The 144,179-nt window shown below is 40.4% G+C and overlaps 2 protein-coding genes across 3 annotated transcripts in view; one reads left to right on the top strand and one right to left on the bottom strand.

The window, feature by feature from the left end:
* Positions 1 to 4,719, top strand: part of LOC311206398 (extracellular sulfatase Sulf-1-like) — a gene marked incomplete at its 5' end in the record, with an annotated part of 17,845 nt that extends 13,126 nt beyond the window's left edge. The window contains one exon of the mRNA XM_084281679.1: positions 4,651 to 4,719. Within this exon, the coding sequence (XP_084137805.1) occupies positions 4,651 to 4,681 (31 nt within the window). The 3' untranslated portion in view covers positions 4,682 to 4,719. The remainder of the gene's footprint in view (positions 1 to 4,650) is intronic.
* Positions 4,720 to 9,736: 5,017 nt separating this feature from the next.
* On the bottom strand, positions 9,737 to 92,360 carry SLCO5A1 (solute carrier organic anion transporter family member 5A1). Of its 2 annotated transcripts, XM_084306953.1 has the most exons (10): positions 92,293 to 92,360; positions 90,451 to 91,692; positions 59,930 to 60,062; positions 51,695 to 51,921; positions 43,832 to 43,996; positions 38,802 to 39,000; positions 27,016 to 27,175; positions 21,096 to 21,337; positions 20,086 to 20,150; positions 9,737 to 18,040 (listed from the first exon to the last, which is right to left on the bottom strand). In XM_084306953.1, the coding sequence occupies exons 2-10, from the start codon at positions 91,319 to 91,321 to the stop codon at positions 17,595 to 17,597; spliced, it is 2,508 nt and encodes an 835-aa protein (XP_084163079.1). In that variant the 5' UTR covers positions 91,322 to 91,692; positions 92,293 to 92,360; the 3' UTR covers positions 9,737 to 17,594. The 2 variants fall into 2 exon arrangements, with proteins under 2 accessions (XP_084163079.1, XP_084163080.1); XM_084306954.1 differs by lacking the exon at positions 92,293 to 92,360 and having other exon boundaries at positions 90,451 to 91,714.
* Between the last annotated feature and the right edge of the window lie 51,819 nt (positions 92,361 to 144,179).

Consider the following 144,179-nt stretch of genomic DNA (forward strand, 5'->3'; position numbering starts at 1 on the left):
GGCCCTAAAATGGAGCCTTGAGGGACCCTACTAGTGACCATCTGCCAGCCAGATGTGTCCCCATTTACCACAACCCTTTGAGCCCTACCCGTCAGCCAATTGCTCACCCATCGTATGATGTTTTTGTTACGTTGTATGCTGGACATTTTGTCCAGTAGGATCCTATGGGAAACCATGTCAAAAGCCTTGCTGAAGTCCAAAAAGATTACATCAGCTGGTTTCCCTTGAAAACCAGATCACCTAGGCGGGTGATCTTACCATAAAAGGAAATCAAATTTGTTAGGCAGGACCTACCCCTCATGAACCCATGTTGGCTGGGACCAATGACCACATTGTCCCCCAGGCACACTACAATAACTTCAAGAATCATCTTCTCCATGATTTTTCCAGGCACTGATGTGAGACTGACAGACCTGTAATTGCTAGGGTTTTCTTTCTTACCCTTCTTGAAAATTGGCACAACATTTGCCAGCTTCCAGTCTACTGGGACAACTCCAGATTCCCAAGATCATTGAAAATTAGTTGAGAGAGGTCCCTCAATGACATCAGCCAGCTCTTTAAGCACCCTGCGATGAATCCCATCCAGATCCACAGACTTGTATGGATCCAGGCAGAGCAGCAAATCCCACACACGTTCAGGGGAGGTTGGGAGTTTATCATGCCCACCATCATGGTCCTCCAGCTCAGGGCACCCTGGGTCCTGAAGCCCATCATCAGTGTTGAAGACAGAGGCGAAGAAGGCATTAAACGTCTCTGCTTTGCCTGTGTCATTGTCTGTGAGGAGACCTTCCCCTTCAAGTAGCAGACCTATGTTTTCTTTGGTCCTCCTTTTTCTGTTCACATACCTAAACAAAATTTTTGTATTGTCTCCCACAGACCTGGCCAGCTTCAACTCTAATTGGGCTTTGGCCACATGAATTTTCTCCTTACAAACATGAACAGCATCCTTGTTGCCTGACCCTCCTTCCAGCAGCCATACACTTTTTTTTTTCCCCTAAGCTCCAGTAGAAGATCCCTGGTTAGCCAGGCTGGCCTTCTGTCCCATCTGCCTGACTTCTGATAAATTGGAATTGCCTGATCTTGTGCTTTTAGGAGGCAGTGCTTAAAGATTGACCAGCACTGATGGATGCCAATGCCTTCAAAACCTGCAGATAAACCAGTGAAATAAGAAAGGAATAACCCTGTGCTGCCAAGTCATTTGAATCCCTTCCTGCATAATTTCTCAATTCAGATCTGCTTCCACTTCAAAATGTCCTAAGTTAGTACATCACTGCAGGTGTTACAAGTACAATATTGGGACAATGGGCCTGAATGAGAACAGCCAGTGTAGTGCTGTTTGCTTAATACATAGGGATAAACTTTAGCAGGGAAGAATTTGTGTTACTTGTGTCCTTTGACATACGGACCACGAATCCATAGATAACAGGATGTGTAAATCAGTCTCCTCTTTCCTGTTTGTCCATGGTCTTTCAAAGCCACTAAGGAAGTGACTACCTACTTACCTTGAGTGGAGATACATCCACATGTTGTGTTAGTTTGGGGATAACACAGCCACAGATAGCATCACGGGACTCTGAGGCACAATAGTATTGGACAATGAAGTTTAGATAATGCGTGACTTTAAAAAAAAAAAAAAAAAAAAAAGATGCTTTATTATGAACAGTTAGTAACATTTTTTGTCTCTTTTGGGTCTGTGGTATAGCTGAGAGATTCCCTAATATCCATAGAGGGAAACCACTGATGTGCTGTTACTCAAATGCAACTCATCTGCATTTTCCTGCTTCATGCCTGTTTGTAATGAGATTTCTTACAGGAGAAAACCTTTTCTTTCCTCTCCCTTTCCCCCTGTATACTTTCATTTCAGTGGGAAACTTCATGCTTACTACTAAGTTGTGGAATTAAACTGTGAGTTGGCTTGCTCTGTCAACCAACATAGACTCAGCTCTATGACCTTAAGACAGCTTTCCTATTTGTTTAACATGTATGAATACGTTACCTTTGTTCCATGCATTTAAACAAGTTGTTTTTTTTCTGCTTAACATGAAGGTCATGGAACAATTTCCAGTGCCTTCCCAGCTGTGAAAATCCTCACTCATCAGCAGAGAAACTGAGACTGCAGAAGCAGTCCAACAGTTAGAGGGGAAAAAATAGTTTCAGTATGATGGACCATTTAGCTCTGGCTCAGCCTTTGAGCTATGTTATAGAAATACAAGCTCTTTGCTGATCTGAATTCTCTGCCACACAGCCCTGTTGCCCCATTACTGGGGTTTGATGAGGAACTCTGCTCCTCCACCCTTGGACAGACAGCAGAGGCTCTTCTGGGCCCTAAGACACCATCCTGACCTCTGCTTTGCCCCACACTGCCCTGGTCCATCCCCAAAATTGTTACTGATAAATGGCAGCACTCCTGTTTCAGTTTCTGCCATACACCAAAGCACTTTGGCCATTGACTCTCTCTATGGAAGTTTATTGTCCTATGCAGGTTCTGATTTGGCATATAAAAAACAATTTACAAAGCTGTCAATACAAATAATAACAAAGCAAAAATTAAATAATTTATCATTTGTAGTGTAGTTAATCTCTTTGAGGGTTGATGACTTTTCTGATTTTTTGATGAATTTGAAGTTCCTTTTGATTAATTTTTATTAATTTTGATTAATTTTGAAATTCCCCAAAACTATATCCCTTCCTGTGATGTTTCCTAGGGCCCTTTATACCTCTAAGCACCAGAACAGTAAGATTTATTTCTTGAAATCTCTGCAGTACTTCATTATTATTATTATTATTTGTTTGTTTCAGGAAACAAATTATTTATCATTTAACTTCTTAAGATGTTGCTCATGGCCATGCTGTGATTTCATTTCTCTTGTCTACTTCAGGAAAAGATGAAAGCAAGGCACCCTGTCATAACTGCTCTACCAAATCCAAAAAACTTGTGTTGCTTCCAAGCCACTTTATGCTGGGAAACAGAACCATAATTCTGTGGGAAAAACTTTAAAAAAAATAAAATATATACATTTTACATTGTAAAATATTTGCAGCTGTCGTGTTAGATGAAGAAATGTCAATTAAGAGCAAAGATTCAGTTTACAAGAAAGGAAAGTGATTTCACTTTGGTGGGAGCAGAATGAGGCTTCTATCAGAATGAGGCTCTTCATAAGAAAAACTCAAATTTCTTTTTTCCAACTATGACAGTATTTTCCTGAGTTTCCATATGATGGACTAAATATTGGAGAAATTCTTTCTACTAAGAAATGATGGAATAGTAAAGAAGGAAAGACTATAAGATAAAATAGATACACATTGTATCTGCTGTTTTACTTGAATGAGAAAAGGCAAGTTAAAATGCAAATAATTAATAGAGATGTCAAGAATTCACTGTAGGAATGAAGAGTCTAATATCGATAAGTGTTTGTACTCAGTTTGCACTGTTGGACTATAGCCACTTGAACTTCCAAGGTAATTAGTACTACCTTACCAGCCTGTACATTTTTCAGAAGAATGTCATCGCAGTGAATTAATTACTAAATATTGCTTACAAGACTTTTTTGTAAGGACAGATCTGACACTTCCCCTGAATGGCTTTTGCATTACCTGATTAGTTTTTCCTTGTAGGCCACTTTGTGAGTAAAATCTTTGGATGAAAGACAGTCTGTGCAGTGAATTTAATGAAATAGTGGTGTTAGGTGTTACTTATCAGTGTAAAATGAGCTTCACAGTACATCTGATAATCTGGGTCACTATAGTCACTGCAGTGACTTTTAAAAATCTTTTGGAAATGGATATCCTTCATAACTTTTTTTTTTTTTTCCAGCTATGATGAGTGTAAGAGGTACTATCATTGCTACTTATAGACTCAAGTCTGTGCTTTTTATTCAGACATATTGTCTGACAAATCTGTTGGATACTTTCTTTGAAAGCTTTTTATTTTTATGGGGAAAAAAAAAAAAACATTTAGAAGATACTCTATGTATATTTTAATAACATCTTACGTAATAGTACAGTCCTATAATTCACACCAAGTTGTTACAGTTTTTATTTCTTGTACATGCTCCATGTAAATTAAAATGAATATTTACAGAGTAAATATAAAAGCTACCTTTGGCTATCTTGTATTAAATAAAATGTGGCTAGTTGTTTTGCAGACCTTATGTCTCAAGCTATTTCTACACCAAATTCCTATGGGCTTGGTCAGCAATGGCTTTCTGGTTCTGGTCAGCAATGGCTTTCAGATTCAGGCCCAGTTATTATACTTTTTATTCATCACATCCTTTGGCGGAGTGTTTAGAAAAGGCAAATGGATTATTTGTGTACTGAAGCAAGTTTTTTGCCTTGAAATATCAGAGGGAAGATTTGCCTTTAAATGCCATCACAAAGTCCCATTAGGCCAGATTCTGCTCAATTTTACCAGCCCAAGGATGCAGCAGAAGACATGGGTTTTACCAGTGTGTGTTTAGCAGGAGCTGTGAACACACCTGAGGCCACAATCATTAACGAGACGACTGAAGATGTGGAGCATCTTATGTTTTCACCTACATATGCTACGCATAGTGGTGCTTTCAAGCAAATGGAAGTATAAAAGCACGTGGCAGCTTTGCTTGCACTTTTACACTGGTGTTCACCATTAGGCTTTATTCTTTCTTTTAACAGAGGACAGTTATGGGATGGATGGGAAGGCTAACCTGGCCAATTTCACTGACAACATCAACTGGCAAGGACTGGAAGACTTGTACAGTGTGAATGAAAGTGTATATGAATACAGATACAACTATAGACTTAGTCTGGCTGACTGGACTAATTACTTGAAGGATGTAGATAGAATGTTTGCACTGCTGAACAGTTACTACCAGCAAAATAAAACAGACAAGGCTAACACTGCTCAAAGCAATGAGGATGGGGACGAATCATCTACATCAGCCTCAGCGGAAATGACTTCTGCTGAAGAATCGAGCGGCCTGACTGATGAACAGTTGAGGCTTATTGTGCCAACAAACTTTGCAGCCCTAGCTTTGAGCACCGTGAATTTAAGTCAAGAGAGGAAACTTGAATTAAACAATGATATTCCTGAGAAAAGTAGTTTGAATGATGCACACTGGAGAAATAATCATCAAGATGAAAAATGGAGAGAGGATAAAGAATCAGACCGCTTTAATATGGATTTCAGTGGGAACGGTTTGATAGAGTTGGAGTCCCGGCATAGCTTCATGCTACAACGTGTCAGCATTCCTCAGAAAGACACTCATCAGGACAGTGATACTATGGAAGATGTATTTGGTGATCAAATATATCTTCCTGTGAGGTCCAATGAACCCCTTGTTCATCAGGCTGTAAATATATCCATTAGGGATTCACCTATCGGTACCCAGGAAAGAGAAACTTCCTTGAAAAAAAAGAAACAGAGTCTTACAGGGGAAACTTCACAAATTCGAAATGTAGAAGGCAGTGCCTCGTCTCCACTCTCCTTGGATTAGATCAAGTGGCAGACCATTAAATAAATTCTCCTTTCTATTATTAGCAAACTAATAAAGGTAATCATGACAACTGACATTCCATGTTCATTGTAGATACATTTTGCAGCTAAATTGAGACCAGCTCAGTATTTGTCTATGTGTATTTACTTCATTCACACGCACATACCTTCACAGTGAATCTCCACACTGGAAAAAGTTTTCCAGCATTTTAATGAAAAGAAACAGTGTTAACTTTCTAAAGCAGTAGCACATTCTCTGTAAGCTAATATTATTTCTTCAAAGAGGATGTTCAAGTTATTTTCTCTATTTCCAAATGATCCCACCATGAATGAATGTTTCATTTCACCCAATCTGTCTGCATAATGTATTTTTGATAAATTATTTTAACCACTGGAAATTCCTAATGTCACACTTTTGAGTAAAATAATGTTGCACTTTTAAAATCTGTATGCCATACCATTTATGAATCTAATAATTTACCTGTTCTTAGTTTGCTCATTGTCTAATGTAATTGTGAAACCGATAAATAGATTAACAGGAAAAAGGTAATCAGCACGGATTGTGGAAACAGAATGAATCTTATTTTAGCAAAAATATTGCATGTTTTTGTTACTTTGTTTTAATTAAATTTACTCTCAGAAAGGTATGGCTAATAATTATTAATTGTAGGAGGATCTGTTTAAATTTGATTGTTTCCCTATATATTGATTACGTCAGTATTAAAAATACACAATTTTTTTTTTGACTTTTCTTTTTTTTCCTGATACTGGTAGAAAGGTTTACATCAATACGTACACACTTTTGTCAGCACATCTGATTTTTACTGCCTTGAATCTTGAAGTCATTCTTTTCACTTTGATCTTGAAATCATTATTTTCATTTTGACACTTAAATTCTTACTTTGTTTTGTTTCAAGCAGGCATAAAAGGGAATGATAAAATCATGTTAGATTTACATTATTTCAGATATAAAAGGCAAATGAGTGAAAAAGTTGTAGCTTAGATAATATCTGTTGTATTGTTATAATTTTTTTCTTGAACTTTACCATACATTAAATTTTATAAAGTATAATTCAAAAATTACTTTGAAAATCTGTACTACTAGAACTTAATATCTTCCCTTGCTTTTTTTTTTTTTTTTTTAATAAATTTCTGAATAATTAGCACAACAGCAAAAAAAGGAGAATTACCTCAAACAGGTGTAATTCCATAGTGTCCAATTCATGGGAGTGTTTCCTATCTGTTATGTTTCCTAGTGTAGCGAGTATTTTTTGGTTATTGCAAGCACTGCAGTTTAAACTTACATTCACCACATTGTATTTTAAGTTGAAACTTTTTACAAAGGAAATTCTTTTAGTAGGATTTTAATAATTTTAAGAAGCAGTCTTTTTGATGGACTCTGTACATATGTTAAAATTAACTAGCTCTATCTGATGTATGTGTTATGGGCTGATTGATAGAACAAACGTATTTATGGTCATGAATGATGCTATTTGTACATAGATTTCAAGTTACTAGGATACAGACTGTGTTTTTAAATCTTGTATATTTCTGTGATACTTTTATAGAACAATTCTGGCTTCGGGAAAGTCTAGAAGCAATATTTCTTGAAATAAAAAGTGTTTTACTTTACCTGCTTCAGAGAAGTCCAGATGATCCAGCTTTCCTAGTAATTGACTTATTTTAAAAATATGTTTACAGTTTCAGTTTTAAGAATCCATCCACTTTCAAAGCAATGGGTAATGAAATAACACACTGCATTCTGTTAGTTATAAATTATTCATGGAGATTGTGAATAATATATATTTTTTGTTCAAGACATGCTGTGATTTATTTATTTTTAATCCCAATTCACCTGATCCTTTCTTCCTTGAAGTCAGGGCTCCTGGCAGCACAGCTGGTGGTTCTCAGGAGTAAAGCAATATTACATGGTGCCATCCCCTGGTTCCTCCTTGCAGAGCTCTTCCTACAACAGCAAAGTGCAGCAGACTGGATATGTAGGGCTGTAGGGGTTAATGAAAATATACCATGGGTCTTCAGAAGGAGTGTCTCCTTGCACGAGTCCACAAAAACAAAACAAAACAAAACAAAAGTTGTCAAGGAACCTCACTCATACCTTTGTGCAGGGAATTACCAAGCATCAAGCACGTGCCCTCCATTCTCAGAAAGTACGTTTCCTTGAAAGAATTTAGTAAGGTGCTTGCTCCTCTCCTAATGCTTGAGCAGACACAGAGAAGGAATGGTGCAACAGCACGGTCTTTTACCCTCACATTTACCCTTCTAGTCCTCCTTTTTTAGTGACAGCTTAAAGTACTCACTCAGAAAATGGAAGATAAGAGTTTGCATCCTCCTCAGTGTGAAAATGGTCTACCTTCCTTCTTCCAGGACAGTGCCTTGCCCTCCAAACTATCAGATAGTGTAGGTGGGAGCTTTTCTGACAGCTCTTATTGCAGTGTGGAGGAAAAAGAAAATAAACAGAAAACAGACTCATTGTATCAGGATTTGCTCAGGATTTTTCTCAATGCCTGAGCACCCATGGGTGATTGTTGCCCAGGAGGTGTTATTCTGTAATAAAACTTCCTCCTGTAGCTTCAGCAAAAAGCAATCCTGTCTGAGTGTTCTGACACCACTCTGCAGCCAGAACCAAAGTGCAGTAGGAGAGGTACGAACTGCAGAGTCATTTCAGAAACATATGTCCCATCTGAAGGGATGCAATCACAGCCTTAGCTGCCTCGAAGCTGCCTGGGATAATTTTACTCCCACTCAGGCAGCAGATGTCAGCGCAGAGCCGCACAACTGTTCCTCTCCTGTGGCCCTTGCACTGCCTGCAGTGCTTTTCAACCCCTCCTGCCGAGGTAACTCATTTATGCAGTTTTAAACTAGCAACAATGCCCTTCATGTGATAGAAATCTATTAATAGCTTTATCCACAGCCTACTCCTTGATTTAATAGTTCTACTCTTGGACACTGGAGACATTCATTCTGCAAAACGCTCTTTAATATGGTTATATGTATTGGAAAATGAAAATGGAGATTGCTCACCACGAGCTTGGAGGTCAGACAAGAACTGGGCCCCACAGGTTTGTCCTCCGGTCTGTGAAACAGCAGCTCCTTGCTAGTTGCACATGTTGGCTGAAGTTGCCTGAGGGCTGAAACCTGCAGTACTGTGCACGTCACTGCAGTTTCTGACTTAGGTCATAAACTAAGTGCACTTAGATGCTTCACAAAGCCAAGCTGTGTTCTGAATCAATGCAAATTCAGCTGCTATGTGGTAGCAAATTTTCCTTTGGTCAAGGCTGTTGTTTCATCAGAAAGAAGCCACAGCTTACCCAGCCATGAAAAATGCAATACAGGTCGAAATACTTTTGGCATAAAGGCTCAGCAATGAAGCATGTCTAGAAAAATACATTCAACTTTAACTGTTCTTTGGATCTTGAAAACAAGGCTGCCCTGGGACAGAATTTTAATTTATGGATATATCTATGCTTACAAATAAAAGTGATCTCAGAAAGTGAGAGACCTTGCTCCAAAACTAAATAGTATGGCCTAGGTCACATCCACACTGCAAGACCAGGTTGGCCACAGCCACATTATGAAGCACTTAGCCCTGGGGATCCTCTTTGCTCTGCTGATTTTGGGTCTGGGGTACCAAAATACATTTTCCATTTGTTTTCATTTTTAAATGCATGCAGCACTACAAAGGTATGTTGCTTTTATGGTGTGGTACTGTGGTGTGTGCTACAGGCCTGAGGTGTTACATGAGGACATGTGGGTCCCTGTTGTATTTGGTGTTGGGAGGAACAAGGAGACCAACCCTGTCTCAGCCACTTCTGACATTTGGGAGCTGTCTGTGGCACAGCCCTACCACACAAACCACATGGAGGTAGCCTGTTGGTGTGGTCCAAACTAGAGCCATGGAGTGAAATAAACACTACACAGTGCAGACATCAGGAGTCTCATCCCTGGGTTCATGCCCCAGGCCTCTATTGAGCAGTGTAGATGCACATAGACTTGTACCCTACGTGTTTTTCTAACTCTGATGATATCTAGTTCAAACAAACTTGTATTTCTTTTCATGTAACCAATATAAATCAAATTTAATGCTAGAGGAAATAAGTGGAAAGACTTGGTTTTCTCTGACTAAGCGCTAAAAAAGTAAACGCTTCATCACCTTATCCAGACTGATTGCACACTGATGCAGGTACCTTTTTGTTTGTTTGTTTGTTTTGTCATAAATAAATAAAACACACTTGATATGCTATTTTTTTATTTCCAAATATCAAGTATTCAAGAGTTTGTTTTGTAAACACATGTTTACAACAGATGCTGACAATAGATTTCATGAAACAATGTGTTACACAGCTTTAAAATTATTCTAAGCTCTGCTGAGAAATAAATATCCATTAAAAATCCCCCCATACAGGAGCCTAAAATATGAAGAAAAAAAAAAAAAAAGAAAAAAAAAAAAAAAGCATAACCAATTAGTCTCTTTTTACCACAGCACAGCACCCACACACTCATACAGTCAGACATACTCTACGAATTTCCTTAATACTCTACACATTTGCTTAATAATTAGTTGTTGGTGGTTTTTTTTAAAAAAATAACTAAACACTTACAGGCAGTGTGCCCACTCCATGCTCCTAACATGCTACCCAGATTATTTTGTTGCTGTTCTGCTTAAATCATTTGGTAGAGGTATGCACTGCAGCTGAGGGCAAAACTCCCATTTGCTCAAGTGGAGGAAAGAGCAGGTCTGTTAGGAGGAAAGCCTTCACTGAATCATGGATCACAGTGACTCCACATTCTTTTTTTGTTGTTTTTCTTGTTTGTACAGAAACAATTCAGGATTATTTTGTACAACTGTTTGCTTTGACATTTCCCTTTATGTTTTCAAAAGTACCTTTGTTAAAAGAGGTAAAATTTCTGACCTACCAGTCTGAGGTGTACCTCTTAGTGCTGTTTAGGACACAAATGCCTCCTCTGAATGAGCAGTCCAGACACAATAACACAAAATAATTATCTTTCAGAATTCAAAATGGAAAGGCAAAATATTGCCTGAAAGATACAACAATCAAAAAACTGTTTTAAATCTGAGCTCCCTTGAAAATTGGCCTAATTTGGCCTTTTTCCATTGGTGCAACTAGAACTTGTTTTTATTCCACCCCTCTCTTTCTGATATTTCATGGAAGAACATTAATAATTCAGATCTGAATCCTCATTTTAATACAAACTCTTACTAATGTTGCCTGGTTAAGAGGTTCCAGAATTTCCTGTCATTCCCATAGCATTTATTTTCAGTCTCTGCATATGCAGAGCCACTAAATAAAGTAACATTCTACAGAAGGAAGAATACATCCTACATGAGATTTCTGTGGTCTGTATAACTTCTACATTAGCCATTAGTGCTGAGTCAAATCCTATACTGCCTCCTAAAGCGACTTTCCCACAGAAGAGCTAGGCAAAATTGGACCACTAGGAACTATAAACACTGTCTTTGCTGGAGCAGTTCCAGCCTTTAAGAATGAAAACACATGCAGTTGCACAATTGACATGTTTTGAATATGTCATTTAAGTCATAGTGAATATATCATAAAATACTTCAGTACCTATTAGCACCACAGTGTTGTTTAGCCCAAAGATTATCAAGCTCACTTTTCCTTGAGCTGACCAATGTTTTGGATGCTTTTTGTAGCCCTTCATGAATTCCACAGCTTTTCACCTATTCTATATCATGAGAAAAAAATAATGTTACAGGATAACATTGTGACAGCTAATTTGAGACAGAAAAAAAAATAAAATACAGTATACACAATGGATAAAGTAATCATTAGAAGAGTAGAATGGAACCTGAATAAATAAGCATCTATTTTACTGAAACCAGTAAAAGTTTGGAGCTACTTCGAACTTGCGGAGCTAGACCTGTGTTTAAAAGGCTGGATTAAGTCAAAAGAAAATAGTTTATCTGAAGGATTGGAGGCTCATGGGTTTATGCTAAAAATTATGGTTATTAACTACATCTGATTACAGATATTGGATATGGATATTACCAGCTGTCCTCCTTACTTTATGTAGCATACTCTGGGAAAGGATAGGGAAAATTTTCTTTCTGAGGATCAGCTAAGATTTCAAAGCTTTGGCCATGTAATAGTATGCATTAGTGCAGTAACGTATTCAGTAACAAAGTTAAGGAAGAAGAATCACATGAATTTTGGCCATATCTTTTCTCCACAGTGAAGGCTCCCATTTCTACTCTGTGACAATGTTTACCTTTTCCAATTGTTATTTGTAAAATAAGATGTTATATATGAAAAAAAAGACAAAAACTTAATTCTATACCGAAGAATTAACGTACCATTTTGATGTCAACTGCCTGTTTTCTAAACAATCTGAAAGATAAAAATCTCTCTAAAATCAAGTCCAATGTGAAAAACTTGAAATATGTTGATACAGACTTAATCTACAGCCAGCAAACACTCTGTTCAAAGCTATGCCAATTCACATTGCAGTTGAGGTAAATCTCTGTTTCCAGGTGTTTTAAACCCCTGGAAAGCAGACACAGCTGGATGGCTTCAGCTGTGGGAACCCATACAATGCAGCATAACATTTCCTATGCCGTTATAAAAGAGAGAGTATTGAGAAAAGAGACAAAGATAAACATGTTAAGGAAATATTTTGTCTTTGATCTACAAAAGCAGAAGTACTAACCAATGATCAGAGTATAAAAACTAAACAAGTGCTTTATGTCGCTTAGTTCACATATACTTGCTAAAGTGTCAGTTTGTTAAGGTCCAACACAAGGTACTGGCCCAGTTCTTCAGCCTCATTGTCAGACCGATGAGGCTGAGAATCTGGTTCCAAAATTGCAGTAAGACACTTTGGACCTATTTATCATCAGTTTTATGTCAATATAACGCCATGAAGAGCTGTGGTATTATACACACAGGAAGTGTAGTAAGGCAGCAGTAATTCAGGCAATTTGGGGGAAAATCTGCAAGAACAGTACAGAAGGTGCTGACCCCTCTCCCCAGCCATGTTCACCAGAGTTCCACAGAGCAGACGGTGCTCTCTTCCATATGTGGAAGATACTGAAAAACTATCATTTGAACCTTTAGGTCCAAATTCTATGAAAGGGCACAGTCTTGAACTGTCTTTATGGCCAGAAAGATGCCCTTATTTAATCTGTATCCACACATAATACCTAGATTTACAGCCAAAATTCATAAAACATATGAATGGTGTGTTTTGTCATCCAGATCTAGAATATACCTTTGAGCAAGTCCACAAAATATTTTGAATGCTAACGTGACCATTATCTGAGATGATCTGACACAAGCCATCTCTGGCTGGATTAGGTGATATTAGATGACCTCATCAGGGTGGCAAGTTGACTTGTACCTCTTGCTCTGGAGCTAGATAACTCTACTGCCTGGTGTAGACATGCTCATGATGTCCTCTGCTTCTGTATGCAGACTATTAATTTCCCTCACTGTGTAATCAATCCTCCACCCCTACCTTTTTCTAGTTAGAATTCTAGTAAAAAGTTTTACAGTTTATATCACTGAATGTTGCTACTTAGAACTGTCTTATATTTGCAACTGAAAACTTCCTTCACTGCCAGATATAGAAGTAGCCACATGTGAATGCCACAGGGAAGTACTTGAGTGCTACTTTGTGCTATTCTGGCGAAAATGATCACTGAATCCATGGGGAAAAAAAAGACATCTTAGCATAGAAATTACCCCTTGGGTAAAGGAACTCCTTTCTGAATGCACATGGGATTCAGTCCAACACCTATATACATGCATTATTTTTAAGTGCATCACTTAACTATATAAACTTACAATGTATTTAAGTGTTCTGTTGGATCTGAGCCATAATGAATAAATAGTTATGCTATAAATTTATGAGCTATATTTAAAAAAAAAAAAAAAAGCAAGCATATATGTTTGAAAACACTACACTCAGTTGTTTGTAATTAATTTAGGAGCTTTCAAATATATTTCTAATATCTAGGAGGAGATTTGTTCTCCTAGTTCACTTACAGAACAGCAAGTTCTGAAGAACAGCATGTTATTACGTGTATTTTTAAAGGTACAATGGCTGGACAAAGAGCCGAAAGCTTCCAATTACATATCAATTGCACCATAACATTCAACTCATTTCTGGTAGCTGTTTACACTGTGCTGAAAGGATAGCTCCAAAACACCAGTTCCAAATTATACCATATTATATCCAGTATGCTCATGAGGAAAAGAGGACCAGAAATGCAGGGCTTTGCCTAGTATTGGAACTACAGGCATTCACTCTCCAGCTATACCAGCCAAGACCACAACTGGAAGCTCTACAAACTACTCTCCTAACAGTACTGTGCTCATACGCACCCAAGGCTATGGCTATTCCCTTTCTAAAATCTTCCCCTTTTTAAGGAAACATGTATGAATGAGAGGCTAAGCCAGGATGGGAGGATAATCTCTTCAGTCATTTTTTCATGTATCATTCATGTATTTCTCTAAACTAGGAATAACTGGTGCAAGAGGAATTTAGGCAATCCTCATAGCATGAAGCCTCCCTGGGGACTTGTAGTTAACCTCTCTTTGTCATTGCTCCATATTATCCCTGGCTGGTTAACTGCAGGTAGCATACTTTGCCTACCAACAGCAGCGTGTGGCTGAACAGGACCCCTGCCTTACCTTTTCTTGTGCTTGCTGCTAACCAAAGTTAAGCGTTTGTGGGTAGAGAGGAGGAGGGCAGCACTTATAACAAATTAAACCAAAATGACTTCAGAACTTTACATTTCATGGTCAGGCAGTTTCATGACAACTCTGCTTCCTTCAGCAATGATAGCCTCCGAAAATAGTGTTTGCTCAGCAGGTCTCAGTCCATATTTCAGCCAGTGTTGACAACACTGGAATTGACTTCTCTAGTCAGTTACTGTTTTTACCCTGCATGCCTTTATTGGCTTATTTTAGACTGTTACAGCTTACTCATAATAAAGCCTCCTTCAGGAACAAATCAAAAATTGGCCAGAGGCTGGGTTTTCTTTCCTTCACAGGATGCTGATTTAATTACATGATTTTGTAGAAATATATTGTAATAATTATCTATATCAAAAATACTAAAGGATTTTGATGTTATTTTTGCTAAGCATATAATTTTGAAAGGAAAATTAAAAGGCTACAGAAGGTATGTAAACACAGGTTTTTCAGCATTTCCAAAGGGAGCATCTTTCCCTCTACATTCCAATTTCTCAGACCTTTTTTTTAAAAAAAAATGAATGTTTTTAGAAGTTGAGGTGTCAGGACATCCTAAAAAACAAAAGTTCTCAGTTCTGACAAGCTCTGAATTCCTTTGAAATCAGCTCAGAAGCTGCAGCAGTTGCAGATGTGTCACTTACATAACTCTCATTCTCTGTCATCAGTGTTAGCTCCTGACAATCCTACAAGCCTAATCTGCTCTCACTTGTTATTTGTATGGAAAAGACGTGCACACAAGGCATGAAATAGAGTAAATCGGGAGAGATGATTCATCTCCAGCCTCTTTTTGATTCCCTAAATGCTCTGTTTCTGAGGTATTTGAAGATTGTCTCTCTTCACCTCATCCCATACTGATTAAAATGGGCAAGTGATTAAAGTGGATGGGTGATGGGTTGCAATTACATTTTGTCCTACTACTTTGCCTCAAATTTTGCCATGGCATGAATTTCTTTGTGCAAGAAGCATTAAAAACTGTAAGAGAAGGAGACACTTTTAGCATCTATTCTGATATCCTATGGAAAAAAAAAATGTACCCTGTACCTTTGAGCCAAGGAAATTTACTCCTCGAGATGAGAAGTATAGAAGCTAATGTCTCAGGTGGCACAAGCTGGCTAGGGTTTTAAACTGTTTTAAATGTGGGGTTTAAACATAGGGTTTTAAACGTGCTTAGTGGCTGCACAAACAAACAAAAAAACAAAATATTGACCCTGAAAACCTGTTACTATGTACAGAATAGCAGGAGGTGATTTCAATTATATTCCTCTCTGCTGTATGTTGGGGTAGAAGCATCAGAGTCTGTAGCCAGAGTGGAAGTCATTACAAGTCACATAAATGGACTGAGACACTGTGAAATAAGCAGCCAGCATTTCAAGCAGGGGAACCAGCCCTGTGGTTAAGCCCATATGTTGGTCAAGAAGAGACAGGAGATAATGGAAGGCAACCAGCAAAGGAGAAGGAGAGGGAAATGTACTCTTCCCAGGTACCAAAATGAGTATTGCCTTTAATTTCAAGGGAAACAGGACTTGGTTCCATATAATATTCAATCATCTTACATGTTGTAAATTAAAAATCCAGGAAGAAAATCTTTCTTACATTCCCAAAGTTCTGCTCTCTGTTATTTATTTTCATGCAGGCTCCCCACATGACAAAACCCAAACCTGCCCATCGCTGATTCCTCTTAAAAGAGTGCTTTTAATTTCCTAAACTTCTAAGACTTTCCCTGGAGGGTAAAATACAGCTTTGACTTCCTGATGTCCGCCTGAAATCGTTCTCTGCCCTTTGAGACATCATTAGTACATCAGAAGAAGGACACTACAAAGCCTCCAGAGTAAGATATGAAATGCTAAGTACATTTGATGAGAAAGTCTCAGCATCTCCAGGGGAGAAAACACATCATAGTAATTTGGAATAAGCAATGGCCACTTCACATCCCATGGGTCCATGCTTACAGACAATTTCTAGTCCTAGCTCTTCCCTGGGAGGTGGAGGAGAGCCATGCTTTGCCTTCATGGAAAGCTTTAAATGAAGCTGAGGCAAGTTGTCCACATGTGGGACAAACCATACAACTATGACTTCCAGGGCTTCCTCCACCCTGCCCCAATGCCAGGCAGCAGGAGAGGCAGAACAGGGGCAGAAATGCTGCTGGTGGGGAGCACAGCACCGCAGAGGTGCCAGCAGTCAAGAGGAAAACCTCATGCCAGGCACGGTGGCAGCTCACGTGCTCTCAGCCACCTTGAAGGGTTTCTCTGCTGAGTCCTGGAGCAAGTGGTGCTGCTTTGGCCCCGATCCCTGCTGTGAGGGCTCCACCAGGTCCCACACAGCCCACCAGACATGAAACAGGACCATTAACTCTCCCTGGAGGTTTCTTCACCAAAGCTGAACTAGACTTCTGAAGTGCTGCCAAGCACTTCCTATCAAGCTATAACTGGTTATTTTCTTCTTCAGGAAAAGTATGGATTCAGTACTAATAACAGCCACTCAAATAACTGCCAATATCATTGCAGAAGTATGCATGTCTGGTCTGGTATGTTCATATGACTCCAACATCCCAGTGTTATTACAAATTAATACTGAAGGTTTTTTGTTGTTGTTGTTGTTTTTTTTCTCCAAGCATTATACTTTCCTAGCCTGTGTACTTTGTGAAGAATGACTGCATCCAATTAATTGAAAATTATCATACATTTTGACAGGATAAAGATATTATGTCTCAATATTTGCAAACATTACCTGATGCAGAACTTTTGTATGGCTTAATGTGTTATTAACAGTACTTTAAACCTTATGTTCTTTTTTATTTTAATGCTTATGTCTGAAAATAGCCCCTTTCAAATTGAGTCACAATGATGTCTTTAAAAGCAAACTTTAAACTTAATTTGCTGCACATACAATTATCCAAGTAAGTTGCATAGTTTAAATAAGTTTAGTTGTGCTTTGTAGCAGAACTCACAGTAATTACTCATCTCTTAAAAACACAATTTGCAGATGTGAAGCTGATGATACATTTAAGCATTTTTGTGACATCTAGACATCAACAATATGAGTTTTTGTCACTCTCTCACTGACTTTTGCTGTTCATAATACCTCACCCTTACGTTGATATTAGATCAGAGCATGGACATTTAATGGACACATCTGAAATAATTACAAACACAATTTTTAAAACTCCGTTGTCAGGAAGGGAGAAATAAGAACTTGGGTTGGTTTGAGGTATCCAGCCCTCAGGAACATACTATGGTTGTTTGCATTAAGCTTTGTTGGTTTTTATCATGTGTTACATTTAGATTAAAAATAGAAGGCACAGGTGTTTTACAAGGCGCCATAATTAAGTCAACCAACAAAACTAAACATTACATTACCAAACCAGGGGTCTATATCTCAGCAGTGACTTCTTCCAATGCATTTTCATTTGAGGAATTTATTGCTTCTGAAAAAGGGCCAGGGTATGTCTGTGCTACGCAGTTCATTCCTTGTGCCACACCAATGTCTCCTCGAGAACTGAAGGTAGGGCAGGATCTAGTCCGTGCATAGTTTTGTTGGAGTCCAGCTTGGCCAACCATCTCACTCACAGTGTTCACCGGCGAAGCCCTCCACCTCTGTCTCTGTAGTTGCTCTTCTTTACACTTAATGGAGTACCAGGCCAGAAAAATAAAAAAGAATCCCACAAATTTGAGAGCAGCGGCCAATCCAAAGTAGACAAAACGAAATGAGGTGACATCGTATTCCCAGCAAGATCCTTGTACGCCACAGTCCTGTTGCCAAAGCATGCATGTGGTATCAATAACAGCCCCAAAATAAATTGGAGTGGGAATGTAAGCTGAAATAAAAATAGCGACAGAATTAATATGTGTTAGCATACAGTGGAAGACTTCTTAAGAAACTATATATCTAAGCCAAACAGGCATATGTCAAGAAGTTTTGAGATTTCTACCCTCCTATTCTTCCCACCACCACTACCTATCCCCCACATGAAACATACCACACATGTGACAGTGTGCAAGCAAAGAAGACAATGCAGCAACACCTTACTATAGTTACTGCTCCAGTCTGTGGTCCCCAGACAGCTCTTCATAAACTATGTGTCCCTCAAAAGAAATTCCAGTGTTGCTCTCAGGAAATAAAATCAGCATAGGAACAAAACAAGGTTATCTCCAGTGTTACTTGTTGAACACCCATTATCCATGAGTTGGGAAGCAGTGAGGGTTGCTGCTTTAGATTAAGGGGAGAAACCCCCCAAAACTGAAAAAAGTTTATCTTCCTGGAGAAAGATGGAAGTGGACCACAAAAAAATCAGATTTTCTTTTGAAGAGATCTTCCTCGGAAACAGAAGTAAACTCCTAAAGCTGCTATAACTGCAGCCAGACCCTTATACACCCTGCTCTCCCTGAAAATATTACACCTTTAAGATGAGTCAGAAAGAGCCTGCCCCAAAGACAACCGTTGCCTTACTGACCAGATGCAGCTAGATGGGGCTCCCCTCTTCTTCTCTCTTAGAATAGTCATCATTTGCTCTATACACTTTTGGTAGTAGCTGAACACCTGGACTACATGTTAGGCAGGATTTTAGAAGTTCAAGACCTTGAAAGGAATCAATGTGTGTAAAAACCACTTTTAACATGCTTTTCTTTTTGCTTTGAAACTTTGTGAATCATAGAATATCCAAGTTGGAAGGGACCTACAAGGATCATCGAGTCCAACTCCTGGGTCTCCAAAGGACCACCAAAAAAAAAAAAAAATCAGACCAAGTGTCTAAGAGTGTTGTCCAGATGCTTCTTAAACTCTGGTAGGCTCACTGCTCTGGGGAGCCTGTCCCAGTGCCTGACCACCCTCTCCATGAAGAACCTTTCCCTAACACCCAGCCTGACCCTCCCCTGTCCAAGCTCCATGCTGTTCCCTCGGGTCCTGTCACTGTCCCCAGAGAGCAGAGCTCAGCGCCTGCCCCTCCGCTCCCCTCGTGAGGGAGCTGGAGGCTGCAATGAGGCCTCCCCTCAGCCTGCTCTACTCTGGGCTGAACAAACCAGGGGGCCTCAGCCACTCCTCATATGTCTTCCACTCTAGACCTTTCATCATCTTTGTAGCCTTCCTTTGGACATTCTCTAACAGTTTTATATCTTTCTTATACTGCAGTGCCCAAAACTGCACACAGTACTTCAAATCAGACATTAAGTAACATTAGATACTTATTTTGAAAAAGCAAAGAACTTTTCTTATTTCTGAAAGCAACAAAAATGTGTTTCTAAAACAACAACAAAAAATCATTTTAAGTGATATATAATAACTGTATTAATACATTGTATATATTCACAGGGTGACCAGTGGTATTTCATTTTCTTTTCCAAGTAGCCCTTGTTTTTGTCCTTGAATATGTAACATTATGCGTGGGAGAGGAGAAATTCTGAAGACATACACACTCCTTCTACAAACACTATTTAAAAGACTGATACTGTTTTTGTTTTGTTATCTAACCAGATCAAGAAGTTACCAATAAATGCTTATCAGAAGAAATCATTAACTTGTCAAAAACTGAATCATTTCATGGGGAATGACTATTTTGACAAATCTCTTCTTTTCTTGTGGAATGATTCTTAAATAAAAATTGAAACTGTAAAAAGAAATCTCTTTCTGGGATAAAAATGTTGTTCTGGAAAGTCAGTAATAATATATGTATACATATATACATATATATGAAATACATACTCAACTACATTTTCAGGAGCTATTAATTTTAGGTTCCTGATACAATTAGTCAGGCAATTAATATTCATGGAATTTTAGTACTTTTATGGTACATTTAAGCCAAATATGGCAAGCCTTTTGGGAACTCTGTGGTTTATGTGGAAGCTTAGTGACTGCAAGACTTACCAAGAGTACGTAATAAAACAAACTGCATTCCTAGTGCAAAGGGCCGTTCCCCATCTTCCACAGACCTAGCAGGCAAAAAGAAAACTCTTTTGAAGAAACAGTCAGTAACAGATAATCATTGTAGTATGTTCTGCCTTCATCTCCCAGCTTTCTTTTTTCTGAGCTATAATAAATCCTTGTCTAAATTTCTTCTGTTTAGGTTCTAATATTGTTAGTTCTTATTGCTAGGAAAAAAAATAATGTCTCCTATCCCTGTTCAATCAAAATCTCAATCCTGCCTTTAAATTTTTCTTTACCTCTGTAAGGTAAAGAAGAATCTGATCCAAAACTATTAAGGAATTGGAAAATCCATCTAAAATGTTTTTGACTTCTCACAAGTTTCCTATTATTTCATCTAACCTCTTGCTTTGTTTGCCCTTTTTTTTGCAACCAAATCAAAAGCTTGAACATTTTTCTTTGAATGGACAAATGAACGACACTACCTTTACCTACAAAGACCACGTTGTTCTCTACCCTTATATGACCACAGTGACAACAACGCTACTACAGTACAGAACTTAAAGTTCAAAATCATTAGGAAGAAAAAAGGAAAGATTCAAAAACAAGCATGTGGAAGAAATGAACAATTTAAAGAAACAGAAGAGGATCATTTTAAAACTTCCTTTCATTTGAACTATGAATGATTCAAATATTACCTTTTCTCAATTGCATTTTAAAACCTAAACCATTGTTCTAAGAAGGCTGAAAATTTCTTTAAGAGCTGTATTTTTCTTATGTTTTTATTTGTTCTCTCTTTATATGGTCTGGAAATCCTTGGACATTTGTTTCCTAAGAGTCATTATCATGTCACATATTCTAAATGCAAGAAAGTTTCACCTTATCCATTTCATCCCTATTCTCTTCCCTTGGTAAGGATACATAAGCTTGAAGGAGTTAGGCTGCATTGCTCCAGCCTCTCTGACACAGACACTGGTGAGAGCAGGCACAGCAAAAATACACTAAGGTCTTACCTGAGTGTCACTATGATTGCTGACGGCTGGGCACACGCTGTTATAAGGGTCACAATGAAAAGAAATATCAGGAATGGGATGAGCGTGTTGCAGGTTCTATCACACTTCCCAGAAACAGCATAGCCATTTTCATTCAGGTAGGTTTTGACGATAACCAGTCTGAGCTGACTGCGCTGGCCCACTGTTGGCGGGGTGATAACCTGGCGGCTTTGGACACAGGCACATTCTGTGTAATTTCTTACCTGGGAAAAGGAAACAGAGAACATTTGCACATGAAAAACTTTCAGGAGAAAAACATTACACAGGAACGTGGTACGTCCCATGCAGTCTTCTCATCAGGAATCAAACACTACTTCTCCATCTTCTGCCTCTAACATTATTACCCCAGGTACAACCAAGGCTGCCACTCCAAGGGTTTTGAAAGGCAGCCCAAACTTCGCGTGATAGGACTGCCATTGCTTATGACTACCACCATTTAGGCTGACTGTTATAAAAATAAAAAAAAATCTGGGACACTTTTGGAAAATTCTGCAAAAAACATTCAATCATTTCTGACAAGGAGACTGGAGGAAAAGAGTGTTTCTATTTTTTTACCAAAACTGTGAGGAAACACTCTTTAAACAGTACTGACAATGCCATATTCTGGAATTTGGCAGGCTGTCAGTTTTCATCTTCTAGAGGTATCTTCTGCTATCTCAGTGGAAACCTACCAGACTCAGCTAAAGAACAAAAAGCTGCACTGCACACTTGGAGCCCAGAGACTTTCAGCTGGATGTAGATATGGATAGGATGTAAACAGGTGCAAAAACAGAGAACAAGGGACTTAAACAGTGACACTGGAGGACATGAGATTCCTGACTGGGCAAAGAGGTTGAAATTAGGATGAAAAGATTGTGTAGCAAACTGGCATTTCACAGGCAAAGGGGATTGTGATTTGAGCAAGGTGAAGAAAAGCTATGTCAGAAATAGCCTCCCATCTACTACTGTTTTCTAATAGCAAAGGGGTGTGCAGTAGATGAGAATATTCCAGTATTAGAGAGGATCAGGGCCAGTGTGATGTTAAAGGAAGGAACTTTTGGCTTTTATGTTCACATTCTTAAAACATAGGACCACATGTGCACAAAAGTTACGTTACAAGACCATCTTAATATTGCAAATTTAAGCACTCAGGCATCAGGAAATATCCAAATTAGGGTTGACTGTCAGCTTTAATTTATGCCCATGTATGCAGTTGTGTTATAACATTGCTGTACATTCTTTTTCCATGGTATTTAGATGAATTTCTGAATGAGTATTTATCCAGTAGTTTACCTCCAATTTTCAAAATGTGGCTTCATGTGTTTTTTCCTCACACTTATCATATTCCACTACAAATACAGAATGGCTCATATTTCATATGGATTTTTCTATCACACTTATCATTATAGCTTAACATTTTCAAAAAGGTGTAATTTATCTTCAAAACAGTTATGAGGCACTGAAGTTGTTATCCCTATTTTGTAGGTAAGTAACTGAAACAGATCAAAAGTTTTGGAAATGTGGGTGGCAAATCTGAGACAACCATGATCCCTTTTTTTTCAGAATATTTTTATATTCACAGCTTTTTCTGCCTTAACAGAACTCTTTCTGCCTTTAGATACACATTTAGGCACTTCTGCAAATGACACTTATGTTTATTGCTCATGTCCATTATCCAAAATATGAGGAATACTAAATTAATGGGCAATTGGGAAAAGTTTGGTTTAATGACTGGCCCAGTAGTGTTTAGGAATAGAAGCAATGACAGAATTCAGTTTCCCAAGGCAGCACTCCATTGTCTAATATCACAAGTATTAGCTTTCTTCCTACAGTCCTCACCTTAATCTTCTTATTGCTTCAAAATAGGCACTCTACAGAAAATCTTGCTTCATCAGCAGAAAAAAACAAGTCTGTACACTAAATGAGACAGAGGTCTTATGCAACAGAAATGCTAGAGTACAGGAACATGTACATTATACCAGTTCTGAAGTGTACACGGGCATCCTTTTTCCTGCTTCCAATTTTAAGTGGTTAATTTTGAAAATACTATATATTATAGGCTTAAATCCAAATGTTATGTTAGCAGCATTTTATGTGCTATAGAGTGACACAAACCTACATTTGTTGTTTCTAAAAGTACCCTACATAAAGCATTATTTAATCAAGAAAAGTATTTTTCTATTCATTCTATTCACCTTTAGCTACTGAGTTAAAACTTCAGTCCATGAAGGATCTTTTTTTAAACAATAGTAGGAAATAGTGTATTTCAAAATTTGTACTGATGAGTACATACTACCAAAGTATATCCTACTAAATGAATTTGTAGTGCCAGTTTGATATCAGGTGAAATATAGCAAAGATCAAACCTGTGTCTCAATCCAGTAAAGCACAAATAAGATTTATATAGACACTGAAAGTTAACCACAGGTTCACACTTCAGGCTTTTAAAGCAATTTTCTACTAAAAAACAGAAAGGTACTTTAAAAAACTATATATAGGAAACTAGTCTGTTCTAGGTGGAATCTATGTAGGAACCTTAATTTATGGAATGAATATCCATTCAAACTGAATGGATCCAGTCAAACCTGATAAAAGGCAGTGATGGAACCACCATCCTCCAGTTCACAGGCTGGCTCACAACTGCAAATCAGGAGACTGCGGCATTATAAATAAGCTTTCTGGAAAGTACAATTAAGTCCTTAGAAAATCAATGTTTACATTACTTCCTGCCTTTCTTAATGATTTTTTAAGACAGTTCTGTAATAGAAGAATTTAAGGGTTTGCATTTCTATGAAATGAGCATAACCACACTGCTGTTGCTACTAATGTCAGATCGTATATTTCAATGTTTTTCTGTGCCCATTTCAGGAAACTACCAAATTTCTATGGTGTGATTTAACCAGCAGGATGCCCTCCACCAGTCCAGAAGACAGGGAGGACTGGGCTGTAACAGTCTTCCAGGATTCCTGGACTGGCCGGAAGGCAGAGATTTCGGAGTGCCAACAGAAGAGGTAACCCGTGCTGAAGAGGCACCACCATACAATGAGTTGCCAGAAGACAGAAAGCAGTATGCGTTGTTTACTGACGGATCCTGCCGTGTGATAGGGAGCCATCGGAAATGGAAAGCTGCTGTGTGGAATCCCATACGACGAGTTGTGGAAGCCATGGAAGGGGAAGGTGAGTCGAGTCAGTATGCAGAAGTAAAAGCCATACAATTAGCCCTAAATATCGCCGAAAGAGAAAATTGGCCAGTATTGTGTCTTTATACTGACTCATGGATGGTGGCAAATGCTCTGTGGGGGTGGCTGCAGCAATGGAAAGAGAGCAACTGGCAGCGCAGAGGTAAGCCTATCTGGGCTGCTACCCTGTGGCAAGATATTGCTGCCCGGGTAGAAAACCTGGATGTTAAAGTACGTCATGTAGATGCCCACATGCCCAAGAGTTGCACTACTGAAGAACATAAGAACAACAAAGAAGTGGATCGAGCTTCGAAAATTGAAGTGGCTCAGGTGGACCTAGACTGGGAACGTAAGGGTGAGCTGTTTGTAGCTCGATGGGCCCATGAAACATCAGGACATCTGGGGAGAGATGCCACTTACAGATGGGCTCGTGATCGAGGGGTGGACTTGACCATTGAGGCCATCACACAGGTTACCCATGAGTGTGAGACCTGTGCTGCAATCAAGAAAGCCATGAAGGTAAAATCTCCCTGGAACAGGGGGAGATGGTTAGGGTTTCAATATGGTGAGGCCTGGCAAATTGACTATATCGGACCACTCCCAAAAACTCGCCAAGGCAAACGGTACATACTCACCATGGTAGAAGCAACTACTGGGTGGCTGGAAACATACCCTGTAAACCATGCCACAGCCCGAAACACTATCTTGGGCCTGGAAAGACAAGTATTGTGGCGTCATGGTACACCAGAGAGAATTGAGTCTGACAATGGGAGTCATTTCCGAAACAATCTTGTTACCTCCTGGGCAAAGAGGCATGGTATTGAGTGGGTGTACCACATCCCTTACCACCCACAAGCCTCTGGGAAGGTTGAGAGGTACAATGGACTGTTAAAGACTATGTTACGAGCATTAGGTGCTGGGACGTGGAAACAATGGGACACAAATCTACCAGAAGCCACTTGGCTAGTTAACAATAGGGGGTCTGACAGCCGTGCTGGTCCTGCCGAAACAAAACCCCTACACACTGTGAAAGGAGCTAAGGTTCCCGTAGTGCATATAGGAAGGTGGATGGGGAAGGCAGTGTGGGTTGCTCCTGCCTCGGGAAAAGGCAAACCCACTCGTGGGATTGTCTTCGCCCAAGGACCAGGGTATACCTGGTGGGTCATGCAAAAGAATGGGGATATCAAGTGTGTGCCTCAAGGAGATTTGACATTGAGAGAAAACTAATCTATAATCTAAGTTATATGTTGTAGGAAGATGCTGTAGGATCAACGACAGGTCAACTTTGCAAGGAGCCGGGCAGTGCAACAAGGACTTGAGCTAAGCTGGTGCTGGTGTCCAGACATCCAACTCCGCCTGCCTTGAGTGACCACTTTGGCAGATGAAGACCTAATCATCAACAGTTCTTATGAACATTTTCCAAGAAAGACCTATGGAATGAAAAGATACATCTGCCTATTAATCCTGTCCTGTTAAATCCTTGTCCTGTTAAAGGACAAGGGATAATGATGAGAATGCTTGTATGCTAAAGTATGGGGATCTGAGTGTGACACAAATGTTATGGAATAAGGGGTGGAGGTTGTACTGGGTCTGGCTGGAATGTTAACTTTCCCGGCAGCAGCCCATTCAGTGCCGTACTCTGTACTTGTAGCTGGAACAGCAGTGTTATCACACCAGTGTTGTGTCTACTGCTGAGCAGCAGTGGCACAGCATTGGGCCTTTCTCTAACCCTCCTAGGGGGTGGGTAAAAAAGTGAGGAGAGAAACATCACTAGGGCAGCTGACCTAAACCAATCAAAGGGATATTCCATACCATGTGGTGTCACACTCAGCAATAAAAGGTGGAAACAGGAAGAAGAGGGGAGGGGTGGGCTCTCGTTGAGAAGACGTCGGTCCTCCTCTCGAACACCGGCTGCGTGCGTTGAGGCCTTGCTTCAAGGACGTGGTCAATCATCGCTCATTTGTGGGAAGTAGAGAGTAATTTCTTTCCTCTGCACTTCCATATCGCTTTCATTTATTTTGTTTGTTTGTTTTCCTCCCTTTTTCCCCTTTCCCTTTTATTTCCCCTTAGTTAAATTGTTTAGTTTATGGTAGTCTTTATTTAATTATTATAATTATTTCCCTTTAATTAAATTATCCTTATCTCAACCCGTGAGTTGTTCTTTGCTTTACTTCTCCCCCTCCTTATCTAAAGGAGGGGGAGTGAGAGAGCGGTTGTGGGGTTTAGCTGCCCAGCACGGTAAAACCACCACAAACAGGCAATGTGTTTCCAAGAAAGAGTGGATTAACATCTTTTAATTTCTGGTTACTTGAGCTTAAAGATAATCACTTAGGTTGGAAAAGGTCTCAAGAAGGACATAAGAATGGCGAAGCTATTTTACAAGAGCAGAATAAACAGGCAGTCTTTTACAATGAGATTGGCACAAACACCAATGGCTTTAAAAAGGCCATAATTAAATTTAGACAGGAGTTTAAAACATTTCCTGAAGAGTTAAGTTCTTAACTACCTGAAGAGTTAAGTTCTTCCTTCCATTCAAAGAGGGAAAAACAACAACAAAAATACCAACTGCTCTTAGAAGTAACATCAATGAGCTTGTGAAAAGACTGTATGCTTCGAGGGAGGGATGTTTGCTCTAGAAACAGAGTAGTCTTTGATCTGCTCTGACCCTGAGGAGCTACTCGCTATCTGTAGGTTGTATGTGGGTGGGTGGGTGAAAGACTTACCCCTGTGCTATGGTTTCCACCATTGATGCAGCCAGCTAGGCAAGGATTAAAATATGTAATTCCATCTGATCCACAGACAGGCTCGTACTCATGAATCTTACATCCGCAGTTCACATTACAGCTCCCAGTCAGATTCCTGTGGGCCATGGCAAGAGTGGGACTGAAGAAAGGAAAAAGAGCATACTAGTAGGGCAAGTACCAGTATCCTGCTGTTCAGAAGGAGAAAACATCCTAGCCATTAACTCTGGAACTAGCACTTGATCATTAAAGAAAGGCTGCATTAACTCTGGATCGTGTACATGATTTAAACAACATAGAAGAATGCCCCAGGCATCTCTGCTGTCAACTGAAAACACAATACAAAAATAATCCCAAAGTATAAAACTTTTATGTTTTTGCCTTGGTAAAAGTTTATTTTTTTTCCTGATTTTTCTTTTCTTTTAGATGCCACTACTTTGTATGCCCACCATAACCTGCAGCAATTTGCCGTTAATTACTAATAAAGGCCCCATAAGCGAGATATAAGCATTATATGAACTAATAGGAATCTCTTCCCACATACTAACAACTGTTCAGAAAATTTAATGCTTGCATTATACGTGTATCAGTGATATAAAACACAGAAATCGCTCTAGATCTGGAGGAGTACTGTGCTTTTACTAAATGTCTGTAAAAGAACCACTACTCCACCTCCTTGGATTTTTTCCCAATATCCTGCCAAAAAACAACTTTCTAAGTCCTCCCATGAAGAGTTTGGTTGTATGCTCAGAACGACTGAGTTCTCATGTGCAGCTCATGGCTGGAATGAAGATTTATCCCCCCATGGCTTTGCTTTACCAGTTGTACCACTGTGGCTCAATCCAGACATGGCTAAGACCTCAGTAATGGTAGAGTCTGTATCTGTAAGATCATAGACTCTTCATCAGAATGAGGTGGAAAAAAACCTCACTGATGAAATGCTTCTCCTTGCTTCTTGTAGAAAGAAATCAGCTCTGCTTGCAACTGACTGCAGACTGTCACAGTCAGAGGTTTTGACTCAGGTTGATGAAGTTGGACAGTAACCAACTCACCCAGCTGCTGCCTTGCCTACCACATCACTTCAGTCCTGCCTAAAACAACTCTCAGGTCACTTGTAAACCACCAGCTCTAGGCACAAGCACTGAAAGGTTACCCATTTACACCCTGCCCCAAAGAAAAGACCAGGGTGACACCAGACTTTTAGCATTCCTGGATATAGTGAGGGCTTGGAGTACAAAGCAAAGGAGGAAAAGCACTAGCAGAAACAGAGTCAATCTCTTCTCTGAAAGAAAATACTAGAACCTCCTACATAACTGCATATATAAATTGTGGTCATAGACTAACAAAGTTAAAATAAAAAACTTTTAAGAAAGATAAAATGGATACTAGTTTGTTTCTTCCCAAGTTAAAAACAGACTGGCACAACTGGGCCCAGCGTAAATACAGCTGATATCACAGGTAGTAAGGTGTCCAGTCTGTATTATCTAGAACCTTCTTATTAATGAGGAAATAGGTGATGATCAAACTGTATGTTTCTGTCACATAATTGTTTTGAAAAGCCATTTACTTTTAGTAAGTAAGTTTACGTACCAAAAGTATTACTCCTGCATAATACCAGAGGGTGTTATGTTGGAAGGTATCTCAAGGTACAGACAAATTATTACCTTTCATCTGTACTATTACTGAACATGCTAGCTCAAGTACCAAAAGGAAAATAACCAATCTGCTCAGATATATATGCAGACACACCATGAAATGCAAGTTATTTTCTGCTGTCGTTATGAAGCCAAAATATAACAGACACGGACTTTTAAATAGACTGTAATATATTTATACCTATTTTTACTACACTTACCATGTTCTCCATCTTGTTTCAGGTTCCTAAATTAATTTAATAAGTGGAAAAGCAGGCATCTGCAGGGTGGTTTATTGCTGATTCAATTTTCTGCGTCTCATTTGGAATTTCATCTGGTTTCAAAGTACTGTCAGCAACATGAAGGCATTAAGCCAGTGGAAAAGTTACCTGAATGATCTTATTCATACCAATCTATTTTCAAATGACAGCCTTGGCTGAGGCTGGGGAGCCTACCTTTTATTTCCTAAATACATTTCAGTTTAATGAAATCAAGGTTCCAGAATTCTGCACCCGCACTCCCTCCTCACTGTACAAGGCTACTCCAAAAAAACGAAAACTGAAAAGCAGCTGATACTGGTTTTCACTTGAAGCTTACCTTGTTATTGAGGAAAACCATGATTTTATTACACTTTCAGAAACTGCAAACTGTAGTTTCCTGTGATGCTTAAACAGCACTTTTTTTCTGGCATTTACTCCTCAGCGTGCATCTTACCTTCTATCTCAGATGCCCTCTCGGCCTGTAAATGCTATTTGGGGCCTCAAAGTACCCAAATGTTATGCACTGCAATATTCAGTATTGCAAAACCTAAGCTCTTCTGAAGACAGAGGGCCAGTTTCAAACCATTTACTTTAGGGACTGTAGTTTGTATTATCTAAACCTGGAAGTTTTTAGTTCATCCAGGTACCAAAGGCAGAAAGGCAGGTTCTCTAAAGAATGAGGACAGCTCACAGTTCTGAAGATCTCCAAAAATTCAGAACATGGAAATGAGGCAACAAAGCTGGCTCCCTGCCTCCTCTGCAAGGGAAGGTGAACTGGGAGCTGAGACTGGCAGTAAGAGCAGATCAGAATTGGGTCCAGAGTCAGAGACCAGACAGATTCAGCCCAGTGATCACACAGCAAACCCAAGAAATTTAGGGCAGGCCCTCACTTCCAGCTTTCTTCACAATAGCTCTTCTCAGTGATGGAGCTGAACCTGGACTCAGCCAGCTGAACTCCATAATTCAGGTGCCCAAGCTCCCACACACGGGTGGGGGAAAGTGCCTCATGTCCTGATATTTTATGGGAATATGGGTGCTCACTGACAACAGTTCAGTGAATTCCTACACATGGAGCAAAAACCTGCCCCTCTGGGCTGATAGCATTCTCCAGTTACATGAACTTGTAACAGATAATACTTCTATGAAGTGGAGGAGGAAGCTTCTTCTTCTTCATCGACTCTGTAACTGCCTGAGGTGGGAATATTGGGGTTCAAGGGCCTCCCCAACCTGAACGGGTTCACACTTACACCTCCCTGATATTATTTTTATCAGCAAGCTCCAAAATGGAGTGTCCTTCCATCCTTCCTGCTGAAACTGAACCTGATCTTAATCCCATTCATGTCTCCTCATCAATGACTCTTTATTGCCACATCTGTAAGCAAAACCTAGAGCAGGGACCAGGGCCCAAAGTCAGTTCTTCCAAAGGAAATCTCCTTTCAATGTGTTTTAAAATCACATTCTTCCCTTGCTTACTCCTTCTTCTGTATCTCTATCTGTTCCTCATCTTTTTCTTCTTCCTCTTCTCCTGTATCCATTGCTGTAAAATAGCTTTAGTACCACAAAAGGAATGAAGGGCAGTCCTGTGTCAGAAGACTGAACTATGCAATAATTATGGTGCTTTCATGGACATCAGGAGTTCAGGGTCAGATTTCCTCAGACTAACTCTTTTCTGACCTCCTAGCAAAAACAGGCTATTGGGCAGTTCCCGTCTTCTCCACAACAACTGTTCAACACAGTGGCCAATGCTAATCAAAGTGGGTATCATTAGAAAACACACATCCATCCCTTCTGGATTTAGAATTATTTCAAAAGCTTCAATCCCATCTTCGAATCGCAGCAACTTAAACATCAGTACCTCCTTGCCTCAGATCATAAAATGCATAAGAACCTGTGCTTGAGCATTTGGAGAACACTGGCCAAGATACAAACCACAGCATATTTTACTGCAGTAGTCCTCAAGAAAAAGTAGCCGTACAAATCTCTGAGATTTAAGAGTTTTCGTGTAAGAGCCAGCACTTTCATCAGCATGGTTCTGGGACTCTTCAAATGCTCATGGCATCTGAACAGTGAAGAAAGCTGGTGCTTTGGGAATGCAGTTTTGGATATTTTTCAGTTATGGGTTTTATCACAGAAATGGTACCAGAACCCTTTGCTGTGCTATTAGCTTATTTTGAAAGGTTACTCTGAACACTCCGTGTGCCGTGTTTCCCCCGTGTTTAGAGCTGCAGGATGCCACAGCTCACAGCTACAGTCACCCTGGCCTTGATCCACAGATTCTGGATCCTCTCTCAGGATGCTGGCTCTGCTTAGCTCCATAGCACAGGGCTGTCACTTCTTCTTCTTCCTGCCTGATATATTTAAACTGGCTGACCTTTTCTTCAAAACTGGAAACTAAGAGTGTCCTCCATTACATCATTTATCTAGTAGTCTACTGAGAAGATATGAAAACCCGATTTCCAATTAATATTGAAGTAATCCCTACAAGGTTGAACCTGACGAAGAGGAGAGGCTGAAGGAATAAGACTTGAAGGCTTTTCCCAGGGCCTAGAATATATATATATGAAAACCCCCAAACCCAGCAGTTGCATGTGACCTTCATCTTCTTACATCTGAGTGGTGAATGGAGCCACAGGCACCATCCTACCCCATCCTGTGGTTAGTGTGCAGTCCGATCCTGAAGACCTGAATTTCTGAGAACAAATGATAGTGTGGCTCCTTGAGAATTCACAAAAACAGATAGATTGTAAGTGTGAGCTAGGTACTGAGATCCATTAGGGCATGGGTATTTGCACATGCACCATAAACAAAAATCTTGCCCTGGGAATTATGTTGGTATGCGCAGCATCTCCACAGCGGGCACCGCAGCGTAATATTGAATTAACTGCTCTGCCTTGTTTGCCCTGCTCTCAGTACTGCTCAGTGGTGCCACAGAGAGGCCATGGCCATTCCGAGCTTGCTCAAGTGGCTGCTCTAAACAGATCAGCAGATATCTCGGGAATGTTGGCACCCCCTCAGCCAGGCAGGAGCTGAAGAGGAATCTGGACTGTTTGCGTGGCTGCATCCCCGAGATGCTGTGCTCGTGCTCACAGACCGGCACTGTTTTGGAGCCCTGTGAGGGCTGCTGTTTGCTCACCTTCACGTCTGCAACACTTGAGCAAAACTGATGTAAAGGTAAACAGCAAGCATCAGATGTATTGTTTCCCAGCAACCCTATGGATGATAAGGGATGTGCTGCTCCCATCTTCTACACCCGAATAGCTTGGAGACTTGGCTGAGGAGTCAGTCTACACACGACGCCTGTCATCCATGTCATCTGTCACCTCACCTCCCATTATTAGTGACGCTACGCATTATAACTGCTGCTCAGTGGCTTCCACTTGACTCATTTTTAATGTATTTATACACCACTATTTGCTTTTGCTGAATATGCTTGTCCTCCCAGCTGTGCACTTTTGCAGCTGATCAAATGTTACTAAGTAGCTCTTAAATATTTATTGACTTGTCTACTGATCACACAAATCAGGTTCACAAATTTAGCTCTTGGAGCTCTTGGAGCTACTTTGCACTTTATGGTCTAGTTGGATGCTAACCAAAGCCTTTCTGAGTATATTCTTTCTTGAACCATAAACAAACAAGGTGCAGTTTTAGAAACAAGTTGCAGCCCTAGCAGGAAATTAAATACCTAGGACTGGTATTGGTTCTGTCGCCTTCTCAGCTATCAGCTGAAACCTGTTTCACTATATAATGCTGGATTTCAGAAGGCAATTTGCAGCAACATGTCATAGACCAGCATGCAGACTTTTCCAGTAATCTCCCAGCAGAACCTTCTCTCTGATGGAAAACACCCAAATCACCAAAACATTTCCCGGGAACATACTGATTTCAGCAGCGATGTGACAGACATTTTTCACAGAAACAAGAGAGGCAGCATTTTTGGAGTTTTGCAAGCTCATTGGCAGCTTGCTGAGCTAGATGTCCCTGGTGATAAATATCTGGGAAAAGCTGGGGTTCACAGCCTGCCCAGGGAACCCTCGTGAGGATGCCCTGGCTTCCAGCAGGGCTCCATCACCCTGCACACGCACAGAATGGGGGCATCTCTGGCTGCTGGGAAAGGCACAGCTTGGGTTCTCCTCTCCAGCCTTTCCCATCCAATTAAATGCATTCTTCTGGCCTCTTACCCCTCCTTCACATCAAAGCCTTCTCGGCAGTAGATGGGTTTGGGACAGCTTTCTGGTACCTTGCGTAGCCAACTTGAGCTGCACTGCTGAATATTACCATGACATGCAGGTTAGGAAATCAGCTGAAGAATGAAAGTGAATGAAATCAGGCATGAAAATAGTTAGAAGTATGAAACTGGAAACTGAACTGTGACCACTCTGAAAATTTACTCTTAGGGACATTTTTGTTTTGCTTGGAAGAATCCTTACATTTGCAGATATGCAAAGCAAATATGCTCAAATGAATAACAAGCTACAAATGAATGCAAGCTGTGTGTCTCCAGCTTTCATCACTCCTTGTACCTCAACAAATCGCTGTATGGTTTATTATGGGTATTTGTTTGCTTTTTTGTTGTTGTTTACAGCAAATGCCATGCACACAAAGATTTTTTTTATCTTCTCAAGAACATATAATAGACAAAATTATCCATTAGCTCTGTTTCCAAAAGCTCATTATCAGGCATTTTTAAGAGGTTCATATTTTCATCTGTATTACTCTGTACTGTATTACTCTGTACAATTACATCTGTATTCAGTCTTCAGCCATTGCTCTTTCCTCTCTTAAAGATGGGAAACTAGTGAAGGACTACAGATGCCAAGGACATGAAATCACATGTCTATGTAACCCCATTTTCATCATGTAAGATCTATATAGCTAATATATAGCACATTTTATAACACATTTCTGTGAATGCCTCTCACAGTAGTAAGTCATTTTTTTCTTGAAGGTGTATATTTTTCCAGCACTAAGCCAAACCGAAGAACTGTAATCCTGTCTTCTAACACTGAAAGGCTGCCTATTTCCCCAAAAAGAAAACAGAGCAGTAAACTCTGAATTACTGCAATGCACAGCACAGATTTACCTGCATTGGTCAGAAAAAGCAGAATTTATACACTGGAGCTAGTTAAGTCCTGCTCATGATGTGTGCTGCTGGAAAAGCAGCTTAGTTTCATTGCACCTACTGCTGTAGACACACAAGATATGTGAGAAACAGCTGCCCTGCTTGTTTCAGTGGCATGGATGCTGTCAACCTGCAGTGATGCTTCATGAGCTCCCAGAGACATCTGTCATGGAGTGAGGCACTTGTGCACACACACAGAAACAGAGACCAGCCCCAAATGACAGCATTTCCTGAACTATTCTTTCAATTGCAAGCAATGATTCTGCTCATTTCATTAAGAAGCTTTAACTGCAGGTTTGCTAAACATGCATACTGGGACAAAACCCAGAATCCCAGCTGGCAAATTGCATTTGTTCCCTTCTCAGGGAGACTGTTCTGTGTCTCTATGACACAATGCTTGTAAAGATAACAGAGAGAATACCTTTCCTAGATGTGACTGATGATAAAAGGGACTCTAGTTCCTAACACTTTGTCTAAACTCTGTTCTCCTCTCCAACTATTGTTCTGTGGAAGACTTATGGTTTAGGAATAAAAAGAAAAGGGAAAGTATAAGGCAGGATATGTCTTTAGAGCTGTGACCTGTTATTTCAGATATCCAGGCTTGGACTGGTACCTCACTGTGCTGGCAGTCTATACACAGATACTAAAAAAGAGGTGGACCCTCTTCCATGAGGCTACAATCTAAATTACATGAGGTTAAAAAAAACAATGCCTGATTATATTTTGGTAACATCTAAACAAAGAATTGGTTTGCACATGGCTTTATTAATATTTTTTTTAGATTGCTGTAGTAACCTACACTACTGAACACCAAGGAAACACAAAGAAAAGAAAACCCCTCACCCCACCACACAATTTCTCTAATGTTAATATTGGACTGTACGATAAAAAATGTTATCTTAACTTGATGGTAATATTTTTGGTTTGGTGTTGAACCTTTAAGACCAAGGACATTCTGGATCTGCAGTCTCCTTGTTGGCAAACAGCTGGAATCACAGCAATGACGCAACTTTTGTGTAGCTGTCAAACAAGGGACCCTCTCACTGCGCTAGCTAGATTCCTTCTTTGTTGTTATTGTTCTGACCCAATTAGTCACTGCTTCCAAATTATGAGATCTGATTGGACTGAAAGAGATACAAGCGTAATAGAAACCCATACTGGCGGCCCAAGAGGAAGATTTTTTTTGTTAAGTGCCTCAGTAACTCAATTACGTGTTTTAACCAAACTTTAATTACACCAAAACAACAAAAAGCAATCAGAAAGGGCCTGTTTTGATTCATTACATGCCAGAAATATGAGAGAGGGAAGTGAACTAATCCAGGAATATGTCATTATGAGTAAGGCTTCCTGGGAGTCTGTTTAGTTACCCAATATCACAAAACATAGAAAAGACAGGTCTACAAACCACTAAAGTGGCTATTCTCTTTTATTTCCCCTTTATTCAACGATGGTGAGACCACACCTGTGGTGCTGTGTCCTCATCTGGGGTCCACCTTACAGAAGAGACATGGAACTTCTGAAGAGAATCCACTCCACGTCCACTCTCAGTACCCTGCAGGATGCCAGCCTGAAACACCAACTTACTGATGTTGTTTAGCAATTGCAGATAAAGAAATCTGCTATAACTACTGAGGTTCAATTTTAAATTTATTTATTGCACTGTGATATCACTTTTCAATAAATAAGTTGCTAATTGGGGTAATTTCTGAGCATTTAGCTCTCATCGAAGTGGCTGCACATCAGAGGGACGCTTGAACTTTTTGAAAGCACTGCATGCTGTTTTTCTTCAATTTTGCTCTTTAATGCACTTTTATTCTCCTATATTAAGGTACAAATCTTAATTTTCTTCTGCAAGAAGCTGCAAGAAGACAATTCGCCGATGCAGGGCCTCCTATCTGGTTGCTAGTTATGATGTAAGAGGAGGAATGCCAAACAGCAGTTCGACATTAAGCTCTCTATACTGTGTTCAATATCAAACATGCCTTTAGAGGCAAGGCTCAGGAACTGAAAAACAGGCTCTGAAATGCTGAGATGTATAATACAGGGGTGTCCTTGACCTTCCTGATAACAGAACTGCTGATAAGGCACCAACAACGGAAAAACTGCTTGTGCCCAACATAAAACAGCAGAGAATCCTTGCATGTAGAAATGTATTCTAATCTCTGTGTGCCTCCAGGTCCCATCCACTTCCCTTCAGCTGGTACAGTCAAAAAAATACTGAGTTATGAACCATACTGAATTATAATGTATCACTGACTACATTGCTCAGTGCTGATGTGCACGTATTTCTGTTAACTAAAACCCAGCTCTTATGTGCTGGCTTATATCTCAACTCACCAAAGGCAAAGAGCTACTTTTTTGAATGTAAGAGAAAAGGAAAGGAGAACTGAACATACAAGTCCAAAGAAAATCAAGAAAGGAGAATCTCCCCTACAGTATGTCTACACTGCAGTGCAGCTGAGATCTCCAGGCTGCTGCCAGCACAAGTACCTCAGACAACAGACCTGACATTGCCAAGCTAAGGTAGAGCATTGTGCAAGACAATTTACGCTGAACCAAACAGCTCTAGTGCTTCTTGTATCTGATCTGGTGTGTTGAACTGGCTTTGATGTCCGTACACTGTGCTGTGTGCAGTGAATGAAGAACATGTTTTATTAAACCTCGGAATGAAAGCATGCTTTTTTGTTGCACGAACAATTACATTCTTTGATGTCTGAGGAGAAGAGCTCCTTAGCAAGTAAATGATTTGAAGCTATCAAATGATTGACCATGAGGAATAACAGAATGTTTACCATGTCTTATTTTCAAGATGAATTTATGAGTAGTGGTGCTTCTTTATTATTTTTTATCAGTTGATTTGATCACTGCACTAATAAAAAGTCATATAGGGCTGAGGCTGCAAACTCCTGAACCCTGCTTTATCACATGCTGGTTATTCTCAATTTCTGATGACATTACTGCCTAAGCATACCGATTTTTATACTGATTTCAAAGGCTTGATATACCTCAATATTTCACCAAATTCTGCCATTACTATGTCTCATCTCTTGTAAGTAAGAAGAATTAGATGAAGATGTAAATGAACTAATGCTACTGCACTTTCAGAACAGCTGTGGATAGACTCCTATTTCAATTCATGCATTTACTGCAAATACTATTTACCATAAAAGTGAATTAGATACTCTTACAACTCTAATGTGAGTGTTCACATACCAGTAGTTTTCCTTGACTTCAATTTTGGAATAGATTTTAATTACATAACACTTTTTCACATGCAGAGAACTACAACCTTCTCGTTAGTCAGACAGGGACATTCTCACTCACTGCACAGTTCAGTTCATTGCTATGTGAAATTTATATTTTATTTCCAATTAATTTACATTTCTTCATCTACCCCTGCAGTCTTTCAACAAACATCACCAGAAGATGGACAATTGAACTGTCCTACCCACCTTCCATCCCCATTTTCTCCTTCTTCAGCCCACTATGCTCAGATCAGGATTTATTGACCATGCTACTCCGCTCCACAGTTAGCCCACTGGCACTGAGATTTAACTCTAGGTATTAAGAACAAAAAGAATCATAGAAGCTTCCTACCGGCTCAAGACTTTTAGTTGCTGGTTTTCTTTGCATTAGTGTTTGACAGCAACTTAGTAACACACAGCAACATGCAATGCAAAATACTCTCTATGAAAAGTGTCTATTTTCTCCCTCCCTTGTTTTCCATTCTTCCTCTTTGTTTGTTATTTGGCTTGCTCACTGCCCCAGTGTAGTTTTTTCCTTATTTGATCACCCCTTTTCCTGCTCCACACTTCTTCTACAGTCTCTTCCAAAACTCAAAATGTCAGTCCAAAGCTAACCCTTAAAACTACAATATTCAAATATCTTTGATACCCAGCAACCAGCCATAAAAAAGAGGCAGACATTGTCTCAGATGTAGAAGCAAAGTGAAAAATACTGATTCAGATAAGTTTGTACTAGTCTGAAGGAAGCAATTTTGGGGAAAAGTTAATGCATTTTATAAGAAAGAAAATAAAAGCTCACGATCAATCTTCTGAGGAACTACCTTCCAGTGAAACACCTTCTCACAACTTTTACCACACTTTCTTGCTTCCAAATATCCCTAATGTTTAAAAAATAGCCTATCATGCATTTCTTGATGTCACAGCCTAAATCCCTCACTCCCATTACTTTCCCACATCCATGCCTTCTTGTTCATGACAGCCTTCTTTAAGGGTTGTAATCTGGTCAGTGTCCCTGGCAAGCAATGCCAGGGACATAAAACTTGTTAAAGGGTTCAGAAGCAGCACACATCACGAATGTCAACAGCATATGCACAAATAATTTATCCCAACTTTGGACTGAAGAAGATACTATTATGGTGATATTAAACAAACCTATTCAGAAATAATCTTTGCAATCCCTTTAGTATTTTCATAATTTTCCTGAGCAGAAAACATTTTGAAACACTATCTAAAGTTTTGGCAATCTGCACAGTATATTATTGCTGTTTTCCTGTGAAATTCACTGAAATCCGCTCTAACGCATTTTTCCATCCCTCAAAAAGGTGAGTTATTAGATAGACATCATTACAAAACAGATGTAAAATGGAAGGGCCACGTTCATATGTTCATACTACAATACTCACCGTATTCCTATTTGATCATGTGGCTTCTTCAGTACATCAGCCATCAGCATTTTTTACATTTCTTTACCAGGCTTACTGGAAAAAGCTGGTGATACAAAGATACTTACCCAGTTGTATAAGGTATATTTATTCCCCCTAGATTAATGCTTTCACATCCAACAATGAAGAGAGTTGAAAAGCACAGCAAAGACACACCACTGCAGATCATAGCCAACTTTGCAGACTCTCTCGCACCAAGTTTCAGTTTTTTGATAATGTAGCCGCCTAGGACAATACCAACACCAGCACTTGGAACAATAATCACACCTGCCAGGAAGAAATTCAAGCAACATTAAAACAGGATGTATAGAAATAGAATAAAACATAAATATTGTTTTAATTCCCTAATTAGATGACTATAAATGCTGTACTAAGATCTCCATTGTCTGATTCTCTGCTAGTTAGCAAACTGAGTCAGACTTTTCAAACCTCTGGAGTGTTGTCAAAGAATTAATGAAAGCCTCCTTATGATATTACCAGCAGCCAAAGCACTATAAGAGACCTATTGTATTTACAAGCAGAAACATTGCTTTGTATTTATTTTAGAATGGGGAGAAGGGATATGCATTGCTCCCAATTACTAAAAATATGAAGAAATCCAAATTTGGACATGGATCTTCCTCTTCTTACTCACATGATTTAGTACAGCAAAGCACAGATGTTAACCTAAGGCAGGACCCCTGAAGCCTGCCCAACTGGGAGCACGTGCAGGCAGCTGGCTGCGAATTCTGCATTCTGGTAACTTGGCTCAAGTGGAATAGCACTTTCCTACAGCAGCCCCATTCATTTCAGCACAGCCACTCAAGGTCTAACCTGATTAAACATGATTAAAGGAATTAAAATAAAGGAATTAAATCAAACACAGTAAGTTTAAGTCAAAAAAGACATGCCCATGAAATTTTTGTCACTGGTGGCAGTTTGGCTATATGACACAAGGCTGTCCTCACTTCCCAGTGCTTGAGGTGTTAAGTCATTGAATTTCTTGCGCACCTTAGCTTCTCTTGGCTTTTGCTTCTAACATGTGAGAAAGTCTTTAAATACGGTCTTTGTTAATAAAGATGTGTATATAAATTCCATATATAAATACAGAATTTGAACAACTTTGGCAGCTGCATGTAGGGAGAAGAAGCTAAATATTATAATACAAATTCTTAAAGATGTTGGTCTAGTTTCTAAAGAAGCCTGCAAGATTATCACTTGAAAATATCTTTAATATTATCACAAAGCAATAATATTCTCATATAATATTCTCATTCTCTGCTACTTTGTATAAAGGTGAAGGAGACATTACATTTATCAAAATGTTGAGATTGAGAAAGCAAAAATAAGAGGTAAAAATAGTTGCTGCCTTAATTATACTTCCATCACCAATGACATTATAAAGTAAAATGTCATTTCATGAGGAAGATTCTTAATAACAACCCTTCACAGAATCAAAAACAGTTTCAAAAGAGCAGAATTTAAATTTATAAGCCTTTCTAGGAGAATTAAATGATTTCACAAAGTTCAAATCTGTTACCTCTCTCAAGTTTCAATGCCTGGAATATGAACAAGGGAAACAGATGCCAATCCTTTCACTTGCACTGAAAACCTTCTCTTCTGACTGTGGTAACTCAGCCATCTAAGCCTGCCATGCAGGCTCTGCTCTAAGAAGTCCACATCAGAGAAGCCCACGTACCCAACGAAGGAAGACTGGGATCATTTGTGATGGCTTCTGAAACACCCATGTCAGATGAACCAAATTTCATGGACCAAATCCTTGGTTACACTAGCTATGTGAATTAAAGATATACCTCAATATAAGGGATTATTGGATATAATTAAACTTTGTATTTTATTAGTCCTTCCACCTTACAACTTAGCTTTGAGTTCTTAACATCTTCTGGACCTGAATTTATCTTCTCTTTCATATTCTCTTGAGGGCACGTATGTTAGAAAAGCCTTTCATTAGGTGTGAGACTGTGTGTCTATGTCTAGTGTCTTGTCAAAACTGGGCATGTAAGTATTTTGTGAGGCATTTGGTTAGTGGCTGTTCTGTTAGTGAGTTATACTGCACTGCTGTTTGCAGACATCCTCTGCCACAAAGAGATTAGAACATAAAAAAGATTAGAACATAAATAAAGAGGAGATGAGCAGGAACAAACTGCCTGCCTAGGCTGTCTATCATTCAGGAGGATGAAAAGGTAAGGGCAAACCTACACAGAGGATGCATAAAGAGAAATTCCTCTACGCAAACTATAGCAGGGGATGGAAAAGCCTTTCTGGGAGAAACTGGAAAGACAGAAACAGATTTATCTGCTTGTGGTGAAAGCAGCAGCTCATTCCTTCCTGCATGTCAGGAAGGCTGAGAAGTTCCCTTGCCCCAAGTACAAATTCTTCATCCCTATGCTCCTCTCCTTTCCTGCAGGGGATGTAAAATCAGAAGTGATATACTGTCAAGGGAACGCTGCTGCTACAGTGCACTTCAAGGAGAGCTTACAGGGCAAAGCAAAGCATGTACATCTAATCAGGACACACATTCTTCATTTTCAAAGCCATTTAAAGGAATAAAGCTTAAGATCTGATTCTATGCTGTTGCACTGCACTTTCCTTCATTTTATAATGACAGTTTGGCTTACAGGAATTGTGCATGTGCCAAAAAGCCTCCTTGCTACAGTGCTCCAAGGCAGTATTAGCTTTCAGTCAGCAATTTTCAGGCTTTGTCCTTTTTTGCTGTTGTCAGCTGCAACACTTGAGGCTTTCCACAGTGGCAAAAGATGATATTAACAGATACTAATAGTCTGGTACCAGAAAACTGCAATATCTGCTAAGAGGGATACACTTCCAAAGAGAATACTGTAGAGATTTTCAATCCAATTCTGTCTGAGATAATGTGCTATACCATTTCTAGAGCTAAAGGGAGATCCAACCTATTTGTAACCAGCTTAGCACAAGTTACCAGAGCAGGGCTTTATAATATAGCAGCTCTTCCAACTACAAATTATTTTTACTCTCTTTTTCACAAGTAAATCTTCTATCAAAGCACTAGAAATTTTAACCGTATTTGTCTAATATCTACCTGCAACCTGAAGTCAAAGTTAATTTGGGAGTAAATCAAGGAGGCTGAATGCCACCTGCTCTACACATGGAAAATAAAATTCCAAACAAGACAAGACTGCAGCACAAACTGCACAAGTTAAAGATATGAAATTTGACACATGGCATTTTTGCTGCTGATTAATGCCATGTTTGGTTAAAAATAGAAACAAATTAATTAATTCTAGCTAATTAAGGAATTGCTGCTTATGAATTGCGATGGAAAATGACCAATATAAAATTTATATCAGTCACATAAGATTCAGCAAGGCAATGTATATATAAAGTATGGATCCAGTAGTACAAATAAATTGTAAGTCCTCCTTCTGCAAACCAGAAAATTTTAGAAACTGAACATATTTATTAGATTAACTAATAGAAATCTCATGCAAAATCTTGTTTCCTTTTCCAATTTTTCCTAGAAAAATAATTTATAAAATTAATAACAACTGTTGACATTCGTGCTAAGTTTAGGAGTTGGGGATGTGGAAGCAGTGCTCACTTGTCCATGTTGAACATACAGCCTGAGCTATTTCATCTTCTTCTGGTGCCTTAAAATAGTCTTTATCTATTAATTTCTAACAGGTCAAACTACACATCCCAACAACACGGGGGAATCTTCACATCCTCAATAGGGTCACATTCTTTCCTCTTCTTATAATGTGCTGGTTGTTGAATGTTTTGTCTGGTAACCAAGTTTCTGTCTTAACCTGAGAATGACATGAGTTACAGAGCAGCAATCCCATTAAGACTCATTACAGCAAAACTCCTGTGCATGTGTAGCTACATTAAACTTCAAATAGAATCATGGCTCCATCAATCAAATTTTCTTCCTTAGATACAGAATACAGGGATTTCATGCCCCGAAAAAAATCTCATCCCAGCAAATTCTCAAACAGAAGTCACCTCATGGTGCTTCTCTGATGCTTCTCCTCAACACTCTAGAGAGATTTCTTGTGTATCTTTCAGCCACTGTAGGTAACAAATGATTCCCATTTGTCTCTGTGTCTTGCCCCTCTTTCTCTCAGTACTTTTTGTCTTCTCCTCATACTTCACACTTCCTCCCATAACTCACTCTCCACCCCACTATGCCTTCCTACTCAGTTGTAATACCTGGAAGCATGGGGGAGCAAAGAATTAACCTGCCCAGCATTCAAAGATATTCTGTATGGAACACAGTAAGGAGAAGGCAAAAAGATGCTTATAAAACAAAAAGAAGACACTGATTGACAAGAAGATGGGAAGGGAGATGACCTTCCTGCCGTGGGTCCCAATTCTGCACAAAAATTTGTCCCCTTCCCCTAGGGGAGTTGCAGGTGGAGCTCATCCCTCTCTCATCCCAGCGCAGTTATGAAGCTGCAGAACAGAAACTTTGAAGCTATGTTAATAGCTGACTTGGCTGCACTTTATTACAGCAGCAGGGAAAGTGTCACAGCTGCAAAAGAGGGGCCTCAGACCTGAAATGCCGGGAGAGGGAGCATTTGAGGAGCTCTCCTGGCTAGACTGGATTGCTGTGTGCTCTGTGTTAATAAACAATTAGGGAGAAGACCATCAGCCTGGAGGGGAGAGATGAGTAAAGGAAGGATGGTACAAATAAACAATTGGTCACTGGAGAGGTTATTATATTTTAAGATCAAAGTGGATGTAAAATTCACATAAAATAAGAACAGTTTTAAAATATATTTTAAGCCACACAAATCACAGCAACACTCCTGGGCATTTTCTAGCTTTTGTTGCTTTCTTTCCCCCTGAAGGCTATTAACATATTAGAAAATGTCACTATCTAGGCTTATGGGAAAAAAAAAAAAAACACTCTTTAACAATCTAAATAGGTTCACATTTTACTAAACAAATATAGCAAACATGAAAGAACAGCCTGGCTATCTAAACAATCACAAGGGCACAAAGCTGAATTGAATATCCTGTTCTAAAAACCGTGTTTTCAGTTCATTCCTATATTGATTTATTTCATCAGCCAAAGAACAAAAACCCTTGCACATTACACTCATTGGCAATGCCTTACCAGTGTAGATGCTGGCATTGGAAGCTGGGATGCCAAACTGTGACTCGATGAACTTGGGAATGAAGGTAATAAAAGCTGTAACAATGGCACTCTCAGCTGTGTATGACAAACTCACAAAAAGGAATGTCATGTTGCTTAAGATCCTGACAGCTGCTCTTGGAAGCTCTATAAAGTGACAAAAATGAGAAATGAATGTTATAAATAATGAGTGAAAAACAAAAGCAAACTGGAACAAAACAAATTGATTTTCTTTGAGATGGACTGTAAATAATGGCTTGCTAGCATCTGGCTATTTGCTGAGCGGAAGGGAGAGTGCATATTTTGAATTGCACTCTTTGCTGCTTGCTCTTACACTATCTCACTGCATCGCCTCAGGGCTGCAGTCCCATTTTTCACAAACAGAACTGAAGACTGCTTTAACAAAAAATGTCTAAAGAAACACAGCCCACGCAGTAACAGTAAAAAGCAAGGAGAAACAGCAAGAAATTGTAGCAAATTTGGAATTATTCTGACGTCTTATTTTGAAATAGCACCCTGCTGAACTGACAATACTGAATTTTGCACTCCACATGAGGAAAAAAGACCCCATGCCCTTCTGCTTAAAAGACCACAGTTGGAAAGCTGGGATAACAATACTGTAATTTGAAAAAGAAACCAAACAATTTTACATTAAACATTTTTGTATATGATTAAAAAATTTTACAAAAGCATGCAGACAAAGTGTACTGAAAAAATGATGTCAATATCAATGAATCTCAACATACATTACATACAACTAATATTCCCAGAAGGGATAAAACAATCAATTAAAAATAAGAGCATATCATTAGCTTAAATTGAAAAAGTGTTCATAGATGTTGCAATTATCCTTAAAGCAAATACCAAAACACCATGAAATTCAGAACTGTAGTTTAAAAAAAAAAAAAAACCACACTTAAATACTTTTAATTCAGTCCTTTAGTGATGTCAAGATGATAACAGCTCTATTCACGACTCTTTTTTTTTTTCAGATTTGATGGCACGATTTTTAAACATTTTTTTCCCTTGGGGCTTCTACCAAGATAAGATGTTCTGTCCAAGCATGACAAGTATTATTTTCAGCCCAACAGTAGCTTCCTACTTTTCATGTGAACTGAACCAAAGCCTGAATTCAATGTCAAGAACACCCATTAGAAATATAATGTATTGAGTAAGCACAGAACAGTAGAACTCCTGAGCTGGAACATTACTGAACCTAAAAGTTGTCAAGTCAAAACTCTGTCTCATTTACTCCATTGACTCCAGCAGGTTATCTGTATAAAAGCAAACAGAGTTTAGAATCCTGTCAAGTCGAAGCTTGTCAGACTGCAAATTAGTACCTCAGTTGTCTGACTGCATCCAGACTTAGCTTATGCCAGTTGTCAAAAATAATCAATTCATTATGAGTATGGGGTTTATAATTTTAATGTAGACAAATGCTCTCTTGCTGCCTCTATGAAGAAAAATATTAAATGTTAAATACTAAATTTGCTGGAAATAAGTGATGTATAACCTGTATTGAGAAGCACTGAAACTTAATGTTTTTAACCACTTACTGTTTTTGTGTTTGTTTGTTTTGTTTTTTTTCTACTTGTGGCACTGTTTACAATCGCAGAACAGAAAAACAAATGAAAACGCAAGTCTGAGGCAATATAATATCAACATATCTGCAATATATGTAATGTAGCTGTCCCTGTGCAAAAATTACACTACAGTAGTGAGTAACAAAAAAAGTTTACTGGTATTTATTGTCAAATATGATGCATGTTCAAATTGATCAAAACTGATTTCATTGTCCAAGAGGAAATGGAAGAGATAAAACATCTACAATACATTTAGTCCTCAAACCTCATCAACTTTTGCTTTATGTCTGGTTTTGGGTTGGGTTGGGTTGGGTTATCTGATGGAGGCATAGATGCAAAAAGAATCCAAAGAGCAAGAACCAAGATGCTTTTGCAAAGCTTCTCATGAGGCTAAGATGATGCAGTTTAAGAAAACTGCTGCCACAGGGCTGCAGTGGTGCAGCTGTAGCCGGATTTCCCTGGGGACATGGTGCGGGATTGAATGCCTCTCCCTCAAAATGACGGCAAACAGTTATGACCATGCTGCTGCTGTGAGAAAGGGGTCAGAAAAAAGCAAGTGTGCCAGGATCGGATCTGCTAGAAAATGAGCTGTTGGGTGTTTTTAATCATGGGCAGCAGCATTCAGTTTTCTGGGTGAGGAGGAGATGACAGAAACACTGGCAGAGAGACTACACACTGGCTGAGGCAGCTCATCACAGCACCAAGAGCCAGAGCTGGCAAATGCATGATACCAGCCTCAAAAAAAAAAAAAAAAAAAAAAAAAAAAAAAGACATGTTCATCTTAAAAGATATTTTCTCTTACGGGAAGACAAAAGTGACAGAAGGGGAACAAAACAAAAAAGCCAACATCCTCTAGGACACCTGGTTGGCCCCTACCTTTTTTTTTTTTTTTTTTTTTTTTTTGTATCAATGCTGACTCAGCAAGAACACAAATCTCCCTGTTTTCAAATGCAGCAAATAGATAGGACATCTTCACTGTTGCTCCAACTCTGTCCTCCCTGCCAAAGTTTTAGTTAAAAGAAGACAAAAAGGTATACAATTGAAAACTTCTTATGGAAGTAAAGATGCCTGTTCAGTAACAGCAAGTGGCATTACCATCAGCCACTCTGACGGTCTACTCTAGCATCTAAACTTTGTTTATGTATATTAGGATCATGTATGATACATACACAGACATGCAATTGGTATGAACAGACCAAAAATACATGAGGAAAAAAAAAAAAAAACAACAGCATCTTTCACATTTCAACCTCATTGTGCTGACTTAAAGTAAGTGTTGGTGGAAGAGTGACTTTGAGTAGGCCTCCTAAAAAGCTCTATAAATGTGGAAGAAAATAATAAGGTGGTAACTTTCAAAGACTGGACATCACAAAGAGAAATGTCATTTCACTAGGATGATGAATTTGGTGTTCTCTGTAGAAATAAACTGGAAGTCTCTGGCCCAGAACTAAATCCAAGGTCTTTGCTAAAATTATTATTTTAAAGGACTTTGTCCAAATATAATACCTAGTAAAGTTTAGCCCTTCCTGGTAAAACTGATCTTTGGGAAAATGTATGGTTTAGAATTTTTTATCTAAAGATACCAAACAATTAATTAGATAAACAACTGCGGAGCTATTGAACATTTTGCTCTGGCATTCTGATGTAAAGCTGTGCTTTCTGTTAACTCCTACTTATATCTTTCAGGGTACTGAGCACTCAGCCTAAAGGTCATTATTAATTTGAAAACTAATTAGCACATTCAAAACTGGATTTGTACTGCTAAATAAATAAAATTCAGAGTATCTTGGAATAAGCACAAGTTCTCTTAAACCCATGTGAAGGATTCTCCAGGGAACAGCTCTGTTCTGATTGCTGTAATTTCTGGCATGAAATAAATAATTCCTGTACGCTGCACCAACGCATGCAACATGTAGCAGTTGAGGCTTGAAGCTCTTTGTGATTCCTGAAGAGCAACTGCCTGACATACAAGGAAAAGCTTTTTATTAAGAGTTTTGCAAATAAAAATACATATCCAGAATTGGGTTTTCTCTGGTTTCCTCCTATGATTACAATAAAACCCTGTGCAACAGAACCTGCATTACTCTCCAGAATCTAAGAATTCTAGTAAGAAGCAAGAATGATAAAAACCTTAAGGATCCTTTGTACTACATAATCAATCATGCATTTAAAACAATTCAATGTCACATTATTTTTGTGCGACTAGCCATAGGCCTAGTCTTTCATTTCAAGGTCATTATTAAACCTGTCAGGTTCAGATTTTTAGTAGGTCTTCAAGAACCATCCCTCCTTTTAGCAAGTGTGTAGCAGAAACAAACTTCATTCTGTCATTTGAACAAATAAGTCTCTATCAATTACATTCCTAAAACGGAAGCAATAATTTAGTATGGCTGCAAATACGTTCACTCTACTGTAAAATAATTAAAATAGCAAATTCTTCATTTTGTTGTTTTTTTTTAAATAACATAAATATGTAACTAAACATAAATTGGAACCTGCCTTGCTGGACTGGTTTGCTACCTTACTGGCAGTTTTCTTCCCCTGCTGCTCTTTCACTATATTTTACCTCTAGCCTCTATTCATTTTCTTTCACTGATGTGCTGGACCACTGCTTGACTCATGGTAAGGGAATAGCCTAAGAAAAATCTGCAAGCAATACAAATATTTGTAAATACTGCTCTAAGCGAAACTCTTAAAGCACTGTAAACAGTATTTCAATTAAAAACAAATAATAATAAAAAAGAAATAATCCCAACTTTACTTCCTTTACTGTAATTCATTTTCTTTTAGCCCTGTTCTTTTACATCTAGCCAAAGGTGAATACAACCAGGGGAATAAACTATCTGGCTCTACAGCACCGTCCTCTCGTGACCCTTGTAAGGGTGACACATGCATCAGCAAGAGGATCTCCTTTCCAATTGTGCTCAAAGTCCTGACAGCTCTGTCCCAGACAGCTCTGAGAGTAGTTTATGCCATACTGAAATCCCAGGGACAGCTTCTGTATTCACACAGTACAAAGCAGAGCCAATATTTGAGACAGAATTTTGGTTTTGTTTGTTGGAATGGAAATTACCATTTTCAGTCACACATGACTATTTGCTTGCTTTCAAGCAGCTTCTCAAGGCTCCAGATAATGTTGCTCATCACTGTACAGGGCCACGCCAACCCTTTCTATTTTGGGTCCTCCAGGATGACAGAAGCCAGGAGCAGGGGGAGTGACCAGCTTGAGGTCAGTGGCACAGCAGAACCTCCAGCCCACAGTCTCCTGAACTCTCTGACATTTACAGGGCTCACTGAGCACCTCTGTGCACAGCCCAGCATCTCCTGCTCTTGTGCTGATTCTTACCGACTGCTCGTCATCTACTGCAGCAACTTCAGTTGGGTTCCTCGAGGGAGCACTTCAGCAATTCACATCCCCCAGGAACTTCTTTTACCTTGGCCTGCATTATTGCCATGCATAATTATCCCATCTCAGTTCAGGATTGACTGGGAATGGCATACGACAGCTGGCAGATGTGAAAAGGCTGACAGGAAAATTGCACTTTTAAGAGGCTGCGCTCAGATATAGCTCTGCTTTAAGTACATATATATAGGGGAAAAAAAAAAAGACTATTATAAAGTACATGCAATTAACACCTCTTAGATTAGATCAGTACATTTTAGGTGAGTGATATATGCATTTGCTTTCTTTACTCTGCCCCTTTATCCAATTGCACAGTCAGTTGCATTATAGCGGTAAGAAAAATGGTCTGCAGAAACAGTTTCTATGGTACAGAACCCTAAGGGTATCCATATAATAAATGAAAACAGAGGTTTTGTTTGCTCAAGTTCTTGATTTATCTCTGTGTGTGGGATTGCACTATGACTTCATTATAAATCTTCTTTATCTCATGTTATTTATGTTACCTCCATTTCTTCCAATAAACAACATCCAATTTTCTTCCTCCTATGACCTATATAATGCTTTTGATACCTGCCTCAGAAGCATTCTCCCTCTCACTTTGTTTACTTGCAACATAAATAGAAAAGACTGAATTCCAAATCCTTGTGTCTTGAAAAATGAGAAAAAGCAAAGATGGATCTATATTGTTATCTGATTCTAGCTCTATCACAGGCCAACAAAAACCCTAGGTCACTGAAGTTGGAAGATACTTGCAGTGGGAGCCAGTTTTGTTTTGTATCATCAGACTGTGCTGGCAGCTATTGCAGGAAAAATGACCCTAGCCCTCTCCTATCACAACTTTTCAATACCTTTTCATTCACCTAGAAAACTAACTTCAATGAAATTAGGGCAAGTTACAGCAGGACAAGGTTTCCCAAGAAAGACAATGTCAGAACAGAAGATCAAAGTAAACAGTCTCTTCCATGAGACTTTCCCTATCAAAGATGCACAGACTTTACAGGTTAATGGCACTGACCTCTGTCATGACAGACTGCGACATCACTGGTATTTATTAGTACGGAACAGAAGATGTGACCTACTAAATCATCTGTCCCCCAGCTATTGCCTAAGCGGAGTTTCTGCCATAACATTCTATTAAAAGATGAAGCCCTGAAACTCAATGGGAAGTATAAATTGTACACTGCATCTCAGAAGCAATGCTAAATGACTTAGACACATGTGGTCCTTTTTCCTTCCCATTATAAATGACATTACATCAACTGAGAAGCTTGAGGCATGATCTCACTCCATAAAGCCCACTTAAACTTGAAAAATAATTAAATGACAGTGCATTCCTGCTGCAGGCCCTCTTTGCTAGGGCAAATGACACCTAATAGGAAAGCTATTATCAGCTTATAGCAAAATACTTTTCCCTGTGTTATCTTGACTCGCTCAGTGTCTCTCTGACATGTGGAATATAATGCTGTTTTTCACTGTTCCACATGGTGAAGTTTCTCTTCTAAAGAAACTCAAATGTTTTGTATATAAGAAGCTCTAATTTGGAGGCACAATTATTATTTTAATGTAGGATTTTGTTAGTAGAAGGTATGATACACATTTAGGCTGATATATACCTTAGACTCTTACGACATGACCTGGAAGGTGAAATTATGTTCAGAAACGGAGAACCAGCATCATGAAAATCCTCTAGTTGCAGAGTTTGGCTAAACACCTGTATCTTTTCCAGGCACACCTACAGGATGAAGCAGTTGCTCTACTGTGACATTGCCGGCAGTGGTTAGAAAGAAGTCCAGCCTGATCTCCTGTTTCCTACCTCCCTGACCTAGTAAGAATACCTTGATAGGAGAACCCCACAACTACTTTTGCTAGTCAGAGGCCTAAAGGTTTGAAGGAAAAAAAAAAAAAAAAAGAAAAAAAAAAGTTTAGAGTACAAATTATGTCTAATGATACAAATGACATTTCATGATTTCTCTTAGTCCTAATTTCATCAGAGTATCATAAACCTGGAACACAGCTTTCATATCACAGAAATCAGGGTGGACAAAACAGCATCGATAACACAGAGGCATTAAGTTTTGTTCATTTTTATCCTGTATTATTCAATATTAAGACACTTTTAAGCCTACATTTTAAACTTCTAAGTTACTTGCTTCACATTGATTCATTTTTAACAACACTGCATTTCTTCCCACGGCATTTTATCCATCACTAGTAGTGACTGTTAAATTTCACATTAATATTTTACTCATTGAATAAAATAAAAATCACATTACTTGTCCATCTTTTGAATTCTTCTTGTTTCAAAATTAGCACAGGTTTCATTCATCCTTGCCTTTGGAAAACAAAAAAAGCTTGCAATACATAATAGCCAGGTAATGCATATGAAATAAAACAATCTTCACCAGTTAACTTGCTAAAATAGAGGAAAGTAATTTAAATCACTTAACTAGAATTCCTTTTTTCTTGTTTTGCTTATTTTTCAGAAGAGCACTTTATTTTGTGAAGAAAAGATTAAGCAAGTACGACAATTGCAAACTGCAAGGTGCACAAATGTGCCTGGTAATAAAGGTCATATAGTTTGATATAGTTATATGACCTTACAGTTTGCCATACAACTATAGCAAACAGACCCCCTATTACCTATTTGTCACTGGTACACAATAAATGCTTCAGTAATTTATGTAAAGTGATGTCTTACTCTTGCAGGTGTACTTTGTAATTTTAAAAGACCGTCAATAGCAAAGTATAGTATTACATACAACATTCAATAAATCTGCCTTCAATTGCACTTCATACAACCCTAGAAGATGAACCTGTAAACAAAATTTAAAGCATTTAAAACTTAAAAACAAACCTCACCTTTAACATTTTTTCCAAATCCCATAGAGGCAGGAACTGCACTGTCTGCTTGCATTTTGCTATTTGTTTTCTCTTTCATGACTTCATCATCACTTGATACATCATCAGAGTTCATCTTCTTTTTCTTTTTCTTTTTTTTATGTCGAGGAGGAAGCTTTTTTGGAAAGGTAAACATTGGAAATATCACAAGGAGCATTGCAATGGCACAAAGGAGAAATCCACTCCACCTAATGCCAGGAGATAGGAACAGAAATGAAAGCCAATGCATTACATGAAATAAAAACACCAAAGTGATTATTACAGGCTGTACTAGCTGGAAGGACAAATTTGCAAAATATGGAACACTGAAATTAGAGTAAATTAATTGAGTGGAGGGGAGCTTTTACTGCATTAAAACCTTTAATTAGAAGATGTTTCTGTTGGCTTTCCTACTGATAAAGGTATTTATACAGAAACCAGCAAATGGTTTCTGAAATAGCGCCAGGTTTGAATTCCTGTAAGTTTTCACTTCTGATAACTACTCAGTACCAAGCTCTTAGAAGTAGGCATTCGCTTTTACTTTGCCTTTCTCAGATAATTCACAGTAAAGGAATATAGTATTCCTCCGGAGAACATGAAAAAGGTTATCCACAGCATTATCCATGGCATGATGTCCAGATGGATATATCAGGGCTAAATCTGTTCTGCTTTCCAGTGCCAACTTCTCAGTGCACTGACTGTCCAACCCTCTCCCTTCCTAGTGAAGAGCTCCTGAAGCCTGGCTGTACACAGGCAATGTCCTGCAGTTCATGCCAGGGCTTAAGCCTAGGACCTTGCAGCTCTGCTCTGCTACCATGACCAGAAATACCCCTTGTAGTGGGTTTACGTGGCAAGGTTTTGGCAGCAGGGAGCCATAGGGGTGGTTTCTGTGAGAAAGATCTAGAAGCTGCCCCATGTTTGGGAAGGGCCCCATTGTTTTCCAGATCCGAGCCAATAAGCGATGTTGTTTTTCGCCTCTGTGAGAGCATATTTAAGACAGGGAAAAAACGCTGCGCCACACAGCAGCCGGGAGAGTGAGAGGAGCGAGGAACAGCCTTGCGCCAAGGTCAGTGTAGAAGGAGGGGGAGAGGTGCTCCAGGCGCCGGAGCAGAAGTCCCCTGCGGCCTGTGGTGAGGACCATGGTGAAGCAGGATGTCCCCCTGCAGCCCATGGAGTACCACGGTGGAGCAGGGTTCCACGCTGCAGCCCGTGGAGGAGACCACGGTGGAGCAGGTGGCCCTGCACCGATGGAGGCTGCCGCCTGTGGAAGACCCCTGCCGGAGCAGATTCTGGGCCGGACCTGTAGCCCGTGGAGAGGAGCCCACGCAGGAGCAGGTGATCTGGCAGGAGCTGCTGCCCGTAGGGGAGCCAGGTTGGAGCAGTTTTCTCCTGAGGGATGGACCCCGTGGTACAGACCCATATCTGGAGCAGTTCTGAAAGAGCTGCTGCCTGTGGGAAGCCCACGCCGGATCAGTTCATCAAGGACTGCATCCCGTGGGTGGGACCCCACAGCACAGGGGACGAGAGTGACCGAGAAGGAGCGGCAGAGAAGAAGTGCTGTAGACTGACCATAACCCCCATTCCCCGTTCCCCTGCGCCGCTCGGGGGGAGGAGGTGGAAGAGGGTGGATGGGGGGAAGGTGCTTTTGTTTTTTTTTCCTTTGTTTTCTCACTTCTCTTGCTTGTTAGTTGTAGGCAATAAATCTTACTATCTCCTTATGCCGAGTCTGTTTTGCCCGTTACAATAATTATTGCGTGATTTTCTCGTCCTTATCTCAATCCTTGAGCCCTTTTCACATATTTTCTCCCCATTCCTCTTTGAGGAGGGGGAGTGAGAGAGCGGCTGTGGTGGAGCTCGGCTGCCCACTCGAGCGGAACCACGACAGTCTTTTTTGGCGCCCAACGTGGGGCTCGAGGAATTTGAGATAAGGATGATAGTTAGTAGAAGTAACGGGCAAAAATATGTGCAGGATGATTGTTAGGAATGTACAAGTTGTGAAGAATTTAAGAAAGCAGTAACTGTGATATGTTAGTGTGGTGAAGGGACGAGGGGTGGTGTGTGTGTAAAATGTCCACCTTGTCGGTGCTGTGATGATGTTATGTTTATTTTGGTGTGGTGAATTCTTTTTCTTTTTGATGTAAGTGAAGTTTGTGAAGGTTGTTGTGATAATTGTAAAGTAAGAGTATGTTGTGAGTAGTCTTAAATATGCTTTTAACAGAGGCGAGGGGTGGAATGTAGTGGGTTTACGTGGCAAGGTTTTGGCAGCAGGGAGCCATAGGGGTGGTTTCTGTGAGAAAGATCTAGAAGCTGCCCCATGTTTGGGAAGGGCCCCATTGTTTTCCAGATCCGAGCCAATAAGCGATGTTGTTTTTCGCCTCTGTGAGAGCATATTTAAGACAGGGAAAAAACGCTGCGCCACACAGCAGCCGGGAGAGTGAGAGGAGCGAGGAACAGCCTTGCGCCAAGGTCAGTGTAGAAGGAGGGGGAGAGGTGCTCCAGGCGCCGGAGCAGAAGTCCCCTGCGGCCTGTGGTGAGGACCATGGTGAAGCAGGATGTCCCCCTGCAGCCCATGGAGTACCACGGTGGAGCAGGGTTCCACGCTGCAGCCCGTGGAGGAGACCACGGTGGAGCAGGTGGCCCTGCACCGATGGAGGCTGCCGCCTGTGGAAGACCCCTGCCGGAGCAGATTCTGGGCCGGACCTGTAGCCCGTGGAGAGGAGCCCACGCAGGAGCAGGTGATCTGGCAGGAGCTGCTGCCCGTAGGGGAGCCAGGTTGGAGCAGTTTTCTCCTGAGGGATGGACCCCGTGGTACAGACCCATATCTGGAGCAGTTCTGAAAGAGCTGCTGCCTGTGGGAAGCCCACGCCGGATCAGTTCATCAAGGACTGCATCCCGTGGGTGGGACCCCACAGCACAGGGGACGAGAGTGACCGAGAAGGAGCGGCAGAGAAGAAGTGCTGTAGACTGACCATAACCCCCATTCCCCGTTCCCCTGCGCCGCTCGGGGGGAGGAGGTGGAAGAGGGTGGATGGGGGGAAGGTGCTTTTGTTTTTTTTTCCTTTGTTTTCTCACTTCTCTTGCTTGTTAGTTGTAGGCAATAAATCTTACTATCTCCTTATGCCGAGTCTGTTTTGCCCGTTACAATAATTATTGCGTGATTTTCTCGTCCTTATCTCAATCCTTGAGCCCTTTTCACATATTTTCTCCCCATTCCTCTTTGAGGAGGGGGAGTGAGAGAGCGGCTGTGGTGGAGCTCGGCTGCCCACTCGAGCGGAACCACGACACCCCTTCACAAATAAATCCCTCTTCTCTCCCTCTGTTTTATAAGAATGGGACACAATCTGCCCTATGAAGACCTCTTGGCTCACACTGAACAACTTGGGGCCTACTCACAGAGAAGGATAATGCAGGATGCAGTGCCAGAAATGGGCCAACAGTATACACACGATTATCTTCCCTGAGGCCACAAACCTTCAGTAACTTTAACATGGTCACACAGATGGGCAACAGGGCCTTACCAGATGTGCAATGGGGCCTACTGGAAAGTACACTAGAGTTAACCTTCAGCAGTCAGAAGGCAGGTAGTCGAGTATAAGGTAATATATTTTTTCCTCTGCATTTTCCTCTACTAAAAGACTGCAGGGAAATATGTCTAACTCACACCAATGCTTCCATAAAGAAGGATGACCTCAGAAGTCACCCACCGAGTTCTTGCAGTGTACTGAAAGTGTGGGTGTCATTAGGTACTAACCTAATTTACACCAGTGCTTGGAAGCTTCATTGAAGTTAATCACCTTACTCCAACATCGAAGCACAAGAATGAAAGTTTGAAGCTCTTTGCTTTCAAATCACAGTTTGCGGGACAAATTTTATATTTTTGTACGTCCTTTACCCTTAATAAAGTAAGCTACCTCAGGAAGCTACTAATTAAATATTTGTGCACATTTTTAACATTTAAAAGTATAGAGAAGAGAGGATTATCTGCACAACAAACAAAAATGTTTGGCATCACTTTTGCCATGCAAACATATTGCAAACTATATTTTTAAACAAAGGCTGATCCATACACGTGTGTAATGGTTTGTGTGATAACAGGTTATGCAAAGGCAAACACCAAACAAACTTCCATGTGTAACACTGATTTTGTTAGGAAGATTGTGCAGGGAGCTTTTGTGAGGCAACTCTAAGTTACTGAAAGTTTTCACTTGCTTTGATATTACATAAACAGAAAATCCCCTATTCACTCATTTTAGCTGATAAAATACATGGATTAGCAAACAGTCTTTCAGAAGGATCAGTCAGCACTATCGAATAGGGAATATATAGGCAGGCTGAATAAAACTTTAGTAACATCCCTTTCAGGACCTCAAAGGCAGAAGCTGCAAAGCACTGATCAAAGAAACAATCTGTGGCAATAACAGATAGAAATATGAAACCACCCACTCAGCGGGAAACAGCAAAGGAGACAGGGCCTTGTGATGTAGCACGAGATGAAATTCTAATCCAAAGGGACCATTATGGCAGCATACCAAGTGCTGGAGATGTCACAAATGCAGCAGTGTATGTAATTATGTGCACTGTCTACATTTCACATCTTCCTGGAGCAGTATCAAAGCACTCGGAAACAGACAAAAGAGGATATCAAAAATAATAAAGACACCTACAATGGGAAATGAGAGGTCAGAATGGGATCTGTATTAATTAAAAAGCCCTTGATTTCCTGTGTTCTTGAAGTCAAAGAAAATATGCAGGGGAATACCTCAAAGGCATCTGCACAAGCCTTAAGACCTCAAATAAAAGCAATTAAAGCTAAGGAAGGACCAGACAGTGCTGGAGGAATTCCTTTAAACTTCTTCCACTTGTGTGGAATGATGATGAAAGACGATATAAGAAGATCCAAGTATTAAACAGATTCAGAACTAGGTAAACACTTCAAAAAGTGTCAGCAAAAGAAAAGTTGATTCAAAGCACTTGACAGACTGCCAAGGGCTACTCCACAACTAACGAGATCCCTATACCTCACATTAGCAGTTCTTAAAGACAACAACATGACAGATGATTTCTAACAGATGTCCCCACAGTTACCACACTTGAATAAAAAGCAGTTTTAAACATTTGATGGGATGGCAAAGACAGCTGGCCTGTAATTTAGCCCAGAGCACCTACAAAAAACAGGTGTGCAAAACCCAGGTGTGCAACCCAAGTTCTGTGAAACGAGGAAAATCAAATCAGAAATAACCCTGAGAGAAGCACTTACTTTATCAGGTCTGACATGAGATAAACCAGGTTGCCTGTCCTGCATATATGCAAAATACCTCTTAGAAAGGAGCAGCTTAAGTAAAAAAACAGACCTCTGAGCAATTTTTGTTGTTGTATATCACTGTTGCTATATTTACTATCTTGTAATCATTGCCTCCTTTAATAGTGGAATTTTTCCACTGGTTCCTGTGATAAGTAGAGTTAGGAACCTTACAGCTATAATAAAGGAAAGATGAAAATCAAAGACACTAATTCACTTCAAAGGAGATGAGGCTGAGAAATCTCAAATATGACTGCCCATTAACTTATCTCAACTGCACCCTACTTTTGAAAAGCATGTCAGCTCTCTGAAGTGCTAGACTACTCTTATATTTCAAATTGTTAGATGACATACATAAAAATAAATTTGGATATGTGGCACTTCCCTGCAAGAAGAAAATGTCACAGTCCCAGAAAATAGACTTCAATGGAAGGAAAGTCTACACTTTCAGAGCCCTCTGTAACCAGGGACAAAGGACCAGTGGTAACACCATTAGGATTGTAATTTTAAAGGGTAGATAAAGCTTCAGAAAAGAAAAGAGAATAAGGCACAGATGCTCTAAGCGCCACTGAACTTTTATTAGAAGCCACCACAGACAGTGAAACTAATTATCAGAGATTTGATAACAGGCAATACTCTTGAGAAAGTTAACAGAAAAAAAAAAAAAAAGTAGAGACCCAAAAACCAACAGAGTAATACAGCAACCTGGAGCACCATTTGGCAGTAGCCAATCTACCAATTTAATCAACATGATGGAGAAAATTAATGACTTTTCTGTGCTGGCTAGAACATGACTCGCTTTCTGAGATGCTGTGACAGCTGATTTCCTGCCCTTCCTTCAGTCTTATTTGCATCACTTCTACCAGCACCCCTGTCTAAAACTGAAATCACCAAGATACCTGTTTAGGTGATATTGAAGATACATAAAACCCTGTTTAACATAAAATCTTCCAAATGCACAAACTACACTCTTTAGTCCCTTTTGCTTGCAAGGCCTGGCACAGTAGGTACTCTCAAAGCCTGAGCACAGAAATGTTTGTACAAAGTGACCTCTCACCACTACTGCCACAGATTCATTGGCTACAGCACTCCTGAAAGATGCTGAGGATCCAACCCTGGCACTCAGTCTTCTGAGGGAGGGAAGTTGAACTTGTAATTCATGAGAAAGGACAGGCATTTTTTTGCCAGATCTCTCTTGCACACTTGGCTATGACAACATTACAGATATCCAAGCTAGCTGTGTACTAGCAGTAGTGGCAGTCCATCAGCTGCTTCACAGAACTCGGTGCACATGGCCTGAGAAGCAGCTTTGGTTATGTCCATGCTGCTTTGGTTATTTTATCCTTAACTTATGTGTTTAAGCTACAGTCACAGAGATGTGCTCACACTACAAGGCAGCTACCTCAGTGGTTACATTATAGACAAACTCAAAATTAAAGCCTGCCTCACTTTCACATAGCCCCGCTGATTTCAATTAATGGATGTATTTATGGGCCTGTTTGAGATTTCAGTTGAATAACTGAAACATTTCCCTAAAAGCACAATAAACATAAGAATTTTACTAGAAATGTATAATAGTTTGTTCTGGTTTCAAATCTCTTATTCAAAATTAGTCAAAGCTCTTTTTAACACTGTAGCACATTCACATCACAGATCTTTCCTGTGAGATATGTCAGTATATGGATGAGAGCACAAAGTCATTAATCCCAAGGTCACAGGTGAACTGAGTTCTCAGGTTTCATCTTCTCTGATTCAAAATTCGGCTAGACCTGTGCAGCAATGCTCTTGGGCTAAATAAGACATATAAAGCAGTGATAAACCTTCAAAGTATTAAGAACACTCTAAAGAATGATTTTTCATATCAAACTGTCAGGATTGATCACTGTAGGATAAAAAGAAACAGATATGGTCTAACTGAAGTGGCATAGTGACAAATAATAATCCAGTGCACAAGACCTAAAACTGTACTCTATAAAATACTGGGGTCAAGAATCAGAGAAAAAACACATCAAAGATGTGCTGAAACAAAAGCAAGCCCCCCAGCTTCTCTAAAGAGCCAACAAGATGATTCAAGGATGCTGATAAGCTCCTTGAAATAAACCACCAACACAACTAACAGCTGAGATGCACAGCAGGGGCTTCCTCCTGAGATGACAAACTTCAGTCTTCCTTGGGCTTGCATGAAGATTTCAAGACATATTTATGAATTATCTGGGGAAAAAAAAGCCAGTCAAAGCCCCCTCAAGACACCCTTCCTCAAGAAGACATTTCCAAGCAGGCCACATATCAAAGGCTGCACAAAGACATCATCTAAGGATTACGGTTGTTACATCTCAGCACTGCTGGCAACGTACTGTTTACTAGAGAATAATGTGATGGTTTACATCATCTGCTACTCAAACACAAGCCATCACCCAGAGTAACAAGACCAGAAAGGCTATGTTATGACACCATCCTATCTCTTTCTCCTAGACAACCGTAAATGAGTTTACTATTTCTCATTTGGGTTGCAGAGTTCAGCATTTCTAGCTGCCTGTTTTGGAAAACCAAAGCTGGGATTTACCCAGCTTCCATCAGGAAGGGATAGGCTCTGGGCAGCAGTGTTCTTGACAACCTCCTAAAATCTCCAGTATGCTGTCCTGCCATTCCTGTGCCGAGTGCTGTCAATCGGCACCAACTGTGTCAGTCAGAGGAAGTCCTGGAGCCAAAAGCAGGAGGTTTTCCATTAAGTCTACACACGTGTTTCTGCAGCATTTCCTCTCTGTCAGGAGCTAGTATCATAATCAATACAGCATATTCTTCTTCCTCAGCCTCCTCCTACAGACCCAAACAAGCCCTCAAGGGATATGATTTCCGACCCTGTCCCAATTTCCTACTGGCAATTTAGAGAGTCATTCTGAAAAATGCTTGACCCTTACCAGTTTCCAATGAATCGGGGATCACTCTGGTCAATATAAACAGTTGTCCTAGGATCAACATAGAAACCAATAAGAAGTCCTCCCAGTAAGTAGCCAGCTGCAGGACCAAGTGCTCCCATTACATACATGATAGCTGAGGAAATAAAAGATCAGAGTTGTTAATCAATAACACTTCATTAGTTATTTGTATGTAAATTGGGGATCTAAAAGTGAAAGATGCCTCTTAAAGCAGGGAATTTTGCACCCCAGAAATTTCAGAGCCCTTTTTTGCAATCTTCAAAGGCAGCAATTTCTGTGTAAGTAAAATATCAGTAAGAAAATTACTGCTTTCTGCACATTTTCAGTCAAATTACAGATGGAAGTATACAGTATTTTGGCATTTTGGATGGAAAGCAGATATCATTTTGACAAGATTTTTCATATTTGGTAACATTTCCTTTGAATAAAAACTTAACAAATTTTAAAATATTAACAGAAAAAATATAAGTAATGGTAAGCAAAGAATAAAAATAATGCATGGCACCAAAGAACAGACTCCAACACTCCAACTTAGTTACCATCAGATTAATGCTGGATTTAAAAGAACCATCAGAGTTTAGAAATCAAGTACTCCTATTTTGGAGGTTGACAGAATTATTTTTTTAAACTGTGCAGCCACAGACTTAGCCTTGTTGTACACACCGGTACCAAGAGCTCACATATACTATATTTCCAGAAGACTCTTGCCTTGTTCAGGACATTTAAAATGTTAATGTTATTATTAAGGAAATTTCCTAATTTAAAAAGCAAGTTAAATGAAAAAAAAAATCTCACATGCAAACCTACAAGCATATATTTTACAATATCATTGGTCTGAACATTGGATGACAGCAAAATCCTTATCACTCAAAATAACAGAGTAGGCTCCTGTCTGCTGTGTCTTGTACAAAATACTCCACACAGTGAAGCCTCCAGTTCTTGCAGTTCAATCATCCATTGAGAAAGCATCGCAGCTCCCATTTGGCTTGTGTGCCAGTGCTGCCAGGAGCAAGGGAGAGAAAGAGGCAAGAAAAGACGGCAGATATTTCATCTTAGAGTGGGGCCAAGATGCCACTGGACCTCAGACCCAGGAAAACTTTCTGCAGCTCCCAGTACAGATATAATTGTGAGACATCAGCAGGAGCAGACAGAAATATCTGTTGCTTGCTGACAAGAACTGAATGCTGAGATTTAGAAATCTTGCTCTCATTTCCAGCTTTTAAAGGTATATAATTTAAAGGCTATCATTTGTCTTGCCCTTAAATCCTGTCAGTTCCACTCCTTTCCTCTTCTACTTCTGCAAATCCCAAATCAACTTCTGAACTAAGCCAAGGTCAGTTACCTCAGCCTTAAAATTAGATACCTTTAGCAAGATCCATTTATTCTTGACCATACAACTACAGCTATTTTCCAAAGATTGTTCTCATATTCTCCATCTATTTTCTTCCCTAATGCATTTTGCAGCACTCATCCCTTTCAAGATGCTCCTGTTCTGCTTCCCGTAGTGTCTGGCTGGAAGCATGAAAGACCAGATGGGTTGTAAGGGATGGTCTTTGCCGCACACTTCCACGTCTGAGACCACAAAAAAATCAAACTCCAGCAGCACAGCAACATTTGCTCAGGTGCTGCAGTCTCACTACACAGCACATCAGAAGAAACCTGATTACCGAATTATCTCAAAACAACATCTTCACTCCAAAATCTCCATCTCCACATCGTTTCTGTGTGCCAGTTGCTCTCCCTGGCAGTGTGCAGGCTCCATACTGTTTGGTCCCATCCTCAGTCAGATGAGCTGCAGCCTGGGGTTGCATAATGGGGTTGTAAGAGCTTGGGATACTGTGCTACAAGGTATAGCAAACTACATGTATATCTCACAGACAAACAACTAAAAGGAAATCAATAAATCTGCCTGATTAAACTGAAATAACTTGTACATTTTCATCTAATGTTTTGAAAGAAGAGAAGGAGAAGAACAATCTCATGAGTAAGAAGGTGACATTTATCAAAGAGCTATAGTGTGGGAAAAAAATCACAGAAGCTACCACAAAAAGGAAACTGCGTATAGAAAAAAATGTCTTCAGACTGCAAATTGATTTATTACTTTTAAGTTACTCTTTCTTAAACACATTTTCAATTTTTATGAAACTGCAATTTCACATGATTAGATTTCTCTAAAGTCGTTTTTGCATAATGGTTTCCAGAACTGTGTTCACTATTTAAATTTATTCCAGACATGTTCCCCTCTGGATTGATTGCAAACAATCCTTTGCATGTGTAAAATGCTCCACAAGACATTGTAACACTGCTACTTAATGGTACGTGGTTAAGAAAAAAACACACTAACTGTTATTTGTAAAATCCATATCATAAGGAAGGGAAAAACTAATAATAAACTCATTCCAATATAATAAATTATGTTCAATAATGTTTCATTGGAAAATAGATCCAAACAACTACAGCAACCTCAGGTCTCTAAAAAGTTTACAGAAAGGAAACACAAAGGGAGTAAAAGAGTGACCTAATCCATTCATTTCAGCATTCAGAAAAAATACTTATGCTGTATTTATTCAGCTTCAAGTCCACTACTGAAAGAGGCAAAATGCAGCAACTGTTTAGGCTTAGAAGTACTGCTCAGCATTCGCATTATATATACCTGGTAACCTCAGAGGATATTCTTAGTAAGCAGAAATACTGTAGAGTAAAAATAAAAATATCAGTGTACACTGTGCTCCCTTAGAGTAGGAGATGCTGCCAATCATTTCAAAAGTATTTTTAAATTACTATATACCGTTCAAATTTCAAGATTTTTTTTTTTAATGTAGCTTACAGATAACATGTAACATTCTTGATCTTTCAGAAAATGGGGGTGCCCCACATGTCTGGACCAGGGCTTAAGGAAACACTTGAGCACACGAGCTCCACAGCTGCCATTTTAGGACACTTTGCAGCATCTTCTCCAGCACCCAGTAATGACCACTATCACAGACCAGATACCAACTACAGTAGATTGATCTGGATTTCTAAACAGGACTAAAGGTACAGCATGGCAAGTAAAATATACTGGTATATCAAAATGGGTTACTTGGAAAAGTCTGCCCCAAACCTTGCTGTGAAAGTGAAGGTAGAGCCATCTCCAAGAGTCAGCATGGCAGGTTGCTCTAGGATCCTGGACCTGTGAAAGTCTGATCACAGACTCCACGATATTGCACCCCAATGCCTGGGAAAACTGATTCCCAAACAGGACACTGAGACTGGTGGATGATATAGAGAGGAAACTAAAGAGGAAACAGGTTCAGTCAGGGCATCATCAATTCTGAAACCTCTTCACAAACAGAAAGTTCTGAGGACAACTGCTCCATAATCTATTGCACTCAGAGGCCACCAGAAGGTCTGCAGCTTCTTGATGAAGAAGGTTCTGAAACATGGAGGTGATGTAGGAACACCTTCCTTTCAGCCCCCTGCCTGGCCTTTTCAGCTAACCTTCTTTGAGCTGCCCTTTTTGGGCCACAGTCTAAGGTCTTGATCTAGGAAGATGCTCGGATTCAACAGCAGAGAAGCTGTGACTATAGAAGTAACACACATTTCTGATCAAGAAGCACGCAGGAGTTCTCTGTTGCCGAGGCAGGCTGAATGGCATCCAGATGATCTTTTAATTGTAGGAGATGGACTCAATGATCCTGGTGGGTCCCTTCCAACTCAGGATATGCTATGATTAAGTTGCACTTGAGCAAACTTTGGATGTGCCTCAAACTCTGAACCATAATCTTCACAGGTGCTTATATGTGCAAGCTATCTTCAAATTTCTTAAATCATAAAAATATACTATAAAATAGCAGTAGTATCTCCTTTTTCATGATAAAATAGAGATGATGTATGCTATATGTTATAGTTCTGTACCAAAGCATAAGTCATCTTCCAGAAATAAATAGGGAAACTATTGTTAATACAGACATATGGGCTACAACAGATATCTAATTCTCTTCTGATTGGTTTCCACTGAAATGAAAAAATCGTACCTTTCAGAATTACTGTATTAGCCATATCCATACTCAATGCTGACAAGTCACTGTACAATTCTCAGGGAATGTGGTTGTCTCCAGGAAAAAACAACCGCAGGTCAGCCACTCTTAGCTGAATTATACATGTATTTGAGGACTACTCGTGGTACCCAACACAACCAGTTCAGGTCAGACCTTACAAATGTATTTTTATTTTTAATTTTTTTCCCAGAGCTTGTCATAGCTTGCTGCTGCTGTGATGTAGGACCTTCTGTCTTCAAACCAAAGCACAGGATAGTCTACTGAAATTATGTGTCATTTAGAAAGATAATTTCAAAGACTGAAAAGACCTTGCATAGTCTTTCAAGTTTCCCTTTTCCTTCAAGAGCCAAGTGTTGTGGAGAGAAGTTTGCACTAGCAAGCACACCTCATTCTCTGGGTACTGCTTCTCTTCAGATTGACCCAGGACAGCCTTTCCCAGCCCTCCCAAACCTGGTCTTTCAGATTGTAGTTCTGAAAAATAGTTCTGTCTGAGCCTGACATAGACTGTAAAAGAGTAAAAAGATCCTAGCTCAGACACACTCAGTTAACTGTTCATTATATACCATTGTCCCATTGATATTTATCAAGCTAGAGATATTTTAGTTCTCTTGTTTTATCTGAGGAGCTTCTCTGCCTCACTGAGGATGCCCTTGGCATGGCATAGTATCTCAGGTGCAACATGATAGCAAGGCTATATGGCTTACTGACTATGGCTAGCTACGCTTAGACACAAATGTCTGTCACAGGTAAGATGCTGGATGGGAGAGAATGGGAGTCAAAACAACAGCAACTGAATTACACATGTAACATACCTACCAAAGTGACACAGGATTAAGCAATGTCTTCCTTTTCCATTGAAAAGTTTATCTTGGGACATGTTCCAATGAATGCTGCCATTTTGACAAAAATGAAAATAAGTAGACTTTTTTGCTTCCAGAGAAGACTCTGCATAGCCTCTAAATAGTTGCAGCAAAGTCCCTGTGATAGCAGTAAGATGGACTGAATCCTCTATGGGTCCAAAAATCCCTATGTTCACAACACATATATAAAATAATTTGGTTGCCAAAGATACTTTTTCAGTCTACCCACACCACAAAAATACACTTAAACAGAGGTCACAAAAATACTTTCCCATTCCTCCTCTAATTGCACAAAATGACAACTTCAATATGTTTTGTGTATGCGAATATACAACATATCCCTGTGGCATCTTGAAATGCATACTGTGTTACTCCTCCATCTTTTGATTTTTTGCATTAGTAATGCTAACATCAGTTAAAGTAACAGGCATCATGTTGTGCCTAGAGGAACAGAAGGTCCACATCAGTGGCCTACACCAGGTCATGTAGCTTCTGGGTTCAAAAAAAAGCCGTTTTGGTTTAAGAGTAAAAACAAAGGAACACATCGCTCGATACCTCTCATCTCTGTGTACACACACATGTCACCACACAGAGTATATCACTGAATGGAGAGGAACATTTCTCAAAGGTCCCATTGTTACGGTCTTGGCAGCACATCACCATAGTACAACTGTTCATTTCACACATGTGTAAGGCAAGCAGAATTTCACTTTTATTCTGTTTTCAATTAAAGTTTAGAATTTGCAAATTCCTGCAAAAGCTAGAGTGTTCATTCTGGAGTATTTTTATTTCTTTTTCATATGCAAGCTTTCTCCTGCAATAGAGCTGATATTTTGGTAGATCTGTAGGACACTTTTTAGTAAGATGCAGACATAATCCTTTTTTATCTGTAGATTTCAAATTTTTGCTTCAAAAACTTCATTGCCGTTATAAAATGAAGTTATAGATTAGGAAGCAGAGGTACAAAAAATAAAATGAATCACCTACAGTTATGTAGTAGAGTGGAAAGGCCAGGAGTATAATTTATTTCACCAAAGCAATAACTGTGTCCTGCCTGCTGAACAACATTCATCCTGAAAGAACAGCACAAGGAAGAATAAAAATAACTCAAAAAGAAAACAAAATGCTCATGCGAATTCATAAGAAATGGCCCATGTTTATAGGTTACCTGTCTACAAGCTGAGGAATGAGCTTTAGCAGAAATGGCAAAATGGACTTTATATAATTCTGACTGAGATCATTCTATATGTTGTGAGATTTAGGGGACTACAGGAAGAAAGAAAGAAAGTCACAGGGGATTACAGACTGGGATTTTGTAAGCCAAAGAAGCAGTGCTATGCGATGGTACCATGGCATCCTCTCTACTCCTACTGGCAGCGTGTTTCCTATAAATGCTGAGCTGTGCTGTCACTGGAGAGTAAACAGCAGGATATTTCTTCAGGGTAGAGAACAGGTTTTGATTCACTCACAGAACAAAGCTGGCAGGCAGAACACAATGCAGAACACAAATTTCCAAGCCCTCCCCAACCCCTCTCGTGTCCCAGCACCTGTGATGGAGTGGCAAGGAGTAAACATAAGGCAGCTTCCAAAGAAACACTACTCTGCCAAAAGGCACATTTACCTCATTTGTCTAAATTCACCCACAGAGAAAGCTATCCAAAAAAAAAAAAAAAAACACGTAAGTTTTAACCACACTTGAGCCTGAGGACACAAAACTGAGAGGACTTGTGAGCAGGACCCAAGCATATTTCACAAAAGCCTTGAAGTCAGGAAATCATGCAGTTCGCTTCCTTCTTTTCTTCATGAACACCCAGCCAACCCTATCTATACATGCTTTAGGAGATTTTTCTTTTATGTGGGTATTTGCTTAGGAAAAAAAAAAAACAATGCTTTGAGCATTGTTGCACTTCAGATAACAATGTAAAGTTCAAAACTTTCAATAATTTCCTTTCGAAACGTATTAGAGATACCACGACTTTAGAAGTCTATCAGATCCAATGTTGTATGCAAAATAATAAATAGAGAAACAAACCTACTCCGGTAGCCTGCCTTGATCTTTGTATAGAATGCGTTTGATAATACTTTCATGAGCAGATTCAACAGGTCTGGAAGACAAATTTTTAGAGAAACATAGACAAAGCATAATTTTACATGTCTACTACTAAACTAAAATGAATGGTCCAGCTCACAGCTCTACTAAAAATTATAAAATTTAAATTAAATATTAATATATGCAGTGACTTGCTGATATCAGATCAAAAGCACTATATTTTTACTTTTCTCTTACAGATTTATTACTAAGATATCATTTGTATCAAAACAAATTCATTTCCTAGCTTAAAGAGCTGTCATTTCTAAACTGCTATATGCTTTTTTTTCTCCATTTGTGGCCATATTCTAAAATACGACAATCATTTTCACAGGACCCAATACTAATGTCACAAAAAACACGGAAATAAGCCCAAACAAAACATGCTAAAATAAGCTGCCTATCCCAATGTGTGTCTCTTGCGTGCAATGTCACTGCAATGCTGCTCCGTATCACTCACTATGCTATGGAGTCACAATGACTACAAGGCAAAATTTCACCGAATTCAGCACCTGTCATTGGGATACACTATCAATAGCTATCTGCATTCAGTGCAAAGTTTTAAAACACTCAAAATATTGAAGAATAAAAGTTTGCATTTGTACCAAGCTATTTTAGCCGTAGAGAGACCCAGAGAAAGATTGCCCCATGGAAAACTACTCCAGTGCTTAAAATGAGATCTTTATTTCTTTATTCCTAAAAAGAGAGAAATTCTGTTAAGTAGAAACCCAATAGTCAACTGGAAACCATTCTGCTCTTTAGAGACAATTTCGTTTCATTTAAAATTAACTTCTTACTACTGTTTTTGTTTTTGTTTTTGTTTTCTGAAAAATCTGGCTTTTCTGTCTTTACATTCATCTATAAATAATCATTTACTGATAACATTACCAAGCATGACTTGTGGTTGTTAAGTAAATACAGGAAAGGAAGATCTGCTGCAAGAGTTCAATGAAAACAGCTGCAATTTTCATGTGCAGTTTCCAAAACAATGTGGTTAACTGAATTAAGACACCATGCATGAGAAAATTCTTGGATCAGATATTTAAGCATATCAAGCATTATCAGATATTAAACAAATTATAAGCGAAAAACCTTCTGGTGACAGTATTACAAAAGCACATACAGCTATCTCTGATTCTAAGAATACCCAAAGTCCTTACCAATGTAAATGGTTTGTGTGACCACAGATGAGCTTGTCTATACTTGCTTGATCAGAACCTAAACTGAAAACTAAGGTGCTCTGACATTCTTTCTACAGACAAAGAGGTATTAAGCACTTTTAGGAAGAACTTCTTCACTGAAAGGGTTGTTAGAACAGGCTGCCCAGGGAAGTGGTGGAGTCACCATCCCTGGAAGTCTTCAAAAGACGTTTAGATGTAGAGCTTAGGGATATGGTTTAGTGGAGGGCTGTTAGCGTTAGGTTGGAGGTTGGACTCGATGACCTTGAGGTCTCTTCCAACCTAGAAATTCTGTGTGATTCTGTGTGACTTTAGGTCTCGGAAAGAAATATTTTTTACAAAACAAGTGTCAACAACTACTTAAATGCATGAATAAGAGAACAATCAAAACCATCTTTCTTAAGCCCCCAAGGTATTTTTCCACAATTTTGATGTGGAAATGCACTTTTATTGAAATTTAGCTCTCAGACAAATACACACACTACTTGTACTGAGTGCAATGAGGATGTCAAAAGATGAATTGAAAGGCAAAACTTTGCTCTTAGCTGTTTTTCTCTGGAAATCGGTTATCAAAAAAGCTCCGCATCTTACCTCCAAGTTTTTCAAGTCCCTGTCAGTATGTTGCATTATAAATATAAAATAACGACTCCCAAGATGGTTACTAGCTCTCTGTGCCCAGGCTCTGATTTAAAAAAAAAAAAATGTTTTCTGAACATATTTTCTCATGTGGCTACATTTAACCAGTAGAACTAGGCAAAGACATCAACTATTCAGTAAATATGTACTGAATGCCTCCTTGTCCCCTTCTGAATTCTTGACCTGTCAGCATCGCAAAGTTACTTTCAAAGAAATGTCATAAACGTGACATTCATTTCCATACAGAAAATGATCTACTGTATATAATCACTAACCTAAATCCTAAGCCAACTTCTTCTGTAAATCATTTTAAAAACTTTGATCTCCAAAATCCAAGAAATAACTTGCTAGGTAATTTGTCTTATTTCCCATTCATTCCAACACTGAAAGCTAGTGAATTATTCACGCAGGCACGACCCTGTAAGTTAGTGGGGCTATTCTCGTGAGGCAGGCAGGCACTTCTGTCATATTAGACAGTTATGGTCCTAATAACAGGACACTGAAGCTGTCAGCTGTCTTTAAGAGATACTGGAGCAGCCCCTTGACTAATAGTCATTCTTTCCGTTAAGTCATGTCAAATGGGAATATCTCATCTCTGCCTTTTAATTGCTTGCCTTTGGTTTTTTTTTTAACTTGTTTGGCAGTTGAAGGAGCATGAACACACAGTTACTTTGCATTGGGGACTATCCCCAGGTGTAAATTTAAGCACGTACTTATGGACTCTGTTGATCTTAACCTCTTCAAACAAAGTTTCACTTCTTTAATATTGCCTTTAAGTAAACTGGAATGAGGCTGGCTTGGTGATTTGCATCTCATCACTTTTTCTTTAAATGATCATAACTGTAAAATATCTGTGAATATACTGTGAAAGTTGAAATTCGGCTTGCAAGCAAACCTCATCAGGTAGATCACTAATAATCAAATGCAAGAGACTGAAATATTTCAAAATTATGTGATTTTAAAACTGCAGTGAGAAAGCTCAGGGCCACAGCCACAAGACCAGCAAAACCCAGCTGAGAACAGTATACTGTATCTGTCATAGTTTTATATCACGTTCAAGCAGTGTGATCAGGCATGAACATGTCATTCAGGTCCTTTTGTTCTGTTCTGCAGGGAGAGCACACATACTTTTGGAAAAAAGAAGGGGAAGAGCCTGGTCAGATTTTTCAGTCTCAGGACAAGATTTGAAAGTACACCATCCCACATCACAGGAAGAACCAGGAATAAGCACCAATTCCTTAGCAAAATCTACATATCTTATTTTGCCACACAATAAATGTTAATAAAACTAACGGGGTCATCTGCAAATTACTGGAATAATGTGCTATGGATCTGGGCTTTAATGGTTATTGTGTGCAGACTGGGTAACGGCACACACAAATATTAGATTTGCATTGGCAGGTTTGACACAAATTTTATATACTTCATTATTGTGCAAAACCAGACCCCTTGTGTCTAAGAAAGTAACCGTGAGAACACAAGTAAGAAAGACCAAATATTCCTCAAATGGAACATTTGACTATCTGCTGATAGTCAAAGACTTTCTATGTATATTTATTTTTCCTTTGTCCCACCTGCAAGACAACGGAACAAAGACGTAAAGAAGGAAATTACTTCAATATTCTCTCAGAATTAATTTCCTCTCAAAAATTAGTTTATGCCTAGGAGGCACTGGTTAATTATTGAAAATGTTGGTGATTGTTTTTCCCTCGACTACTTCTTGCTAATAGACTGCAAAGAAGGACAAGCCAAATAGCATTTTTTCATGATTTCCTTGTAAATTGCACTTACATTTTCATCTTTCAAATGAAACAACAGGAATTACAGTTCATTACTCATATCTGACTGAAAATCTGCCTGTAAGCAAAAGCACATTATTCCAGTAATTTGCAGATGACCCCGTTAGTTTTATTAACATTTATTGTGTGGCAAAATAAGTTATTTTTCTACATTCAAAAAGGTTGAAAGTTGCAATAGCCCAAATAAAATAATATTAAATAACAATTGACGAAGTGAAATGCACAGCCCTATAGTCACATTTGAAACCATATTGAAAATATTATTACAGGTCAAAGAGTCTGAAAAAAAAAATCCATCCATCTGTAATAGTTATAAATAGTGAAAGCTATTTATCTTGGCTATTGGACAACACTACCTTTTTATGTAAACCTCTACAATTTCAAAATTTGTCCTTTACTCTCATAAGAACAAGCATTATTTGGGCAATTTCACAAAACTGCAATTATGCTGAAATGCTTGTTTCTGGAACAAAACTTAAGATTTGGGTTCCGGGTAGGGGTCTCCTCTCCTTCTCTGTGCCTCTACAGGGGGATTGCATGGTAGACATGATATTTCATTCACTTCCATGTCCTGCTAGGACAAAGCCAAGTTCTTCATGGCAGCACCACGAAGATGAACCAAAATGAACTTCTTCACTGTTGGAGCAGTTTCGTTAACAACAAATGGATGATAAAAATGTCAGGCTATCTTGTCTACCACTACCTACAACAAAAAGCTTTTGGTATTGATGCAACAGCAAACTGTTCTTAATGGCTCTAGCCACAACTTCTAATAGAATTAGGGCAGGAGAAATAAAACCACCTAGAAGTGGTTATAGTGCTTAGTCAGACTTTGACAGCCGAATAGCCAGATCTAGATAACCACCTCCTAGATCTTAGATAGATATGATCTAAGTGAGAGGTCTTTCAGGGAACCCAGGCTACGCCAAGCCTGACCATGGAATGTTCCCACAGTGCCCTAGCACTCTTGAGACGGTCCCATAAAATACGATACAGAACCAGAGCTGCTGCTGTTCATGCTTGAAAAGGCTCTGCTAAACTGTGATAAATCAAAGACTGTGAATAGCCAAAGATCTAGAAGTTTAAAAAAAGAGAGAGAGAGAGACAGAGAGAGAGAGAGAGAGAGAGACGGGAACCTAACACAACCATGGAGGAAAGGGAGGAATATGGTTTTGTAAGAAACTGAAAGGAAGGAAATTCTTTTATATATATACTCTGGACAGAAAACTACCACAAACACCACTTGTTAGTAACAAACTGATTCAATGTATAAATACAATTGCCCAGTCTGTTTTAGTTGGGGTCCTGAAAGAAATGAATATCCATCTCACAGGAAAAAGTAGATATTGATATGCAAAGTCAGTAATCAAATAAGAATTATGAAAATATTTTGTTTTGACATTATTACATGCATTTTATTTACTTTGGTTTGGTTTGAATTTATATGTCAAGTAAAAATAGTCTTTTTTTTTAATGCTAATCTATGTTCCTACATAAAAATCAAAATAACACAATGTAAGTTAAATATTTCAACCTTGTAAAAAATAAATCATTTTTATCTACATGAAAAAAATGACTAAATCAATATATTCTAAAAATCAAGTTTAATTGAGTAATAATTTGTCAGAGCAAAACCATCTGAATATTTTAATCAGTTCAATTAAATGTCATAGTTTAAATACTGAGTGCATCATCAAAAAAGTAATTACTGTTATAAAAGGTTCTTTTTAATTGGAATATTATAATTACATTTGTCTTCCTTTCTAAGATACGATCTGTAACTGTGATTTAGGACCTCATTTGGAGCTCATTCCCCATCACAATAAGATATGTTAGTATGTTATAAAAAATAGAAGTGCTACTAACTTGCAGTGTTAGTATTTCCTATAAATATATATATATATGAGAATGGGAATCCTCCCAAGATATTTCAAAAGTCCATGGATTATTACAAAATCCATGGTTGATTTTGTAAAATTGAAGAATTTTTAATCAGCTATAATTCACTAATTAGGTAATTTAATATCTTTAATATCTTCAGCTGATATGTTGTGGGAGAAAAAAGGCTTTTATTTAGTCTGTAATTTTTTTTAATTATTTTAGTCTGCAATTTATTTTAAATAAAGACTGCTCATTTGTTTCTCCTTTTTGTCAGTAGAATAAGACATGACAGCTTTGTTCCTCAGCTACTTAAATTAGCAGGTTATTAAGCCTATTGTAATTCTGCAATAGTATAAGGTGCTTTCACATTTAGCAGACAGACATGAAAATCATAGTGGCTATTACTCATAGCCCTTACCCAGGTAAGAAAAAGACCAGAGCAGGCTGCATGGCCCTTGCCCGTTTCTCCAGTGTATCAGTGGGAGCCCCAGGACAGGTGGGCTGGCAACCCACTGGGTTATTTACATCGGGAAGATCCAACTGGAAGACGATTACACTTGCATCTGCAATCTGCAAACTATCACAGCCTTTAATCAGCTTTAAGCAAGTTAATTGTTGAAACTTTGGGCTTAAGTTTGCAAGGAAGATTAAATGTGAGCCCTTAATCCCGCTGAAATTCATTGAAAGTTGGGTCCCTGACTTCCTTAGGGTCCCTGACTTCCATACGCTCCTCAGGAAGTCTTAATAACCTGTTATAAAGTAACTCTGACAAAGAGATTGATAGGGAGGTCCTCAAAGGATGACAGTGAAATTACTCAGAATAGCCAAGATTGCAAATGTTACTAGTGGTCTCAGCAGCTGACAGAGCACAACCCAGTCTAATGACAATCCACTTGGCATCCTTCCACTCCATGGGAGATTTCTACAAGTGACAGAAGAGAGATGTCTTCACACACTCGTGGACCCTTAACCAAATGTTCAGATTCAGACTGACAAATTTGCCTCCAAAACAAATGAAAGCACGTGGCTTATAGGTAATTTTAACAAACTGTATTGTTATGAGATTATTTTATGACAGTATAGACTCAGCATAAAATTAATACAGCACTCACGAATAGTTACCAAGATGCAGTAAAAGCCTTACTTTTGCTTCTTGTAAAACAAATAAAGTATAATGTAAAAGCAAAATAATCAAATAAAGCAACACTGGCAACATTTTTAGATTTTCACTCACTGTTTAGATCATAGTTACTTCTAATAATGTCCAAAAATAAAAATACGATCTACAATGAAATAGCTGCCTTAGAACAAAAATCTCTCTGGTTATCACTTTACCTTGAACTAAAGCTATTGTGAATTATTAGTATGTTAATATAGCATACTTAGATCCATATTTTATACCATTACACAGATAATTATATTTGACACATTTTTGTCTACAGTCTAAGTTGCAAATTTACTATCAATTTTTAAAACCACCCCAAGATCATAGTCTTCTGCCATCACTGCTGCCAGTGCCCTCAGAGACTCCAAACCATAACAGAACCAGTTTAAAAAGGGTCTTTGCACAACTTGTGAGAAATGCTGACCTTCAGCCTACTGCAACATCTTACACAGGTGAAGATCCTCAGCTTCATGTGACAGCATTAGGTATGGCATACTGGAGGGACACATCACTGTTTAGGGTCCACTTCTAACCTCTTAATTTCCATAAATTGTCAAACACATCACCGTTGCTCCTTTTGTGCTCCCAAACAGCACAATTACCACTACTACTGCTTTGCTCACTTTGTAAGTGCTTTGCTGAGATTTTCTGAGCCTGAGACAGACGCACAGAACCACAACTCTTTTTGGATCAAGTGCAGTTGAATCGCCATCTGCTAGCTCGTATAATAAACCACTCAGGCAAATGTTTCTTTCAAAACAGAAAACTGAGAGTAAAACAGTATTATGGTTTTTAAACTCTAAAACGGCTGGGGAAAGCTTAGCAACTGAAAGATCAAAACACTGCAGTGAAAACCTAGCAGAGATGACAGCAGAATAAGACATTTGTTCTTAGCCAATATAGCTGAATAATCAAACAAAAATGTTCTTAGTTTCATACATGAAACTATGTAGGAAACTTCAACAGCATGCCTCTCATTTTCAACAGGAGAAACAATTCAGAGACATCCCATCAGGTCCTAATCTTTGGCATATTTAGCACAAGGCTGATGGGCACTGTTTTCCCCAGGATTTTTTGTGAATCCATCCCTTCATTTCAGCTGTACATTTGTAAGTGTCCAGAAAGATGATTCATTGCTCAGGAGTATTTTAATACACTTTTTTTTTTTTTCCAGTTTTTAGTTTTCAGATATTTTGGGGTGAGGAGGGGAAGGAAGTAATGCTTTGGTTATAAAAAAACTGGCTGAGGAGATGAACTCAAAAAAAAATTATTTGCATAACCGTAACAAGAAAACAAAATTGAAAAGTTTGGAAGAAAAAAAAAAAAGCACAGAAGTCAATCAAATGTCTTCAAATTTTCTCAGGATGAAACAAAACTACAACATGGCTTGCTGTTCTTACTGCCCAGTTTTGGGAATGCCCTGAAAACTCTGAGATGGAAAATCAGAGAGATTATTTGGGGAATTATCTACCTATCATCTACTTATTATCTACTTATTATCTATCTATCTATCTATAACCTATCAGTCGTGCATTTTATATGTTGTCTTTACTTTTCTTACTTTGTTCCATTCTAAACAAATGAAAAACAGAGGGCTTACATTTCTACAGAGATTTTGTTCTAGGATACACACATTTACTATAACTCTAAAATATTGCAATTTTTACTATTGATTGGTTTGTCCAAATTTCTCTCCAAAGTCCTTTGCTACTTTGGAGCCATTGGCAGGAGGACCAACTTCCCCATGGTCCTCCTGCCACCCACTTCAGCCACGCATCTCCCCTGTCCTTTCTCAGGTAATACAACATCCAATATATGTGCTTGGGAAAGATGTAAGTGAAAAAACAAACCATCAAGTTTTAAACAGAAGCTGTTTCCCCTGCTGCACTTCAGTTAAAAAATAAACACATAAATGTCACAGCTATCTCTGTGACCCTGGAGATGCTAATCTCTGCAAAGATGCATCAACTTTGTTTATAAGTAGAAACAGAAAAGCCAGGTTTGAAAAACAGATCCTCCCTGCTGCTGGTTACGTGAGGTTCTGCAAATGTTTTTGGCATAAGTGTGCCAACATTTCTGCAGGACTGCTTACTTCTACTGATTGCCATTTCTAAAAAATATAAGGCATTACTATATTTTGTGTCTCTTCCCATTTTTTGAAATGAAAATTCTTTGTCCTATCATTGTAAGAATAATATACTTATATTCAAAAGAAATGCCTTATTGGGCTGTAATACCCATCACTGTATGTGCTACTTAGTGAAAGGAGAGCACATAATCTCAAAAGGTTGTCCTACACTATTTTAATATTTTTATATCAGATTCATCACTGCAATATCCAAAAGCAGAGAACAATGTGGACATCTCATCATGAATGTAATTTCTGCTGGTTCTCAGAAATGAAAATGAAATGTTTGAGGCAAGGCAGAACAATGTAAGCCTGGCAGTGTCACAAGGAGGTGTCTACTGGGAGAAAGACTGAAGAGGGAAGAAAGGGAGTGTGCCTATAACAGAGGATGATCAAGTCCACATCTTTTTTTTTTTTTTACACTAATTAGTATATTAGGAGTCTTCTCACATCTCCAAACTCTTTTTAATTCTGTTGAGATAATAGAAAATGTAATACCATTCAACAAAATAAAGACTACACGTTACTTAAAAACAGATTACAATCTCTACCTGTTAATACACAGGCACTAATAAGAAATGACAAAACTGGTCCCATCCAACAGCAACCAGATATTAATATCCTGAAAACCGTACACAGTACTGTCACTAGACATGGCCTGGCCATGTGTGAGTGCTTGGATCTGAACAGAGGCCATACGTGTGTGCCAGTGTCTCCTTTAATCACTAACCCAAACAACAGAGAAATGGGTTGGGTGGGGTTACAGAAGTTTTCCATCAGTAATTTTTACAAAAGCAGAAAGCACAAAAAGAATATCTTTAAAATAGGTTACATATACAAAACTGAAGCCAGAACAAGGTTTTTAATTTAGCCAGGACTCTACATGCTATATAAGGAACAGCTAGTTTTAGAGGCTGGTGTTAATCCAGAATAAAAATTAGTTTACAGGCAGCTACAGAGTCCCATGAGTATTGTTAGGCTTATAAACTTTCTCAGCTGAGTAAACACCAATAGAAAGAAAGTCATAAAGAACATTTTAATAGAAAGATGCTTTTCTGCATTACCATCCCCCACAAAATTGCAAAGCTAGCTTCTGCTACAAAGACGTATGTTTCTGAGAGAGTATTTTAGTTATCCTATGTATGGGCCAGATCCTGGTCTTGTGGTCAAGCCAGTTTCAGCTTTTTGGTAGCAGAAACCCACCCAAAGGGTGGGAAATAGAGAGGCATGTCCAGTCAGGTCCATAGCGCTGAGCGCCTCCATCTGATCATGGCATCAGTGTGAGAACAGGGAAAGGAGATAGGAAACCCACCCCCGTCTCCCTCACTTGCACTATCAAGTTTTCACATTCATGAAGCATATTAATGGGTAATGTGATGTTATCTACAGTGTAGGAGATGAAAAAAACATACAAAGAGTGTACTCTACCAAAGGATGTGCAGTGAGGAAATCATGATTCCAAAAATGATATTAAAGAAAAATCTTTTCTTACAAAATACTACAAACACATGAGCTATTCAGCTAACTATGTGTTGTTTCAAAAAGTCCTATGACTATAGGAGTGAAAGTTTTAGGGAACTGTTAAAAACTCATGTATGTAGCACTGGGTGTTTGCTACAGCTGCTTCTCTTCAGATTGCCACAGAAATATTCCCCCTTCCATTGCCCCAGGGCCGACAAGCTGCAGGAGGGAGCTGCCCTGGGAGGGACAAAGCTCGTCCTGCTGCCACTGGTGGAGAGAGCTCCCTTCAGAGCAGCCAGGAGGTCTGGTTCACGCTACAGTCACAAAATCATTAAATCCAATGCCAGGGAAGTGCCAACAGCATGCACCCATGGTGCGGGGGAAAAGGCAGCCAAGTGAAAGCCCTCCCTTCTGGCAGCAGCCATCACCCACACCGTGCCAACACGGCAACTGATCCCTAGGCTAGCAAAAATTAAGGGATGGACGTAGGGGAAAACAGGCTCCAGATCCAATTCAGGCTAACACTAGCCCTTTTTTTACATTATATTTACAGCATATTGCTACTAGTAAGGGTATTCAGAAGGCCGTATTTCAGAATTCAAGCATTCATGACCATTTACCAAACCTGCAAGCTATTACCGCGGTATTAACAACATTCAGATGGAAAGTCCCAGATGAATAAGGAAATGAAGTGCTATACACTTAAATATCCATCAGAACAGGAAAATCCACATGTTTTTGTTCAGCTTTCTTCTTGTGAGATTATCATTAAACACTGTGACTCTAATCCAGAACTTTGATTTATTCCTTGGAGAAAGTAAAGATGAATTACCATAAAGTGCAATTGGAGCACTTTAATCACACAGTACACACAAAATCTGAATATATCTAGTAGCAGTCGATCAGCACAATGCAGCAATATATTAAATGTAATTTGATATAAAATTTTGCTCTCACAACTGAACAAGAAACTGTTGGTATAGATAAGTGCTTATCAGGTGACGGAGGGTTACCTAAACACAGGTAATGTCTAAGAAAAACTGTATAGTCTGTGGATGGCCCCTTATGGTTATACAAATGGTCTGTGATAACCAGGTACAACTCAAAATGGATTATGTCAGTGCTACTGCACAAATCGTAAGTCAGCACAGAGATCATCCTTGTACTAACACACACTGCTAAAACCCACCAGGGAAATATTTACAAAACGTCAAAATAGGTAAACCTGAATCACAGAGTATTCCCAACGGGAGCAAATGGAAAGCTTCTTTCCCTCTAACCTACTAGAGTCTAAATATGTCATGAACAACACACTGGATAAAAACAGGAGCAAGAGGAGTTGCACAGGCAGTGATCTTCAAACAGGGACATGCCTGTTTTCCACCCAAGAATGAACAGAAGCTGAAATGAATAACAAGAACTGAAAAGCAAAAATGCATCTAATAATACCAAGCTATACAAATAAATATACGCTGATGGCTAAACATTTTCTCATCGGAAGTACTTTTGCCATCAAAAACTGATTAAGAAAAATTATACCAGTTCTAAACTGTTTTCACAACAGAAAAGAAACCCTGTTTTAATCTTTCCTAACTGATTTGGTGACTTGAGAAAGTTTTAATAGACCACATGCACTTTCATTATTTCAGATTACTTAAATTGGGTAAAAAAATCCCAAGAGTTTCTGTTGTTACCTGTTTAAGAATGAAAAAGCTTTATAGATCTGATCCTGCTCCCATTCAGCATCAGGTGCACCTCATTACCTTCAGAGGGAAGATGAACGTGTCTACAGTTAGTTGTGATTTATTAACTTTTCTCAAAAGCTTTTCTGAATCTAACATTCATTAGATGCCAGACTACAGAACCACAAGGCCAAGACAGCAGTAACCTAGCAAGACGTTGGCATTCAGAAGCACAAAAGCATTAATATTAATTAAACGCCTCCAGATCTTCCTCTCTGCTCTGACTCCGCTTGGTGTACAGCTAATTGCTTCTCTCCTCCTGTACACGCTTATCCTGCGTGCCCTGCTGCACAGCAGCCTGCTTCATGTGCTCTAAATCGGATGAGCAGCTTGTGGATTGCAACTCCAAGTGTTCAGGTCTTTTCTGGCTGCCTCGAAAGGCAGCCGAAATATTTCATGCAGACTAAGTGATTTCCTAGTTTTTCTTAATCTGAATTTTTTATATTAGGAAATGAGCTGAATTAGAAAACTCAAAATCTCAGTGGCCTTTTTACAGTAAGTGCCTCAATTAGAAATATGAATAGAGGTCTTGACAGCAGCTGACATTGCTACTATGAAACATTAATATTTCCAGATGGAGAGAAGGACTTTGTTAATATAAAGATTAAGAAGTTCAAAAGAATCTAGGAGATACAAATGACAAATATGTTTATAAAAAAAATGAGCTCTGAACTGATGACACTGACTTGTGCTCTATTATTACTTGCTTCACAATCCCACGTAAGAAGATTACTGTCTATTTTGGCACTATGTATAACAAGAGTATACAGCACATAACCAAGGGGTTGTGCTAAAAGACTGCCTCGTATCATTACTCCCACACATGTATTCTTCAAGGCAGATCTCCCACACCACAGAACAGCCAGCTGTCAGTTCCCTGAGACCCGCACTGCTTTGCTGCTCAAGAAAATGGGAGGAGGAGGGAGCAAAATAGTCAATGAGTCTCCTGTCTTTAATTTAACAGGAGTGCAATACAGCCTAAATTAAGGGCAGAATTGCTGTATTTTGCAGTCCTCTGCAAACAAAAATAACCATCCTGCACCTCATGCTCCATATCCTGCCTCAATACCAAAGCAGCAGAAAGCAATCCTAAGAGCAGCCAGGGGCTGTGGCACAGTCACAAGGGTCATGCTACCATCTCTTCTAATGCCATGCTACTAATTCTTCTAATATCTCTGGACAGGCCACGCAAACTGGGATTAATCCAGTTCTAAAAGAGTTGCTTAGCCCAGCAGTTGTACTTTGGAGAAATTTTTATGTTCAGACCACAAAGCAACTTATCTGAGCATCTTACTAAAGCAGACATGGGAATTTCGCCACATTCCTAATACACTACACCATTTTTTTCCTGTCAGGCACAATTCAAACAAAAAGCAGCTGGCTCGTAGTATAGGGTGTCTGTGTGTTAATATAAACCTCACGGCTATCAAACCCTTCTACCATGACCATTCAGCAGTCCTCCCACTGTCTGTGCCAGTTACATCTCCTCCTCCTACGGGAAGCTGGTCAGCTCTGACCCAACTGTTGGCAAAAGATTTCAGTGTGCTGACTTGGGCAAACAGCGAACTGTTATTTCTCACATACCGAGAGAATGTCACTTGGAACTGTGGCATTTCTTCCATCACCCTTTCTTCAGTCTCTGTAACACTCAAGATATGTATGAAAACAGAAAATAAAACTCTGAGAACTAAAACATGGGGTTTTCCTGAAAGCATTGCACTACTATGGACCACAGTGTGCTCTTCTTTTTGTAGGATTTACGTTTGGAGGTGGGAGTGCAGCGAAGGATGAAGAGAGAAGTAAGGATGAAGGGAAGTTAATTAGAGATCTATCTGGTCATAAACAGTTCATTTTTACCTTATCCAAATACTCTGTTTTCCTCTTAAAATATTGCTACTTATCCAAAGGATAAGTACTGCTCTGACTACATTGGTGTAGGAACTCTTCAAATTACATTAGTTCACATATTCCTCTTTTTTTCCCTCTGGTAAACTGAATCTCCAACCCTTACATTAGGCTGAAAAAGCATCCAAATCTTCTGACTCAATAGGTGTAAAAGCTTTTTTCAACTCCTTTCCTATTAACTGGCTAGGCAAATACTAGTCAAAAGCTTACATCTCATTTCTCATATAAGGCTGATCTTTTAACTGTCTGAAACGCATAGATGCCATTTCCTTATCCTGTTTTGTTTTGTTTTGTTTTGTTTTGGTACTCAAGGTGAAATGCCTCCCTACTTGCTGTGTCCTGCTTGCTTCTGAGTGTTCAAAGATGGAGCAATTACCCACAAAACTCAGTAAGAACAAAAAATATCCACATCTAAGCAAAAATCAATTGCTAACACATATCAGCCATTAAAAAAAAATGCTTATCGTGAAAGATTTTGTTTTCAATTTCTACTTAGGCTCAGGTACAGAGGTATCCCTACATGTAGAGGGTACTCTTCCAGAAGTATTCATCTTCCTTCTCCTGGAGCTTCTGGAAAAGCCACAGAAGCAAATATAGAGCTATTACTGCCTACTTGCAACTAATCCCCTCTGCATCTGCAGCAAAGGAATTCACGCTGGTCACCTGTAGCTGTGTCGCTATAATCACGGCCCCATGAAAATATTCATTCACTGAGGCCAACAGATGATCCAGAGACGGCAATTGCTACCTGGGACCTCTACTTTGGAGTAAAGCTCTTTCTTTAAGCCTCAATTCACTCCTCAGCCCTACCTTTGAGAAATGATTTACATTGTGGCATTACATTACAGAGATGAAGTGCTGGGTTCAGAGCACTTTTTATTCTTGGTGTGTAACAGTAACAGGACTTATGTTCCTCTAATTACAAAGTAAGCGGGGGTAACAAAATAACAATCACTTGTTTCAGACCCCAAAAGCCCACTTCCAGCCCTCAGTCATGCTATTAACAGAAGAAACTTAATTTTCTGAAATTCCCATTTTAGGTCAATGACGTAACGTTCCAGATGAATGTCTGAATTTGTGTGCATCAGCACTACCACACTGCAGAATCAAAACCTCATGTGTTAGCTGTATTCCCCCACGACCAAAATTCTCCCTAGAGATACCCTCGCTATTTCTGCCACTAAACAGCTGTATTAAATCAAGTTGACATAAATTGCTCATCAGGTTCGCGAAAATGAGAATCTGCAATGTTATGTAGTGGTTTTCTATAATAGGTGATTTTTTTCACTGTTTGAAATGGGAGGGCCATTGCTGAAGTTATCGGCACTCCACAAGAGTGCACTATCTATTAAGCCTCTTTTTCACTCACTGGAATGAAGTAATAAGCAGAAACGTAAAAACAGATTACAAATCAGACAGTGGCAAACTATTTCCTCACCACTTGTTAGATCCCAGCTCCTGAAACACCAGGGGTGGGTGAGCCACGTTCTGCACAGTGGTGCAGAGAGGCACTATAGGCAATAGTGGGACATGCTGGGCTCGGGGAAAGGAAAGCATGGGTGGAAGCAAAGCTTCCCTCTTCTCGTAATCCTCAAAAGTTCTCGGCCTTGCCAGGGGCTTTCTGGGACTCCACAGAAGCAGCATCTCTGGCTTTCCCCATTGCAGCAGAGAAGAGGCACAGCCAGCCCTGCACTACTGAACCTTTCCTTCTCCTTCAAAAACTCCTGGTTTCTATTCAGCCGAAAACCCCACCTAACCAGCAGCGTCAGGGGACTGTGCTCATGAATTTCCCTTGTATTTCATCTGCAAGGCTCTGAGCTCACTCCTTTGGGACCTTTGGTGGAAAAGGCAATGTTCTGAGGTGTCTGACACATAGCAAAATCTACCCAGTCATCAACTCAGCTGAATACAGCAATTTCTCCTCAAGCACAGGGAGGGCTTAACACACAGCAGCAGCAGCAAATACCTTACAGAGTATTTCCTTTATCGATATATTTTGGACACAAACGAGGCTTGCTTAACACATTCTGTTTGAGTAATTACAGGCCAGCAGCCACAGCAGCATGCTCACAACTATTTCACTATCTACTCTTTATCTGCACAAATGCACTTCTTAAAATGACTCTTGGGGAGGTCCAGTGTTCAGATTTTAATATAAACAGGAACTGAAAAAAAAAAAAAAAAAAAAAAAAAAGAAGTGGGAACCTAGGTGTGATTCAGAGCACATGACCTCAGGAGCACCCTGGCACCTCCAAGTGCCTGCACAAGACCTGAAGGAAAACACGGGGAGCAGAACTGTGAAAAACACTGTGGCAAACTACAACAGCAAGCACTGGGCTAGCAAAGTATCTATCAGAAGACATGCTTAGCTAATATTTGGATTGTCTGAAATATTTTGACTCCGGAGAAGAGTTTAATGAATGCAAAAAGGCAAGGATAAAACCACAGAAGAATCCATACAGGATCTACTTTTTATCAATCAGAAGAAATTCATTAAATACAGACACATAAATATAGGATATATTATAAATGTATCCATATAGGATATATAGATATACATATACACATAGATATATGATATATATTTTGTTGCTAACTCACAAAAGCTGACTAAATTCAAATGAGTGGAGAAGTGGTAGTTCATGTCAGAGCAGCACTGGATTTTAAGAAAATGCATGCTGAGGCTCTTGAAGCTTTCACTCTCCTCCTGTAAGCACCAACGATCACAGGAGTGGAGGTAACTGTCATACTGAGGTCCTGCAGTGCGTGCTGCAATGTAAAGGAAGTGTTAAAATCAATACAGGTGTGGGAGAAAATGGAAGCAACCAAAAAAAAATCCCAGCAAGACACTGAAAAGAAAGCAAGCTGCTACAAAAGCACCTGCATGGAAAATGGAGAGGAGACTCAGAGGAACATTACAGGAGTGCACAACCAGTGCTGTTCTACAGGCACTTCACATCATACAGCTGTGTTTATTGTCTTTCAATAATTTTCGTATCAGCTTTTTCAAATAACGAGTAAAAATACATGCTTTTTTTTTTCTCCTCATGCCAAATAAGCTGTTTACCTATGTGAGAATCAGTGCCTCCCAATTACACTACCAGCTGTGAGTGCAGCACAATGCAGCACTTGAGTTTCCGTGCTCACACCTTCCAGATTCTCAAGCAAGAACAAACTGGCTGTGCAGAAGAGAAGGCTGTAGGAAAGAGAAGAGGAAAGACCCAGGTCCGTGAGCTCTCCCGGTAGCACTGCGCGGCATGCATGAATTTCTGGCCCCATGACAGCACAACAGATGCACAAACTCCCAACTGCTCTGTCCTGCTCAGAGACAAAGCAGGACATAGCCCATCTCTCTCTGTGCTGCAGTACACTGACATATTCTTTCCCACCATGGGAAATGTCCCTTTTTTTTCTTTTTTCCTGGGCACTTGGAAGGAGCTGGGGTACAGATCTGGCTGACTTAAGTGACAATCTCTGTGATGCTTCAGACCCCAGCCCTGATGACTCCGAGCATCGCTTGTGGCTGCTGATGGGTTTGCAGAGGCACCCTTGGACCGGGAGCTGAAACTTTGATAACTCTGCGGATGATTCATGTTTGAGGAAGGCCACCGGCTTGCTCTGCCATCAGAGCTCACACTGCAGTCCACCTGGGTCTTTCCTCTTCCCCTTCCACTTCTCAATTGTTTTCAAAATAAATATAAAAAGTATGTAAAAATAACAAAGACCAGAACTGAGCTCATGCCTCCCACATTTAATAGAGGCTCTAAGAATATTATCAGGATGAAGAAGACCAAAAACAGGTTAAAAATAAAGGGTGAGACTATAGAAAGATTCTCATGCGATTGAGTTACTTTTCTGCCCTTTTAAAACCCATGGACAAAATCCACTCACCAGTTTTAAAAATCCCCTGATTAATACTTTTAGTTGATGGCAGGTCAAGCCCAGTTTACACACCTATCTGTGTTCTCTGCACAGAAAGCTATTTATCTTTGTGTGAGGGTAGGGAGAAAGCCCATCTGCACACCAAGATCACACACTCCTCTGACTGCAGAAGCACTTTCATGACTTATACCAGCATAAATTAAGCCTGGACAGGTGAGGTGGCCGCTTCATGAGTGTTAAGGGAAGCTACAGAAACCACAAAGCATCCTCAGCCATTTACACTCCAACCCACCTGCAGCAGCAGTGGTTACGTGAACTCCTTACAAAATAGGCAGGGTATTGAGCTAAAGTTTCCAGCTCCAGGGTAACTAGACACTGGATCCCAAGCCTCCAGTCCCTGGGAGAAGGTACAGACAAGCTGTTACTCAAAGGCTGCTTTCATGTCTAAGTTTCCGAGATCCTCTGGGGAACTCTGCAAGTTCAGACATTTGTCTGCTGAAATCTGGATGGCGGCAGAGGCTCTCCTGGGAGGAAAGAGCTGCTCTCCAAGAAAACAGCATTCCCGAGCGTGAGCGGGTGAAAAGGGCACTTTCAGACCCAGAAGGCTGACATGTGACAAGCGCTAAGCAAGGACAACAATTGGGACTGAGACCCCACTGAACTTCAGACTCCGGGGTCCCACCTAATTTTGTTATCTAATATAAAGGGAAACAGGCTATCAGGCAAGTATATATGCATATAAAAGCCTCTTCTTGCTCCTAAAAACGGCAAACCTCATTTTGCCAGTTACTGCCAGTGACACCTTGTCAATAGAGCTGCTTGTGAATGATGACATGGCTAATGGCAGGGACATGAGGGGAGAGATGCAGGAAGCACCCCTTAGGGACACAATCCTGACCATGCAAGTGAAGGTGTACCACGCTCACCATCAAAGCCTGCAGGCAGAAAACTTCAGAGGATAGGCTGCACCCACCCTTCACTGAACTTATTATATGCACACAGTGCTCACAACCCATCCTTCCTTTCAATGCCTGTAAAAAAATGATATCGAGGATTACACTATGAAAAAAATGTAGCAGTCCACCTGGGAGCAGGAGACTAAAGCAGAAAAGTAGAATTTGCCTTTCCATTGCCATTCCCTTAGCTGTAGAATAGGGCAGTAAAACTGCACAATGGCACTTTAAATAATCATTAGGAACAATGCCTGCTGCCTGATCAGCATTTTGACATAAAAGAGGTTACAGGAATGCCCAAGAAGCACAGTACAACATAATCCATGTGCACAAAGAGACCTGCAGCTGCTTCACCTGCATCACAAGATGCTAAGGCCAGCCCAGAGCACAGTGCTCTCGGGCTGCAGCCAGCTCTGCCCAGCTGCTGCATGAAGCAAGCAAGCCCACATCCATACAAAGGGCTGCTGGTGGGCCAGCTCTTTGTGTTAGCGCATGGATAAACCAAGGAGTAGCTTTCACTCAGACAAATTAATCCCGTATTTGAGGAATAACCTGAGCACACTGCTCATTTAAATAGGAAATAGAGCAAGCAGTGAAAAATGCTTGTGAGCATTTTTGCCAGTTACAGCTTTGATGCCCTTTTGCTAATGTTAGAAATAGCAGCCCGCAAATGATCCTCCTGAAAACAAAGCCGGAGTCCAAATATTTTGGAAACCAGTCTAAATATTTATTCTTCTTCCACGTTAGGAAAGGATTTTACTCCCCTGGCTCCTATGCCATTATCTGTACCAACCCTATTTACACACATTTATCCAATTTTTCTGCTATTCTCCCATAAAAGCTTTATCTTTGCATTTTGTAATTACCGTTTGTTCCCAAAGCTACAGAAAGCCTGCCTTAAATTAAACTTCCTTAGGCCATTTTCTAATATCCCATCATCACCAGCCTATAGCATGCTGGAATGTGAGAATAAATCATCCCTAGCACAACAATTAATTCATCCACAAGTCTTTTCCAGGGTACTGGTGAAAGTCAAATATTCCTGAATGCCGAAATGTTCTCATTAACACAGTATTTCTGTAAAACTAATGCTGTCTTATGCATGAATTTTCAAAGGAAATTCCTTTGTTATTAAAACATCCACTTGCAAAATACGCAAAAATATTTAGAAATTATTCAGGCACTATAACGCTGCTAATAAACCTTCCTTTTCCAAGTCCTACAGCTAATTTCAGAAACAGCTCCTATAATTCATGACACAAACACAAGGTAAACTCATAGTCGAGACAGACTTCTGGATCTCTACAAAAACACACTATGTCTAAGTTAAGTTTTAGAATTTGATTGGTAGCAGAAACACCATCAGGAGTACAAAAACAGACTTGGGAAGTCCAACCCGATTCCAAATGAAATGGAAGGGTTTTCACCCTGATGTAATTACCTGCACACCTTATGGCCAAGCACAGAAGGGACAGACTTCAGAAGCAGACAAAGACAACTTAGCAATTGCCCAGTTTTTATAGAAAGCATGTAACTTCCATTTTGGATTATCTGCGATTAACGGAGCCAGTTCTTGTATTTCCTAGGCACCTGTTACAATCCTGACTTGTTCCCAAGTCTGATGTCATGCATTTTCTCAAAGTCAGCATTGTGGCATCAAAGCACCGCCGGGGCTGGGGGGCAGGAGGACCCTAAGCTCTGCCTTCACAAGGAAGAAACATCCCACAGAAGGGTGAGCTTGCACATTGCTATGCAGGCGGCCCAAACACACATCCCTGCTTGGCACCTTTGTCCTACTAAAAATGACATACCACCTTGTAAACTGGCGCAGTGCCACCCCGACAGATGGACTTATGTGTAGGCAGCCAAGAGACTATGTATAAGCATCAAATATGTTTTTTCTGAGAGCAGGACTTCCAGCCAGGAATGTTAAAACAGCTGTCCACATTGAGCTTGCATGCCTACACTTAAGAGGATATGCTATTGCCACTCGAGCCCTGAGCTGGATTAACTCGGAAAATAAATAAAATAGCTTCCACAGCCGCATAAGGTGAGTTTTTGCAGAATCAGGATTAGTGATACCGAGGGGGCTTTAGCACCCTACAATTAGTGGGCAAACTTGAGCTGAAGAGCTGAGTTGTGCAGCTCCATGGAGCTTTTACAACTTACACACTTCTAAACAAACTTTTCCCATTTGAACACATATTGATGTTACTTCTCCCACAATGAAAACACAGCATGCAACACCAACTTGATTACAAACACAGTAGGGACTTTCCACTCTGCGTTAGAGGATACTTCTATTTTGAAATTAACTCATCTTCACTGAGATGTGTTCTTGTGTCGATGGGATCTGTTTCACCAGGCTTTCTTTTCTTTTCAAAAACCTCTGAACAGTGCAGTCCAAGATTTTTTTGTTAGCTCACCGCTACATGCACACATGCATTTTACATTTTGACACCATTTGCATAACTTGCCCCTGTAATAAAACCACAGTGCCTTGAGAAATGAGCATTGCACAATGCAGGATGTGTGCTGGCTGGCCCGACAAGCCATGCCCTTACCACCTGTGTCCCATCCCTGTGCCCGGCTGGACATGAGACATTCCAGACCTCGGAGGAGCTCCAAAATCCAGGTTTGCTCACATCAACATGTCACACAATGCTCTTTTTATTTCTTTCCACAGAACTCAGATTTTACTCCTGCCCCTCAAAAAGTCTTTGACTTGAGCCTAAGGTAGAGGTAAATATTCAAACCTGAAGTAGTGAAGGTTTCTTCAAAATTTCACATTGTTTAAAAACATAATACCTCGATTTCCAGTGGCAAGCAACACTGCCTGTAGCTCAAAAATTGACAGAAAGCGATGATATATCTTACTCTGTTTTCAAAATGTGCTTTGTGTTCATTGTAATTCTTTTCCCTGTGGATACTATCAGATGGCTGGCATAAAATTTGCATTTACTCCTCAGATGGTATCTCATCTTCACTGCTCTGAATCGCTACATACGAACATCAAATCTACGAGGGTATTCCCACTATAGATCAAAGTGAATTCAGTGTGAGCTCCAGGGTCACACACAGTCTTCCAACAGCTGCTGGTGTCCTTTACCTTTGTTAACTTTAAGGCTGATATTTGCAGTAATTAAGTTATCTGAGTCACTTTGTTACGATTTCCTGCGGTAGGAGTACTTTCATGGCAAGCATAGCTTCTCCTGCAGTGAGGACTTCCAAACAAACGCTGACCTTGCTTCCCCCTTGGGCAAGGGCTTTCTTCCACTTCTCACACCATTCCTCTCTTTTGCCCTTCATGTCTTGCCTGCAACTATTCCTCCTTTTTCTTCCTTGTTTCTGAGGACTGTATGAAATCATCTACTGGAGAAAGTTTCAGACCCCTCTCTACTGCTCCAAAATATAGTTAGGAACCTCAACAAGAAGATTCTTTGCTTTTCTGTACCGCCAACAGAGCTGATTCCAGGTTAATAGAAATTTCCATACCAGTTAACCTTTCTCAGCGGGTGTGGAGAGAGGGAAAATGTTTTATCAAATAATTCACATCAGCAATGTTGTGAAAACAGGAGAAAAACCCCAGAGAATCCCCATCTTTCCTTCTAAAGCCTAACAATGCCCAAGGCTTTCTCACGACACTGCACTTAGAACTGGCTTTAAAATGGTTCAGGGAGCAGCCAAATTGCTGAAGAACAGGTCAAAAGGAATAAAAAACACAGATCCAGATCATTACTTCTGCTTAACAAAGTAATTACAGACACGCTGTGTGTATTCCTTTTGTGACAGTCTATTTTACACGGAATGATTATCTCCAAGGTTATCGTAACGATGTAGCAAATTAAACCGAAAATGGGAGTGCTGAGCATCCACAACCATTTCACAGCTCTCCCAGCACCGTAAGTGCCTCCCTTTATTTGAAACTTATTTGAAGGAGTGAGATTCATTTCTCACAGAATCATGTAAGATACTAAGAGAATTCAGAGAACAATCTTCCCTCACATTACACATGCTATCAAAAAATTATGATCTCCAAACTCCAAAAAAGTTTAGCACCCAGTTACTCAAGAAACTCTTTTCTCTCATCATAGGATGACTGTCAAGAAGACTATCTGTACGTGCCAAAAGCCAGGTGCTAGATATTAACGGTACATAAAACTGTGGTTTTGTGGTGTTCTTTGAGCTCCCCTAACTGAGCTCTTAACCCTGAAGGCTTTCATTTGCTGTTTTATCAAAGTTGTTTGTTTTTTTTTAACTCATTCTGAGTTCCCAGATGATTCGCTGCCAAAATTCAGTGCTAGTTAAATTCTGATAAAGTAAAACAAAACATGTAAAAATCTGTCAAAGTACTAATAAAACATTACCATTATAGATAGTCTAGGCTAAAGGAAGGCTGACCGAAATTTGGAAATATATTGCTTCTGTATTAGCAAAAAGAAACCCTTGAAGGGGAACGGCTAACTTTAACGCTGCTTGCCGAAGAAGTCACCTGCTCAAGTCAAGTGCTGAAAAGCCTTAAGAGAGGACGACCTTCTCTGATGTCCTGCTACGCATGCAGCCGGGTGTGAGTGCAGCCACTTTTACACACACTGCCTTGGCTTCACCTGTTACTGCTGTTCACCATCCCATGAGAAAGGGGGAGAAGGAACATTTTAAAGTAGGAAAGCAGGGTGATTTTAACTCAAAAGTTTACTTTAGAAAGAAAACTTAGCACGGGTGCTGTTCAGAAGGTACGGCGCCTCAGAGACCTGGGGTTCAGCCTTTCAGCATGGATGCCTTACCTAGGTAAAGCGAGGCGTTTTCTTTCTTGACATTGTCATCCAAGTAGGTTGGTCCCAAGGTATAGATGGGTGTCGAGCCCATGCCAATGAGGATTTGGGCACAAATGAATAAAGCTACATAGAGGGAGTGATCATTGCCACCGGAGTCCTTGACGCAGGCCGGCGAGTCCCACTGCTCTTTGGCGGTGCCATTGCCGGTCACGCACAAGCCCTCGTTACTGACGGAGGAGTTCAGTTCCTGGATCTGGTACGGTGGGGAGATGAAGTGAGGTAGGGAGAAGAGCGCGGCCCCCAGCGCAATGAAGAACCCCCCTACGGCCAGCCAGAGCGGCCTCCGCCCGCGCCCCCCAAAGTAGCTGATGAACACCACCACCACCAGGCTCCCGATGTCGAAGCAGCTGACCAGCAGCCCCGACTCCGAGCTCTTCAGGCTGTATCTCCGCTCGATGGTGGTGATGACGCTGCTCAGGTAGCCGGACACCATGAGGGACTGGATGAAGGTCAGGAAGCACATGCACACCAAGAAGAACCGCGAGTCCGCCAGCACTGCCCGCAGGCACGCTCTGCCCGGCGGCCCCGCCAGCAGCAGCGCCGGCGGAGGGGGCGCTCCGAGGGGCACCCCCCGGCTCGGCACCTCCGTCCTGCGGGGCAGGCTCCCGACGGCGGCGGCTGCCGGGGGCCGGGCAGCCCCGGCTCCCTCGTCCTGAGCAGGAGCCGCCGAGACGGCGTGGCCCGAGGGGGCTCCGCCGCCGCCGCCGCCGCCCCCGGCCGCCAGGGGGGAGCCGAGCACGGGCAGGCTGCGGCACCGCGCACCCGCCTCCGGCCGCTCCGCCCCGGGGCTCCGCGGCGCCGGGCTGCCCGCCGAGGCCATGCTGCGACCGGCGGCGGCCTCAGAGCGGCCCGCTCGGCTCCATCGGCGCCGTGCGCCCGGCGCGCTGAGGGGCCCGGCGGGCGTGCAGCATAGCGCGGAGGGAGGAGGAGGAGGAGAAGAAGGAGGAGGAGGAGGAGGAGGGAGGGGACGGGGGTGGCCCTAGCCGCGGCCGCCGGCCGCCCCGCCGCACGTGTCCGATGCCGGAGGCTCCTGCGGCTCTGTCCTGCCGCCGCGTCGCTCGAGGGGCCGCGGGCCCGCCGGGGAGCCCCCGCTGCCGGCGGCTGCCGCCCCCCAGCGCCGCTCCGCAGCCCTCATCCTCGCTCCTCGCCGCCGGTGACACAGCTCCGGGGGAGGGGGGGGCGGCCGCCGACCTGCGGGACGGAGAGCGGGAGGTCAGCGGCGCCCGTCCCAGCGCGCCCGCCCCGCTCCCTCCCTCCCTCCCTCCCTCCCTCCTTCCCCCGCCGCCCCTCGGGGCAGAGGTGGCCGCGCCAAGCTTCTCCTCCTCGGGGCTAAAAATAACGGCGCCGGCATAAATCGGGAGGACGGCAGGGGAACAAAGCCCGGGCGGCAGCGGGACCGGGGCAGGCAGCCCCAACGTGCCCCGGCGGCACGGCTCGCAGGGAGTCCCCCGACACACGGCAGCGCCCGGAGCCGTGCTGTGCCGTGCCGTGCCGTGCTGTGCTGTGCCGTGCAACGCGCCTTCTGCCTGCCTCCTTTGTCCGCTTTTGTCTCCCCGCAGCAGCTCGGTGCAGCCGAGAGGAGGGCGGGCGGCGGAGGCAGCGGCAGCCCCGGCGACGAGACGCCCCCCCCCAGCCGCATCGGGGCACCGGGCAGGGATGGGGACAAGGATGGGGACATGGACCCCGGGGGTTTCCTCACCGCGGGGGGGGTTCCCTGTCCGGGGTGGGTCCCTCCCCCGTGGGGGTCCCTTCCCCGGCAGTCGCGGAGGGGGAAGACGGGGCTTTACTCACCGTGCCTGCGGCGCAGCCCGGGGCCGAGCCGGCAGCCAGCCGGGCCCTGCGCCCCCTCGGCGGCTGTCACCTCCCGCCGGGCTCCCCCGGTCCCCCCCCGCCTTCCCCGGGCAGCGCAGGCGCGGCCGCGGCCCGGCTGGGGAGAGCGGATCAGCGGCCCGGGGCTTGCCCGAGAAGGGGCTGGGGCTGGGGCTGGGGCTGGAGGAGTTGCAGGAGTTTGCAGAGCCACCCCCCCCTGGTGCCTCTCCTCTGGAGCCGCCGGGGGCCGCAACTTGGTGCTTGTCCCCACGAAGCTGGCGGGGCGCGGGTGCCTCTGGCAGCCCCCGGGGGTGCCCCGCTGCACCGTGCTGTGGGCAAGGCGATGAAAGGCTCGGGAGGTGATACCTCAAGTGCAGCATCTGTTGGAAAGTGAGAAGAAACGACAAAGGCATGCTTTAGGGAAAATAGAAAACCAGGTGGCCTGGAGGTCTGTTCTGTGCAGGGGCTTGTCTCCAACCAAAGCCACGTCCTAAAGTGAGAAACACACACACAACCTGGAAAAATGGGAGTTTGGAGTGTTCGTTTGCACCCCCTTCTCTCAGTTGGCATGATATCTTGAATCACACTGCTTTATTTTCCCCCAGCTCTCTGTTTTTGAAGCCCTTCTAGACAGTCCTGCAAATCGTTAACATTTGTTGTGGACTGACAGAGAGTGACCTGACAAGGCATTCCTCTTTTTGACCTAAGCTTTACCATAAACTAATAACTAAAGAATGCACCAAAATAATATACTATCCTATGCATTTCTGAATAGATCATATCCAGTGCTTTGCTGGCAGGCTGGAGGATTTAGTTTGGATTTGGGTCCCCTTCATCAAAAAAGGGAATGTCTGAGATTCAGTCACTGACTTTAAGTCACTACATTTGGTTGCTTATGTATAATCCTGATCAATAAGATCATAAGATACCATCCTCTATTTTAAATTTATGCTTGACATCTCTTTGACTCAGCCAGGTCAAACTCAACACGGCCAAAGCACAACCTTTTCTTTCCAAGCTTTCGCCAAGTTTCTCCTGTTGGTGAGGTGCTTCAAGTTTGGTAGTTGTTTAGTGGGGTTGTTCAGTTCAGTGGGGAGAGAGGGAAGGATGGGAAAAGAGGAAGAAAGGATAGCCCAGTTCAATAGGAATGAGCTCTTGCTTTGTCTCAGCCATCTCACTGAGCCATCCCTGAGAAGAGACAAGTAATCCAGCTGGTAGGCAGCTGGCAGTAACCTATTCAGCTGTCAGTAATCTCTTAGACTTCAGTATCTCAGTCATATTTAACTAGTATACGAACCAGTAACTAGCTTGTAAGCCTTCTGGATATGTATTTACACCTCAGCTTTGGGATCTTGTTCTACAGCCAGGATTCCCAGCCATTACTGTATACAAACAATACTTTTCACGAGATCACAGAACAGCTGTAGATATTGGAAAAGTGTTACCCAACCCCATGGAAAAATATAAGGGTTAGGAAGCATTTCCAGCCTTCACAGCTGCTGCAAACAGCCTGCAAGCGAGTACAGCTTCAATTCTTTCTGCAGCAGCAAACATATCAAGAGAGAAAATGATCCTTCGAATAAGATGAAGGTGTTTGTTTTAGGAAGCTACTCCAGCTAACTACAGCTGCCAAAAGGCCAGACTTACCTGCTTTCTTTTGGCTCTGAATACTTAAATAATAGGTTAGCTGAGCAAAGAGAGCATTTGCAGTCTGCAGTGGATATGAACATCCAGCGCCAAGTGATGAAAGGGAAATCAATATTACTGTCTACACTAGGAGAGGCTTTGACAGGGTGATTACAGAAGGTGCAGTAATGGTCCCCAAGTTCACAATAAGATATAAATGCATAAGATATTGTGCAGATTTTCTGCTTTTAACGTTTCACCTCAGTAAATTTAAAATGCACAATCTCCCTCAAGCGTCCAGTAATCAACTGGTGTTACAAACCAGTTGTTTATGGCTACAACTGGAAAATAATACAGTTTCCATTTTGTTAGGTTAAGGCATGGGCTTACACAACAGAAGATCACACTTTATGGTTGTGATGGATTTGGGGGTTCACGTGTTTTTGTTAGTACGGGGAACTGCTGATGCCCAATGAGGTGCTTCAGCCTGATCAGTTCCAGCCCATGAAGGGGGGGAAGACCTCAGCTGTAGGGTGGTGTGAGTTGATGGCTCTGCCCTTCCTTCAGAATTTCACATTTTCAACCAGGTTTTCCACTCAACACTATGCCACAAACGCAATAAATTGGCTTATCTTCCTTCCCCTTTTCCCTAACACCACTGTCATTTTGGGGCAACATCTGCTCTTCGTTCCCAGCCCACTATTAATAAAGCAATAAGCAAAACAGGATGTGCATTAGGAGGCTAATGGGCTTTGGGTCCTCCTGGAGTGTGAGCACTGGGAAGCATAAAGCGAAAGGACAAGTAACTTCGTTCCTCGGGGATCCTCACCGAGCCAGTGTCCTAATGAGCTCCTGAGGGCAGCTCACAGCTCCGAGAGAGCAGCTCGTTATTTTTATTTGGGACATCAGAGAGAGCATTTGTAGCAGCAGACTCTAAACTAAAGAGCTCATTTAGTACAAGAAATGAGCTTAACCACACTCAGATCACTTGTCAGATAAATCCACTTTAACTTTTATCAGTCTCCAGAGTAGCCAGCTCATGTTCATGAAGGAAATTAAGAAACTGTGAATGCAAGGGAGATGCAAAGTAATAGGGGAATGGAAGAAAAGCTCATGTTCATGAAGGAAATTAAGAAACTGTGAATGCAAGGGAGATGCAAAGTAATAGGGGAATGGAAGAAAAGTGAAAGGGCTGTCTAAAGACTAATGGTTAAGCTTAGGGGTGATGGCTATCAGTGCTAACACTGCACCTATCAGGTCAGGTAATAAGCTGGGCTTGTGTGAGTCCCAGTGTCCGTGCCAGAAGCCGCAGGTGATGAGGCTGCCTGCAGAGGTAGCTCGGGGAAGGCTCTCACATGCTTTGCCTGGTGCAGGGCTGGGGCTGGCACCACTGCTGTAAGTATGGGCTTCCCTTTGAGTGCTTAATTGCGGGATAGAGACCATGCCACCTATGGTAGCCATAGTAATGGCTCTGTAGTAATGACTGTTTTATGCAGATGCAAAGTCTGAGGAGGTAAGCAATAGTGAATCTACTTAAGATAATTTCATCAGCTGCATTCAGAATTAGACCTTCCTTCTCAGAGTAAAAGCCCAGTGTTTAAGTATGTTTGAAAAAGCTACTCAAGCATCCTGAAAGTGGGACTGACTATAAGCATATTAAAATAATTATATTAAATTAAGAAAAAAAAAATAGAAGGGACTGTGTAGAAGAAACAAAGAGAAACTAAACACTTTTTTTTTTTTTTTTTTTTTTTTTACATACCATTAAGCTCTGGAGATCATATTGATAAATGATAAGTGACAAACAAGGAGAGAAGGGCTCTAATTCCCAGTGCTGCAACATGTCTGACTGTGCTAGGAATTTGTATGGTGGGACAGAGGGAAGGGGCAGGGGGATGCTGGAAGATTTCAGAATAAGGAAAGGGCCTTTGTAACAGCAGTCTCTCAGGCCTGAGAGAAGAGGACTTTCCTCAGACGTCTTCCCTCTGCCTGGGGCCGGGAAGGAGCCCACACTAGAGCAGACAGCATGCTGAGGCTGTGGGCAGCTCCAAGTCATAGCTCATCCTGCAGTGAAGTGCTGCTCTAGCCCTGAGTGAGAAATATCTAAAGGCATACAATCCACCAGCTGACCACCAAAGATTTTATTTTCCCCACTCATTTTCAAGTAAGATAAACCACATTATTAAACACCAGTGTACTTTGATAGAAATATACACAGGGCTGTGGTAGCCGAGCACTAATAAAATGAGCTATGGTGTCTCCCTTGAAAGTAAAGGCATATTTAGTGCTTAGAATTATTTCCTAAAAAAGATCTAAACCTCTGGTTTTAAGCCTTTTTTTTTTCCTTTTTCTTTTCTTTTTTTTCCTTTTTTTTTTTTTTTTTTTTTTTTTGTTTCCGTACTGCCACAGCAGTATCAGACATCAAAGAGGCATGAGATACACGATATAAATGGGAGAGGAAGATGGGAGTAATGTTGTGCCTTTCTATGCTATTTCACTCTTTATGTTCACATTTTTCCCAAAAGTCACAGTCTCTCTACTACACTCTGCTTTTAAAAGGGTACAAACATTGGTCTGAAACTGTGGAAACATTGTTTGAACCCAAGATCAAAGCCAGGAACAAAGACTGAAGCACATTTTCCTCTCACTCTCATTCACAGAGATCTTGCCTCTCAGCATCTGCTGCTTTATTTCAATGTCACCTTTCAGCAGCCTTTTGGCACAAATTCTGTATTCATGTATAAGCTAATGTATTTATACTCAGTTAATATATACATTATGACCTTAACCATCCTTAAACATTATTCCCCTTTCTACACTTACATGCCTTTAAGTGTACTGGTTTTAAATGTTAAGTGACAAAGTCAAAATACTTCAAAACAAAAGTTTGAATCCATTTGAATTCTTTGCCCATATCCACATTCAAAATTCTGTATTAAAATAGAACATTTTCTCATTGCTTTTGTCTCCCACCTGATCACTAGCTTCTCTCAGGGGAATTGTACTGGCAAAACCACAAAATAACAGCACCACAATAGAAGAAACATGGAAGAACGCCACTAAGTAAAAATATCCTCTCGAAAAGTCAGTACATAAAAGTCAAGAACATAAAAATGTCTGGGAACTCCTGTGTCAACATCCCCTGCTCCTTGTTACCACGACATGACATGCCAGCCTTTTAGTCTGGTGTGGGCCATGGCACTCCTTGACCACAAACATCACCAACTGCAGAACTCATCTTGTTAAAAACTTAGGGGTTTTAGAGCAAATGACCAAAAAGCCACAAAATCTATAATGTGCCATTAAACAGAGAGCAAGAAAGAAATCGATTCCACTGCCAACATCTAAGTTAATCCACAGGGTGTTTACAAGTACGTCTAATATATCTTTGTGGACTGTGCTGGTCTCTGAGCTGGTTCTCCAAGGTGTGATCCCAACCAGTCGCCTCAGCGGCGAGTCAGGAATATGCCACCTGGAATCAGCACCTGTGCCTTGACACCAAGGGAAATAGCATTCATCCAGGGAAGGCACACAACATTCAGAACCAATGCCTTTAAAAAAAGCATGAACAAGTTGAATTTCTGAGTAGCAATAAAGGAACTGAATGCTGATGAATACAGACAAAGGTAGCAAAAATAAGAATAACACAAGACTTGTTGGAAGGAGTGATGAGAATAGGATCATATGAAATGCATTACCATCTAGAATGGGATTTAGTATCTTCAGCCCAGTAAATTTGAGAATATTAGAAATGTTCTTCAGCAGCCAGTACAGAAGTTAGCTTCCTCCCCTTTTAGTAGACCCAAAAAGGGAGAAAACTGCTGAAACAAGGAAACTTATAGCTTGAGATAAATCCGTAAGACTTTTACTCCCTACATCTGGAATGACAAAGCCAGTTCAAAGCCCTGGGGCAACTGTACATCTCCTGCACTTAAAACAAATTCTCTGCTTAGAATATGAAAACCAGAAAAGTATGTAGTGGGCTATTGACAGTTATTGGTCTGAAGCGACACAGCATAAGAAGCAGAGATACAAAAAGTATCCAGGAAAGCATCTGGTAAATATGCAACAATGTTTAAAACAGATTTAGGCCAGATATGTAAGCAGGATTTTGTTGTTTTTATAGGAAGAATATTTTGCCCAACAGGGCATATTTTACAGCCTTAGGGTCTCTGTGCAAATAAAACTTGCAGATCTCATAGAAGAATGCATGCAAAATTATCCTGAAGTTTTATATTTATTATTATAAGGCTGAAAAAAGAGCCAAAGGAAATGCTCTAAGAGGAACCATATGCTGAAACATTATTCACCTTTTATCCTTGAAAATATGTTTTTAATGTGGCCACTCTGGAAGCTTATTTCAGAAAGCAGTAGCCTCCTGCAGCTGCTGACCCCAGAAAGCTTTCAGACAAAGCAGCCATGGAAGCTTATATATGAAATCCAATGGGAAATTCAGACTACTGCTGCCTCCCAACTTGTGTTAAAGACCACCCCACTATTTCACTTAGCTCTAATCTCTGTGGCCCAAAATCTCAACTGAGTTATAGGCCAAAGCAGTTCCTCTGGGTTTAGGAAATCCAGGATTTATGCTACACTGCACTGGTAAGGGTGAAAGTAACACAATTTAGAGTTCTTTTTCTGTTCCACATGGTTTCATGTGTAATGAGCACTAACTTTAATCTGATACTAAAGGTTAGTTAGGGACTGGGGAAACTTTTTGCACTGAAGCTGAAGTGAGAGGGGGAAAAGTGGGAAAAGGCAAGCCAGATCCATTTCTGCTCCAGATATTTTCCTGCCCTCAGTCTCCTACTGCAGGCTCTCCTGCTGCCTCCAGATGGGATCCAGCAACCTTGTTGCTTTCAAGAAGAGGAATGTAACTGTCCCAGTGTTTCTTCAAATAATAATATTCTGTATCACAGAAGCAAATCATCTCTGTACCGCTGTTCAACCTAAGGTCACAGATAAGTGTAAGATACATATTGTCATGACATTTTGGCAAAGGCCTATTCCCATGTTAGTCATAGGTAGCAGGTTAAATTGTAGCAAGAAGATGGGACATGTTCATTAGAAATACTGGCTAGAACAGAGTTAGACGTTGTCAGAAGAGGAGTTGCAGAGGGGCTGAGGGACCACAGGTCCCTCTTCTGCAAATGCAGTTTCTACTGCATTTTGGGAGGCATCTACTGCATTGGGAGGCTCCGTCTGCTCCCTTTCTCCACTCACCCCAGCTGGCATCTGGGTCCTGGTTGAGATATTAGGTAAATCTTATTTGGTCTACTATTTCTGTGACCAGTAATCTAACCTGCAAGAACATTAGGTTCTCAGCTGTATCTGAAGGCTTTCAATCCAAGGGTGCCACAGAGCACAATTCAGCTCTGCCAAAGTCATGCACTATAGCCCACTATTTACCCAGATATATTTTTTTTTTTCCTTTTGGGAGGGAGGGTGGTATGGAAAACAAAACAAAACAAAACAAAACACTTTATATTAATTCTTGTCTTATTACTAGATGTCAGTAGGGATCATCAAGGTAAGAGTGTTATGTGATGCTCAAGGACACACTGCTGAGAGCGACCTTAAGGCACTCACAGTAAGCTAGAAGTCATATACGGCATTGCTAGGACTGCTATTCCCCTTGCGAGCAGGAGCAAACCTTGAATTTCTGATTGTCTTCATTACTACTCTGAAACCCTTCTGGTCCACAGGGACAGAGGTTGCATTTATACAAGAAACACTGCTGCACATTCACTTTTAACATGCATTATTAACCCATGATGAATGGAATTAAATTATTTTACATAGAAAATAGCTATATGGAATTAATCCTAAATAATTTTAAAAGAAAACCCTGCCTAGAATGATATTCACAAGGCATACTTTCACTCAGATGTTTTTAGTCTGTCACTGTTGTCCCTGCAGCTAGTATCTTCCCTTTCGTGCCATGAGAGTGCTGGATCTGAAATGTCATAAAACGCACTTCCCATCCATCACCTAAAGGAAGAGCTGCTCTCAGCACAAGGGCAAGACAAAGTAGGCAAAGCTTCAAGGGCAGTGGTAGCAGTCTTTTTTAAGTATTAAAAATCCTATTTTGAAGTACAAGTGTAACTCAACATAGCAAAAGAGACAAGAGGGGAAAACTATTATTACAGATGTGCACCCACACATGCCCACAGGCACACGCACATACATACACATGGACTACAGTCAAACGTTTTATAAATAAAGGGGAGGAATTGAACAGAAGACTGAAGGAAAAGGTGAGAGCTTGTATAAAACCACTGGAGAAGGCAAACCAAGCTGCAGGAGGCATTTCAGCTCTGGCCTTTTATGGTGCCCAGTGCTAGCTAAGTTACTGCCTGGTGGTTAAGCAGAAATGCCTGCTGACATGGACTGGTTTGTGTTCTGCGAATTAGTAGATATGGGCGGTGGTGGTTTCAAAGAGGGGCTTTTAAGTGTTAGCTACACCCAAGAGATAAAATGCCAGCCAAAGCCAAAGAGTAAAACCCCAGTCCCATAAAAGTCAATGGTAGCATTTCCATTGTCAGTCACTTATTCTCCAGGCTGTTGACTCCTGCAAACCATTTTTTGTCTTCTGAGAAACAAAGAACCTACTTGCACCTGAAACCTCCTTGAAAGTGCTTTTGACTCTCTCTCTGTGGGATCCTGAATACTTGGAGAAGACATAAGGTTCAGTCTTCTTTAAGACGCCTCCCCAGGTGCAAGGGAGGGAAGCAGCAGGGTTCATGTCTCTGCTGGCTTGTCTTTCTTTACTGAAGGCAAGTCATTCTGTGAATAAGTTTAAAAGCATGCACAACAGATGGTAGGGTTCCCAGAGCTTTTTTTCTGCATTCTTATGCAAAGTAAAGAGTGAATTCGCTTAAATAAAAAAAAAAAGGGGGGGGGGGGGAATTAAAAAATGAAGAAAGGGAAGGAAGGAAGGAAGGAAGGAAGGAAGGAAGGAAGGAAGGAAGGAAGGAAGGAAGGAAGGAAGGAAGGAAGGAAGGAAGGAAGGAAGGAAGGAAGGAAGGAAGGAAGGAAGGAAGGAAAGAAAAAGAGAGAGAAAGAAAAAAAAGAAAAATCACCTTTAAAATGAAACAGCAAGATAGACAGAAAATCTGTCTTCACATGGACAGCAAAAAGCCATTCACACGTGGCTACTTGAGTGGAGAAGTTTTGCATGATGGGTCTTCACATAGAATTCAAGCTTCAGTCTTCAAGTGCAAATGAATCTCACTGAGTGCCACTCTCTCAACCTCCCGTGCAGTCATTTACAATTTTTCAGGTCCTCCTGGATATTTCCAAATTTCCTACCTTGCGTCCATTAGAAAGAAGGATGAGAAGAGTCCCCAAGGTTTCAAATATTCCTTACTGGAAGACCAAGAACAGTTTTGAAACAGAGGACTTGATAATACACTCATCATTCACAATCTAAATGACAGTATGCAGCATCAGCTTTTAAATGTCAAGGTCATTCGTGGTATTTCTATTTTGAGTAAAATGGCTCCTGCTGTTTCCATGGTTTCACCTGAAATATATGTACTGAACCTCATTGTTAAGAACCTTGAAACCCAACCATTCCAATTAAAAAAAAAAAAAAAAAAAAAAAAAAAAGAAAAAGTAGTCATCTTCTTCTACAGGTAGTTAATTTGAATTTAAATAGATAGCAGTCTGTGTTTTCCCTGGATGGGTTTATGGATTTCTACATTGCGTTTGTGAACAAAAGCAGATGTTTGGGTTATCCAATTTACTCTTCTTTCTGGCATATTTCACCATTATAGCTTCAGTTATTTCTCCAACATAGATTGCTCATGCAGTGAAAAGATCAGCTTTATCTTTTACAAAACATAAAGTAATATCAGCTTTATTAAAGTAAACTATTGAGGAAACATAGTAGCTTGCAGTCAAAATGAAAATTAAAAAAATAATAATTAAAAAATATTCAGGAGAAGTAGGTTTTAAGGGGGTAACATTGTTTCAGATTTCATTTTGTATGTTCACATTCAGCTGCAGAAAAAACAACAGTTATTAGAACTTCTAAAATTTTCCAGGACAAAATAGTCATTTTCCCGTTATTGGTGTTACTACTTAATAACTACTAATCAAAACCAGAGGGCAGGAATGAGATTGAAGAATGACTCAAATAAATAAGGAAAGGAACAGTTTAATGAATTTTGAAACCTCAAAATGCAAAATAAGAACTGTAGATACAGAAAGACAGAAGATTTCCATATTAAGGCCTTCAGCACTTCATTGAGTTGCCAGTTTCAGCACTAAAATCCTTTGTGATATTGCTGGCATAAACACAGTGTTTTGTCCCCAGAAATGAGGTTACAGAGATGTAGCTCCACTGGCTGGATAAGACTGGAGCAGATACTACATAGCAACGAAGTCTGCTATCTCATTTATTGGACACCTTTATTGCCCAGTTATAGGCAGAAAGTTCAATATAATCAGGTGTTGAGCCAGGACACTATTTACATTTGTCCATTTTCTTTCTTTCTTTCTTTCTTTCTTTCTTTCTTTCTTTCTTTCTTTCTTTCTTTCTTTCTTTCTTTCTTTCTTTCTTTCTTTCTTTCTTTCTTTCTTTCTTTCTTTCTTTCTTTCTTTCTTTCTTTCTTTCTTTCTTTCTTTCTTTCTTTCTTTCTTTCTTTCTTTCTTTCTTTCTTTCTTTCTTTCCTTCCTTCCTTCCTTCCTTCCTTCCTTCCTTCCTTCCTTCCTTCCTTCCTTCCTTCCTTCCTTCCTTCCTTCCTTCCTTCCTTCCTTCCTTCCTTCCTTCCTTCCTTCCTTCCTTCCTTCCTTCCTTCCTTCCTTCATCATTTACATTCTCCGTTTCTACTGTTCAACCCTATTCCCTTCCTCATCCATCCTTCCAACAAGGTCCATCCCATTGCTCTGCCAGCCATGCCAGAAGTTACCTAGCAGGTATGCAGGAGGACATCCATCTCCTGCAGTGCGCAGTCTCTGCATCATGGACCACAGAGCAATGAACTGATTCTTTCAGCCTGGCTTTGGCACAATGGCACAGCTTCATACTCTATTCTTCTCATAATCTTTCTTATGCAGAAAAATACCTGAGTTAACACTGAACTCTAGAAAAAAGGGTGGTCATGCTTGCAAGGTGTTGCCCCAGACTAAAAGACAAATATCTGGACAGGCAAAGAATAAGACTTTAGCATGGCTGTTCACATAATCAAGGAGGCAGCATGGTGTAACATAGTACTGTGTCTGACATAGCAATGCATTAGTAAGCTCTAAGTCACTTTTGTTTAAATGCAGACAGACTTATAAACATGAAAACATTCAGTTTTTACTTACTTTTTTTTTTTTTTTCAACATCAAATGATATATACATTTTTTGACAGATTTTGCATGGACAGCATGAGAGTACAACAACAACAACAAAATTTAAAAAGTTGATACTCTATCCTACAGACATTTTAGTGTCTAAACAGGTGTCTACATATATTCTAAGTGTAGAAGTTCCTTTTGTAGTCTACCAAAGATAAAATACTTGACTCACTTGCCAAACATAGATGTCATCAGGCATGTCACAGGACACCTGGGAGGGTTGCATGGCAGACATGACACAAGGAGATCCAGGCCTGTCCAAACTGTAGTAGGAGATGAGGCAGGACACCCAAAGGATATTAGATTTCTCCATTAGGCAAATGTGATAGAGTTTGGAGCTCCTCATGTTGCTTGCCAATTAAGGGTGATTTGAAGAGCTCACAGGAGTGAGCACTGTCCTTCAGCTGCATTGATTAGGTTTCTATTGAATATAACAAAGTGTAGACACCTAGTTCACATGTCACTACGTACTTATAGGTACCTAAATTTAAATCACTGTGACCTGACACTGAGTGTCATCATGAGTGTGCACATAAGAACACAAAGTTATTGAGAATTTCAGACACAAATTAAAACTGTTATGCAGCAGATAACGTTGGTGTTTCAGGGAATGGTCAGAAGTGTCCAGAATCAGACACTGCCTAGAACAGGTTGACAGATAAGGTCCCACTTGTCACTTTTTGTTTCTACTAAAAAGTTTTGCCTCTACTCAATGAAGCATTGTAACATATTTTGGGAATCCAGTGTGTGCTTAACAGCTCTGCTGATTCAGGACCCAAGCTGAATCCATTTATACAAGATGACACACATTAAACCTAGTGTTTGTGTGCAAGGCTTTGCAGCTCCTGTCTCAACCTCAGTGAAAATATGAAGAAAAAAAAAAAAAAAAAGAAAGAAAAAAAACATAAACTTAGCTAAGTGGATTTTTGAGAACAACTGTAAGATAAATATGAAATCATATAATTATCATTGTTTTTGAAGTTGAATTTAATTTTAAGAAACTTGCAGACAATAACTTACAGGCTAAAGAGAAAGGAAACGTCTTCCCAAGAGATTTTTGTGTTTTGTTTGCTTGTTTGTTTCTTGTGTATGCTTTTTTTTTTTTTATTTTGATGACTGTTTTTTGTTTTGCAAGCTATGAAATAGGTTTTTACAAACATATTTATGAGCATAAAGAAACATTTGACTATTGGATGCTTCTATAGCCAGTGGGGTCATTGTAATAAAACTGTTGAAAGTAAGATAAAACTGAGATATCTTCACTCTTGAGGCTGGACTGAAAGCCTACATAAAATAAATGGTCATATTTTTATGGAAGAACCAATTTCTGGTATAAAATATATGGCAAGGAATAAAATATTTGTATTTTAACCTCATAAAAATAAACTGGTTTTGTTATCTAACTTCTGGAGAGTGACTTTTTAAACAGACAGGCCATGATAGGACAAGGGGCAATGGGTTTAAATTAAAAGAGGGGAAATGTGGATTCCCCATGCCTGGATGTGTTCAAGGACAGGCTGGATGGGGCTTTGGACAATCTAGTCTGGTGGAAGGTGTCCCTGCCCATGGTGGGGTGAACCAGATGATCCAACATGTCACAAACCATTCTGTGATGGTTCTATGCATAAATCCTTTCTGGACCTGGAAGAATCCTTTTTTGAACAGGTTCTGTAGACCTGTCTGAGATCCTGGGTCTGCTTTTCTCCTTCAAAAAACGTGTAATTGGTTTAGAACTCAGAAGAAATAATGCTTGCCAAACTTCAAGCACAGACTTTCTATTTCATATAGAACAAACAGACAAAAAAGATTTCTGTTCTTAAGCAAACCAACTTAAAGTGTCAACCTTCCTAAATCAGAAGTGTGTTTATTTCAGTTGCTTTTTAAATTAAAGCTAAGCTTGGCTTAATTTGTCCTCCTTTCTCTACCCATGATCGTTTTTCTACATTCTGAAAAAATGAGTGATGTTCATTGTGCCCAAATGCATTCTCAGTTTGCAAATTATTTGTCCAGAAGTTTTTCTGGTATTTCTACTGAAAAGGCTAGAGGATGTTGATCTGTGTGCCTTGTCACTGTGCTCCTCATCCTGTTTTTGCCCAAACCTTCCTGCTCAGACATTTTAAGGGACACAGAGTTCTATCAAGTAAATGGGCTGTGTATCTCCATGAGAGATTCCACAATCCTCTCCATTGCTTTCACCCTGCAGAACCAGTGCAGATTCTCTCCAGGAAGAGTGCTTCATCCTCACCAAGTGTGAAGAGAGAAGAGCTGCAAGTCAGCACTTTCCAGTGCATTTGCATTTGCATCAAGACACCTGTATTGCACATCTGACTAATTTACAGACTGAAGAAGGCAACTCTACTCCAGCTCTTTTGACAATGCCTTTCCTCCTGTATAATGGATATAGGATGCTGCCCTTCCTCTTTAAACAACTTGACTTTTATGCTAGTACTAAAAGCACGCATCAATCTAAAAAGCATTTTCATTACTTTGCTCCCCCAACCTACATCTTTCAACAGTTCCCTTCTCCTCTGCTGACCTCCTGATTATGGTGTCCTCTCTTAATATCTGCAAACCTCCCTTGGCTTTCTCAACCCCTTCTTAAAGCTAACCCTCCCCCCCCCCAGTATTACTTTTGTATCCCAGCTCTCTGCCTTTACACTACAGGGGCCTGGCCCACAGTTCACCTTTTCTCTATGGCTCCTGACCCCCCCAGCCCCACAGGTGCATCCTGGCCCTACACCCTCCTGCCCTCCTGCCTGGTTGGGGCCACAGTGACTGCTACCCCTCCAGCAACACGGACTCGACCCAAAAGCACAGTTCTCACCTCATAGCAATGAAATGAATTAAATCACAGAATCATAGAATAGCTGAGGTTGGAAGGGACCTCTGAAGATCACCTAGCCCAACTCCCCAGTCAATCAGGATCACTTACAGCACATTGTGCAAGATGGTAAATGAATTTTAGCTTTCATTGTTCACTGCTATAATAATTTTTTTTTTGTTGTTTTCTATTTTCTAAAACATATTCTGGCCATAGTTTTTGTATTATTTTGTACATCCATGAGCAGCCCCCATAGCTCTTCCCAGCCATTTTTTCTTCAAGAAATGGCCCCTGTCATTTTTTTCTTCAAAAAATGGCTCTCCCCAGCCATTTTTTCCCCTTTCTGTAGAAGGTCAGAGCCTGAGGCAGGCAGGCCCCTGGGAGCTGTGTGTACTCTTGATCCCCTTCTGAAATCTCCTGTTAAATAAAAGGAATTAATTCTTTAAATGTTCTCCTGCTAATGATTCTTCCATTCTGGGGCCATTCCTCACTCCCTTCCCCCCACTTTTTTTTATTTTATTTTCATTAAGAAATAATTTCTTTAATTTACCTGTTTCAGCCAAATATCAGGTTGATTCTCTGTTGTTCTTATTATTATCCAAAGCCATAAACTCCATAAACAGCAGAACCACCATCAGCGCAATTTTACACTACGTTGTTACATTAAGTGAGTAAAACATTGTTAATAAAACCCACAAAATAATTCTTAATTGAAGTGCAAAAGTGCAGAAGCACCAGATGAAACTTTTGGTAGTAACAATTAAGGTTCAAGTACTAGTGGGAGCTTGTTACTTGTGTTGTGCTGTCTATTGTATTTGTTTAAATCCTGGTCCTGGTAGCTATGCCTTCATGATTTTCAAGCCAAATCCTCCATCAGTGTTAAGAAGATGGGCTTTCCATGTAAACTAGATGACAGTCTGACCCAAAGTGAACCTACAAGAACATTAATGAATCCCCAAAGCAGTAGGAGTTGCGACTTGGAATTCATCACTGTTACTATTAGTAGCAGATCTATTTGAGGAAAGATGGACGAAGTATGATGAAGAGGTTAAAAATAAGTTCAAAGATTTGTGCTTGGCCACACTGCTTTCTGTCCCTGTTATCTAACATGCTCACCTCAGAAGAAACCTCTAATTTAATTAGAAGTATCAATCTGGGATTCCTGCACTTACGTAATAAAGCATCTTGAGAAATACTTAAAAGTAAACCTTTTTACCAAGAATACTTACCGTCTTTGGAATATTAATTATTAATGTTTGTAATAATTACAGTATGGAACTGCTCAGCTAGCTTGCTTAAAATTTTGCACGTACTGAATTACAATTGCTGCAGGCAAATGAGGTCAGACCCTGTGTGGTGCTGATCATACTGCAGAAGTATTGTGGGTTTACTTTAGCTTTCATTCTTTACTGCTATAATGTGTTTTTTTTCTATTTTCTAAAATATATTCTGGATATAGTTTTGTACTGTTTTGTACATCCAGACAATCTGCTATGTAGCCAGAAAGTTGAAACAGTTTTAGCTTCTTTAAATCAGCATTTGAATGAGTTTGGGCTTAAGAAAAAAACATAGCAACAACTCACATCTGCCACTTAAAAAAAAAAAAAAAAAAGGCAAAGGCCATGGTTCACTTCATTTCAGTGGATTTATCTTAAATCCTGGCAGGTCGACTCAACACATTTTTGCAGAACACATAGGACATTCAGGATTAAAGTTACTTCTTGTAACTGTGTCATTAGCATCACAGCAGCATGCAGGAACTGATTATGTTCTCTTTGTCTCGCTTCCACACCTCTAATCTCAGAGCTGACCTGATTTATATTGCTAGATTTACATGAGCTTGTGTATATTGAAATCCAGGAGAGTGGAAAGGGCTGAGATTCCCTGAAAATAAACTCAGCTGGCAAAGAGATTAACCCATTTATAAATGCATTTTTGCCTGTTGCTGAGTGTGCAGATTTTTATCCATTTAAGGAACATAGGCCTAAATCCAGATCCTAACGCTGCCTGGGGCGGGGGAAGATAGAAACAGATCGAGTAGTCATCCAAATGGCTCAGTCACCAGCACAGCAATTTAAATGATTTGGGTCTGGGGGGGAAGGAGAAAAGGAGGGAAGGAAGGAGGGAAGGAAAAGAGTGACTTAGCAGGCAACAACCCTGAGCAATCATTTGCAGTGGCTGAAACTGATGTAAGAAAATATTCTTTCCCTTTCCAAGTATCACTCATTATAGGTAACTTTGGAAAAGGGTACATTGTGTACCCTTAAAAGCATTCCCAATGGAGGCACAATCAGTCATTAATGGCAGAGGTTTACATAATCTCACATTTACAGTGAGGAAAACAATTCATGAAAGAGCATAAACATGAGGCATGATGTCCCTCAGGCCTCTGTCAGAGGATTCCCAGCAAACAGCTCAGCTGGCATGGAGATTAACCCCTTTGTAAATATATTCACATACTTCTGAGCATGAAGTTTTACCCATTTGGTGATCTCAGGTCTAAATCCAGATTCTTCTCAGGTTGAAAATATAGAACATGGTTTAATTCTATCAGGACTCCTAGAAAGGGCTTCTGCTGAAGTGTTGTTGGCTCCCAGTGCACTCCCAGCTGTAGGGACCAGCAACCAGGCCTTCAAGGCTCTGCTTGGTCAGGCAAGGTGTATCTTGCAAACCTGTGGAGAAAAGGAGGGAAATGCTCTTACCTGGGACTCAGTGGAGTACACTGTGCTGATGCAGTGATTTCTAAAAGTCACAGGACAGCACAGGTCAACACAACAAAAATATTGGGGTTGTTCTCATATTTAACTGTGAATATCTAGCAGTAAATTCTTCTTAAACTCCTGATGCCCCAAAGCAGGAGGACTTGTCCAAGAAATGGTTCAGAGAGACCCAAACTTAGGTACTTAAAACTTTTTCCAGTACCTCTGAATCAGATTAGAAATGTATTAAAGCCAATATAGGGCTTGTAAAAATTGGGAGTAACCAGAACTCTTATAAAACTCAACTAAATCATCAAGCCTAAGACTGCAGGAGGAATCATCCTGCCTTTGTGAGCCAGAAAAATGTGACAATAGTGTTTTTATCAAATTTGTCTCTAAATAAAAAGTGTCAAGTTTATTTTTGTACTTCCTACTATTGCATGTCTGGTGTATCACATTAAATATGTAAAAAAGAGAGCAAATCAAATTTAGTTTTGATACAATGAATAAGCAAAAAGAAATGGAAGAAGAGAGAAGATAACAATCATATGAAGATATTTAATCAGATACTTAGCCACATGTCCACAGCCAAGGGGTTTTTCAAACACTTCCTTCACATATAAATGTAAATACACAAATATAATATAGTGTCTAGAGAGTAATGGAAGAGACACACAAGACAGAATAATGGTCACTTCAGAAATCCATTCTATTCTTACGTGGATTTAAGGTTGAAAGCACTTGTCAATAATTCACGGGTAAAATACATTAAGGGACTACTGTAATTATCCAAAGCTTAGGCAGTATAAACTGGGAAACTGACAATCAAGGCACTGATCTAAGAAATCCAGCCATGCACTCATCACAATTTTGTGATTATTGTTATCACAGAGTAGAGTTAAGGATGTCTGACTGCCTCCCTGGTGCCTGCTTTGTCTTCATGTATGCTGATTATTTTAAATATAAAAAAGCAACTTTTAAAATGTAGTTATTTGCTAACCCTGGTGCCTCTCTACCAAGAGGCAATCACCCCCTCCAGAAAGGCAGCGCAGCGACTGTCAGAACACAAATGAGGTTATTCCCCCATCCATGCAAACATAAACAGCATACTTCAGTGAATTAGAGCAAGAAAGATTAAATTAAAAGGCAACCCCTGGCCCCTGACAGCTGTGTCTCCCTTCCTGCACACAGCTCAGAACAGTACATCTTGTGTGTTTGAAAACAGCCCAGAAGAAACTGATCTGTGCATAAAATCACAGAAAAAGTCTAAAAGGTTTCTCGAGAGTCTTGCCTAACATATTGGTATACCCTAACTCCGTGCAATGGCTCTTTAGTAGGTCTCTGTCAGAGATACCAGCAAAAGGGATTAATTATTTAAAGGAAATAACTGTTCCGATTTGTCATTCTTGTTAATGCTTTCATTTTCTTACCTGTAAAGTAACAAATGTTCATTTATGCAGAAATACCCTTTAAATATAAAGAAGTGAAAAGTCCTCCAGGGAAACTACTGAAACTACAGATGACATAATCTAATGGAATAAAACCTGTACTGTGAGCATTAGTCATCCATTTTGCATGTGTCCAGACTGTTCAAAATGACACGGGATGCCTCTGGCAAACTTGGCATGAGAAAAGAATTATGATTCCACTTCTGATTTGTTTTCTTAGTAGTGCTGCTGATGGCCGGAATAAGGCGGATGGTCTCCATACTTTCAGACAAATCTGAATAGATGAAAAAAATGTATAAGTAATTGACAGCTTTCTGGTCTGTCCATCAGCACCACTAACTGTACATCCCCAAATCAAAGCTGAATAAGTCTTACAATTCCTATTTTTCTTCCTAGACAATGTAGATCAGACCAAAGAAAGAAAATCTCAACCTGATTTGCAGCCTCATTCAACCAACACTGATAGAGTGTCATGACAGCTGTGTGCTTTATGCAAAGCAAATAGCTGACAGCAAAACAAAAACTGTGGGCACAAACACTGAAACCCATCCACCCCAGTTAGACTGTGGCCATATGGTTATCATATGGTTTTAAAATATATATATTCTGGATGCTTTCCCTCCCTGCTATCTTCACCCAGAAAGTTATAACGATTGCTGTGAAACAGGTTGTCACCATACTGGACACTTTCAGTGCTATCTATTTTCAAAATGCTTGCTCTTCACTGAAGAATCATAGAATTATTTAGGTTTAAAAAGACCTTTAATATCATCAAGTCCAACCATCACACTAGCACTACCAAGTCTGCCATTAAACCTAAGCACCACATGCACACATTTCTTAAACACCTCCAGGGACAGCAACTTCTCCATTTCCCTGGGCAGCCCATCCCAATGCCTAACCACTTTTTCCATGAAGAAATTCTTCTGAATGCCCAATCTAAACCTCCTCTTGTGCAACTTGAGACCATTTCCTTATGTCCTACCACTTGCCACCTGAGAAAAGCAACCAACACCCTCCTCACTGCAGCCTCTTTTCAAGTCTCCTCTCAGCCTCCTTTTCTCCAGATTAAACAACCCCAGTTCCCTCAGCTGCTCCTCATATGAGCTCACATCAGAGTTGGTGCCTGGTGCCTGCCACGGAAAGCTTCCCTCTCTACTTCAGGTACCTGGCTTCACCAGTCCCCAGGCCACCCTAGCAGCCTGATAAAAATCGTTGTCACAGTGTCCCTCTCTCTGCCCAGACTAGATGGTTGGAAGTTTAACACAGGACAGCTTGGCTGCAGATTTGCTGTTCTAATCATGTTTATTAGATTACTTTGAGAATGGCCTTATTGCTAGATGTTCTTCTAGAAACAGACTAAATCAAATCAAGTGAATCTATCAAAGCAATTGGTTAAGCACTGGTCTGCAAAACTGAATGCTGAGTAGCAAAGAGAACAAGCAAGCTAATGGATTACAAATTTCTAGCTGTTATCTTGGCTTCATTTCTGTCCCTTGGCAAGCCACAGTCATGGCAGACAGATCCATGGTCAGCAAGTTACTAGATTTTGTATTCATTGCAGCTCAGGAAACCAATGAGTATAAGCAAAGCAAAATAATAATAAAATTTCAAACTCCTCCTGGTCCTTTGGGGATAGCACTGCAGTCTAGCTTCATTTGTGTTTTACTTCTTCCCCTCTATTCTACTTGGGAATTTTGTTTTGTGTGTTAATAGGAAAGCAGAAGTAGCATTGTTTTCTCTTAGATCAGGTAAGCTGAGTAATGCTTAGCCTGTAATAGAGATGCAGGGGAAAGATTCTTGATATTTCAGTGTGCGTCTTAAATTAGTTCATTAATCAGAGATCTTTATCTTGTTAGAGAACATCAGCAATTGTATGAAGCTTGCCTGAGCTTCACCAGCTGGGCTTTCCCATCACAAAGGCACTCCACTTCGAGTCTGAGAGTTATGATGATCAGGATAGTATTTATTATGTTCACTGTAAAACCTCTGGAACAAAAAGGAAAAATGGTAGATCTAAAGCCAGATATGGAACTATATATGCAAATCATTTCCTCAAAAAGAATATTCAGTTTAGCTTATTAAGTAATTATATTATAGAGATGAATTTTCAGTTCCAATGAAGTTAAAATCATATGCAGAATTAGGTTGCAGAGAAGGTGGAGGGGTAGCCTCTCCTGTCATCATTATGTGCCATGGTATATGTAAATTGCTGGGCAGACTACTACATCTGAGCATATCTACAGTCAGTGCTGTGGCTGAATCCTCTCCTATTGATGTGTGTGTTACACATGCACGTTGACAGCATTAGTAACAAACCTTTACAGCTGAGGCTGACCAGCTCCTTCTGTTATAAATCCCACATGCAAGCTCTTAGAAATCTACTTAAAGTGCATGTATAAACATATCTGTATGGGATTTCCTTTCCATTCAAAACAAAAAAAAAAAAATTGAAGGAGGCAAAAAAGTCAATGTCACTGGTAATAAAACATTCTGACATAGGAAATTGTTTAAATAAAAACTGAGAATATGGAACTAAGACTAGGTATAAGTTACGTGAAGAATTAATTTGGACTGTTGGGTTCAAACATTCCCAGAATCTCAGAATGGCTGAGGCTGGAAGGGACCTCTGTGGATCACCCAGTCCAACCCCCCTGCCAAGTAGGGTCACCCAGAGCATGTTGCACAGTATCATGTCCAGGCAGATTTAAACATCTCTGGAGAAGAAGACTCCACAGCCTCTCTGGGCAACCTGTCCCAGTGCTTTGTCACCCTCACAGTAAAGAACTGTTTTTTCATATTCAGACGGAACCTCCTGTGCTTCAGTTTGTGCCTGTTGCCTCTTGTCCTGTCACTGGCCATGACTGAAAAGTGTCTGTCCCCATCCTCTTGACACCCTCTCTTAAGATATTTATACACTTCGATAAGATCCCCTCTCCTCTCATTCTTCTCTTCTCCAGGACAAGCAGGCCCAGCTCTCTCAGACTCTCCTTGTATGACAGATGCTCCAGCCCCCTAATCATTTTAGTAGCCCTTCACTGAACTCGCTCCAGTTGCTTCTCTGGTACTGGGGTGCCCAGAACTGGACTCAGCACTCCAGATGCAGCTACACCACAGACAAGTAGAGCGGGAGGTAACCTACCTCAGCCTGCTGGCGGTGTTCTTCCTAATGCAGCCCAGGGTACTGTTGGCCTTCTTGGCCACAAGGGCACATTGCTGGCTCACAGTTAACCTGCTGTCTACCAGAACCCCAGGTCCTTCTCCACAGAGCTGCTTTCCAGCAGGTCAGCCCCTGTACAAGGGGTTATTCCCCCCTAGGTGCAGGACCCTGCACTTGCTTTTTTTTTGAACTTTATGAGATTCCTCTCTGCCTAACTCTCCAGCCTGTCCAGGACCCTCTGAATGCCATTCACAGCCTTCTGGGGTATAGGCCACTCCTTCCAGTTTTGTGTCATCAGCAAACTTGTTGAGGTGCACTCTGTGCCATCATCCAGGTCACCAATGAATAAGTTGAGCAAGACTGGTCCCAGTACTGACTACTGGGGCCACCGCTAGCTGCAGGTTTCCAGATAGACTTACACCACTGATCACAACCCTCTGAGCTCTGCCATCCTGACAGTTTTCAATTCACCCCACTGTCCACTTGTCTAACCCACACTTCCTGAGCATCCTATGAGGATGTTGTGTGAGACAGTGTCAAAAATCTTGCTGAAGTCAAGGTAGACAACATCAGTTCACTAAATTCAAAGAACGGTACTGCTGCTTTGGAAAACACACAGCAAAATACACCTACCTGTTTAACCTCCCAATGGAGATGGCTTGATGAATATTGCAGGCAGGAATTCAAGAGAGTATAAGGCTTTGATCCTGAGCACTTCTCACTGCTACAATCAGTGCAGGAAAGCCTAAGACTGCTCCTTCCCTGCACACATACTGTACAGGGACTGGGCAGGAACAGCAGAAATTGGGCTGAGTCTGACTGTGCTGCCCCTTGGGTACCCATGTCCAAGGTAGGGAGGCCAGGGAAGACAACACAACTGAGAGACACAACAGTGTTTTCTCTGTGACCACAGCACACTTACAGTCTGGTGATTAAAAACAGCATTTGTATTGATTACATGTGATGATCAAAATTATGCTTCAAAAATATTCCTTACTGTTTGGCTGTCAGGTGGTACAAAGCTGGCTGAGTTTGTAGAAGCTGTAGCAATTAAGCTGTAACAATTAAGGTGCAAACCTGGCCCTTTGACTATCAATAACCCAAATACTGAGTAAACACAGAAACTATAGTAATACACAGGGTAATATTCAGGAATGCAGAACAGGACCTGTTCTCTGTAGCGACTTTAACATGCTCTGTTTTGCAGTTCTGACACACACCATTTTGAAAGTTAACCCCATGTCCTTGGTGCTTCCTGTGATGTCTAATCCTACAACCTCCCCCTCAAGAGCCAAACAAAAAAAAAAGTTAAATAGGACCACTGTAATGTAGCCATTAAGGGTATTAGTCATACTGTGTTTAATGGACAATGCATTTTGCCACTGCCACAGAGATGTTGCTAGAAGAGCAATGGAGCTGGTGCTATGAGCTGCTCTCATTTCCAGGAACAGCATTTGAGCTATTCCTTCAGTGGCTGGGGAATGTTTAGTGGCTGCAAATCCTCTTTGTGCTTGGCTGCAGGTACACTATAAGAGCTCACAAGACCGATTCACTGAGTGCTATCCTCGGGAAGGATGCCTTCCAGAAGGCATTCACTTGAGCTGCACAAATCAAGGACACACAGAAGCCAGTGACTGCATTACCTTGAACCTGCTCTAAAGACAAGGAGCAACCAAGCAGAAAAAAAAATCACAGCTGAAAATAACAAAGACAGGTATAACTGGCAAGTTTCAGATTGGGAATTTTCTCTGTAACTGCATGTCCTGATACTAAATCCAAAGCCAGAATCTTCATAGGTAGAGTTGAACCACCTGTATGTCTAAGACAGGTTTGCCTGAACAGGTTTGAATGATTAGCTGTGCCTATTTATCTATATGTGAATAACATCTAAGAAATGGACTTTACATGATGCATTCATGGGACCTCATAACTTACTGTTTCCAGTCCCTGTTCTGCCAGTTGTTCCTTTAGCTTTTTTGTTTTGGTTTAGTTTGTTTGCTTGTTTTTCATGAAGACTTGTGCCACACCTGCAGACACTCAGTCAGAGCAGCTCTCTCTAGCAAAACCTGTGCCCAGGGGCTCTGAGATGCATTTGCTGGGGATGTGGGGATTTTTTTCTGTAATTAACCCAACTTAGAATCATAGAATCATCAAGGTTAGAAAAGACCTTCAAGATCATCAGGTACAACCATCAACCTCACCTACTGAGTCCCATCACTAAACCACGTCCCTTTCTGCCATGTCCACATGTCTCTTGAATACTCCCATGGATGGTGACACCACCCTGACACTTCCCTGAGCATCCTCATCCAATGTTTGATCACCCTCTCCATGGATAAATTCTTCCTAGTATCCAATATAAACATCCCTGGTTTAATTTGAGACTGTTTCCTCACTTCCTACCACTTGCTTTCTGAGAATCATAAACTTTATCTCTTTCTCTCTGTTGTCAGATAATATAAGCCTCCATTACAAGAAAGTGATTGTTCTATATTCTTAATTCATTGCTAATACAGGAATCTACTGCTCATGTACCAGTGTGTTGTTCCTCAGCCCTCTGAGCAGAGTTAGTCCTGAAGTTTGTTCCCATTTATATGGCAGCCCTTTGAGGTGTTCTGGCATGCTTCATCAGCCACGTAACACTGGGTTGTCTAACAGTAATGGACAAAGCAAGCTGAAATGCAACTTGCCAATAGGTCTGTTACACCCCTATTGTTCATAGGTCCACACTGCGTGATGTGATGCTGCATTGGGATGCTCAGACAAAATCTGAAATATAATGTTATCAAGATCCAAAACAGGGATGCCTATCTAGCCTAGTCCTCAGAGGAAAAATAATGGCCAAATTCCCTCTGAAGTAATATATAAGAGAAAGAATGTCTCAAAAAATTCTCAAGATCTTTTTTTTCACATTTGAGGAAGCCAGCAGGTTGCAGTGGTAACAGAGCAGAATCCTTAATTATCACATATAGGAATAAAACAATGAAGGATCTGTGCCTTCAAGCCAGATCCAGCCCCACCAGGGTCAACAGAAAGTTCCTGCTCACCTCAATGGACTCTAAATTAAGCCCTTGGGCTATGAGAGACAGCTGCTCTGAGAATTATGCTAGGTAATAGCTACAGACCGGGTGCTGCAGTCCCGGGGGTTAGTGAATATTTTATGATTCAGTTATTAAAAAACATGTGCATCAAACATCTATCGGTTTGGGTATCCATAAACCTGGCTGCTCCTGGGGAGCTGAGGGAGGATATTAGCAAAAAAGATATTTCAGGACTGCAGGAGTCTGTCTCCAATAAGCCAATACTTCAGCGTGGCAAGGGACTCTGATGGAGACTCTTGTTGCTGCCAGTTAGACACCGGGCTGCCTCTCTCTCTGCTGCAATAAATAGCCAGCACAGGTTATTCAAGGGCAAAACTGCCCTGTGCATGTCCCCAGGCTATGAGCCTGGATGTGAAGCAGAGGGAAAAAGTTTTTGGGAAAGAAACTGATTGCAGGGAGCTAGACTCAGTGAGGGAAGGCTTTAACAGACAGCTGTGATTTTAGCAGTGTTTGTCCAAACTGAATCAAGCTATTTCCAACACAGCCTTGGAGGTATTGCCATTAAAGAGCTGCTGGATAACAATCTACATCAAAATTAGCAGCAACAATAGCACAGTTTCATAGCACTTCTTCAAAACAATAGGCAAACAAGCCAAATCATTGTTAATTATTCAAGGATTGTTAAAGCCTGCTATGATATGTTATGCCTTTCTATTCAGAAATGCCAACCAGTTTATTATTTCTCAGGCTCTGGATGAGAATAACAATGACTACTTGATTGATCATAGTCCTAACTGAGCTGATCCAAGATGAATAGCAAAGAAGATGTGGGAAATGAAGTCTGTATTTACCCAAAAGAAGTTACACAGCCTTTAATTACAAGAGCTGTTGAATTTTTACTACTTTAGTCTTTGTAACTCTTGTATAAATGTTTCATGAGACAATTAAAGATTTCACATGTAGATGGATGTAGTCACAGACATTATTTATCCAAAATCAAAAAAAAAAATAGTAAACAAATATGTGTTCTTATCATCGAAAAATAGAGTGCCTCTGATTTCTTTCCAAAGCTGACTCAGTGAAAATACACATCTCTGGAATAAATATCACAAGAATGACTATAAACTCCACCTTGAGATGGTCTGCAGGAAAAAAACACGTTCCAGGGGAGGTGATTTAGCCTGTGATACAATGGTCTGCAATGGTCCACTAAATCAAGAGTGACAGTGGCAGTGTTAAAAAGACATTATTCGGTAATGTTTGCCTGTCTTGATTTCCTGTTCTGCTCAGGGATGGTTACAGCAAGCACTGATGCTCCGGAAATTATGGCTGTAAGGAATGAATCAAACTGAGCAGCAGTATACCAACAGAAGTAGACATGGTTTTCTTCAAGTAATGCTGTAAAAGAAAGGGACCTGCCACAGCATCTTTATTATAAATCAAATGGTAGCAATGTTATGTATTATATTTGAATCAAATGCATCATCACAATGTTGCAGTCATCTTTGAAACTGCATTGTACTAAGTAACTAGAAGGCAAAAGGCAGAGAAAGCAAATGGGGTCAGATTCTGCTCTCTAGTGTCCTATTTGGAACTAGTTTGTGTTCTTTACATTTATCAACATCCAGTCCTATAAGGAATAAGTGCTTTTAACTAGAAAATAAAGTGTTCACACAAACCCTGCTCTGCCAGTTCAGCTGGATGCTGTGTCCACCTCCATGTAATAAAGCAAAAACTAGATGTACGTGAACAGAACCAGTGGTAGTCCTGGTCAGCTCTCTCTGTAAGCCAGTGCATAGGTAGAAAGACTGAAACATGCTTCCTGTACATATCCTGAACAAGGCAGTGCCACATTAGCCACGGACTTAGTGCCTTTTCCAGACAACAGACACCCCTGTGCATCCTGACCAACCCAGGTCTGGCTCCTGGCCTTCCCCTGGAGAACCAGGAGAAGGGGTAAGCCAAGAGCCTCCCTGCATCACACAACTCCCACCAGGAAAAGGGCCTGTCCCATGTCAACAGACAAGTCTAAGTCAGGAGCCTATTAGCTCCTGATATAAGAATGGTGCAGGGACACAAGGACTGGTTTCATACTGGAAAGCCCAGGGTCAGAAGTGGAATGCCCCTTACTGTGTGATATTGCATCTCAGCAACTATACCTGTGGATACACATACATCTTGTGTCCATTTAAACTGTATTTTCAAGGTCAGTCACTACAATTCCTGTGCGTAAGTTCTGGTTGCCAGAGCTCATCTTCCAGACAGCAGTCCTTTACTGGCCTCCCTTGCTAGCAGTTGCTGTCCTCACATAAGTTCTCTGGCTGCTCGGGCTGGATGATGAGACAGATACCTCAGCCATCTGGAAGCCATCTGCCTCGCAGGAGTACCAAGTCACGACAGTGAGGGCTGAAGAGATGCTCTCCAAGCTGCCATGTGAAGAATCTGCACAGGCAAAGAAAATCCTTCTGTCTGCTGCAAGGACTTCAAATGTCCTAAATGTCTACTGCAACCCTTGAAGTTACACCAACTTGGAGCACCTGGGGTCTTGTCCCATGTATGAAGTGATTCAAGGAAGCATATTTTTGATATGGCTCAACAAGTGCATCTCAGCCTGATCAGAGGCTGGTTGCAGTGAAGCAGGGCCTGGTCTACCTCATGACTGACAGATAAAAAGGTGATTTGTTCATCTGTCAAATAGAAAAACTGATAATGAGCCTCTCTTATGGTCTCTGAGGAGGTAAGGAGGTAGTGCATGCTCTTAATTATAGCCTCCAGACTGGATCATTAGCAGGGAAGCAGAGAGCAGGAACATATATACATTAATTCACCAATCCTTCTTACAGTGATTCTGACTGGAGAGAAAAAAAACAAGTAAAAGGAAAAACTAGTGAACATGGGGACACTGTACATTTCACTCTCTGTAGCCTGCTTTCCATTGTGTATTGGATGCACAAAAGCCTCTTGGAAAGGGTTTCAAGTGAAACATCTCTGTCAACTGTCATTTGACATCTCATCGCTGCGAGGCCTCTCATCACATCACACAGTGTGGCTGACAGCCCCAGCCACCCCGCACAGCACAAGCACTAGCCTGAAGTCTTAACCTGACCCAGCAAAGGGAGGAAGGGATAAGGGAGAAATCAGAAATGAGCGCATCTGGAGAGTCTGGGTATTTTCAGCTGACTGCATTAAGGAAAATGAAATGTTCTCCAATAATATTTTTAAAGCTTGTTTTCATTAAAAATAAAAACCTTTGTGATCTGCTTAGGAGGAGTGGTAGTGTGGCAGAAATAACGCTGGTCAATAACTGCAATGACAAAACAGAGTCTTAGTAAATGCTATGAATCATTTAAATCAACATTAAAAAAATAGCATTATAGCAACACTTCCTACTTCTGTAAATATTAATGAGGAAGGAACTTAAAGTGCAGTTAGCTGTCTGCTGGATTGTAATCATGGACCTGGTACTCCTGGCACAGACATTAATCAAACTTCTGCCCACACCTTCTGCAGGCTTTGCAATCTCTGTAAAATGTCTCTAAGCACCACCGTTGTACCCTGGGTTTTCTGGACAACCTGGATAGGATCTAACTCACCTAATTTAATCCATCTGTAAGTTAGGGATGCAGACTGAGCTGGTGTGTGTGAAATTCTTTGTCAACCAGTGGAAAGACCTCCGCTTTGGGAAAGCAATTCGGCTTACTATAGGCACTCAAATTAAGATAAGAGGATACCTCCTGAGGAAATAATTCCTTCTGATTGTAGGACCTAGATGCCCCACCTGACTTCTAAGGGAAGTGAAGAACTAGATGAGGCAAGACCCTTCCCTTGATAACCTTGCAAGATTGAGGGGATCACAGGCCCATACTGACAGCAGTTGTGCCCAGCTGGACAAGTTGTACTTTAGTACCTTCTGTTTTGCTCTGGTGGCTCCTGCCAGCCCCAGGGTAAGACCGAATGCTGAGCTGCCAGCAGTGCTGTTCCATGATGCCTACAGAGCTTTCTCTTCTGTGGTTTCTCTCTTCTTGGCTAGTCTCTGGCCTTTTGTTCTAAAAGTCCCTTACTGAAACATACTGCATTGCAGAAGAACTGAGCAGCCAGATGCTTTATGGGTTCCCTTGCCAAAGCCAAAATTTAAACAATTGCTTCAGTGTTAAAAAAAATGCCATATATTTTTCTTAACAAGCTGATTTTCTTTTAATTTGGATCTTACACGGGAGTAGCTTTGATGTCAAAAATGTAAGTGCCAACTGAAGCTTTTTCTCCTCTGTCACCATCCAAAAATCTGAAATGCTGTAAATAGGCAAATTAAACAACTGAATTTTATTTTGGAAATAATTATACATTATTTATATTTATATATAATAGTTTATATTGGAGATAATCTGACATCATTTTTTGAGTTCAAATATTTTTCAGAAGGAAAGAAAAGGGAAAGATCTGAGATGCCTTCTTGCAGTTCTGCCTTCTATCCTGTTTTTTGTTTTGTTTTGTTTTAATCTTAATTTCTTTTTTTGGAATAAATGCTGTGTTCCTACACAAGTCCTCAAACCCACTCCAAACAAAAAGACCATGTGCCGTAGACCCATCCCTGAAATTATTCTACAGCTGGCCTCAGTGAAATGCCCACACACGGCAGGAACATAGAAACGCATTTCACCTAGGACCTGATGTCCAGGTTTACAGCATATATACTCTATGTGATCTCCACACTAAAAGAATATATGTCTCACAATTGTCATCCACTGCCTGCTTATGCATATGTCCAGTGCCCACATCAATGTTTTCATTATGCCTACCGTACATATGAATGGGCAAATTACTCAATGGCATTGCTATTTAGAACTAAAATTTATAGCAAGATGGGAAAAATATTTTTGCCCTTAAAAAACTTTCCCCTTTCTATGGTTAGGCTGCAGGTGACTTTCATTATTGTGATCTATAACCAAGTCTTAATTTGACAGCTCTTTTCTATCAACGTATTACATTACTGTGCTATTATTTCATTTTCCCTAACTCTTACCTGAGTAGGTTCCAGAAATATGAACACTTCTGCTTGTTTGAGTGTGCACTGTTGAGCAGGACAGGATAGTAAGAAGAGAACGACCCCAATTTTCTGCTCTATTTCAAAAAATGATGGTGTCCTTTCTTCCCCTCTTCCTGCTGACTGGTAAGAAACAATGATAACCCTCTTTAAATAGATTGGAAAGTGATGGCATTGCATTAAATATACCCTTCTCACTCCAGCTGCAGCTGTACCTGAAGCTAAATACTTGAATCATCTGTACTACACTGACTAAGAAAATAAAGACATGAAAAGACACGTTGACAAAATCAGCAGCTGCTCTTAGTGGGGCAGTTGTTTACAGTCCCTTGGTTGTTCTTGAAAGGTGTACAAACCCTGGCATTTTCACTAAAACAAACACCATTCAAGAATGAATACCAGACACATTTCTATCTGTTACTGTATTTTGCCATTTATTAGATGTAGAGTGTTGGGCATCCAGTCCAGAAGTCTTTGCTATTCTGAAATATGTGGGTGAGAGCTGCTAAACAACCTAATGACACAGTGGTAACAGTGCTCTCAGCTAAACATTTGGATAGCATATTGCCTCTCTGTTACCTGGAATAGACATGTTTGCCATGTACAACTCATGATCTCAGAAGACTGAATTTACAGGGAGGATGTTGTAAAAGCAGCAATATCAAATAAAAACTATTACTGGAAAAAATGCGTAGAAGTTGTTTGTTTGTTTGTTTTTTTTTTATCTGAAGACATGCTGGAAATATTTCACCAAGGAAGATTTTGGAGTTAATTAAAACTGTAATAGCTACAAGTTGATCTGGTGTTTGAAGAATATGAACATTTTCCTGTAGATTCACTATCTTACCTAAATCTGCTATCCATTCTAGTGAGTTAACCCAGGTTTCTGTTTAAGGCATATACCAAAGTTGTCTCTGGAGCCACATCACACTGATCAGCTGGAAGTGAAAAAAATCCTCAACTGGTTCTGGGGAGAGAGAATTAGACTCTTAATCCTCAGGGGAAAAAAAAAAAAAAAAAAAATATATATATATATATATATAAATGTGCAGTGACCCTATTTCACCTGTGTGAAAAGTAGACCATCTGTGATTAATGAATGCTGCAGTCAGCAATAGTTACTCTGAAACTCTCAATTTCTGAGAGTTTAGTGGAACAGGTCCTGCAAATAATAAAACATTTCACATTATTTGGACAACCTATTCCAGTGCTGAGTAAACAGTAAAGTGCTTCCTGATGTTCAGGGGGAACCTCTTGTGTTCCACCTTGTGGCCATTTCCACTTGTCCTGTCCTATTTGCACCTTCCCTTCTTGTATTTATAGATCTTGATGAGATCTCCCTGCGTCTCCTCTTCTCCAGGCTGAACAGTGCCTTTCTCAGCCTTTCCTCATAGGAGAGGTACTCCAATCCCTTCATTATCATGGTCTATTGTTAGACTCTCTCTAGTTGCTCCATGTTTCTCTCATGCTGGAAGCCTAGAACTGGTCCCAGCTCTCCAGGTGTGGCCTCACCACTGCTGAGTAGAGGGGAAAGATCACCTCCCTTGAGCTAACACTTTGTCTAGTGCAGCCCAGGATACCATTAGCTTTCTTTGCGGCAAGGACACTGTTGGCTCTTGCTTAATTTAGTGTCTCTCAGGACTGCCAGATCCTTTTCTACAGAGCTGCTTTCCAGCTGGGTGGCCCCCAGCATGTGCTGGTGCCAGGGTTTTTCCTCTCTAGGTGCATAGTAAAGAGGAAAAACTTCATCTTTGTCATCACGTCACTGCAACTATCAGACATCTCTTTAACCTGCACACACAAGCATGGTGGGACATCTGCATTCACATGGAGTCTCACAGCTACTGCCAGACTAAGTGCAAAAGTCTTTCCAGGCAGAGGCCTTTGAGATTTGTTTCTACAGGACTTCACTGGCTCAGAAAGCCTATGAACACCAGGAGGAATTCTGCATGCAGACAGCTTGACGGTCTGGATTCATATGAATAAATATAAGCAAAACCAATGACCTACAGACAGTTGAGTACCTGTAGAGATTTCCATGCCCACACCATGATTTAGGTCACCAAATACCTTTGCAGTTTTGCATTTGAATGATATACTCAGTTCTAATGATGAGAGTGTTACATTTTCTGCCAGTGCTATAAATAAAGGTCAAACTATATTTAACAAGTTGAGTGGCTTTGAACAAGTAGTTCAGAGTCCCAAAGGATTTGAAAGCCATTTGGAAGAATGTCCTGCCTGTGTGACAGAGCCCAGATCCTGAATAGATACAATGCAAGTTTGGCTCCAGCTCCTGAACAAATGCAATATGTATTTGGCTCCAGATCCTGACTGCATTTAAAAAGCTGCAAAAATCTGGAGCTGTTTGGGAGAAAAAAAAAAAAAAAAGGATGACAAAATTTACAAGGGATGAAACAACAACAAAAATACCTCCAGATCTCCTCTTTTTCTCCCTTATTTTTCTGACTCCAGAGACAAATCTCCAGTCTACTGACATGGAGACCCTACACATGCCTGGCGCACAGCAGCTCCCTTTGGAAGTAGATGATCTTCAAAGTCCCCTCCAACCCAAGCCATTCTGTGATTCTATGATAAGGCTCTTTTTAAGATACATCCTCACAGCTCTGTCCTCTGGGCAGCCTGCCAGGCTTCTTCCTCTGGGTGCGTTTGTATGGAGGTGCAGCAGAGCAGTGGCCAGCACCCACAGAGGAGAACGGCCATGCTGCTACACCATGGAGTGACCCAGAGGCCTCCTTCCACTGGCTGGGTATAAATCTCTATGTATAAGACTCCTGTTTTTGAGTCAACTGCATGTTCTCTTTTGAAATTATTACTGGTTTTGAGTCAACTGCAAGTTCTCATTTGAAATTATTACTAGCTCTATGTTTTTCCTGGTATTTATTATCTTTTTCTAAGCAGTATTTGGACTGCTGACTTTGCTTCTGAAAAATCAAATGCAACGTCATTAGCAGGCTGCTTTGAGAAATGGTTTCATATTCATTTTCTGTTAAAAAGTCCTTTCAGGGAAACAAAACTCATTGATAAAGCTACTCGAATTTAGTGTGTACTAAGTGTGCACTTAGTGTGTACTTAGTGTGCACCGAAATCTGTGTATACGCAACAATATTATTTGTTTGAACAGTCATCCCAGCAGTTCCAGGAAAAATGACTTTCTAAGCATTGAAGGATATAAGCAGAAGATAAAAGCATATGAGGTTTGGTTAACACAGCAGTGGTAGGAGGGCAGGTAAATCACCAGCGGGCTGGTTTCATCGCACGTCTGTACATGTTGTGCTCCCTCAGCACTCTGAGCACTGCAAAATATGACTTCTTGAACACATTTTTATCTAGGAGGTTGCTTAAAAAGAAATGACAGCTCAGCTTCTCAAGAGCTAAAACCAGGATGAACGATGCAAGAAGGCCTTTCTGTATGCCAGGACCAGAGGAGCCCGGCTAGCTACAAGACTTATAACAGCCATGAGTTTTTAAGACTCATGGTACATGTATTAACATGAATAAAACAATCCCCCTGCCAGATGCCACCATCCAGTGTTTCTGATTGACTGGGCAGGTCCAGCTGCAGCATGACCACTGTAGAGATGCAAAAAGTAGTGGAAGTCATTTGTGTAGGACCTGCAGCCTAGGTGGTAAAAGTCTCAGCCACTCCATCTCTCCAGGCAAGGAGCTTGTGAAAAGTCTTGGTGACAACAGGGCACAAACCCTCTGAAAGGCAGAAGCCTCAGTGTCTGCTGGACGTACCTTGGTAGTGCTAGCTGGCCAACTCCAATAGGGGAAGAAAACCTAGTGTCTCTTGCTAGGAGAGGACTTCCTTCTTCAGCTACTTGCAGAATGGCTCCAGTCAAAAGCAAATATCTCTATTGCACGTGGGTATTTTCCAAACTTTTCTCTGTTTCTTCAGTGATTAAAAAAAAAAAAAAAAAGCGCCTTTTTTTAATTATCATTACCAAACATTTAAATAATGCTATATACCATGAAAGTAAGACACAAACCAGCAATTCCTTCAACCAGACTGGCATGTTCAAAAAATAGGCAATGACCATTGTTTTACACAGAATATTTTCCCATAAACTTTAAAAAATAGTGCTAAAGGACAAAGAAGGCAATGAGGACAAACTGACCTCAGGTGTAAATAAATCATTTTTTGTTTGTTTTGTTTTTACTAATCCAGATGATGCTGTCATTTTTTTCAGTTTTAATACAGATCTCAGGATTTGATTTTCTTTACCATGACTCATCTCTTCAAAGCAATCATTCTGACCTTTTATCTTCTTAAGTACAAGATCTTTATCCATGAAAATTGTAGGGATTTTTTTATATAGAAGTATACCTCAGAAAACTCACTTAGAAAGCAGAAGACAGGAGAGTTAAAAAAAAAAACAACAAAATTTTATAGCTGTCATTCTCCTGGTTTTTGGGAGCTTAACTTAGACTTTGCAGAACTTGGAACTAGCAATGTTAATTTATCAACATTTGTAATATGTGCTTGAGTTTATGTGGTGTTTTTACCCTGCTGGGGAGCCAAACTCCACCACAGCCACTTTGTCACTCCCCCTCCTCAAAGGACAAGGGGATAAAACATGATGAAAAGAAACAAAGAAAAGGGCTCACAGGTTGAAGTGAGTACAGGGAGATCATCACAGGCAAAACAGACGGTATAAGGAGAATAAAATAATTTATTGCCTATTACTAACAAGATAGATCAGTGAGAAACTAGAAGCAAACCAAAAACACCTTCCCCCCATCCACCCTCTTCCACCTCCTCACCCCGAGCGGTGCAGGGGAATGGGGGCTGTGGTCAGTCCCTGACTTCAGGGACTCCTCCGCTCCTTCACGGTCACTGTGCCCCTGTTCCTCTCTCCCCCTGCTCCATGGGATTCATTCCCCAGGAGCAAACTGCTCCAGCACGGGTCCCTCACAGGCAGCAGCTTCCCCCCAGGCCCCCTGCTCCTGCGTGGGCTACTCTCCATGGGCTGCAGCTCTGGCCCGGGGCCTGCTCCTGCAGGGGCTCTCCATGGGCCGCAGCCTCCTCCAGGCCACATGCACCTGCTGCTGTGTGGGGCTCCTCCATGGGCTGCAGCGTGGAGATCTGTGCCATGTGAGACCCATGGGCTGCAGGGGGACAGCCTTCTCCACCAGGCAGCAGGGGAACTGCTGCTGCATGCCTGGATCACCTCCTGGCCTCCTTCTGCACAGACCATGGGGTCTGCAGGGTTGCTTCTCACCTCTCCCAGCTGCTGTTGCACAGCATTATTTTTTCTTCCTTCAATCTGCTCTCCCAGAGGCCCAACCAGCCTCACTCCCTGGCTTGGCTCTAGCCATCAGCTGACTCTGATCTAACAGAGCTGGCTTTGATCTAACATGGGGCAGCTGCTGGGCTCTGCTCAGAAGCCACCCCTGTGGTCAAAACCTTGCCATGCAAACCCAATACAGTTTATGTACAGGAAAAACCCTGTGCAGTCCATTCTTTGTTATGTAGGTCCTGGATTTATGAGGCTGAGGATAAGCTGTTCCTGGACTGAAGAGACACCAGTGCTCGATACTTTCAGCCACACCAAGGTGCTGTGACCTGCACTGGTGCATCCGTGCAGTGCTGAGATGTACAGGTACAGAGTTAATTCTGGTGCTTCCTGCACTCTGCAGTTAGCACAGTTGTATATTATGCCAAGTTTATTTGACTTGTGTTTTGCAGTTGCTTTCATCTGAGTTATCCCTTTGGCTCGCATGAACAAGAATTGATTGTGCTCTGTACTCAACAAAAAAAAGGTAATTTCCATATTTGACCAGGAGAGGGCAATATTACGTCACCTAAAAGACAGAAAGGTCACGCTAATAACAGAAATTCATGTTATGAAATAAAGGAAAGAAATTGACGGTTTATAGCAATATAGCATGATACTTCCACTCTCTTTTATAGCTATTTTGAATTTTGCTGTTCAGCTTATAAGCATGCCCTTTAGAGCCCAGCTCCCATCAAGACTTCTCAGCCTCCAGGTTGAAGTCTGAAGGTCTAAAGTAAACTTATTTATCCTCAGAGAGCAAGGGTTAATTTGAAAGAAAGGCAGGAACAGGCACTTGAAGAAAGGCAGGAACAAGGAAATAAAATTGCTTCTTTCTTTTTTTTTATAAGTTCAGAGAAGGTAAAAGAGCTGTCTATGTAGATTTCAGCTCTCATACTGCTGCTCTGGCATTGCAAACCTGTGTGTGTGAGATGCAGTGGCCATGTACATGCAGCCACCACAGCATTCCTTGCATCTTACCTGTTTCTGCTTCCTGCATGCTGGTCTTTCTAGCCCCCTGTTCCAATTGGTGTGTCCTACTGGTCTTACAGTCTAATGCACACTGTGGGTGCACTTCTACAGGTGCCATTGCACTGTTATGTAATTTCTATTCACAGTGCTTTTCCGTTAAGATGAGATCCCAGGGGAGTGGAACTAGGGGGTCAGAACACAGCCCAGTGGCATGGATGTGTTTCTTTGGAAGAACCTCATGTTCAGAGAATTTCTGCCAAATCTGGGGTACATTTCTTGGCAGACTGTGCCAGTTTCCATCTAACATTCACCCAGATAATACTTATCACGAAAATCATAGTAGTGCAGTGCAGACGAACAGCATACTCCAAACAATCTGCTGGTTTCAGTCTTTTTTTTTCATATCAAAAAGTCAAATCTTGCACAATTTCCTGCAGAAATGTTGCTTGCTGACTAATTATAAGCAAAGCACAGTGGCTAGCATCTCCCAAATAAAGTTTCATATGATCTTCAGTTGTCCTGAATAGTAAAAAAACAAGTAGCATACACTTCAGAAACACTGTAGACCATAGCAGCCATGGCTTGAAGTAACTGGCAGTTTTTGTGCTTCAAAGAGCTCAGAAGAGTTTTGTAAACATTAAATAATTAAGCACAAAATCTCTGTTGGCTAATATAGGCTAGGGAAAAAAAGGATCAGCTGACACACTACAGAAATTCACCTCTGCAGAACAATGCATACAACAACTGCACAGTGAGTGAAGACAAATAATTAAAAATGAAGAAGGACTTGAATACAAACATATTTAATTGGACCTAGATGCTTTTGTGAATTGTTCCTTGTTTTTTTTTTAAAATTACAGTAAAACCATGAATTTACTTGCATCCCATCAGCCTGACCAAAGGAACTGTCATGGGATACTGGTTACACACTGGAAAACTGCCTAATTTATCACTGGCTGCTACAGCACCTCAGCAAATACACAGGGTCTGAATAGGTCCAGCCCTGCTGACCCATGAGCTCCCACATGTTAACAGCACAGGCAATAAGGTTGCTGATCAGAATTTAGGAGAACATTAGTGCCAGCAAACATTTCCTTGGCCATAGCACTTGCCAAGGTCTAATGCTACAGAATTTAAACTGTCAGTGAAGTAAGGACATACCATCATCACTTATCCCCTTGTCCCTCCTGTTCTCACAGGAATGCCTTCAAGCTTTCAATAGTAACTTGACAGCCTTCTCCTGACAACACATTTGGAGTAGACCACTTGAGAAGAGACATCCCTGGAAATGGTCCTGCTGTCATCACCACAGCAGCATGATGAGTTGGTGATAGCTTTTGAAGGCTGAACAGTCCAACGGTTGTTCTGGTAGACAAGGCCACAACAGCTTACACACCTTTCAGTATTTCCCATGTACCAAGAGATGTGGTGGCCTGGATCCATGTCCTGGATCACAGTCATATAAGAAGTTTTCTGTCGGCAAGAAAAAAATACATAATCACTAAGCAGAGACAGTAACCTGTCCATAATATCTGTCTACCTGTCAGTACTTTCACTTCTCTTAGTGACTTCTGAACTTCTTGTTCAATTGTACCTGCATCTGATAGAGGAAAAGGCCTCAGATTTTACATTGCTGCAGTTTGCACATGAACTGTTTTATGAATAGAAGGGAAAGTCCCCAGCCCTTGCTCCCTCAGAAGGAAAGGCAGCTCCTGACCAAGCAGAGGTACTACTGCACTTGCCCACAGGGCAGGGAAATGTACTTCACTGGGTTTTATCTCCTAATGCAATAACCCCCTATTAAATTTACTGCAATCATGACAGAATTTAAGTTTACCCAAACTCCACCATCTTTACAACTATTTTGAGATTGTTTTATGCCTCTATATTTACAGTGAGATATTGACACGATTATGTGTGACTCAGTGGGATACTATTTTCAGGGTTGTGATAGTCAAGGATCATATTTTTAGGTGCAGTACAAATGGCTTCTTACCACTGCTAATCGTTATTTTTCTGGTTGGAAGCATCTACATTTTCCTATCTGTACAACTAGAAGTGGGAAATCATTCATTTTCCTCAAATGATTCTATGATTTTGAGTCAGCCAAGGTAAACATCATAAAACCCGTAGGGTGTTGGCAGTAGCTTATTACCATGAAATGTTTGGCAATAGGGAGTTACTATGACTCCCTCTGCTGTACATCGTAACTACCCACTCTTTGAGACTGCAGCATCCACTTGAGGGACCGAATAAAGATTAAATGTCAGTTTCTTGGCACCTGATACAGGAAAGCTATAGTCAAAATCTCCATACAGATGCACAACTGAAAGCAAATTGGCTTACTGATACTGATAGTAGAAGGACTACTATACTATAATACAAAAATACTTGTGTAAAAAAAATATATATGTATATATTATTAAGGCTCAACTAGTTGGATGCAGTACTGAAATAATATTGCAACTTTAGCAACTATAGGATGAAATCTTCAAAAATGCCTAAATCAATGAAAACTATTTCCTTGCTTTTTCCTTTTTTTATGTTTTTCCTACATATATATGAATAGATACAAATTACAGTTTTATCGTGACACAATAAGCATGACATCTGATAAGTCATTTCACAGATTGAAAAAAAGATGTTTTTATGGGAGATCCTGGTGTAGTGGTTTGTGGGAGCCAGAAAAGTGCTAATTCCAATCACACAAAGCCATTGACCAACATTTGCGGTCAGATCACTTGACCTTTTTGTTCTTCAGTCATCCTAGCTGAAAAGTGTATTAAATGTAGTGCTGCTGGAAAATGACAGCGCACGCGTTCATGCATTAATGTATTTTACCGCATATAGGATATTGTACTTCTCCTTCTCTTTCAGTTTGTAGTTTCTGGTTTCCTAAAGTGTTATGCAGAATCCTGTGCAAGTGATGTTTTACATTTCCTAAACCTTTTATATCCTCGAAGTTTGAGAAATTAGGTGGTATTAGCTTTCCTCTCCTGGATTTCTACAGACATTTCAGGCTTGTCTTTTATCTAAATCATTTTATGGCCCATTAATTGAATAGATAGTGTTTCGCAGCAAAGACTGAAGGGTCATTTAGCATTTTCAGCATGACTACAACATGAACATTCATGTATTTTCAGCCATAAGGCTGATTCTATTTATTTATTTATTTTTACTGAGCTTTAACAACCAAAAAGTGAGCTTGGTATTCATTGTTCTTAATAACTGTAAGTTTTGAGATGAAATTTAAGAAATAAAATAGTTTTGTTGTTGTTGTTGTTTTGGTTTGTTTTTTTGTTTGTTTGTTTAAAATGTCATTGCCTCTAATGCCATGTTGAGAATCATAGAAAGGCAAGGGAGGAAAGAATTACTGTTTTTAATTAAACTGAATAAAAACCAACAAGGGCCTACCCACTACCTCCCATTAAACTTGGAGAAAGTTTTCACGTGTGAGGTATGAAAATATGTGTTTTTAAAGAAAATCCATTTAAGTATTATACATATTAACTCAAAATTAGTTTTGTAAACCAGTTTAATCCCTGCTAAAGAACTTTGTTACTGATTCAGATGAATGACCTGCTCAGGGAACCACTGCCATTAGCAGTGAGGTTGTACAAACAGCCTTATAGCCTTGTGTTACGTAGGGTCATAACAAATCAAACAGATAAAGCCACGCTTCTCATAATTATTGGTGGTATTCTAAGTACTGGATGGTATTCAAACAATTCAATCTAATCTATGTTGAGACTACTTGGCCAAGTTGTACCATGTGCCAGGGAAAAGGGAACATGCACACTCCGTGGTGTTCTTCTGCCCTTGCAAACTGATGCTCCATCCTTTAAGATCTTGGAAATGTACTGAGCTGCACACACTTTTCAGACAGCTATGGATGGATAAAATCGACATTTGATTAAATGGTTGTTTGCCTTTGGAGTCTATAAGATTTCTTGGCTTTTTGGAAAACAGCAGGAAAAAATAGGCATAGGAGTTCAAAAAGAAGGGTAGACTGCAGGACTAGCATTAGACCTTTAGCTAATAAACAGCCTTTCTAAAGTTAATGAGACTATTTACATTCCACGGTATTACTTCTATGGGCATCCTCTGCACTTGAGTTAGTGTCATTTGCTGTGGGTCTTTAATTTCTTAATTTTTCAGTAGTTATTTGTGTGGAGGATATTTTTAATGAGGCTACACTGGAAAGTGAGGAAAGGAGTTGATCATTCATACATAAGTACCTGTAACTGAGAGTTAACAGGTACTTTAAAACTTCCTCATTCAACTTTCATTCAACATTCAAGGCCTGCCAAAGAGTATGGCAAGTTATAGTCTATTGTATAATTTAAAGTAGTGAAATCTTTGAGATGTTCTTTAAAAGACAATGTTGTCTTCTTGAATAGCAAGTAACTATACTTAATTTATAAGAATTAGATGTTATTGTTTCAATTCACAAGAAGAGATCATAATCTTTTACTCACATATTACTCATTCTTATGAGAAATTTGGCTTTTTTTAATCTATCACATGACACAGTTTTCATTCTAAGGATTCTCTGAACATCTAAACATCCACTTGGCAGTACACAACAAACACTTCACATGTATAAGTAATGAAGGTGTCACAGTATGACAGCTGCATAAGAAGGCAAAACTTTCTGAATGCAGGCTATGGCCAAATTCCAAGGAGATAGATACTTCCTAGGGGGGAAATATAAAAAAGTAAAAGTATAGACTATTACAGGGGGAGTGCAGGGTGACAGTTAAGAAAGAAAGAAGGAGCATAGAAAGGACAAGTGCCGGGTCCTGCACCTGGGGCACAACAACCCCAAGCAGAGCTACAGGCTGGGAGAGGAGTGGTTGGAAAGCTGCCTGGCAGAGAAGGACCTGGGAATATTGGCAGATAGTCGGCTGAATATGAGCCAGCAGTGTGCTCAGGTGGCCAAGAAGGCCAACGGCATCCTGGCTTGTATAAGAAGCAGTGTGGCCAGCAGGGCTAGGGAAATGATTGTCCCCCTGTACTCGGCTCTGGTGAGGCCGCACCTCGAGTACTGCGTTCAGTTTTGGGCCCCTCACTACAAGAATGACATGGAGGTGCTCGAGAGAGTCCGGAGAAGGGCAACAAAGCTGGTGAGGGGTCTGGAGAACAAGTCTTACGAAGAGCGGCTGAGGGAGCTGGGTTTGTTCAGTCTGGAGAAGAGGAGGCTCAGGGGCAACCTTATGGCTCTCTATAGTTACCTTAAAGGAGGCTGTAGCGAGGTGGGGGTTGGTCTGTTCTCCCACGTGCCTGGTGATAGGACGAGGGGGAATGGGCTAAAGTTGCGCCAGGGGAGGTTTAGCTTGGATCTTAGGAAGAACTTCTTTACTGAAAGGGTTGTTAGGCATTGGAATGGGCTGCCCAGGGAAGTGGTGGAGTCACCATCCCTGGAGGTCTTTAAAAGAAGTTTAGATGTAGAGCTTAGTGATATGGTTTAGTGGAGGACTGGTTAGTGTTAGGTCAGAGGTTGGACTAGGTGATCTTGGAGGTCTCTTCCAACCTAGATGACTCTGTGATTCTGTGATCTATGGACTCTTACACCTATTGTACAAGTAGTAGAAAATGTGATGCCCCTTACTTGTATTATTTGATATGGGGTAGAACTAGGATTCAGGCAGTACAAGGAATTGCAAAAGCAGCTAAAGCAGGAGTCACTGAACATCCAGAGACATCTTTACATCCGTGTGCATATTTTCACTTCTTTCTGCTGTCTGACTGTCTGTTATAACCCTCTCTCTCTCCATTTTGTCCCGCTGCTTTGTCCACCTCAAGCCACTGTAACTAACAATGGCTGCTGACATCCCACTGTTCGCTGTACTTCCTTTTCCTCCTTCTGCACTTATCTCATGCATTTGCATTGAAAGGTCCCTGGGACAAGAGACTCTCAAATATTGTGTTTTCACAGTGCCTTTAGGCCAACTCTGGTTCCTGAACTGATTTATCATACAGTGCTAATCTACTCACTGTAAGAAGGCACAGAGTGTCTTAAGAGATAGCACTTTACAATAGATTATGCTCGCTCACTGCTGAGTCCAAGACCAAGATAACACTATATGTCTACTACTTCGACATTCATAAGAATACTAACAGGGTACCTTCTAAATAAATTAAAAATAAAAATAAAAAAAAAAAATATGTTCTATCACGTGATTTCTTGTACATGTTTCTCTACTGAATCCAAAAAATTCTTGCAATAGGCATAAAGAAGGACTGCAGAGGGATATTACTTCTACCATGAAATTCTCTCTGTTTTTCCTCAAGCATATTAGGAATGTGTCCATATCGATTTTCTCAAAAATAAAATGGATAGATGGCTTATAGATAGAGAAATGAAGGATTGTAACTGAACATTAAAGGCTTTGGTGGGATGAAAGTTGTGAAACAAGTTTGAATCAACTTACTGAGAACTTGGAGGGAACTTGTTGCTTCCAGGCGAATATCCAGTTCAGATGCTGATATCCATGGAATCCAGTAGGAGCCACCAAATACCCAGGATAACACCGAGTTGACCATTCATTCATTACACCAATGGTCTAAGCTAACACAACATTGAGTAGACCATTCATTTGTTACACCAGTGGTTCAAGATAACACAGTTATCTATATCTAAGAGGTCTGATATACTGTGATGACATACTAGAGGCTTTTTAGGTTCCTCCATTGGCCCCAAAGGCAGAAGATGACAGGAAAGAAGGAATAGACATGAAGAGCAGTTGCACAATTTATACAAAACCATGAATATAGTTATACCACCATTTTCTCTGGTAGCAAAAGTGCTTGAGAATTTCCTGATTCTCTTTTTTTCACCTCTCTTGTCCTCACACATTTCACTTTGTATACTGCAGATGACAGCCCACAAAGCTGTGCACATGAAACACTCTGAGCAATGCTGCAAACAAAATCACCATGAGAGTAGGAATTCCAGTGGCAACACAAGCAGGGAACTTCCCGAACTGGTTCTGCCCACAGAGAAAGACAAGTACCTATACCATACTTCTATTTTTTCCTATCAGGATATTTGCATTCATAGTAATGGATTTAAAATAGATCAGCTTTTATATAATTGTGGGAGACAGTGCAGAAATCTTGATCCCCAAGTTAGACCACTGTTGCAGATGAACTTATCTTCTATATTCTTGCTTGTGCTTATCTTAACCAAGCTAACAAGCTCAGGCTTGCCTGTCTTATTTTCCCCGATCTGTGAACACCAATGATAACATTTACTAGAGAACAATGTATTAGGAGAAATCAATTGGACCTTATGAAATATATTAGTACCCATGCATGCAAAATTCCATACCATGATTTTGCATGTTCTGGTTCATCAGAAAAATGTGAAATAAACGTTATTTATTTCACAAACGCAGACATATTTAAAATACATTCTTGCTATTTATAATCTCTCCTTCTATATTACTGTTTGACCATCACTTCTGACACCTGGAAGTTAGGTTTGCATAAACCTCTGCAACCAAAAATTTGTCTCACTGATATTTATATAACTTTGATAACGAAGATTTTTTTTAAGTCATGCAAATAATTCTGTTGCGTAAAGTCAGACCATACACAAGCTTTATGATGAAATCATTTGTGTTGTGTCCTTATTTAGATTTCCATATTTACTTAACAAAAGGTTTCGCTGGGGCTTTTCAGTCCATATTTACATAGATCCATCAAAGATGGCATAGTTAGACGCAGGATGTAGTTGAAAGTAGACAATAGCACAGCAGGGTTAAGGTATTGGGCTGTGGCTAAAGTGTTTTGTTAGGAAGATCTGATAAGTGCTTAGACTTTTTGCTAAAATAAAGACCCTAACAACAGTGGGAATTCAACGGGGTAATCACACTTAATGCAGACTGTTTAGAGCAATTAGAGTTGATTGGCAGTGTCTTAAAGCCCTTAAACAGAAACAACATATAAAAAGAACTGACCTCAATTGGATTTCAGCTTCATTGCCAGTTTCAGTCTAATGCATTATATCAACTGGTTTAATGCACTTAAGAGTTAAAGTAGTTTTATTAGTCCTGTGGCTGTAAAGTATTGTTACTAAGACTTCTTATATCACAGAAATATTAAACACTTCATGTGGTACGCAGGTGTATCAGTAGACACTGTAAATAAAGCGTTTGTTTTATTATGTTTGTTTTATTTATTAAAGCGTTTGCCAAGGGATAGATCTCTGTTCTGAGATGCCCATGAGGTATTTATCAATGAATGGATCAGGAATACCGAGGGTAAAGGCAGAAAGACAGTGACAGATGATCCGATAGCAGAACGGACTGCAAACACAAAGTTTGTGAATGCTCATTTTTAAACAACTCTGGTTTTGTGCCTATAAATAACATGAGATACTTAAACTACAATGGATACAATACTCTGATTTAAATCTATGCAGACAAACTGAAGTCACCAAAATAAGGCTGACTTTTCCTTTCCCAAGGATGCACCACATAGCTCTAAGTGGAACTAGGGAATGCAAAGAGTTGCAAGGTCAGTAACAGAGTGCTTTGGACCTTTGACAAGACATGTTTCTGTGATAGTATGATAATATCTTTGGGCCCAAATTTGTTAAGGTGCCCATTGATGTCACCAAATTTTCAGTAGTAGTCTGTCCTTGACAGATGAGCTATCTGAAATGATAATGTCGTGTTTATCTAGTCCTTACGGTACAGACAGGGCTTGGTCAGAAACACAAACCATCTACCTGGAGCAGGTTAAATGATGGCAATCCAAGCCAAAATTACCATACCCTCAGCTGAAATGCAGGGCTAGACTATTTGCATGCTCCTAAATTGCCATAGTGCAGAACTTAAGTAGTTTAAAGCACCTCGATTTAGAAGGCAGTAATTTTTTTAAACTGTACTGTCCCAGGCATTTTTGAATGTCTATTCCTTCCAATATTTTGTATTTTATATATTTATTTTTATACATTACTTATATGTTGATATCAAGACATCTTGTGTTGATCTGACATTTGCTTCTCAATAATGATATGCATTAGCATACTATAACCATTGCGATAGTGTATCTGCTACTACAGGTGTTGCAAAGAGATGCAGAGAAGGAACACAGATACAAGCAGGCTGCTGTGGCTGTCACTCCAGCCAGTGCTTTTGGGGCTTTGGGGGTAGGAGACAAAGCTGAAATCCACAGCTGAATACACTGCTGTGGAAGCAGATTTTATGCAGTCAAACTCATGTCTCAAGTTTGAAATAATGACCAAAGAGAATAATACTCTGACAGTTTGAATGTATGGTGCGGTTAGTATATGCAAAAAGGATAAAATCTTTTGGAGAAAATCTTCTGGAGAAAATCTTCTAGGAGCCTTCATTTGCATGAAGCTTCACCAGAAGATTTTGCTTTATGACAGCAAAGAAAGCTGCTGTTTTAACTCTCCTAATCAAAGCCTTAGGTTTTATCAGTAGTCATAATGATCCCGTCTACACAAGGCTGGGAATCGCCTCACCCGTTCAGCATCCAGCAGATAAGCTGCTGGTCTGACCAACTCATTCAGGCTCTCTCCATGGTCAGTAGAGCCAGAATAAGCACCTTCGCAGTGATATTCCTCCCATCCCTAGACAGGTATATAAACCAGGTAGGACAGGGAGGTATCTACAGTGACTATCTACAGGAAGCACTTACACAATCAACTCAAGCTGGGAGCTTACCTTTAGCTTAGCTTTCAGTGATGGAAGTTTAGATAAATGCTTGCAAGAGGTGGCTAGCACAGTCCAGACATCAGCAGAATTGTGACCTTCTTCAGCAAAATGATCAGGGGAGATCTAAGCCAGGCAGATCCCTCGTGCTTCCACTTCAGCAGCAGATGATGAAATCTTTCATCTGCTTTCAAATCCTGTAGGACCAGAGATTTCTTTTGCCATTTTACACAAATGGTCTTGTACAAATGGGCAACTGCTGAGCTGTTTGCATGCTCCACTTCATTCCTTACTGGTCATAAGCTACAAGTTTCAAATCTGTTTCTGCACACATTTCACCAAAACCAACGCAAGTAAATGATGTTTCATATACAAGTAGTTTCTATGTTTCACTACCTTAGAAAACCAGGAAAAGTGAAATTAAAATAATCTTACGCTTTCAAAGGCAAACTCTCAAAACTTAAGGAACTTCATGGCTGTTTGGCTAATAACACAATTTTGAGGCTTTTTGCCACACAAACGGCTTTGCTCTAAGATCTGTTTTTATTTTTAAAACATTAGCTAGAGGCTTGTGGCTACTTAGAGTGTTAGTTAATTAAAAAAAAAAATAGCAAACACACACACACAAAAACAAAACAAAACAAAACAAAACAAAAATATTAAATTAACATCCTTTCCCTTGCCATGGGGAGCACACAGCCAGAGGATAATGAGTTTTATTAACTCTCATAATGTCAGTGTTGATTGCATCCAAATATTGGATCCATTATTTGTCGGTCCCCAAAGAACCACCTACAGAAGCAAACGGGTCAAGGATTAATTGATCAGAGCAAAGTTCTCTCCTTCCAGACACGGTTTTGCTATTGTGGCATTTACACATGCAGGATAGGAGAGCCAGACTTTGAGACAGGGCTATTTCTACACTGCACCAATCAGAGTACCACCTTCCTTTTGCCTGGGTTCTCAGATAGGCAGTGACATTACTACAGCCTTGCAGCAGCTCCCAAATACAACACTGGTCTCAGGTGGAACCTATGGAGGAGCTCTCCAACAAAAGGGCGTTTGTTTGTTTTTAAACCCAATTCTAATTTGTGGAGATGGAGATGTAACCTGAGACTACACGGCCTTACAGGAAATTCTCACCAGTTAAGGAATCTCCATCACAGGAATTTGGAGAGACATCTCCACCCTAGACTAAGGAATAGATCAGTGATTAGGACACTTGCCTGGGATGGGAAAGACCTCTTGTTCCTCTGATGGTTTTGCACTTGGCTCAACAATGAGCCTTGGGCTATTGAAGAAAGAATTTTTCACAGGCACCTCTGAAGGTTAGTTGACAAAAACTGTGTTGTTTCATAACATAGAAAAAAAATACCAAATATCTAGATGTTATCCCTGTATCTCCTAAGTAGACTTTTCCCTCAAATTCCCTCTTGACTACACCATCAGTGAGATCTGTCTAGATCCATGTCTGAGGGTAGGACGGATAAATATATAAAAAGGGGAAAAAATAAAAAGAAATCTGCTCTCTAAGTTAACTCGTTGTTGAGGATCCAAGAAACATCAGTAGCAGCAAAAAGGAAAGGGAGCATATCTAGGAATGAAGGAACAAAACCTGTTTTGCCTTGTTGGGTAACAAGTAGCCTTTAGTTCATGTTCATCATATGATCAAGTCACCTCTATACATTTCTCTTCCTACCTTGCTCATTGTCCTCCTCCCCCCCCCCCCCCCCCCCCCAATTTTATTTTTCTTTTTTCTTTTTTTAATCCAGCCTTTATTACAAGCAGGCCTTAGCTGGAAAGAATTGGCAAATACCCATGACAACCCCCGTGGTTTGACCTCAGTGATATTTTCTAACCTGTAAACAGCAGAGAATCCTGCAAACTCTGAGTACTCCACAGATTTTGAGGAAGCAGTTAAAAACAATTGCTTCTATGGTGCATTCTTGTCAGCTGGGGGTGAATTTTCAGGAATTTGCCTCATTGCTTACATCAGGCTCAGCCATCTCTATTGTTCACATGTTGACTCACCCTGGGACTTGCTCTGTGCTGTGCCAGCCAGTTCTGTAGTAGGGCTATGCAGGTCCTTAGGGGGACTGTCCCGTCTTTCTGAAATTAAACAGAAATGCCATAATTTCTTGCCCCTTAAATTGTCTTTAAGTGGATTTCATTTTGGATTTAGCTCATGTTCAGGGGAAGTTTGAGAAGCAGAACTGGTTGACAGAAAAAAAGGTGTTTAGATGGTATTTTTCAGTTGCAAACCCACATACCAGTCAGCATTTCCTAGCTCTTTTACAGAATACTGGTAAAAGTAACATCGAAGCAGTTCAACAGTTAAGATATATCAAAAACTGATGTACTCTGTTCCCAAAATGCATCAATATATTAAAAACAAAGTAATGAAATGTAGGAATTTAAAATATATATTTTAAAAAATGCACAAAAGCCTTCTGAAGAAGATAAATACAAGATGCATTTGGGTCACTGCAAATTGTAGTACTTCGCAATGTGTTCCAAAAAATTGTAAATTCTCAACTCCAGAAAAACTCCAGTGACAGAACTAAACACAGGTTTTCAAGAAATACATCTGTTACTTGTACATTTTACCATGCTACTAAGAGCTGAACAACATGCTAATAAGACTCCAGAAATATCTTAAATTCAAACCTTCCTGAAGCACATTTCCATAGATTATTTTCCTTTTTTCCATTAACAACAGCAGTTAATCTTGACAATGTGAATGGAACATATTCCATGCCAGTTTCAAAAATCACTTCACTGGTTTCATACAGCTGATTAAGTAAATTCTCTATAGTAACAGTGAGTTGGGTGACCCAGCAGTGGTTGGCACAAGCATTCACAACTCCACATTACTGGAAAGTAGATAACATACCTATAAAATGAGATGCTGCTCTCTTATTTTATCTAATGCAACTGCTCATGGGCACATCTTCTGAAGAAGACTGGAAAATGGACATGATTACAAAGAAATTTTAAATTAAAAAAAAAAAAAGTTTAGAAAAATAGATCAAAAAGCACCCATAAGCCAGCACCATCACTTATATCAGTCTCAGTAAAACAGTAGAGGAGATAATGGGGTTTAATGTAGTCTGTAACAAACTTTGAGCTTGCTTATTCTTGAGGAGCTCAGCAAATCTTCCACTTAATGCAGCAAGCCAAGCTCTCCTTAAAATCGGTGATGTTGCTGGATATTAATATTGAAAGCCATCTGCAGCTGGGAAAGCTGCATGTATTTTAGACAAGGCAAAGCCTCCAGGGTGGCTTTGTTTTGTTAAAATGGATAGAGAAGCAGGTTAAAGGATATGAAGATAAATAATAAATGAGTGACAGTTCAAGACCACAATTAGGCCAAGGTTAATAAGGAGTAATTCCAAAGGATAAGGGATTTCTCTTTAGAAGTAACATACATGTAGTAAATGTCTTGCTGTAAACTTAATAGATAAAGCCACCTGGCATTACAAATGATTACAAAATAGGAAAGAGGTTATACATAGGAAGAGCGTAGGTAAAAGTCAGATGACTAGCTTAACCTTACATGAAGTCAGGCAGTAAGTTTTGTTTACCTCTGTACACTCTTCCAGTGCTCTAGTGAATGCTACAAGCACTTACAAGACACACCTGCAAATATTTTTCTCCCTTGAATTTTCTCCCCTTATACTGCCTCAGCAACAACCTCATGCTGATGTTCCTGGAGAAAAAAACATCAGTGCATTTGTCTGTCCTCTTGTCACACAATCCTAATATTCAAGAAGGGGTTTTCCGGGCATAACTAGCTTTTCTCTGTCTGCTACTGGCACAACTGAAAGGGAAATCCCTTTCTATAGGGACTTGAAATTTGATAACTGACAGGAACTATACTAAGTTCTGCTCATCTGTGTGCTATCTATTTTCCATTTACCTTCTAGACTGGTAGGTCTTCTCAAGGCGACTGGGGCAACCTGGAGAAAATAACATTTACCAAAGAAAAATGTTGAATTAAATTAGTGCCTAACTAATTTAATTTTTTTTCCTGACTGTCTTCTCACTGTTTATTTGATCACACCATAGTGAATGGCAAACCTCCCTATGATATGTCTGGCTCCTGCTGAGCATATTAACTTATCTGTCTCTTAATCCCATCTTTTACATAATCAATTCCTGTGACAAACCACAGCATTTCATCCTTTTTTTAAGCTCTTCAACTCTAAATGTCTTTATGTTATTTTACTTTTGAGAAAGGGCACACATCGTAGAAACAATATACTGACTAGGTATAAATTTGTTACATGAGATCAAGATAACAAAGGGCACAAATGCAAAAAAAAAAGATACTGACAATGTACAGGTTTGATACATGAGATCAACGTACGATAGGAAAAAAATTATAACTGGTAAGAAACAGGACTTAAATAAGAGATCATAAAATTATGACACCATCTCAGGAAAGGGAGAAAGCTTTCAGAGTGATGTAAATCACATTATTAGTCAAGACTGACTACCTCTTTGAGCCTGCAGCAGTGGAAGTGCCACTTATCATGCATTAGAATACATGCACTTCAGCCACAAGTGCAGGTTTTCATTACACTAATTCCAATAAATAAGTAAATAAAAAGAGCCAATTCCATGGTCAAACCCTAGTTTATCATAAGTCAATAAAAGTTATCCTCCAAATTTGCTTTCTGGGTCTTTCTATCAAGACAAATTTTTGGTATGAATCACTGATGTTGAGAGGAATGGCTCCTAAAGTACAACGTGAAATCATTTACACAGGAATATAGGAGCACAGATATCCTCTTTTACTGATAGAAACTAGCTTTGCTAAAATAACCTACTATTTTTTATTTATTTTTTTTTAATCTAACATATAGCCAGCCAGAGAGCCGATGTGTAGCCATAAGGATATATAAGCAAAAGTAGAAGTAGAAGTAACATACACATGACCAGGTGCTTTAACAGAAGGACATCCTCCAGCTATCAAGAATTTAAGAAATTATCATTTCTCTAACCAACCAGCTCCCCTCAAAACAAAACAAAACAAAAAATAACTTCAAAGAAACATCAAGCACCACATCAGCCCAGAAGTACTACAATAATAATAATTTTCCTGAAGGTTGCTCAAGCAGTCACTGTTGTGACACTCATTGTTTCAGTTGCAGAAACAATGAAGGAGATAGTGGAGGAGCTAATACACCTCTCTGAGTGAAAACAGTCTTGCCAAAGACCTGGCACAAGGCTGTTATCCTCCTGGCACCTCCAGAGAAGTTCCAGGTGGTATCAGCTCAGGTAACCAACATTAGCTGAGTGATTAAATGGATTACGGCCTCATCTCACAAACATCCTCACAAGAGGAGCTTTTACCCAACATGAACAACTGAAAGAATTAAATTTCCACTCTGTTAGAAGCCCAGTGGATCTAAAATACAAACTAATACTGGAGATACGAGATATATTTTCTTAAGTACTTAAATGTACAAATATTCCAGGGCAATAAGTAATTACAGCATTTGCAACTGCTGCTTAAAGGTAGGCATGATATTTCAGATGTCATTTAGATGATCTCCCTCTCTTTGTAGAAAACTACGATAAACAAGCAGATATCATCACTAGGCTAAGCAAGAACAGGCCAAAAACAAGAACCCTGTGCTATGTGCACTGGATATTTCTAAAGCAACAGCATACCAAGACAGTAGTAGCTGGATATAATTTTGAAAGCTTAACTCTCAAATTACTTTGGCAACAAACAATTGACATGGTCTCTTAAAATCCTGCCTGATGTCAAAGAGCTCTGCTTCTCATTTGTGTTACCTCTTAAGTCTCCTATTTTCCTAGCTCACAACACTGTGCCCAGCCTGCTGGAGAGAGAAGACTGCAGTAATTATTGCTGATTACCATGTTAAACTCATTAATGATGTACGGTGTCTTATGTTCATGTATCACCTACCTACAGACAGTGCATACTTCAAACAATGGTGATTATATTTCAAGATTGATACATTTGCTTTTTATCCTCTTAGATCAATCCAAAAGACATACATCTATTGGTCATCTTTATAATAAACCTGACAAATGAAAATATTGCTGATGGTCACAAATCTTAATATTTCCTCATTCTGTTTTGATTTTCTCTGCAAGGATGATTTGGTCCCACTTGAGAGGTCCTTTAGACTAAAAGCCTGTATATTAGGATTACTTACCAGTGGATGAAATAGCTAGATAGTTTAGGGGATTTTTCATTCTGGGATTACCAGTAACTAAAATATGGCCCACGGTGGCTCTGGGTGGTAGCTGTTGAGTGACCCAGAAAAAATGAGCTGATAGTAGAAGTCAAGTCCTTGGGGACTAGATGTCCAGGTGGGAAGGGTGAGTGTTGATGGTCAAAAAAGACATCAGAGTCCAGCTGAGTGGATGCTAAGCACAAACTCCCAAAGTCTCCCAGACTCCTTCGTGAGGCCAGGAAGGACCTTGCATACAGCAAAGACATTACCCTACTTGCAGTTAAAACCTTTAACTTTCCGGTGCCACTGGAAACCTGTCCTGCTAATTAATTTCTCATTTATAACTGACAAAAGGGAGGAGAAGGGGGAAGGAGAGGGAGGAAAGCAGGAGGTAAGCGGGAGACATAGCTACAGGCATGTGGGTCCATCCTGATATGAAGCATGGTAAAGCCAAGTCTCATAAACCCTTCTGTAGCAGGAGTGTCCTGAAACAATTTTCCCTGTTTGTTTCT

Source organism: Netta rufina (genome assembly GCF_964035555.1).
Source record: "Netta rufina genome assembly, chromosome: 2".
NCBI lineage: Eukaryota > Metazoa > Chordata > Aves > Anseriformes > Anatidae > Netta > Netta rufina.

Coding starts and splice junctions, on each gene's coding strand:
- SLCO5A1 (XM_084306953.1), bottom strand. CDS start 91,321: ATGGCCTCGGCGGGCAGCCCGGCGCCGCGGAGCCCCGGGGCGGAGCGG. Junction 51,922..59,929: donor CCCCGATTCATTGGAAACTG/GTAAGGGTCAAG, acceptor TCCTGGCATTAG/GTGGAGTGGATTTCTCCTTT. Junction 43,997..51,694: donor ATTTGGAAAAAATGTTAAAG/GTGAGGTTTGTT, acceptor GTCACTTTATAG/AGCTTCCAAGAGCAGCTGTC.